Genomic DNA, 144,179 nt, shown 5'->3' with positions numbered 1-144,179 from the left:
GTCAGAAACATGATAATAATACCTTTTTGGCCCATTTCAACACAAGTATTATTATATGTTTTAACAATATTACTGTACTAACACACACCTCACATGGATGTGGATGACAATTATATGGTAAATAACAGAGGACAATATTAAGGATGAAATATAACAAGATTTATTTTCTTTTAGGCCTCTTAGATGAGGGGCTGAGGGCCTGGAGTGGGTCTCCTGCCTCTCCTGGGTTGTGTGGATCCAGTAGGAGTGCTGGTCACAGATGAGATGCTTGAGGCAATGTCCTGCTGGTGGGTGAAATGCTCCACCATTTTCTCGCAGGTTGACGTGAGACTCTCGCAGGTCAATGTTTGCCTCCTCTGTAGGGAAATGTATTCTTCGCCCATGGCGGAAGTCAGTGGATCCATGGGCTCTTCCCCAGCAGGGACTATAGGCACCGGTTCCATTTCTCGATCCTCAGCTGGTGACGCAGGCTGTGTAATCTCAGCTGGGGGTGCAGGCCCCGGAATCTCAGCTGGGGGTGCAGGCTGTGTAATCTCAGCTGGGGGTGCAGGCCCCGGAATCTCAGCTGGGGGTGCAGGCCTCAGAATCTCAGCTGGGGGTGCAGGGCGAGGAATCTCAGCTGGGGGTGCAGCCCCCCGGAATTTCAGCTGGGGGTGCAGGGCGAAGAATCTCAGCTGGGGGTGCAGGCCCAGGAATTTCAGCTGTTGGAGCTCTCCAACTGCTGCCGATGGTGCAGATGTCCGGATGGACGATAGTCCCATTGGCTGCTGGTGTACATCCACTTAGCCTGCTGTAGAATCCCTGAGTGGCATGATATTCTTGGGTGGGTAAAGACATCTACCCTTCGGGGCTGGCTTGGCTCCCCCTCCAAGCCAAAGGAATATTCCTCCGGCCAGGGCTCCTGCCAGGTATCCTCCTGTAATGCTGGCGGCATAACATTGGGATTCTCAATTGAGGCAGTCCAACCCAGGTCATGCCTGGCATACTCCTGCTGGACTCTCCGACCGGTGGTCGAGGTGGAGAAATACTTTGTTCCAGGTTGGAGGGGGATGCATGGGCGTTGGCACCCTGGTGACTGGAGGTTCTGTGGAGGAGTCAAATGATGAGAGGGATTAGTACAGTCAGATATATATCCATGTGGGCATACAATGTACATGCTAGGGCCTATCCACATTCTCATGTCAAACTCTATAACATGCAAGTGCACATTGAGATTTGTGATATGATGGGTTTTAATATGCAAAGTATACATGTATGTGCTTCATACAATAGTTCTGTGTACATGTCAGTGATGGCGAAAATGTGTTCTTTAAGTGACACTATGGTTGTGATGACTATAGTGTCCATTTACTGAAAAGTCTACATGTGGCTTGTGGCCTGTGTTACTCTGAGACATGTTAGTATTTCACTATTCCACCTCATATCATGAATTTCAATGTGTTAAGTAGCATTAAATGGACATGCAACCCATTTTTATTCTTTCATGATTCAGCTAGACGAGCATGCAATTTTAAACAACTTTGTAATTTACTTCCATTACCTAATTTGCTTCATTCTCTTGATATTCTTAGCTGAAAAGCATTTCTAGATAGGCTCATAAGCTGATGATTGGTGGCTGCACATCAATGCCTCGTGTGATTGCCTCACCCATGTGCATTGATATTAAATAAACTAACATTATGAAACTAATGATGAAAAATAGATAATAGAAGTAAATTGGAATGTTGTTGAAAACTGTATTCTCTATCTGAATAATGAACTAAAATTATTTGGTTTCATGTCCCTTTAATGTTAAATCTCATTGTAGATTTTGTTGTTAGTAGGCAAAATACCATGTTCCTCATTGTGTACATGAATGTGTGACAATATAGGATGTTATAACTCAAATACATATAATACTGGTGTGTGGGATGTTACTCACCAGCATGCTGCGCTGATGTTGCAATCCCTGAGTCACGAGCCCCTGGAAGTCCACGGACTGCTGTGACGCTCAGGACCTACGAATCAGCTCCTGCCACTCATTGTATTCTGCCTCATAGTGAGGCCCACCTCCTGTTGCCCTCTGGGACATTGCTTCCTGGCCCATCTTCTCCTTAACTCTCCTCTTACAATCATTCCACCTCTTCTTTAGGCCATCCACATTCCTCCTCTGCTGGGACACACCATTAACGGCCTCCACCACCTTCTGCCAGGCATCTTTACACCTACGGGCAACTCCTTTGCCCTTCTCTTGTCCAAAGAGGGCAGTATGGTTCTCCAGGACAGCCTGGACTATAGCAAGGTTTTCTGCAAAAGTGAAGTTAGGACACCTCTTACGCTCCTCGTCCTGGGCTGCCTGGCTTCCTCCCTGGGATGTCCCTGGTGTGGGTTCCTCCCTATCCTCTCCCTCATCCCCCCTTCTATCCCCATGTGCACCTCTATCCCTCTTCTGAGTGTGCCTGGCCTTGGGGCAACCCACTCCCATCCTCCCTTCTGGCTCTCTCCCTCCCCACTCCGCTCACACCCTGACGGGGACCCTGCTGCTCCTCCTGTCCATAATCCTCTCCCTACAACTCCCCTTCCCTCCTCCCCCCAGCCCTAGCTCTCCCTGACATCCTCACACTACACACACTCACACACTCACACTCACTACCCCTTCAATCACACACAATCACAACCAAACAGCCTTTCAAACTGTAAAAGATAAATAAAATGTGTAAGGTGTTAGAAAAAAAAAAGTGTTGTGTATTTTGTATATGTGTGTATGCAAAATGAAATATGTAAAAAAAGTGACAGTAAATGTACAAGCTTAGCAAATCCACCAAATCCGACCTAACTAAATATTATGCAATGCGCCTCTCTCTCTACTCTAACGACTTTCTCCTACTCACTGTAGTGTGCTGTAGCTCCAAGAACCAACCAAACACACTGAAGAAAATGGCGGCTGCGCAGGGTTTAAGTATGAATTTTGAATCTCGTCATTACGTGGCACATCTCTTAGAACTGGCGTTATTTTTTACGAGTCGTAGGCTAATTTGCATAAAACTACACTTTATTGAGAGTTTACTGAACAAAATACTGGCGCAGGTACTTGCGACGACTAAAATGTGAATTTGCGCACATTTTGCCTGCTCGCCGGTTTTTCCTACTTACGCCAGTTTAGCATCTGACGGCGCTGAAATTGGATAGCTAAGATTTGCGAGCTGAAACTGCGGGCGACATGGGTTCCCTCGCTTGTGCCGCAAACTACGATCTATATCGGATTGCGCCCAATATCTAATTTCTTCATTCTTTTGATATCCTTTGTTGAAAATCATATTTAAATATGCTCAGTAGCTGCTGATTGGTGGCTGCACATAGATACCTCATGTGATTGGCTCACCCATGTGCATTGATATTTCTTCAACAAAGGATATCTAAAGAATGAAGGCGTATCCTAGCCACTGTCTCCCAACCTCTGACGTCACCGCATGTCACTGGCTAATGAGGGGATAGGGGCTGCAGTGAGGGGATAGGGGCTGTAGTGAGGGGATAGGGGCTGTAGTGAGGGGATATGGGCTGTAGTGAGGGGATAGGGGCTGTAGTGTGGGGATAGGGGCTATAGTGATGGATAAGGGCTTTAGTGAGGGGATAGGGGCTGTAGTGTGGGGATATGGGCTGTAGTGGTGAGAATCCTCAGTGGCATATTTAGGTTTTGTGCTGCCCTAGGCACTCAAAATCCTGCTGCCCTCCCAGGTGTTAGGCTTTTTTTAGCCATACATATATTTTTAGTCATGGTGTAAAACATATTTTTTTACATTTTTATAATAAATACACACACACATATATATATATATATATATATATATATATATATATATATATATATATATATATATATATAAACACAGTGTAGTAGGAGGATAGCGGCTGTAGTGTATCCATGATAAAGTCAGTACTACCCATGAGTTGCAAGTACATGATGCAGTTTGTACACTTTATTTTTAGTGCTTGGGCACTAATTTATATATAATATAATATATACACACATAATATATATATATATCTTACTAGTCGGGGAGAAAATGTACTAGTCCACTCGATATATACTGTATATGGGGGCATATACAGTATACTGTGTCACTACCCCAGTCCCCTGCTCTCACAGTGTCTTATTCTCCCATTTGTTTTTATTATATGTCACCCCCAGCTTACCCATATAACCCGTGTCAAGCAGATTTTCTCGCAGTCAGATGAGAGCCAACACGACATGACACAGTGTCAAGTTGTGTAGACATTATTATAAATAACTGCAAACATTACTTTTTGATTCATTTCCCTCATTTTTTTGTATTAAATTATTAATGTTATTGTTATATATGTATATGTACCCAAAGAGGGTATTTCAAGAAAGCCCTGTTTGTCTGTTAAAATAATATGTAATTTGTTTGGGGCTCTTAACAATAGCAGATGATTATGGTGAAACCAATACACAGCAAAAATGGTGAAATTGACAAACACTGGAGAAAAAAAAAAAAAACTACATTCCTAAAAGGTTATGCATTAATATTTTAGTCAACATGAGTACACAATGTACATGGAACTATAAAAAAAACTATGACAATGTATTTTTAACCAAGCTAGAGTATAAAAAGAGGATGGCCCACCTTTAAGTCATAAGTACTATTTAAAGTAAGCTAGTTTAGAAAAGCTTTTAAGCTTACAACCTAGGAAAAAATGCTTTCAAATAAAAAGGGGAGGGGACCTTTTAAAGTCCCATCCACAATTTAGCCCATATGACTCCACTCTTTAAATGACTAAAAGTGCTATACTTTATTCATCCATATTAAAGGGATGTTCCAGCTAAAATAGAAGCACTTTAGTGCATTTCAATTTTGAGAAGGAACATTTTTTTTCAGTGAGACATTTTAAATAGTTTTTGTGGTCAGTGTCTTGTATCATGCAACCCAATGCATGGCTCAACCTCTGAGCAGACACACTATTTAAAATACTAGTGTATGGAGCATATCTAAATATGCTTCTCTTGCACATGCACAAAAAACGTTCTCACTACAAATAGTAATTTACATTTATTAGAAGCATTTTTGCTAAAACAAGTATATTGCAGAAATATTATATTAATGATTCAAATTACACAGGCTCTATGTACTAGGCAGCAGATACCACCCTTGTGGTGCAGGCTTACTCAAAATCAAGTGGTCATGTGACCATTCTGTTGTAACCTCTCTGCCCATCTGAGAATGCAGAGATTAACCTCACCAAACTATTTTTGGGGTGACTGGCAGACCCTAGTCTTGTGTAATTAGTCATGTGATAGCAGGCAAGGCTCTCCAGCAGAAAACAGAAAATACATGCAGCGGTGTCTGCTGCCTTTTCAATGTGAACCTTGTCCGTCTGGCATTAGCATACAGGGTTCATAGTGCAAAGATTTCCGTAGGAGAATTAACTAAATTAATCATTGCAGTTGAGAGAAAAACTCACAAAACATAATATACCAATTCACTAAAGTAAGGGCAAGGGCACCCATGTGAGGCGCTAACCAGTAAAAATACACCACTAATTTATTTTTAAAGGGTTAGAAATCTTTAGTTTTTAATGCTATAAAAACACATCATGACAATTCAAATTTCATCAATTATGACCTACTAAATCCTACCTTGAAGCAAAACTTTAATCTTTTTTAAAATTATATTTTATATTCCCATGTAAACAGCCTTTACGACCACCCAAAAACGTAGGCTGGATTTGGACATAATACATGCCATTTCTTCCTCCAATGGCGCTGCAGTAATTATCCTCTAATTATAATAAACATAAATGCCTCTCTTCAATCTCAGCATGTGGGCACTAGCATGAGCAATGATCTGCTAATCTCCAGTTGTCCATTTTTTATGTATCTCCTCTACAGTGTCAATGGCAGGCACCTTACACGTGATTGACATTGCAGGAGAGAAGTTTGCTATCCACATGCATTGCCACAATTGGAAATGTGCATGTGGACCCCATCATTGTTTTTACCTAGGTAAAACTCGGTAACTCGCCTGCATGAGATAAATGAAGTATTTGGCACAATTTCTAATATCTAATGCAATTACAGTTAAAGTTTACATAATTGCTAATAAATGTTATTTACTGAATTGAACAGCTGGATATTATGTTTTAAAACATGCTATATATTTTTTTTTGGTATTTTCTATCCCTTTAATTTGTCTTTATCATTTTTAAATTTTCTTTGCTCATATATTTAAATTTGTCATCACATTAAACATGCATGAGTAACTGCCCATTAAAACTAACATTTTCTGATAGAGGCATATTTCTTGTGACAGTGAATTAGAAAATAATCTTAAATACTACCATGTTAACATATTAATATATTAACTAATAATTTGGTCGATTTTAAATGTGCTGTATTGAGTGATTACATTGTTATTTATGATTTCCACCTTCTTGAGTCTGTTGTATTCTATCTGCAGATATGTAATAGACATTGATCAAGCATTTCTAGTACTGGGCATACTTCCAACAAGCATTGTTTCCATTCTATCATGACCATTGCACAGTATATTTGTTTAAAAATCGTTCATTGCTTCTTTCAATTACTTTCAAGCAGCAACAACACTTTATTTCACTAGTAATGTTAATTAAACAATATTTATGTATTAAACCTTAAGCACTGTTAACTCTTTCTTCTGGTGTAGAGAATGTAAAATTTTAGTTAATCGGTGAGCTAATGCACTATGGTTTAAAGCCATAACTAAATTGTGATGTTATGTACATAAAAAATATTGATAGTTAATATGATGTTAAAGGATGCCTATGAACAGATATCAATGTTGAAATGGTCACAGTCAGACATTTTCATTTTTATTGGCAGCAAATTTTCAATACTTTTCTGTGAAAAATAGCCAAATACTTAAAGGGGCAGTCTAGTCAAAATCAAACTGTCATGATTCAGATAGGGCATGCAATTTTCATCAACTTTCCAATTTAATTTGATCATCAAATGATTTGTTCTTTTGGTATTCTTTTTGAAAGCTAAAGCTAGGTAGGCTCATATGTTAATTTTTAAGCCCTTGAAGGTTGCCTCTTATCTCAGTGCATTTTGACAGGATTTTTTTTACAGCTAGATAGGGTTAGTTCATGTGTGCCATATAGACAGAATTGTGCTCACTCCTGTGGAGTTACTTAGGAGTCACCAATGATTGGCTAAAATGCATATTTATCAAAATTAGGGTGCAGTCTGCAGAGGCTTAGATACAAGGTAATCATAGAGGTAACAAGTGTATTAGGTTATAGTGTTGATTATGCAAAACTGGGGAATGGACAAAAAATGGATGATTTATTTTTTTAAACAATACAAAATAGACTGTCCCTTTAACAGTTTCTGTCCTGTTTTCTCATCGCTATCCACAATGATCATTACTTATTTATACATTTATGGGGCCACTTTTCATTTATAAATTTCCACAACTAAAACATCTTGATAAACCCCAAACAACACTTTCAACCTATGAGTAAGCATCTCCAAAAGTTATCAAATGTAACACTGGTTTTGTGCATGGGAAAAATACACTGACATTACCCTAAACCATATTGTATGAAATAAGCATGCAGAATCATCAAAGGATACAAATGCTTCCTGTTCAGTCAATTAAAGTAAAAAATGAAAAGAAAGTACTTTTACACTAATAAAAGTTATTGAAATCAATAATCACAACAAATATGCATGTCCATTATACATGTGATGCTCTTGTTCAAATCCATTAAAATTAGAGACGCACATATTTCTACGATTTTGGAGTATAATAGATAACCTGCACACAAATCACTAATAATTACTCAATACAAAAAAGATGCATCCCTTAACATACAGATTCTTCAACTAGGCTATATCTGTCGACATTCAATGCAAGAAGCACAACATGCATTTAACCTCTGCATAGGCATATGTGTGTATTCACCAGCTAACTCCTAATAGTGCACTGGTGCTCCCACGTCTATCTAGGTATGCTGAAGTAAATGTGTTAATAGAAATAAATTGAAATGTCTCTTAAATCTGCACACTCCGTCTAAACCATGAAAGCTTACTTTTAAATTTCATATGACTTTAACTGTTATGGCTAGATTAGAAGTGGAGTGCTATTTATAGCACATGGGGCAAGTTTACAACTAGAGATTTATGAGTTTTCCACACGTGATGTGGTCTTTTCACAATCAATTTCCGTTGCGCAGGTATTACAAGTCTTAAAAAATCACGATTGCGCTAGCGCATTCTCTTTATACGCAACAATCCTTTCCGTGTTTGAAGAGCTGCAGTTAACAGCTTTGCGTAACAAAAAAGTTTCACGAAACACTTCAAAAATACATTACAAAGTTCAGTTACACTCATATTAACACTGTCTAATAAAATATTATTTAAAAAAAATATTGCACACAAAAGTTATAAGGGCTAACAGATACAAGATATGCTGATGCAGGGATTTTACATTGACATACATACATATACATAGAGAAACATGTATTTATATGTATAGAGATTACGTTTAACTATGAGATAATGACAAGATTTCACATTACAAAATGTATCTCACATATAGATCTCGAAATATCTAGACATATAAATATATTCATATACATATCTTGCTATAAATAGATTTATCAGTCCCCAAAATCATCACATATAGAAAAACATATTCTGTAGCAAAACATTTCGCAACATGAAATATTCGCATTTTCATGTACCCTTTTCAAGGTGAATACATCATGGGCTTTGCACAACAGATTAGGGTTTTTGTGGGTTTTTTTTCTATTTGTCTTCTCCATTGACTTCTATGGGGAATATGTGATTGCGCACACGATTTCGCAGTTTGCATTACGTGCTTACCGTGCACGCAAAATACTAAACCTTTATGCAAGGTCTTCAGTCGCGTTAACCCAACGCACGTTAAATTTGATTGTGCTTGAGCAAACGCAATTACTTTCAACTTGTAATACACGTGCAAATTAACACCCTGTAATATTCTTAAATGTTAGCACACCACTTGTAATCTAGTCCATAATAGTTAGTGACATATATTGTTGTTCATACTTAAGAATTTTATAATCAAATAACATAAATCTGTTTTTTTAAAAATCTGTTATTTATAGCATTTAATTTATTTGCAACGTGTGAGAATATTATCAAGAGATGTTAAAAAAAGAGCAGTTAAAATCAATCAAACGTCTCTAAAGAAAAAGAAAGTACATGACAAGTTTAGAAGTTCAAAAAATTTTACAAGTTTAAACTTAGATTGCTTTGTCCTTTTTTGACAAATTTTGATTAATTTTTCCCCAGTGCTGAGCCACTAAAGTTTTATATTTAGTTTAAAAAAAAAAGCACAAACTGTTTGTCTGTGGCATATCAGAAGCAAAGGAAATACATAAATGTCTCCATTAGACAAAAAATCATTTGTTCTGACTAATCATTCGTAACGAATAGCTGGAAAATTAGTTTTTTTTAGAATATTCATTTGCTGCACTCTTCTGTATTCATTTAATTTAAAACTAAAAATGAATATTCATTAAGATTTATATTAATTTTCATTAAAACAAATGTAACTTTGCTGCAGGTGCACAGTGTCACCTCTATGACTTATACTTACCTTTTGCACACTAGGGAGCCATAAGGATAAACCTCCTATTACCTCCTATGTTCTATACTCCTTAAAATAAAACACAACACAACTGCTTGAGGAAAAAGACCGGTCACGGTCGCGTTTATTAAATAAACATATTTAATATTCTGCCTAATATTAGCCAATACTTAGGCAGCTCATTTCAACTTATCACTGAACTTGTAACAAGTTCATTCCAGTTGGTGGCGGCATCTTCTTCTAACTAACTAACTAACTAACTAACTAACTAACTAACTAACCCCTACTGATTGCCGTCAAGGCCCCTCCGATGTCTGCAGCGTGGCACAGGGTTGCTCACGCTCATTGGCACAGCGAGAGAGATTTGTTAAGAAGAGCTCTTCGGCCTGCAGCTCTTTAAAGGGAGAGGAACCCCTAAGCCGGCACTTAGTGGCGACACCTCCCCGTGTTCGGGCCGTCACTCTGCTCTCTCTGTGCCCGCTCCCAGGCCTTGACCAACCGCCAGCTAGGGCACAACTTCACCAACCCAGTAAGGAGTCCCCTCCAAACGAGTCGTCCAACACGCTTGAGAGAGGTGGATGACTATCTTACAACCTCGGGCTTATGGGGCTGGTTCAACTAAACCTACCCCCACCGAGGACAGACTTACCCTTAACCTACTTGCCGTCACATACCTTCATCCAGGGCGGGCGGACTGGGAAAGTTCTCCTCGAAGTCTGGAGGCAGGAAGAGGCCGGATCCACTGGAACAGGACCCTATAAAGGCAAGAGGTACACCCGCCCCACCCACTTGCAACATTGTAACATACACACACTCTAGAACCCTCCAGACTTCAAGTCAGCTATCCCTTAATTTTGTTACAGGCCCACTAGAGGGCCCTCCACTTCCATAAGGGATAAAACTCCTATTACGTCCTACGTTCTATACTCCTTAAAATAAAACACAACACAACTGCTTGGGGAAAAAGACCGGTCACGGTCGCGTTTATTAAATAAACATATTTAATTCTGCCTAATATTAGCCAATACTTAGGCAGCTCATTTCAACTTATCACTGAACTTTTAACAAGTTCATTCCAGTTGGTGGCGCCATCTTCTTCTAACTAACTAACCCCTACTGATTGCCGGTCAAGGCCCCTCCGATGTCTGCAGCGTGGCACAGGGGTTGCGCACGCTCATTGGCACAGCGAGAGAGATTTGCTACGAAGAGCTCTTCGGCCTGCAGCTCTTTAAAGGGAGAGGAACCCCTAAGCCGGCACTTAGTGGGCGACACCTCCCCCTGTGTTCGGGCCGTCACTCTGCTCTCTCTGTGCCCGCTCCCAGGACCTTGACCGACCCCGCCACAAGAGAAACATTCCCTCTCGCCGCCACCCTTAACCAACATAGCCCTTAAATAACTTTAACTATATATAACTCTGAGAACAACTATAATTTTTTTTTTTTTTGTATAAACAACAGTCGAATACCAACCATAGCACAGAACTTCAACAAGGTTAACTATTGCACTTAAAAACTTTTGTTTTAAACAACCAATGAGATGGCTTTCCTAAGGTCAGCCAGAAAAATGTCCAACCCGACGTCCGCCAGGTGAACCCCATCCGGTCGGTAAAGGCCTTCTTGTCGGCCGTGATAGCATCATGCCTGATGACAAAACCACCCACGGCTGTGACCGCTCTTCCCACTTCCCTATTTACTTTTTTGCGGACATTATACGCTGCCCTCTGCGTGACAATGTGACGCTAACACAGCCATGCAACCACGTTTGACCATCCAATCCACACGTCCTGGAGCCAAGTACACACCCACTTATGTCCGCAATCATAATCCTTATCAAGTCCAACACAGGATGGATCCCAGGTCGTTCCCCCACAAATGCACCACAATCACTTGAGGCTTTCCCCACCTCCTATGTGCATCCTGTAACAGGGAGGGAAGCTCGCTCCAATTTAGACCCCTGCGCCCGAGCCAGCGAATGTTAGCCCTGGATATCGCCAATCCTAGCTGCTGCCCTCCCGGGTATTGATGCGCCCTGATAGCCACCCAGTGGATAAAGGAATGCCCAATAATCCACACGCGCACTGGGTCCTTACTTTACCTAAACAACATGGATGGGGACAATGAAATGCTGCCATATGACTACCTGCAGGGGGAAGGTGTCGAGAGGCCCCAGCCGTACCCCGCCCCCCAACTACTAGTTTTCAGAGGGTGAATGTAGCCCATATAGCGCTGACTTCCACCGCCCCAGTTTCTTAATGACAGCCTTAGATGATCCACTAGCCACTGCGCTAGTCGCTGCCCCGATACGGAACGAATGCGGAGCTATCTTAGACAGATCCAATCCGAACCAGCGAATATAGTTATATTGTAGCTAGTTTAGGTTTTATTTTATTTCAAAGGTAAGTTTGTATTTATTTAACTAGGTAGACTATTTAGTAAATAGTTATTAACTATTTAATAACTACCTAGTTAAAATAAATACAAACTTACCTGCAAAATAAAACCTAAGCTGCATTACACTAAAACCTAACATTACAAAAATTAAGAGCCTACCATTACAAAAAATAAAAAAACACTAAAATTACAAAAAAATAAAAAAAACTACTATTACAAAAAATAACAAACAAAATTATCCAAAATAATAAAAATGATTCCTATTCTAATACCCTTTAAAAAAACAAAAAAACACCCCAAAATAAAAAACCCTAATCTATAATAAACTACCAAGGGCCCTTAAAAGGGCCTTTTGTAGGGCATTGCCCTAAAGTTAACAAGACTTGTAATTGCTGAGGTACTGTTTTAACGCTGAAATGACCATTTTTCAGAGTTAAAACATGAACGCACAACTTGTAATCTAGGTGATAGTGTGTTATATATTAGATTGCTTATCTTTACTAAAAACCTAGTATTATATAAATTCCATTTTTTTATCTCAAGTAAAACAACCTAGTTTGGAGCTGGAGAAATGCATTTTTAAGTATTTTTTTTTTACCAAAGATTAATGTATACATCAACATAAGCAGCACTGTTTTCTCCTATTTGATTGTTTGCTAATTAAGGAGTATGTCCTTTTTAAAAAATCTCTGGTCTTCTTTGAGTAGCATGTATAAGTGTAACATAGTTCACTTTTCTCTTATGGAAATCTATAAGAAACAATCATTTTCTGCCAGGTTGTTCTTAAAGCTGCTCAAATTGTTATAATTTGCAGAATGTAAGTATCTTCACCTGGGCTGGCTTATTTACTGGGATTAAACAGTATTTGTAGCAAATGTGGTGATCAATAAACAAACAGAATGTCCCACACTCCCATACTGTTTTATCCAGACCCTAGGACTTATTTTCCTTTTTCCCTTTAATATGTGTTTTAGCTCTGAGGTATCTTTTATCCAAAAACAAAACAAAAACCAATGGGTGCTTATTATCTCCACCGGCCTGTAGCCTCCTTACAGATAGAACTTAATTTCCCAAATAATAACCTTTATGAATTTCAGATTCCTTCACCTAGATTATGACCACTTTCTAGGACTTATGATTTTATCAACAAAATATATAAATAATTCTAAGGCAAGTCCTGTTTAAAAGCAGAATTCCCAAACAAACTTTCTGCCTTTACAGGCCTGTAGTCTCCTGGTAGTCAGGGTTAGGGATATTTTCCAAGCTTTTTGTTCCACTTAATGGCTTTATAGGTTTCCAGTTGTTTCACCTAAGTGTCTTCACTGAGCTAAAAGGTATTTAAACATATGTGAAGTGGCATATTAGTGCCCAAACATGCAGTCTTCCAGATATCAATAAGCAGACACAGTACTCTACACTCCCAGACTATGTTACCAAAACTTAGGACTTACCTCCTTTATTTGACAATATATGTTAGGTAGCAAAATGAAACTTCAGGGAATTATACCCTCTTTAGCAAGCTTACCCACACCTTAATGTCAGGGTTGGAGTTGTTCCTTTGGGTTTTAGTTATTTCTTGTCCTTAGAAATCAGCAAACGCTGCAAACCTTTACAGCGCTATTAGACAAATGACCTGTGGTATCAGGGGGGAGAGCGGGCATTGCAAGGCCCTTTCCAGCTGTTCCCTGTCCAGCAGGCTCCAAGCAAATACCGTCTCTTGGGTCACAGCCAGATGGCATCAAACAGGCCAGTCTGCTGAAGTGTTTTGTGGAGCTTATTCACTTGATGAGATGCATGTGTGCATGTGCCCACGTGATCCTGCGTGTTCTCATGTGATCTCAGGCACTCTCTTTATTATTATTTATTTTTTGTTAACCACCAATAGATCTCCTTAAAGTGGAATTTTTTCTCATCAGTTAAATAGTTTTCTACAAAAGTTACTGAACCTACTGACCTACCCCCGATGTTTAGGAATCTGAAAAACATGGAAGAAAGGAAAGAATGTGTAAGTATGATTTTTTTTGTTTTTGTTTAAAAAATTATAATTCTGCAATATATTTGAGTGACACATGCTGCCAGTTTAAGATATAACTGTTCACAATAAATGCCCTATTGTATTTTGTGACTTTTTGTTCTTTTTACCTTTTTACCATTCTGAATATAAGCCCCTTAATAACATGTAAAGTGTGTGTTGTTTTCCTGTGCAAATATTTTTTCTTTATATTTGAAAATAAGGTGTGCTCTGTCTACCTATTTGTGCAATCTATAAGGCTGACATCATGTTCCTTTCAAGTTTCAGTATTGTTTTGTGTGTTTATGTATAAGTTGTTTTTTTTTTATTAATTTCTAAACTTTTTCTCTAATTATCAGGTCTTCTGAGGGTGGATGGATGATCAACATCTAAGCCATATTTAATTCTTCAGACCGCCTCTGGTGTAATAGCTTTTCACAGCAATTCCTTCAGTTCATTGAATGTTTGAATTTTTAAAGGAGGCCCTCCTCCTGTTTTTTTTAATTATTATGGATCATGCATGATTTTTTTTGGTTCCACTAATTTTGTTTTCTAATGTTGCAAATTAGATGCCATGATATTTTTAAATAGCGTCAATTAGTGCAATATTGTCTTTCTGTGTGAATAAGACCCTATGTACAGTATGTTTAGATTTTTTTTGAATTATGTCAAATTTTATGTCCTCATACTCCGCTTAAACTGACCCTCTACAAGGACTATGTTGGGGTTTTTTTCTTTGTGTAAAATCTTTGACCTTTTTTTTTTTTATAAAAGATTGTGCCCCTTCCCTGACTCCACTATGTTCCTTGCTGTCCTCCTTTGATCCACCATCAAATACCTGCACTATTCCCCCTCTTACTCTCCATCCTTCCGCCATTACCCATTGTATAGTCATTTTTGTATTTTCTTTAGCTTTCCTGCTCTGCCACACTCTCCAGTCAGCTCTGCATCTAAAATGGAAACTTTTCATTGCATTCTATATTGTTTGCAACAATGTCACATGTTGGAATTTTAGTTTAAAAATAAGTGTGAGATGTGTAGAGCACCTATGACCGAGGAAATGATTGTCAGAAAAAGGGTTACTGGCTGTTAAGACAGTGAATGCGTGTTTATAATGCACGAAATTATCTACTATTGCACATAAAATTGCACATAGAATTTAATAGTAATAAAAGAGAAAAATAAAAAAAACTATTCATGGATCCATGAGTTATTAATACATAGACTAAAAAACAATGGTGTATTTTTACAAATCGTAATACATTGCTACACAATGATCCTAATAATGTCTACTTCATTGAGACCTCTAGTATGGGTGAATTAAGAATAGTGTCAATATGGTGGTGACAAATTGTAATGAAATAAATATTGGTGGTTGCTCCAGTGGTCAAAGTTAATACACAATCCAGTGGTGAAAAGAAATATAGTCAACAATTTTCAATGAATTGCAAAGATGAACATAAGATGATGAACAATGGAATAATGATGAAATGATGATGAAATGGTTAAAAATAAGGGAGATGAAAAATAATGAAAAAATGAACATGTAGACCAAAAAGTGTAAAAATTGTGAAAAATTGATGGTGAAAAAATATATATTGTGGTACATTCAAATTAAGATGATGAAAAAATATATGTGTTGAAGATGTGACAAAAATGAGACAGAAATGTGAAAAATGTGGCACAAATTGTGTCACTTATCTCAGTGAATGAAATACAGTTATAATAGTTGTAATCCCATGAAGAAAGCAAAAATTAATTGTATAATATATAAACCAATAATAAAAATGAAGAAATGAAAAAACCTTGCGTGCTTGATAGAGAGAATCCTCAGAGATCCTAGGTGTCACTTTAGTGTTCCATTGTCCTGTTGTTTGCATAATCCTTGAATGTCCCTTTTTGCTTATTTGAAGGCAGTAATGCAGCCAGGGCGGCCTTCGTGATGGATGCAGTTTTATAGCTGAAGGTACTTCCTCTGCATCTATCTTGTATCTAAGAATCTTCTGACAGCCCCCTGATCACATGACACGTAGCTATTGACTTGCATGTATGCCAATGCTGTGTTGTGCTGACTATTAACTCCTCTTGCATGGGCACAATGTTCTCTATATGGCCCACATGAACTAGCAGTATCCTCTATGAACAAACATCATACAAAAACCTTCATACAAAAACTTCACTGGTTGGCTGTAAATTTGATAGGGTTGTGATGTCACGTGAACATTTAGCAAATTTGCAGTTTTATTTTTTATTTTTTGTGGCACAGATCTAATTATTGTTTATGTATTATTATTATTAGATTTTTTAAGTTGAGTTGAGATGGGGTTGATGACTGAGGTAGGGATGAAGAAGATGCAATAAAGGAGAGAGAAATATATGAAACACAGCAGATGATTTAGGAAAACAGTAAATATAATGCCAGGCAGAGCACTTCAGCTATGATGCTAGTCAAGAATAATTTTCTTTCAAAGAACATAATCTAAGTCAGATTACATTTAAAGGGACAGTCTACACCAACATTTTTTTTATTTAAAAAGATAGATAATCCCTTTATTACCCATTCCCTGTTTTTGCATAACCAACACAGTTATATTAATATACTTTTTACCTCTGTGATTACCTTGTATTTAAGCCTTTGCAGACAACCTCCTTATCTAAGTGCCTTTGACAGACATGCAGTGTAGTCAATCAGAGAAGACTCCCAAATAACTTCACGGGAGTGAGCACAATGTTATCTATATGACACATGTGAACTAGCACAGTCTAACTGTGAAAAACTTTCAAAATGCTCTGAGCTAGGAGGCGGTTTCAACTGTTTAGAAATCAGTTTGAGCCTATAGGTTTAGCTTTTCAAAAACACCACCAAGGGAACAAAGCAAATTTGATGATAAAATTAAATTGGAAAGTTGTTTTAAAATTGCATGCCCTATCTGAATCATGAAAGTTTAGTTTTGACTAGACTGTCCCTTTAACTATAAATGATACAAGGTGCTCTTCAACATTCTAAAATGTTGTTTATCACATCAGAGTTACGTGCTAACTTAGTAAATCAATATTCTTTCTCAGTAGAATTGAAAAATTATGTCTATAGGGTTTGTGTCAATAAAATGTTCACATAAAGCAATGTTTCTCAGAAATACTCTGTCCAAATTGGCCATTGGGGGACTTCTTGCTGGGATGCATAGAGAGGATGCTGCCACTTTCTCAAGCCACCTAGTAAGACAGATACAATTAAATAAACTGCACCATATTGCTTTCTAAACATTTGTTTCCACAGAGATAAAATAATAACACATGGGGCTTTATTCATTTTGGGAAAACTGTAGAGAAACTATGTCAGAATATGTACAGATGAGTATAGGCATAATAGCTAATAGTTCTGTTTTAGAAACATGCAGGTATAATTCAGATGCACTGCTAGAAACATACCTTTATCTTAAAAATAAAAGTGACCTTACACAAGAAGGTGACATATTATCATTAAGGAGGACACTAGTAAAAGGGAATTTTGTTAATATTTAATCGTTCCTCCAAGTCAATAATGATAATTTTAAAAAAGAACAGGACCCTGTACTAATCCTAGGGACTCCACTAATTACCTTTGTCCAATCTGAGTATAATCCATTTACCATTACTTGTTGCTCCCTGTCTTTTATACAGTTTGCAGCTATTCCCAGACCCTTACTTCTGTACAATAATCTCTCATGTTGAACTATTATCAAAAGTATTTGCAAAATCCAAGTATATCACCTGAACCGATTCTCTTTTATCTATATTCTTCCTTCCTTCCTTCCTTCCTTCCTCATAGAATCTAATTAGATTAGTTTGTCATGATCTATTTCTCAAAAACTATGCTAATTGGAACTAATACATTTGCTTAAACTAATATAGTCCCTAAATCCCTTCCAGTGTATTTCCCATACCAAAGTCAGACTTACTGGTCTATAGTTTGCTGGATCAGCCCTGCCTCCGTTTTAAAAGGTGGCACCACATCAGTTTTTTTCCAAAGTCCTGGGCTACTATGCCAGTTTTAGTTACCTTGATATTAGACAGTTTTTTTCTGATATCATCTAGAGATAACACAGTTGTTGATATAGGCTTGTATGTTCTAGTTTGTTTCAATGTCACTTCCATTCGTTTTTCTCATGTATACTGAAGAAAATAAATTATGTAGTACCTCGGTCCTCACCTCCGATCACTGCTAATCATGCCACCCTTCTCCCTTTTTATAAACCTATATTTTTTTCTTTTTTAGATTGTTTTGCCATTTATATATACTCTAGGACAGATGTAGGCACAGTATCAAATGGTAAAAAATAGGATTAAAGAGGTAATGTATAACCTCGGTGCTGCCCCTTTAATTACATGCACAAATGGGAGGGAAAAAAAAGGACATATAGGGTATTTGTAAGCACTTTATACTCCTATTGTTTGTTAATTGCGTGTAATTACAGTGTTAAGTACTGCTAGTGAATTATTATAATAGTAATAATTAATCTTTATTGGTAAAGTTTAAAAAAGTATTGACATAAGGTGATAAACACCACCTATTTTAGCCCACACCCTAATTAAATTATCCCTTCTAACTTGCCCCCATTAACACTGGCTACTTAGCTAACATGTCCCACCCCTGATCCTGGCCGATAACAGGGGAACCATCAGCATCAGGTGTCAGGGGTAGCATGAAGCCATCAGTCATATGCAGAACTTAAGGTACGAAAGGACAATCACTTCATTTAAAATCAAAACTACACAAACATGTTTCGGCTGTTCCACAGCCTTTCTCTATGTGAATCATGTGAATAAAATGACAAGCCGATTCTCTGGTAAACGCTGCCTTTTAAACCCTACAGTGAGGAGCTCAAGAACCAATCATTAAGGGGCTAACACGCACGCCTCTTTGATAACCAATCGGTATCCTTTGTTTATATGTGGCTCTTATTGATGTTGATATCCTTGCTCTGATTGGATTGACTTTTGCAGCTCATATCATATCACATCCTACCTCACAGTACACACCTCCAAAAACGAATGTCAGTCTGAATAATCAGACCGCTTCTTTTTACATTACTTGATTTTGTGTAGAATATACGATCCTATTTTTATTGTTATATGAAATTTCACGATCGAATTCAGTTATTTTCAAATATTTATGTACTTATGCACAATATCTTTTTTGTGGATCCTAGCCCAAAGCTTACAATATGTTTTTATATTCTTTGGGATTTGGAACAAATATAGATGTGCAATATATGATTAGCTAGACATTAAACCCCAAAATAGGGGTGTGCACCCCGAATGGGCTGTTATACTATTACCATGAAGAGTATAAAATGCTTACTATAAGTAAGAAAAAATTAAGTTTCTGCGTAAGCACATTAAACACATAAACAATCTGGTTAGGTATGAGCCCCCTATTGAGCTATAATTTACAAATGTATCATTACAATGCTCTAAAGTCTGTTTATGTTGTATGAAGTTTTATTTTAAACTCAATAAACCCTTTAGATAGCATATTAGTTCATAAGGATATCAATCGTTTGTGTGCATATCCCTTACAATGTTATTCATGATTAAACATGCCATACCCTAATGTAGATTGTACTGTTATGTGCTAAACAATATCTATTTCATAAACCCCCTCAAAAATTTCAAACATCACAGATACAGTTACGATCCTAATCGTTAACTTGTATGCAAGTGAAGATTCTTAGCCTCAATGATATAATATGTAAACTGGTTGTGGAGGTGAAATCTTTTACACAATGAGGAGGCATAAAATCGTCACAATTGTTCTTAGATGTGGCTTAGATGCGATCGGGGAAATTACATATAACAATAAAAATAGGATCGTATATTCTACACAAAATCAAGTAATGTAAAAAGAAGCAGTCTGATTATTCAGACTGACATTCGTTTTTGGATGTGTGTACTGTGAGGTAGGATGTGATATGATATGAGCTGCAAGAGTCATCCAATCAGAGCAAGGATATCAACATCAATAAGAGCCACATATAAACAAAGGATACCGATTGGTTATCAAAAAGGCGTGCGTGTTAGCCCCGTAAATGATTGGTTCTTGAGCTCCTCACTGTAGGGTTTAAAAGGGCAGCGTTTACCAGAGAATCGCTTGTCATTTTATTAACTTGATTCACATTGAGAAAGGCTGTGGAACAGCCGAGAACATGTTTGTGTTTTTTGATTTTAAGTAAGTGATTGTTCTTTCGTACATTAAGTGCTGCATATGACTGATGCCATATATATAATAAAATAAAAAAAGCAATTAGTGATTTGACGTCATTTCTGAATTTACCTGTCATATCAATTTTGGCTAATGCTGATACTCTTTTCATGATTTTTACATTCCTTATTTATGGCTACACTACTATTATCTAATCGCTCATGCTTGTGCATTTAACTCCACTAGAGGAAGAAGAATTTTGCACGCGTCAGGTGATGCGCAAATTACAAAGTATTCCCACTCGGGCCTTACACAACATTGCAAAAAGCCTGAACTTCAAATATTGCAACCGATTCAATGTATTTCCCTATAGACTTCCAATGGAGTGCAAAAAGTGAAAAAAATAAACTATGACCTTACTCGTGTTCAAATCACATATCATGAAGTGCGAAATCCTCGATCATGAAATATAAATATTTCACATTCTAATGTTCTTTCATATAGAGATTATTTTCTATTTAGTCACAACATATTCTATCTATATACAGTTTATAATATATATATATAGTATATATATAATTATATATATAATATATAATGTGTGTATATATGATTTTTTTGGTGCAATAAACCCAAACGTATGAATGAGTGAGCTTAACTTTGGTCCCCTTATTATTATTATTATCAGGTATTTGTACAGCGCCAACAGGTTCCGCAGCGCTATGAACATAGAGTTATAAAAAATAAAAAAAAATACAGGGATCAAATGGGTAGAGGGTCCTGCCGAGAGTTGCACTGTTTGTAGTGTGCTCTTATGAAGGTGGACTACAAACAGCTGAGCTCATAGGCTTACATGCTATGGGTTTTAGAAAATAGCAGTGGAGATAGGAAGGTTAGTGTAGGTTGTATGCGTCCCTGAATAGTAGAGTCTTCAGGGAGCACTTTAAGCTTTTAAAACTAGGGTAGAGTATTGTGGAGCAAGGCAGAGAGTTCAAAAGATGGGAGCCAGTCTGGAGAAATCTTGTAAACGGAATGTGAGGAGGTAACAAGAGAGGAGGAGAGTATGCAATCATGAGCGGAGCAAAGTGGACGGGAGGGAGAGTATCTGGAGACAAGGTCTGAGATGTAGGGGGGGAGAAATGCAATTGAGGGCTTGTGTATCAGAGTGAGAATTTTGTGTTTAATCCTGGAGGCAAGAGGAATCCAGTGAAGGGATTGGCAGAGAGGTGCGGCAGATGAAGACTGACGTGTAAGGAAAATGAGCCTGGCAGAGGAATTCATTATGGATTGTAAAGTTGCTAGGTGGCAGCTAGGGAGACCAGAGAGGATGGAGTTGCAGTAGTTGAGGCGGGAAAGGATGAGAGAGAGTGGATTAAAATCTTAGTTTGTGGGGGGGCGGAGCCGACCAGCAAAGCTAATGGTCGCATTGAGTTGGAGCTCCGGCTAGAAAAAACTCTAATGGGCACCATATAACTGTTAATTAAGTCATCACTGGGCTACATTCTAATGCAGAATAGCTAGGGAAGCTAGATATATATCAAGCCATCGTCCGATGGAGAACTGAAGCCACAGATTTATAGCTGCGGAGTGCGGCCTAACAGAGACACACAGAGGAATATACGGCACAGCGCAGTGGAGACACTGATTACTCTGCACAAAAACTTAAAAGAAGAGGCCAGGGAACAAACTGTCCTGGTATGATTATACCTATGTAAGCCTGAGAAGTAAGGCGTTCAAAGACAGCTACGAGTGTTATCACAGTGAAAGACCTACCGTGCGGTCTCTAATACTGTGACACAGGTAAACAACGAGCACATCACACAACTTCAGAAGCATTCGAATGTGAGTCGCAATTATACTCCCGGGCCATAAAGTTACCACAGTCTCCTTATAATAGCCCATACGACACACCGCCTTGATAGAGGCTTGTGACTAAGCGATAAGTTAACGTCTAAGGGATATACTGATCTCGGCAGTGACTTCTATAAACAACCAACAGAGCACGCCCCAGTGCTGACTGTTAATAGGGTATATATTACACGCAGAGGGTCTGCAGGCCCTACAGTTTATTAGACATACCTAACGATAGAATTGTGCACCACGAGGTCTGTGCGGCCTAAGAAATTGTAACAACACCGCATCACCACTGAACATAACACAAAGGCTGCACACACCCTATGAAAGTGCAGTCATTGTAAGATATTTGATAGGAATGGCTTCCAAAAACAAACTAAAGCAGACAAGTCATTTAAAGAAATACAGGGACAGGGGGCACATTTAAACTCCTATTTTAAAAGTCAGGACACTTCCCCAGCTTGAAGAGATAAGATCACATACCCCTGATCAACCAGATGATATAAACCTCAGACCTCCACTCCTCCAGTGGAAGATACAACACCAATATCTTGTGCAGACCTCCAAACCCTATCTACTAAAGGCAGGACCTGTCTGCTATCATGTAGCAAGTCGGCAAAGCCATTAAGATGGTCTGGCAGAAGTAAAAGAGAGACATTCGTGAATTGGAGACAGAGTGTTAGAGCTGGAGGAGCAAATGAAGAAGACTAATAAATCTTCAGATAGCACCACACAGGCCTTTCAGTATCAACATGAAGCCATTAGAACACTTGCAGATACAAATGGAGGACCTTGATAACAGGGGCCCGGTGCCAGAATCTTAGGATTCATGGCATCCAGAGAAGGATATTACCACAGCAATATGCCCTCCTACCTCCAGAATCTATTTAAATTCTTGTTGGACCCTGAAAAAGAACCCGATCACACTTGACAGAGCTCATAGAGCCCTGAGGCCAAAACCTTCTGAAAGCATGCCCCCGAGAGATGTTATCCTTTGCTGCCATAGGTTCATGGACAAGGAGAAGCTCCTACAGGCAGCCAGGAAGAAATCTCCTCTTTATTTTGGGAGAGGACGCTATCCAGATTTACCCTGGACCTTTGCCCGATTACTCTGGCTAAGACGCGAAGAGGCTAGATATTTAAACCCTACACTTACAAGATCTGGGGATAGCATATCGATGGGGATTCCCTTTTGTCATCAAAGTCTTGAAGGATGAGAAAATGTATATATACCCGAGGTCCAGAGGACTTTTTGAGTTGTTTTGTAAGCAATTGAATATAGCTCTTCCATCCTTACCCATGATCTCAGTGGCTTCTATAAATGGAAAGTCAAGGGAGACCACCAGCATCTAAACCATCAAAGAAGAAGAGCTGGTCCATGAGGCCAACTAAGAGGAGAAACACCGCAGCATCTGATTCTCTCGCCACATTCTGACCCACCATGAACATGGCTGATAATAGCTACTTTTGCACGACACTTATGGATCTGATAAAGGACATATAATTAGACTAACTAGCTCCCGATATATAAACCCAGTTTGAATGAGATAGATATCGATTGTTGATTATATAAATATAACTTTTATCCAGTTTAGAGTGGATAGGCAAAGCTCCACCTTATTTCCCCCCACCCACTCGTAGCTTAGTTATAATTTTGAGCAGAAACTGCTCAGTTTTGAATTCTATATGCATAGTTGGTAGAAATGTATGTTATGTGTTCTTTTGTGTTTTTGTTATTATATGTCCAATATACTAATTGGGATTGTAATTATGTGCATTGCTACCCTCAGATACCCACCGAAGGGAAGATTTGTTTTTGCTGCTTTAACCTTCTATTTTCAACAATAGCCCTGCTTAGTGTCTAGACCATGGGGGATGCCTCCCAAACAAGCCTCAGTGGGCCCTTAAACACTTTGCCAAACACCCCATTCAATGTATTCCTCCAGGAAACCTACTTTATGGCAGGCGCAGAACCCTCTTTGACGTCGAAAGACTTCCCCACTGGCTTTCACACCGCATATCACACTAAGAAATCACACTAAGAAACAGGGAGTTAGTGTTCTATTTCACAAAACACCTACGTTTTCAGTTACACAACAAAGTCGTAGACGCAGAGGGGAGGAGTATTATTCTAGTAGGTCTCTTATTCAATAAACCAATTACTTTAGTTAATGTTTATGCCCCTCTCAGTCGTAGACGAAGATTTTTTCAAAAAGTGCTCTCTCTTGTTCTTGACCATAAGAAAGGGCCATTATAATGGGGCGGGGACCTCAACACCACACTAGATCCCATCATGGACTCATCCGCAAAACATGGGCAGACTAGGACTAGGGCGCCGGACATAATTTTTTCATATATGGAGGAGCTGGGCTTAGTAGACACATGGAGGATACAGCACCCAACACAACATAATTACTCCTTTTATTTCCCATCCCTGGGCTACATACACTCGTATCGACTATCTGTTTATGGATAGGAATCATTTGTCTCTTCTGAAAGACACAGACATCCGACCTACGGCATGGTCTGACCACTCCACTGTATGTTTGGAATTGGAGTGGCCTGACATGCCGACAATACCTTTTGTTTGGCGAATTGGATAATCCCTCCTTCATTACCCTCACAGTACAAGAGGTGCTGCAAAAAGCAATTACAGAATACTTTCAATATAACTGCGACGGAGATTCACATCCTAGTTTTATATGGGAAGCACACAAGGCGTTCAATCCAAGGAGAATGCATAAAAACAGAAATCTATAAAACAGCTATCGCTTCCTCAATAGCAAGCTTGACGACTCAGCTATATGGCCTAGAAAACGCAACACAAGAATAACCCGTCAAATAAAACACTCTAACACACATAACCAAGACACGGCAAGCCAGTCAACACCATTCTAACCAAGGGAAGCACAGAGAAAGGCACTAGCACTGAGGAAAATTTATTTCTTTGAAGGTAATAGGGCAGGACCTAGACTAGCCAGACTTCTTAACCAACAATTCATGAAATCCCATATCGGTAAGTTGGTAACCCCAACAGGCCAACATTGTTTGATATCATGGAAATTGCATACCAATTCAAAATCTATTACTCCGAGTTATATAACTTACAAACAGATAAATCCCCTAGTAGGCTAACTAACCTCAAACATACATAAAGAGGCTAACTTACAAAAAATTATTTTGGTCGCTAAAACTAAATGTCTTTTCATTGTTTGTTTTCAGAGTATATATTTTTATTTATAATTCATTTTGTTTGTTATATATATATATATATATATATATATATATATATATATATATATATATCTTAATTATTAATATATTACATATTTTTATTACTACATTATTTTTTTACAATTTAGCATATTTCAAATTTTTTATCCAAAAATTAATTAATATATTTATTTATTTATATCTTAAATTATTTAGTTTTTATGTCTGCTGCTGGGCTACAGGTAAACGTATCGACTGCCGGCAAAACAAAAGGTAGGTCGTAATGTGCATTTTAGCCTATCGCAAAATAATGTTCTGGTTGAAAAAATTCTCATCAACTATGATGTTCTGCTAGGCTGTAAAAGTCGGCAGACACCTTATGGCCTGTAAAAGGCAGATATGGCAAAACATAAGCCAAGAGGGTATCAGCTCAAGGTATTAACCCACCAAAAATGTAAATCATTGCAAAAAAAGATTTTCTGATATCAAACGAATAATTAAAATTAAAATATCCAAAGAAAAACATTCAGCTAGAGGTACAGGGGGAGGTCCAGGATATACTGCTGATCTAATGGATTATGAGAGGAAAGTGCTGAATTTGATGGGCCTGAGGCTGTGGAGGGAATTCCAGTTCAAGGATACACAGATGATTATGCAGGTAAGCTATTATTATTATTATTATATTTATATTGCTAATGATGTATTTATATCCTAACTGAAATCCATAATTTTTTTTATTTTCCTAACTCATTACTGCAGTTTGATTTCAAATACAATTTTTTTTTGTTATATTACATTTCTTTTTTTTTTTTTCTTGCAATCCTTTGTTGAAAAGCACATTTGATGTTCAATCTGTATTTCACTTTTTGTTTGTAATGGAAGTAACTTAATTAATGCAGTAATATATTTCCAATTTTGTGCATTGCTTATTTCACCTTAATGGATATATTACATTATTCTTGGCTAATGATCTAATATTTTTTTTTATTTATTAATTTTTTTATAGGATCTCCGCCTACACAAGCAGATGCTTGTGCATTAACAACAGAGATTGCCGGTTGCAGCAGCATCCTGCAAGAAGTTGGTAGGTATTTGTGCCTATATTGTCCCTCAATAGGGTTCTATATGTATTTTTGCCTCTATAATGAGAATAACCAGAATATTGACGGAGAGGAAACATTGCTCCTTTTTGAAGGTAAATATTCACTACCAATTGTCATATACATTACCTAAATCAATTTATATGTATACGTTAGTGTTTTTGTGTGCATATCATATTAAAACATAATTACATGGACACTTAACCCAAAAAAAAAAAATATTTTGTGATTCAGATACAGCATGAAATTATAAGCAACTTTCAATTTTACTACAATTGTCAGCTTTTATTCATTCTATTGCTATCTTTATTTTATAAGCTGGAATGTAAATCTTAGCATCCAGCCCATTTTCAGTTCAGCACCATGGATAGTGCTTGCTTATTGGAGGCTTACATTTACCCCACCAATAAACAATCATAACCCAGGTTGTAAATAAAAAATGGGCCGCTCTTATGCATCAAATTCCTTATTTTTAAATAAAGATTCCATCAGCCAATCAGAATTTTCCTACCTTAATTCCAATTGGCTGATAGAATCCTATCAGCCAATCGGAATTCGACGGACGCCATCTTGGATGATGTCATTTAAAGGAACCGTCATTCGGTGGAGTAGGCGTCGGTAGAAGAGGATGTTCCGCGTCAGCTGGAAGATGATGGCTCCGGAAGAAAGAAGATTGAAGATGCTGCTTCATAGAAGACTTCATCCCGATTATGGACTTCTTCAGCAACCGATTGGATCAAGGACTTCAGCCCGATGATGGATTTCTTCAGCCGCCGCTTGGATCCAGACTTCAGCCCGAGGATGGACGTCACTCTTCAGCCCCCCGCTTGGGCTTGGATCAAGACATCGGAGGCTCTTCTGGACAGATCGGGAACCCGGGTTGTGGTGAAGACAAGGTAGGGAGATCTTCAGGGGCTTAATGTTAGGTTTATTTAAGGGGGGTCTGGGTTAGATTAGGGGGTATGTTGGTGGTGGGTTTGTAATGTTGGTGGGGGGGTATTGTATGTTTTTTTTTTACAGGCAAAAGAGCTGAATTCTTTGGGCATGCCCCGAAAAGGGCCATTTTCAGGGCTGGTAAGGTAAAAGAGCTTTTCTATTTTAATTTTAGAATAGGGTAGGGCATTTTTTTATTTTGGGGGTCTTTGTTATTTTCAGCGGGGGGCTTAGAGTAGGTGTAATTAGTTTAAAATTGTTGTAATATTTTTCTAATGTTTGTAAATATTTTTTTATTTTTTGTAACTTAGTTCTTTTTTATTTTTTGTACTTTAGTTAGTTTATTTAATTGTATTTATTTGTAGGTATTGTATTTAATTAATTTATTGATATTGTAGTGTTAGGTTTAATTGTAGATAATTGTAGGTAGTTTATTTAATTTATTTATTGATAGTGTATTGTTAGGTTTAATTGTAATTTAGGTTAGGATTTATTTTACAGGTAATTTTGTAATTATTTTAACTAGGTAACTATTAAATAGTTCTTAACTATTTAATAGCTATTGTACCTGGTTAAAATAAATACAAAGTTGCCTGTAAAATAAATATTAATCCTAAAATAGCTACAATATAATTATAATTTATATTGTAGCTATATTAGGGTTTATTTTACAGGTAAGTATTTAGATTTAAATAGGATTAATTTATTTAATAAGAGTTAATTTATTTTGTTAGAATAAAATTATATTTAACTTAGGGGGGTGTTAGGGTTAGGGTTAGAATTAGCTTTAGGGGTTTAAAAAATTTATTAGAGGTAGCGGTGAGGTCCGATCGGCAGATTAGGGGTTAATACTTGAAGTTAGGTGTCGGCGATGTTAGGGAGGGCAGATTAGGGGTTAATACTATTTATTATAGGGTTATTGAGGCGGGAGTGAGGCGGATTAGGGGTTAATAACTTTATTATAGTACCGGTGCGGTTCGCTCGGCAGATTAGGGGTTAATAAGTGTAGGCAGGTGGAGGCGACGTTGAGGGGGGCAGATTAGGGGTTAATAAATATAGTATAGGGGTCGGTGGTGTTAGGGCAGCAGATTAGGGGTACATAGCTATATGTAGCTTGCCATGGTGTACGGAGCGGCAGATTAGGGGATAATAATAATATGCAGGGTCAGCGATAGCGGGGGAGGCAGATTAGGGGTTAATAAGTGTAAGGTTAGGGGTGTTTAGACTCGGGGTTCATGTTAGGGTGTTAGGTGCAGACTTAGGAAGTGTTTCCGCATAGCAAACAATGGGGCTGCGTTAGGAGCTGAACGCTTCTTTTTTGCAGGTGTTAGGTTTTTTTTCAACTCAAACAGCCCCATTGTTTTCTATGGGGGAATTGTGCACCAGCACGTTTTTTAAGCTGGCCGCGTCCGTAAGCACCACTGGTATCGAGAGTTGCAGTGGCATTAAATTATGCTCTACGCTCCTTTTTTGGAGCATAACGCAGCCATTCTGTGAACTCTAAATGCCAGCGGTATTTAAAAGGTGCGGGGGGAAAAAAGCACGCGTAGCTAACGCACCCCTTTGGCCGCAGAACTCTAAATCTAGCCGTTTGTAAATATATATATATATATATAAAAGGGCAAAATCTGAAATCAATAATATGGAATCAAAACAAAAATCAATAATTTGTACTTACGTGTCCCAATATTTCATGTTGAACATGAATCTTCCGATTCAACATCATCTATGAATAAAACAAATTAATGAAACGGATTACCATATTCAAAGAAAGATGCATAATGAAAATTACAAAAAATATATTTAAAAAACCAAAAAAAACAACCTTCAAAAACCCCAGAATTGGATTCAGAAGAATGTTCAATCATAATTTTTGGTCTTTTGATAGGAAGACTAAACTCTGGTTCTTCATTAGCAATTTCTCCAGCTGCTTCTAAAAAAAAATATATGCTATAATATAGGCCATGTGTGTTTATCCGAAGCTGTCATGCGCAGTAGAGACTGGGCCAGGAAAAACACACCTGGCCTTCAACAGTCTCATACTAACCTGCCATCTGTGCTGAGGCTAACCGGGTGTGAGGGTGGTGTGATGTGGGCAGGGCCGGGCATTAGAGAGGTCAAAAGACATAGAGGGATATAGAGAGCAAAAGAGAGGGAGAGAGACAGCAAAAGAGAGGGGGATAAAGGGGAAAGAGAGAGAACAAAAGAGAGGGAGAGAGACAGCAAAAGAGAGGGGGAGAAAGTGGAAAGAGAGAGAGCAAAAGAGAGGGAGAGAGACAGCAAAAGAGAGGGGGAGAAAGCGGAAAGAGAGAGAGAGAAACAGCAAAAATGAGGGGGAGAATAGGGAAAGAGAGAAAGCAAAAGAGAAGGAGAGAGACAGCAAAATAGAGGGGGGATAAAGGGGGGAGAGAGAGAGCAAAAAGAGAGGGGGGAGAAACAGCAAAAGAGAGGGGGAGAATGGGGAAAAAAGAGAGCAAAAGAGAGGGAGAGAAACAGCAAAAGAGAGGGGGAGAAAGGGAAAAGACAGAAAGCAAAAGAGAGGGAGAGAAACAGCAAAAGAGAGGGGGAGAAAGGGGAAAGAGAGAGAGCAAAAGAGAGCGAGAGAAACAGCAAAAGAGAGGGGGAGAAAGGGGAAAGAGAGAGAGCAAAAGAGAGGGAGAGAAACAGCAAAAGAGAGGGTGAAAAGGGGAAAGAGAGAGAGCAAAAGAGAGGGAGAGAGACAGCAAAATAGAGGGGGGGAAAAGGGGGGAGAGAGAGAGCAAAAGAGAGGGAAAGAGAGATCAAAAGCAAGGGAGGAGAGAGCAAAAGAGAGGGAGAGAGCAAAAGAGAGGGGGGAGAGAGCAAAAGAGAGGGGGATAGAGATAGCATTGGACATTAACGTGATAACCTATTTTGATGTGTTGAATTTTTACAACATTTCGGGACGTTATTTCATGTGTATTATACAAAAAAACACTGTTGGTTATGTATGAGTAATCAATAACTAAGTGGATAAAAATGTGTGACAAAATTAACCATACCTTCTTGATTTTCTTCTAAAGGATTTTCTATCTCCAAAATTTTTTTATTTACTAGTTTTACTAATGGCATAGGTGGTGATCCAGATGTTTCGTCACTTTGCACCTCCATATCCTTCAAATATTTTGCATACCTTTTTTGTAATTTTTCTCTCCTGTCTGAGCAAATAAAAAAAAATAAAAAACAAAAAAAAATAATTAAAATAAGAGTGAATATTGCAATACAATTATATAGTGCGCAATAACGCAATAGCGTTATTGCCACATGACTTATTTTTTTCTTGTGGCCAAAAAGGTATCCTGGAATGCCTGTTATTAGTGGTGCATAATAACAGGCATTCCAGGATACCTTCTTGGGGCATAAGAAAAAAAATGTCATGTGGCAATAACGCTATTGTGTTATTGCGCACTATATAATTGTAACTTTCATTTTCGAGAACAATAATGTTTATCAATATTTTTTAAAAGTTGCCACAGTATTTTTGGATCCTTTCTTGGGGCATAATAACAGGCGTTCCAGGATACTTTCTTGGGGAATAAGAAAAAAAAAGTCATGTGGCAATAACGCTATTGCATTATTGCGCACTATATAATTATAGTTTAGTTTTTAAGAACAATTATATGTAGCAAAATGTTGGTATTTTCTTTAGTAAGTCGCAACAGTGTTTTTCGGATCCTTTCTTGGGGCATAATAAAAACATTTCTTGTTAGGGCAAACTAAAAATCCAATTTGGATTAAATATAATAGAATGTAACATGTACCTTGTCTCATATAAATTTATTTTTAGGTGCACAGAAAATAAATAATAGTAATAAGAAACTTACATTCCCGAAGAAATCTTATTATGTAGCTTTTTAAATCTTTGTCTCTTCTGCTTAAATCTGAAAATCTTTTCAGGCAGTCACGCTGGCTCCTTCTTAATCCAGACACTCTTCGGACCCTACGTGTCATTTCTGACATTATCAGATTTCTTTGGTCTTGCATGACTCCGTAGACCTCCCAATTCTTTTTGGGAAATATTTCCTCATGAAGGCTGTAATTAAAATCAGCTCTCCCAGAGTGAATTTTGGCTTCCTGGTTAAAGGCATTTTACACTGATCCAAAAATATCAAAACATGCGCTTTTATTGGCTCATGATTTTTTTACTTTGTTTTTATTCTCAATAATTTTGACATTTAACATACTGTTAAAAAATCGTGGATACTTTAGTAAATCTTTTTGCATCATTGTTATTACTATTTAAGATGCTTAAGGCTTTTAATAATTTTTAATAGAGGGATTATTTTTTTTCAAGAAATATGTATATAACAAAAAAAACTTTATGTAAGACACAGCACTAAAGAGACAAGGATGCTCTTTTCCTCCATCATAAAAGGATGCTCTTCTCCTCCACTGTATATGATTTTTTTTGGCATCAATTATTAAAGACATATCATAGTTGATTTTAAAGGGACAGCCAAAACCAGAATGTTTGTTTTTTAAAAAAAGATAGATAATCTCTTGACTACCCCTTCCTCAGTTTTGCAGTTTTGTAGTTTGAACATTTGTATATCATGGTCCTTTAATATAACAGTCTTGGTTACACTGTTATATTAAAGGGACATGATATACAAATGTTGAAACACTTGAACGTGATATAGCATAGCTGTAAGAAAGGTATTTTATGTGAAGATGTCTGTAAGAATTCCAATCCAATTGAAAATGAGTTTAAGCAGCAAATTATTATTATGACCCTTTAATATACTTTTTACCTATGTGATTACCTTGTTTCCAAGCATCTTCTGACAACCCCCTGATCACATGACATTTTATTTATTAGCTATTGATTATCATTTTAGACAATTAGTGCAGTGTCTGCCACAAGCCCCCGGCGTGATCACAATGTTACCTATATGGTTTACAAAAACTAGCTCTCCCCTGTTGTGAAAAGCAATTAGAAAAGCATGTGATAAGAGGCGGCCTTCAAGGTCTAAGAAATGAGCATAACCTTAGCTTTTATTTTCAACTGAGAATACCAAGAGAACAAAGCTGGATTGTTGATAAAAGTAAATTTAATTTATTTTTAAAATTAAATGCCCTATCTGAATCATGAAAGTTTAATTTGGTTCTGACTGTCCCTTTAATGGTTAATGATTTGCAGACACCAATATACTGCTTCAAATAGTATATAAAGCGATTATTGCAAATTGGATAGTAAAAGTAAATAGCATTCGTTTTGAAATTAGATTTCATCTAAAAATGATGAATGCTAAAAAGAAGGTTTAAAGGGACAGTATTTTAAATATTAAACTTTTAAGATCCATATAGGGAATCAAATTTTAATTTAATTTTTTGAAGATTATAGTGGAACACCAATTAACTTACTTGTATAATATCCTTTTAAAATTTAACCATGATGCTTTTGTCCAAAAAATACCAAGATAACATAAATAAATATGTATTGAACCAATTTTTTAAATGAAGTATTAAAAAAAACAATGAAATCAATATAGCTTAAACTGGATTCCTTCTTATTTATTCTGTTGACACCGCATTCGATTCCTTTAAAAAAAGAAAAAAATATATATATTTTAAAATTGGGAAAGCACAGACTAATTAAAAAACGTATTGTTTGTAACGATAATAAAATATACTAACATGAGAAATATCTATCAACAAGGTTATTCCGAAATTCAACACCACCAGCAGTGAAATCTCTTGAAGCCTCAAGATCTTCATTATCATCATTATCACTGATGACAGTGACATCCCCGTCTCCATCTTGCAGTGCTATGTTGTGCAAAATGTAGCACACCAAAATTATATCCGATACCTTGCACGGATCATATTGTAGTACTCCACCTGATCTATCTAGACAACGAAATCTAGTTTTCTCCAATGAGCATCATTATATTTTTTCTGACCATCAGTTCTTGGATTGGTAAAAGGCGTCATGAGCCAGTGCCGACAAGAATATCCACTGTCTCCTAACAAAGAAAAAAAATGTAAATAAATTAGAAAACATTTCCAATAAAAGGAAACAAAGGGGAAAATTAAATGTGAAATAGATTATCAAAGAAATGAATAATATACATAATTACCTAATAGCCATCCATCAGGCATTTCTGCAGACTCAAACATATAGTAAAGTGCCTACTGCTGAAGTATATAATAGTCATGGCATGACCCAGGAAAATTTGATCGGACACTCATTATTGTAAGCTTGGCATCGCAAACCATTTGCACATTTAATGAATGGTTATGTTTGCGATTCCTAAACTGTTCTTCTTTGTGTTGCGGAGGTCTTAATTGGATGTGGGTGCAATCAATAGCCCCTAAGACATTGGGCATACCAGCAACTTTAAAAAAAATACTTTTCAAACTTTGCCAACCTTCAGCATTATTTGGAAAATGAATAAATAATTTTAAATGCTTCAAAATAGCTTTGAGCACATGTGTCAGATGCCTTGAAAAAGAAAGTTGACTGAGGTCCACAACAATACTACTGACAGATTGGAAAGAGCCAGTAGCCAAAAAATGGATAACAGTCAATAATTTTATCATGCCTGGAAGAGCATGGATCCTTCCTGTCTTTGGGTCGATATCAGCTTCAACTAGATTATATAAATGAATTAAGGACTGTCTATTCAGTCTGAATCTTCGTTTTACTTCATGGTCAGAAAAGGCTTCCAAACCAATTCGTAAACGAAAAATTCTTGGAACCCTTCTTTTTATTTCTTGATCCGCATCTTGCTCTGCAACCTGCTATGGGCGATTTCTGTTTCGAGAAACAGCAAACTCAGCAAGGAAAAGGAAATTTTCCATTGCAAGCAAGAACAACAAAAATCAACTACTTGCGCTTTTCCACTATCTCGCAACCTCAAAATTGGTGAATGTAGAAAAAGTGAATATGAAATGCGACAATTTTGATAAATACATATTTGCAAATAGAAAAGGGCGTTATGAAATGTGTATACGTTTAATACAAGAATTAGACATTTCCAGACAATTGATTCGCATATTCTAAAAACTTGCGAGTGAACATAAGTCACTTTGTTCGCATATCTGAAAAATTGCGACTTTTCTGGCGCATCAACTTTAATAAATATGGAGATATATTTGGTAACTTTATTTTAGGAGAAAAATATGAGAATTTTAATATTCGGAGCTTGATAAATCTTGCCCTAAAGGTACAGTTAGACAGATAGGAAGAGAACCAAGAGAGAGCTTTGTCGCAGATGCTAAAGGTTTGGAGGGTATGGAGCAAAAGAGGGTGGTTGACAGTATCAAAGGCTGTAGACAAATCAAGGAGGAAAAGTAGAGAGAAATGGCCTTTGGATTTTGCTGTAAGTAGGTCATTGGTAACCTTAACAATTGCTGTCTCTGTTGAGTGAAGAGGCGAAATCCAGATTGCAGTGGATCAAGGAGGGAGTTTAATGTAAGGAAATCGGATAGACGTGCATATACTAGCTTTTCCATAAGCTTTAAGGCAAAAGAAAGTAGGGAAATAGGGCGGTAGTTGGATGGGGAGGTTGGATCGAGAGAAGGTTTTTTTGAGGATAGGTGTGACTAATTCATGTTTAAGAGATGTGGGAATTATACCAGTGCTGAAGGAGAGGTTGAAGATATGTGTGAGTATAGGGGTAAGGGTAGAAGAGAGGGAGGGGAGTAGTTGTGAGAGGATGGGGTCGAGGGGACAGGTAGTGAGGTGAGAGGATAGTATAAGGGCAGAAACTTCTTCCTTTGTAACAGGGGCAAAATAACAAAATTTATGGCTATGTGGGTTTTGGATGATTGTAAGCTTTTGAGGGGGTGGGAGACTGGGGGCTCCATGTACTAAGCAGTCAGTGAGCTACCCGCAAAAAATCTTGCATCAAAACTCGCAAACTGATATGTACAAAGTCGTCAACTATGTTCAAACTCGCATATTTAAAATTGCGAGCGTACTTATCCGCCAAACCTCGCTACCTCTCCATTTTTCACTGTAATTAGACACATTTGACCAACAACTTGCCAAAAATGAATGTACTAAAAATTCTTTTTGTCCGCTCGCTACAATTTCCACTCCCACCTCGTTATTTTTGCCTCGCCACCTTTTAGGTGGCGGTCAAGGTACAAAACAATAGTCAATGTAGATGCCAGTCTACACATATATAAAAGGCAGTAATATCAGCATTGTACTTACATTGTTAATTTCGGCAGCTATGGAGACACTTCTGTATTTGTTTATTCTCTGTGTGATGCAAATCCGATCTAGAAGACAGAATAATGGAAATGTCACTAATCGATTGGTTTGAAGAAGGAAAGTTTGTGTCCCCCATGTATTCCTTCCACGGGTTGGTTTGCATGCCTTTCTGACCGAGAGAGATCATACAAAGATTCCGGCCTGATCGTGAATCCATATTATACCTGTATTGAGAGATTGAAGATTATTTGGAGCCGATGACGGCTCATTCACAAGCTATTATGGGACTTTTGAAACTATTAGCTGCATTGCATTTTATGGCAACAGGCTCCTTTCAGGCAGTTTCTAGCGTTATTATTGGAATGAGTCAATCTGCTTTTTCATGCCACTTATCAAAAGTCATAGGGGCTATGATGGTTATTTCTCCTCGATATGTTTGTTTGCCATCTACCCCAGAAGAATGGCAATCTATAAAGTCAAATTTCTATAGGATGGCTTGGATGCCCAATGTCCTAGGTGCCATAGACTGTACCCATGTCGCTGTAAGACCACTTCAAGCTCATGAGGAGATCTATAAGAATAGAAAGCATTTCCATTCCTTGAATGTTTGGATGGTCTGTGACCCCAACATGAGGATAATCAGTGTCCGTTCAAACTTTCCAGGCTAATGTCATGATTTTTACATCTTAAGGCAGACTGGCTTATACCGGAAGTTCGAGGACGGAGATATGCCTGAAGGATGGCTTCTAGGTAAGCATAACTGGCGTCTAATTTGTCTCTCATTTCCATGTACATAAATTGCGCCCAATTTGTCGACTGTAATTAAAGAGTAATATGTATATTTTAAATTTGTATTGTATAGTTGTCAATCTTTATAATTATTTTTATATTAATATTTATATTTATTTTATGTCCTATTAGGAGATGGAGGCTACTCATGTACAGAATGGCTGTTGACTCCCTATAACAACCCACAGACCAGAAATCAAGTACGTTTCAATGAAGCTCATCGATCTACCAGGGGTATAATTGAGAGGACTTTCGGTCTTTTGAAAATGCGGTTTTGATGTCTTGATCGTTCTGGCAGCGCTATACAGTATGCACCTGAGAAAGTCGCCAAAATTATATTGGTTTGCTGCATACTGCACAATATAGCAATTAAAAGAGGCTGCCCATTAGAAGAAGAAAATACTGTAGATGCTGACGATTTTACAGAAGAAATATGTGTAGAACAACCTAATAGGTGTGGTATGGCAACAAGGGACATGGTTTCAGAACAATAATTTGATGATTAAAATTCCTGTCTTAAGTTGATAAATAAAAAAAATTGCTTTATTAAATTGTATTCTACTCTTTTTTTTTAATAATTAAGGTTATTAAAAATCACTGTTGATAAACAGATAAATGCATTACAGTTGTTGCTCTTCAATTATCAATGGTTTAAAATAAATCAAGTTTATGATCAAAGTAATTACAGACAATAAATTTTTGGTAATACATTGCCTTTGTGACATCACACTACTGTCTATAGCTTCACTAACTCTTTAATACAATGTGATTTGTGTAATGTAATCCCTCCATAGCTGATGGTAATTCATTGTATTGTCTCATTGAATTGTAGATTTACCAAAGGACAGGCTATTCCAAAGTGAGATTTTATGCTTTTAGATTGGAGTTGTTATTTTAAAGACTTGCTAATTTCCTTTGTTTTATTTAATCTCAATTTTTATCAGATCCTAGGTTGGCCCATATTCAAATAAAAAAAAAAACCTTCAGGGCTTACTCTTATCACTTATTATCTTATCTTTAATAATATCTCTTTACATTCAAGATTTTGAAAGTTATTGTGGCTCATATAGATTGCACATTGTAATTGTATATATAAATATATGTAACATTAATACAATGTTACATTTGTAGGAATAAAATATTGACTATATTTTTTATAAAAATTGAAAATAAATAAAGCCCCAAAAATTTCTCAACAAATAATGTAAAATTAATTATTTTATTACAAACTGACAATCAATCTTTAAACATTATATATTATCTATTTTTAATAAATAATGTAAAACTAAATAAATTCAAATATATATCTACACATATGTAACACTTAAATTGTTTATAAAGAAAATATAATTTTTAATAACTATAAACATGGAATCAATTTACAGACATTCACTAAATACATTAATCTACATATACATTATATTTTTTTTAATATTTTTTTTGGTTACATATTTAGATCAATGCGCTAATGATTGACTGAACGAATAATGACGTCATAGTCAAGCATGTCGCGTCCTGAACCTTTTGGTGCTGGCGAATTAGTGATATTAGTTTATGCCATGGATAAATATTTTCCTAAACGTATTGGTGGTGTAAGGGCAGTGAGACAGGAATGCCGTGACAAAATTATATACGAGATGCTGAGAAGAATGCATCGTATTTCAAAAATTAAAAGAACAAGACAACAATGTCTTTGAAGATATAGTGACTTGAAGAGAAGAGAACCTAAGTACTATAAATCTATTAGAAGATTGATAAGGACATGTAAGTTCAAAACTTGTATATTTAATTATATTTTTAATAGAAACTAATCATGATATTTTTAACTGCGTCATCATTGACGAATCAAGGACAATATTAATTTTGTTTTAGTGGTACTTTAACTATATTAGTATATACAATTTAAATAAGTTAGAAAAGTAAGCATGCAGAACTGAGTTAGTAGAGTAAAATATAATTGTAATTTGTCTTTAAAAATGAACTTCATGAACAATGTTAGTAGAATTTTAATTCAATCTTGATAAAAATAAACATGCATAACTGTGTTAGTAAAATTAAATGTACATTCTTGAGAAACAAAAAATAGGATTAAAGGGATACTGAACCAAACTTTTTTCTATTGTGATTTTGATATAGTATGCCATTTTAAGCAACTTTATAATTTACTCCTATTATCAAATTATTTTCATACTCTTTGTATCTTTATTTGAAAAGCAATAATTTAAGTTTAGATGCAGGCACATTTTTGTTGAACACATTGTGTTGTTCTTGCTGATTGGTGGGTAATTTTATACACCAATAAACAAGTGTTTTACATTGAATTGAACACAAAAAAATAGCTTAGATGCCTTTTTTTCAACTAAAGAATAAAAGAGAATGAAGAAAAATTAAAAATAGGAGTAAATTATAAAGTTGTTTAAAATTGCATGCTCTATCTGAATCACAAAATCATTTTTTTTTAGTGTCCCTTTATTAAAATTGTTGTAGCATGCATAATTTCTAATTTGACAAACATTGATTATAATGTATTAAATTTTACATTTTTAATTCAAATATTTTTTATTCATATGTTTATAGATGTAGACAGCTACCACGCTACCTCCGGTCAATGTTGGTGCAAACACCCAGGAGTGAATCTTTATCTCCACCTATGCCACTAACACTAATGGATATTGAATTATCTCCCAATCCATATCAAGTTTTTCATAAAAACACACAGACAGGTAATGAGTTGTTATTTAATTAATAACTAATATATTTTAGTTTTTGGATTAAATAGTTTTGTATCTTTATCTTTCTAATTACGTTCATAGATATTACAATGGAAGACATACAAAATCGGTATGAAATAGAAGATTTTCAAAATCCTGATAGTGTGCCAATATTTGAAGCCTTGAGTTCAGATGATAGTCAACCAAGAATAGAAGTTTTAAGAACTATGATGGTAGATAAAGGTATGTTTCCTACTCAGTAATCTTAAAACCAAGAAAATCAAAGTTTTAACTAATACATATTGCATATTTCTAGGAGTTGGCTCTGATGAAAGCTTTAAAGGAGTGGACATAAGTGTAGAAGCCAATATAGTAGATAAAATCGATAAAACTACAGGAGGAGGTAATATTGTGAAGAAATAAACCATATGATACATTGCATATGTATATGTAAATTGAAATAATAATGTTTTTGCTTTTGTTATTCTACAGATGTATCTTCAACATCAACTACTGAAACTGAAGACAAAAGTACTCAGAGTTGTCTTGAAGATAATGTTAAACTCAAAATTGCTAAAATTAGGGCAACTTTGGGAATGTTATTGGAGCAAGTAGATTTTTTATACCGAAAATATGTTATTTGATTTAATTCTGTTTTTTTTTTTTTTTATTTGCAATATAATTGTCAGAAGAATGACAAGGAAAAAATGACAAATACTGTTTTTGTGAAGAATCAATATTAATCCTAATTTTGAATTTATGTAAATAAAACATTTTTTTTGGCATAAAATTTTTTGTCTTTATTAAACAATAACATTTTAAACTTTAAAAAAAATAATAATAAAAAAATAATATATGTCTGCAAACAATTAACATAAAACACAACTTTATAGATTATATGGTGTTATAAATAAGAAATGTTCATTCTAGCTGTGGTCTTTTGGGGTCTGTTGTACCCTCCCTTTCACTTACAATAGACAACAGAGATTGTAATGTCCTTTCAGTGATGGATAATGCTCTATTTATTTGCTGTTTTTTTCTTCATCCATCTGCCACTGAAACATTTCTCTTTGCAGATGTAATTTCTGCATTTCATTTTCATTTCTTTCTTGTTCAATTTCAATATTTTTTTCGGAAATGGCTGCCCAACGTTCAATATTTGTGTTTATAATATTCTGCATGTCCCTGTGGTCCTCTCTATATTGCCTTGCAAGGGTCAACATTTCCCTTAATCCAACATCGGCCAATAGTCCTTCTGCTGGTGGATTTTCAATATTTAGAGCACCTGTTTCTTGTGTTAGTGGTGGTGCCTGTGTTTCAACTGGTTCCTCCAGGTTTTCAGGTGTATGGATTTCATCTGGTTGTGAATCTCCAAATTCTTTGAGAATATCTGGAGTCTCACTTCCATCATGACCTCCTGTTGTTTCCTCTGGAACTGGATTTTCCGCTATTGGCATGAGATTGATAGTGATCTCCCTTGATGAGTTTTCTTCTTTTAGATCAAGCCATAAACAATTGTTAGAAAATATACATACATTTTTGTAAACACGGTTTCAGAAATGGAATAGAAGGAGAGAGCAGATACAACAGTCATACACAAATTTAAATTATATTATATATAGATAAGTTATACATACCATCAAATAATGGAGAGGAATGTCCAGTCAATCTCTGGAAAAGATGTCCCAAATCACTTATAAACAAAGAAAAAAAAAGGAATATAGGATTTGAGTAAATGTTATTTATTGACATATATTCAAACGCTATTGCATTCACTGCAAAATCTATTTTTAAAAATATTAATGAAATTTAGTTTGCAATAAAGGGACACTGAACGAAAACTAATTATTTTGTGATTAAGATATAGCATGCAATTTTAATCAAATTTCTAATTTAATACTATTATCAATTCAGCTTAATTCTCTTGTTTCCTTTATTTGAAAAATAAGGCATCTAAGCTATTTTTGGGTTCAGAATCATGGAAAGCACTTATTTATTGGTAGGTGATTTTAACAACCAATCAGCAAGAACAACACAGTGTATTCAACAAAAATGGGACGGCATCTAAACTCACATTCTTGGATTTAAAAGAAAGATACAAAGAGAATGAAAATAATGTTAAAATGTAAGTACATTTGAAAGTTGCTTACAATTGCATGCTCTATCTGAATCATCATTTAAAAAAATTTGTCCAGTGTACCTTTAATGAAAAGCTCAGATCATTGGTATTTGTCATTAAAATGCCATTACATCTCTAAACGATCTCAAACTAGATTATGTCAATACTGACATTGTACATTTGTTTAAAAAAAAACCCAACATATTTTGGATTTGATAGATGAAAGAGATAACACACACCATTGTAATTATTCATTTAATTAATCATTTACTTACCAGTTGCTCTTCCAACACCTGTTTCTGGAGTGCTGGTCCTTATATCAGGGAGTGTGTCTGCAGATGAAGAACTGTGTGTGACAGTTGATGTGGACCGTATAAATTGACCATGAGCTCCACTGGCAGATGATCTGGAAACAGCTGCACTGGTAGATGGTCTGGGAACTGCTGAAGAATATCTTGAACAAGTGGGCACTTCATTGATACTCAACACAGGCTGTGCTTGTGTTGATGGTGTTGCTTTAAAATAAAACAAATAAAAAAATATTTTTATTAATACATTTTTAATTTTATTTTTATTTGTAGTTTTAACTGAAAGCTATTACTGTTAATAATAATATCATTGCAGCAGTGAATGCTGGCACAATCATTAAAGGGACATGAAAGCAAACATTTTCCTTCCATGATCTCAGAAGAACATGCTTTTTAAAAATGATTTAATTGTATTATCTTTTTGGCTTCATTACATTGATATACTTTGATGAAAATTAAATCTATACAGGCTCAGTAAATGATCATTGGTTGATGCACATAGATGGCGCATGTGACTGCGTCAACTGTGTGCATAGCTATGTCTGAAAAAAGTATATCTTTAGAAAGCAGAGAACAATTAGATATTATCGACTAATTTTGAAAGATGTTAAAAATAATATTCTATACTCAAATACTGGAAGTCAATAGATAATACATTTAAAAAGGCATGTGATCAGGGGTCAGTCAGAATATGCAAAGATAAAAAAAAAGGTATATTCCCGTTATAGCTTTAAAAAAAAGATAAGTATAAAAACCCTATTATTGTACAATCCCATTTATACTTTTTTGGATTTTTTATATATATATATATATATATATATATATATATATATATATTCTAAAATACATTTTTTTATTAGTGCGCCATAAATGATAAGACTCAAGTGCGCCATAAATGATAAGAGTCAATAATATTTGGGGCCTATGTGCGGATTCACATACGGAAGCATAAGAAGTCAGATCATGTTATTTATCATAAACATATATTGGAGACACTGAGCTATCATTATTTAACAAACATTTTGCGTCAATTATGTTGTACATTTACCTCTCAAATCACTGTCACAATCATCCGTTATGCCAGTGATGATCTCTGGTCCTAGACGCTGAACAAGCTTCTTCTCATAGTCATTGAGGTCGGCCACATATGGTGGTCCACCTCCCGTAGCACGTGCCAAATTTTTTTCTCTGGCCAATTTTGCTTTGGCGAAACGTTTAATGTCGTTGTAACGCTTCTTCAGCTGATCGACATCCTTTTTTCCAGGACTCTGGGCTCTAACGGCATCGCTTATCCTTTGCCAGATCTGCTTCCTCCTCGAAAAATTAGTCTGTTTGACACGACATCCAAACAAATAATCATAAGAGTCAATAATCATATCAATCAAAACTACGTTTTGCTGATGCGAAAAGTGAGGATTCTTGGATTTTGAAGTGGTATCAGATCCAGATGAAGCCATATCCAATTTGTAAATAAATATTACAAAAATATTGCTCTGTAATCACTCTTCAAAAAATTTGGAAAAATAATAAAGTTGTTTTGAAAACTTGAACTTTTATAGGAGCCAAATTCCTTTCCCGCAACTACTATGATGTTTCTGACACCTTGCATGTCACGTGTTAATAATTGACCATACAATTGGACTGACAGTTAGGTACATTAGCTTATTCGTGGCGAGCGAGGCGTCACATTTATCAATAATCCGCCACTACTCGTGGCGGGCCAGACGTGTCTATTTATTGGAGGATTATTAGTACATAGTGACAGCGGACACCATTTCGCCCACGGCGAGTAACGGCGAGTTTATCCACGTCTACAATGTCGGATTAATTGACGGCTTAGTACATGGAGCCCCGGTAGTATGGTGAGAGCTGATTTAATTTCTAATGGAGTCGATTTTGTTGTTGAAGTAGCTGGCAAAATCTTGAGCTGACAGAAAAGTTGTGGTGGGAGGTGGGGGTGGGCGGAGAATAGTATTGAATGTGGAGAACAGACGTTTTGGGTTTGAAGAAAGAGCAGAAATAAGGTAAGGTAAAGTAAGTCACTGAAGGAGGCCCCACTCACAGCACAGCAACAATTAGCCTGGATACCATAAGGCAGTGATTTTTAACCTTTTTTTTTGCCGTGGCACACTTTTTTACATTAAAAAATCCTGTGGCACACCACCATCCCAAAATTTAAAAAAAATCACACATTGTAGCCTAATACAGCATATATATATATATATATATATATATATATATATATATATATATATATATATACACATAAACACACATACTGTATGTATTGTGCTGTTATGCCATGCCTCCTACAAACTACCCCTGCACTGGGAGTAAAAAACAAGCAAAGTTTAAAAAATATGTCACACTGTTGTCAGTCTGCCGTGGCACACCTGAGGATCTCTCATGGCACACTAGTGTGCCACGGCACACTGGTTGAAAAACACTGCCATAAGGAATGTGAGGAAAGTGAGTATGGTGGGCTGACTACTTACCCGTCCTATGCTTGTATTGCAGACGGACCACTTTGGGGGAGACTGCTTAACACTAACCTTACTTCAGATGAGGTTCTGTTTAAGGAGCAATTTGCTTGGATGCTTGTGCAATGCATACTAATACAGAAACAGGGAGCTAAGATACTTTCTCTTGTTTATATATATATATATATATATAATTTTTTTGGTGCAATATATATAAATATATTTATATAGGCATAGATATATACAGATAGATATAGGAATATATATTTAAAAATACTTAGAACACATTCCCCTATGTGAAAAACATTGGAATGTGAAATATTTACAGTAAATACATTGTTAAACACTTTATTAAATATGCATATTGAATATATACAATTTTTCATCGTTTTAGATACTTGACTGCAAAGGGTCCTAATGCACTTCTATTTATGTCTATAGATGTATACATATGTATTTATGTGTTTATACATGTACATATGTATGTAAATACATACATACAGATATAAATGCAAACATTCATATGTACACACACATATATCTACACAAATATACATATTTAGACATGTATTTGTGTGTTTCCCTATAGTAAAGCCCTTTGCACCAGAGACTGCATGTCTTTGAGCCATTATAACTTTTTGTATGCAATATTTATTTTTAATAATTTTTATACTTAGACAGTGTTATTATGAGTATAACTATACTTTTAAAGGTATTTTTGATATGTTTTGTGCAACTTGTTTGTCTCACATTACAGTTAACCAGAACTCTGAAGTCGTGCCATTCCAATGTGCGTTAAATTTGATTGTGTTTAAGTGAACATATACACTTTCAAACGGTAATACTTCTGCTACTTTCGACGTGTGCAAAAAGCCATGATAAACCCCTTTTCACTTGCGCACAACAGTATGTGACCCACTCGTACTCTTGCCCATATTTGGAATGTTGAGTCTGGTCTATTTTCTTTAAATGCACTACGTTTTTCTACTTTCTCTTAACACATTCTTGTGGAGCCATTGGTTTGAATTTATTTATTTTACTTTTATAACTGGTATGTGTTGATGTTTAATATATTTCTTTTAAATAGTTATAATTGTTCTCCATTTATCCTATGTGTCTTTGAGAATAATTTGCCGCAATGTATGCTATTTAATGATTTACTTCAATTATTAAATGTTGCTTTCTTCTAATTAAAAGACTTGGTTGAACCTTTGTAACACTGAATATAGAAAGTGATTTCAAATGGAACCATGTTATGATCACAATTGCCTAAATGTTCTTTGACTTCTATGTTTCATATTATTTTTGTATTGTTTCATAGCACTAAAACAATATTGCTTTATTTCTAGTTAGATTCTCTACTAATTGTGACATGAAGTTATCCTTGAGCCTAATTTAAAATCTGTCTCCATTAGCTATATTGTTATTTTCATTAGCCCAACTTATTTTGGGGTAGCTAAAATCTCCGGTATTATTAGCAGCTTTTACCATTTGGATTAGCAGTTGAGTTTTCTCCATCTCACTAATGTTATGGAGCTTGGAATGTGTCTAATATATATATATATATAACATGGAAGGGGACTGCACTCTCAGACTGGACCGGACACACATCCCATGACCCTGCAACATGCACAGCCCTGTGTGCACAATAGCACTCTCAGGAAGCTGCACTGTCCCCAGAGCCTCAGGCAGTTAACCCCAGACAGGTCTGGGTGCAAGGCCCATAGGGGAAATTACAAAACAAATTAATACAGCACACAGAGAAAGTCCAGCACTCACTTACAAGCTCTCAGCTAAGATTAAAAGCTAACTCTTCCATTTTTGCTTTTAATCTTAGCTGAGAGCTTGTAAGTGAGTGCTGGACTTTCTCTGTGTGCTGTATTAATATGTTTTGTAATTTTCCCTATGGGCCTTGCACCCAGACCTGTCTGGGGTTAACTGCCTGTGGCTCTGGGGACAGTGCAGCTTCTTGAGAGTGCTATTGTGCACCCAGGGCTGTGCATGTTGCAGGGTCATAGGATGTGTACCCGGTCCAGTCTGAGAGTGCAGTCCTCTTCCGTGTTTTGTATATGTCTAGGGTGATTACATAAGACTGTGCACCCTTGACTTGTTCCCAGTTTGTTGGATTGAGAGCTTGCATTGTGTGGCTGTTTAGGGACTCAGGTTTTGGAAGAGACCTTGACGTGGTACCTGGGCTTATCCCATTTGGCCAGATGCGGTAACTAACTCTTCCATTTTTGCTTTTAATTTACCTGAGAGCTTGTAAGTGAGTGCTAGCCTTTCTCTGTGTGCTATATATATATATATATATATATATATATATATATATATATTACCCATTCTTTATTTCAACCTATAGTGTCTCTTCATTTTCACCTGTATTATCATTAATAGTTTCCCTTATTGTAGGTTTAACCACATTAAAGCCAACCACACCTTGGACCCCTCCCAGTCCGGTTTCAGGAGCAACCACAGCACCAAGACTGCCCTCCTCGCTGACACAGACGACCTCCGCACAATACTCGACTGAGGAGAGACCGCTGTCTTAATCCTCCTGGACCTCTCAGCAGCATTCAACACTGTCTCCCACTGCATCCTCCGCACCCCCCTACACGATGCCGGCATCCACTACAAAGCCCTGGAATAGATCACCTCCTTCCTCACTGGTAGAACCCAGAAAGTGAGACTCCCATCCTTCACCTCCAAGCCCACAAAGATCAGCTGCGGTGTAACCTAAGGCTCTTGACTAAGCCCTACCCTCTTCAACATCTACATGGCATCCCTCACCGCCATCGTCTGATGACACAACCTCAACATCGACCCCTACACAGATGACACCCAGCTGATCCTCTCACTCACCAGAGACCCCACCACCGACCAAGAAAAACGTCCACAAAGGGATGACAGCAGTCGCCGCCTGGATGAGAGACAGCTGCCTCAAACTGAACACAGACAAGACCGAAGTCCTCCACCTCAGACCAATCACATTCGCCTGGGATAACTCCTGGTGGCCCAAAGCTCTTGGACTCCCGCCTACCCCCACGACCACACACAAAACCTAGGCATCATCCTGGACTCATCACTCTCCATGGACCGACAAGTCAATGCCATCTCCTCTTCATGCTTCCATATACTCCACCTGCTGTGAAGGATCTTCAAGTGGATCCCAACTGACACCAGAAAGACAGTCACCCACACCCTCATCAGCAGCCAACTGGACTTCGGCAACGCACTCTATGTTGGCTCCACCATCAAGCTCCAAAACAGACTCCAGCGCATCCAGAACACCTCGACCAGACTCATCCTCGACCTCCATCGCCAATGCCACATCACCATACACCTGCGAGACCTGCACAAGCTACCCAGCAACAAAAGGATCATGTTCAAGCTTCTCATCCATTCAAGGGCCTCCACAACATTGGTCCTGAATACGTCAACCACCGCGCCACCTTCTACACTCCCGCCAGACAGCTTTGATCAGCCGACCAAGCCTTCGCTGTCATCCCCTGCATCAGGAAAACCACAGCGGGAGGTAGATACTTCTCTCACCTGGCAGTCAAGATATGGAACACTCTCCTGCTGCACCTCAGACAAGCTACCTCCCTAACTAAGTTCTGAAAGGACCTCAAGACCTGGCTCTTCGGCTGAACTGCAGCAACCCCAAGCACCTTGAGACCCTTATGGGTGAGTAGCCGCGCTTTACAAAAACCCAATAGATAGATAGAATGTCATGTTTAATATACATGCTAATTCCTCCTCTGCTTTTATTACTCCTGTCCCGCCTCAATAAAATACAATCCTCTAAAATAACTGCCCAGTCATGTGAATCATCCCACCAGGTTTCAGTTATGCTGATGATATCATTTTCCTCTTCTGCTTCTAAGAGCTCCAGTTCCTTCACTTACCTGCCCTGCTTCTTGCATTTGCTTTCATACATTTAAATTTCATGTGTTTTCTGCTGCTACTTGGTACTCTTTCCTCCAAACTTTGTAATGTGTCATTTCCTAAGTGTACACTATTGTCTTCCATGCTTTAAGCTATTGCAAATGTACTATATTCACAGATTAATCTCTCAGTTCACTTTTGTTTGGATTGACCCTCCCCCTTTCCAAGTTTAAAAGTTACTTTAAATGTGCTAATGTCCTCTTCTCCAACACACCTGCACCAATTTCATTCAGGTGCAATCCTTACTGTATACATTGTATACATTGTACTCAAGTCAGCTCAGTGCTCTAAGATGTTAAATTCCTAGTTTTTACAGCAAATTTTGAGCAGGAGTAAAATGCCCTTAGCTCCTTCTGCCTTACTGGGTTAGCACATGGCACTGGTTATATCTCAAAAAATACTACATTGGAGTTCATTGGTTTAAGCTTGATACCTAACTCCCTGAAGTATTTTTCTTTTAGGATACAACTCCTTCTGACAACTGATACACCATGACTGTGGTTTTCAGATCCAGATTCCTCTAACAAGATATTGATATGCTCTACAATATGTTTAATACAAGCCCCTGGAAGAGAGCAAACATTTTTTTAAAGGGATCTGGACCTGAATCTACCCTTCCTAATAATAGAATCTCCTATGAGCAACATCTGTATTATGTCGAGACTTGCATGCCCCTCTTCGATGTCTGGAGGACTGTTTGCTATATTGTTAGGCAGAACAGCTCTGTCTGATATGACCACACCTGAACTAATATCCCCAACATTTTCACTTAATCTGGCAAATATATTAAGGAGTACAATCTCAGTCTATTCTACTTACTCATACTTCCCTGAGTATCATCTTATGAATCAACTACACCCCCTCTACTAGAACCTTGAACAACCTGTTCATTAATATCCATTTCTCTTTAAAGTGTTTGAATATCTCACACTGTTGCAAATAATTTCTCCAGAACTCTAAAATGAGATTCTAAAGAGATTTATACACTCACACTTGCGAAAGAGATATGAACCCCAAAGTGACTGTAATTCAAATATATGGCAAAAAATATAAAAGATTTATATTTAACTTGCTCTCACCCCTTTAATTACTCTAACTCCTTTAGTGCTCTCTAGACATTTGCTTTAAAAGGGAAACAGATTGCAGCAAACCCTTTTCAACCTTTATAAATATCTTATGAACCAATAAGTCTTATTTTTAAGCAATTACTTAATGTCTGAATTACAATTTATTAGTCAACGTAAAATATATTTAAGGGCTATTGCTGTGGTTTGTGTTAGTATTGTTCTTTTTATTTTTAGGTGCTTTTTTAAAGTAGGCATAACTGTTTTTCTGTTTTTAGTAATTTGTTTGATTTTTCTGTAATGGAATTTTTTTTATTTTCTGTAATTGTGTTGTTTTATTTTTCAGGTAAGTTTAAGTTTTTTTTTCAAGGTATTGTTAGTTTTTTTTAGGTAAGATTTTTTTTTGGGGGGGTAATTTAGGGGGTGTTAGCTGGTTAGGGAATTTAGTTGTTAGTGGTTATTATGCTGGGGGGCTATGGTGGTTTAGGGGTTAATAGAGTAGTGGGGACTTTGCAGGTGGGTTATGTGGCGGGTTATTGGTTAATAGAGTAGAGTGGACTTTGTGGTGGGCTATGCGGTGGGTTAGGGTTTAAAATATAGTGGGGATTTTTGTTGTGGGCTATGCAGTGGTTTAGGGGTTATTAGAGTAGGGGGCTTATGGTGATTCGGCTTAGCACCTGAGTATGGGAGTTTCTTTTCTCTCTCCATTGAAGTCTATTGGAGAGAACTTTTTGTGCACATTGGGTTAGTGTGCAAGCAAAAAAGATTCACTTTTAACTTGTAATATGCATGCTACCCAATGCACGCAAAGAGCAGAAGTCGAGCGGAGTTACCGTGTGTGCAGAAGGAGTATTACCACTCCACTCGTAATCTAGCCCTATATATTTTGCCCAAGGGCACTAACTAAATTGTGCATGCTAGAACAGCAGCATAACATCTACAACCCCAATTCCAAAAAAGTTGGCACAGCATGGAAAATGCAGAAAAACTAAAAAAAAAAATTTGAAAACACAATTCACCCTGTACTATATTGAAAACACATTATTAACACATTATTTGATGTTTTACTTTGTGAATTTAATTTATTTTTTAAAATATACACTCATTTCAAATCTGATAACTGCAACAAGTTCCAAAAAAGTTGGGACAGGGGTAATTTAGGACTAATAGCAATGTGACAAGTTGAAATAAGAAGGTGATGTGAAACAAGTGAGGCAATCTTGTAATCCCAGTATATAAGGAGCCTCCAAAAAAGGCCTATTCCTTTAAGAGCAAGGATGGGTTGAGGATCACCAATCTGCCAACAGATGTGTCCACAAATAATCCAACACTTTGCAAAAAATATTCCCAAAAGACCAATCGGTAGGATTTTGAGAAGGACAATAGCACAGTGGAATCGTGTTTTCTGGTCAAGCGTTCTGTTCTGTTATAAGCGTCAGGTCCAAAAGCCAGCATCTGTTATGGTATGGGGGTGTGTCAATGTCCATGGTATGGGTAACTTGCACATCTGTGAGGGCACCATTAATGCAGAAAGATATGTATACATTTTGGAGCAACATATGCTGACATCCAAATGTCATTTTCAAGGACGTCCCTGCATTTTCAAGCAGGACAATGCCAAACCACATTCTGCATGGATTACAAGTGCAAGGTTGCATAAGCAGAGAGTGCAGGTACTAGCATGGACTGCCTGAAGTCCTGACCTTTCTCCAATTGAGAATGTGTGGCACATTATGAAGTGCAAAATAAGCCATCAAAGGCCCCAAACAGTTACGCAGCTGAAGACATGCATAATGGATGAATCAGGAAAAATTCTGCTTGCTAAACTTTACCAACTGGTGTCTTCAGTGTCCAAACACTTAATAAGTATTATTAAAAAAAAAAGGTGATGTTACACAGTGGTAAACAGTCGACTGTCCCAACTTGTTTGGAATGTGTTGTTGTCATCAAATTTAAAATGAGTGCATATTTTCAAAAATACATTAAATTACCAAAGTAAAACATTAAATAATAACATGTTTTCAATATAGTACAGGGTGAACTGAATTTTCAAATTACTCTTTTTGTTTGTTTTTTTGCATTTTCCATACTGTCCCAACTTTTTTGGAATTGAGGTTGTATATAAAATCAACTTTTAATGTTATGCAAACGTACCACTATCAGAAGATATGTTACAGTGCAAGCCTATAGTGTAACATGTTATAATGTAAACGTTTGATTCATATAGTGTACAAATGACATATTTATTTCAACCAAATTAATTCCTTGGAAATGGCGAGGCATATATTGAAGAACATTTTTTTTTTCCAATTTCAAACAGTTCATTCATAAAAATCTGAAGAGAATGTGGAGAGATTCTGAAACTACTATATACATTTCTATTGTTTTGTCATCTGAACAGTCAGTTGCTCTATACAGGTTTATAAAACAACCACGGAATGACTTGTTTCAATTTTATTTTTTGTTAAGATAAACACACGAACATGTTTTGCAGCTCATGACATTCATTTATAGAGAAAAAGAACAACATTTTAGCAACTCAAATTAATAAAAAAAAACTGTACTCAATAAAAGTGTAAATTGAAGGATTTTATGCCTATGCACCAACAAGCTCTATTTTTTTTTATTCTACAATCTTCACACAATCTTATTTGCTCCTTGTGTGAACCTAAACTCTTCTGTATCCGTGCACACTATAAAAAAAATTACAAACGTCAGAAGCCTGACACTGACTATTGCATGTTAAAATATCTTGGGCCTAGACTTGGAGTTCGGCGGTAGCCGTCAAAACCAGCGTTAGAGGCTCCTAACGCTGGTTTTGGCCGCCCGCTGGTATTTGGAGTCAGTCAAAAAAGGGTCTAACGCTCACTTTTCCATACCGCAGATCCCCCTACGCCATTTGCGTAGCCTATCTTTTCAATGGGATCTTTCTAACGCCGGTATTTAGAGTCGTTTCTGAAGTGAGCGTTAGAGCTCTAACGACAAAATTCCAGCCGCCTGAAAATAGCAGGAGTTAAGAGCTTTCTGGCTAACGCCGGTTCATAAAGCTCTTAACTACTGTACCCTAAAGTACACTAACACCCATAAACTACCTATGTACCCCTAAACCGAGGCCCCCCCACATCGCCGACACTCGATTAAAATTTTTAACCCCTAATCTGCCGACCGCCACCTACGTTATACTTATGTACCCCTAATCTGCTGCCCCTAACCCCGCCGACCCCTGTATTACATTTATTAACCCCTAACCTGCCCCCCACAACGTCGCCGCCAGCTACTTAAAATAATTAACCCCTAATCTTCCGACCGCAAAGCGCCGCCACCTACGTTATCCCTATGTACCCCTAATCTGCTACCCCTAACACCGCCGACCCCTATATTATATTTATTAACCCCTAATCTGCCCCCCACAACGTCGCCGACACCTGCCTACACTTATTAACCCCTAATCTGCCGAGCGGACCGCACCGCTACTATAATAAAGTTATTAACCCCTAATCCGCCTCACTAACCCTATCATAAATAGTATTAACCCCTAATCTGCCCTCCCTAACATCGCCGACACCTACCTTCAATTATTAACCCCTAATCTTCCGATCGGAGCTCACCGCTATTCTAATAAATGGATTAACCCCTAAAGCTAAGTCTAACCCTAATACTAACACCCCCCTTAAGTTAAATATAATTTACATCTAACGAAATAAATTAACTCTTATTAAATAAATGATTCCTATTTAAAGCTAAATACTTACCTGTAAAATAAATCCTAATATAGCTACAATATAAATTATAATTATATTATAGCTATTTTAGGATTAATATTTATTTTACAGGCAACTTTGTAATTATTTTAACCAGGTACAATAGCTATTAAATAGTTAAGAACTATTTAATAGTTACCTAGTTAAAATAATAACAAATTTACCTGTAAAATAAATCCTAACCTAAGATATAATTAAACCTAACACTACCCTATCAATAAAATAATTAAATAAACTACCTACAATTACCTACAATTAACCTAACACTACACTATCAATAAATTAATTAAACACAATTCCTACAAATAAATACAATTAAATAAACTAGCTAAAGTACAAAAAATAAAAAAGAACTAAGTTACAGAAAATAAAAAAATATTTACAAACATAAGAAAAATATTACAACAATTTTAAACTAATTACACCTACTCTAAGCCCCCTAATAAAATAACAAAGCCCCCCAAAATAAAAAATTCCCTACCCTATTCTAAATTAAAAAAGTTACAAGCTCTTTTACCTTACCAGCCCTGAACAGGGCCCTTTGCGGGGCATGCCCCAAGAAGTTCAGCTCTTTTGCCTGTAAAAAAAAACATACAATACCCCCCCCCCAACATTACAACCCACCACCCACATACCCCTAATCTAACCCAAACCCCCCTTAAATAAACCTAACACTAATCCCCTGAAGATCTTCCTACCTTGTCTTCACCATCCAGGTATCACCGATCCGTCCTGGCTCCAAGATCTTCATCCAACCCAAGCGGGGGTTGGCGATCCATAATCCGGTGCTGAAGAGGTCCAGAAGAGGCTCCAAAGTCTTCCTCCTATCCGGCAAGAAGAGGACATCCGGACCGGCAAACATCTTCTCCAAGCGGCATCTTCGATCTTCTTCCATCCGGAGCGAAGCGGCAGGATCCTGAAGACCTCCAGCGCGGAACATCCATCCGGACCGACGACTGAACGACGAATGACTGTTCCTTTAAGGGACGTCATCCAAGATGGCGTCCCTCGAATTCCGATTGGCTGATAGGATTCTATCAGCCAATCGGAATTAAGGTAGGAATTTTCTGATTGGCTGATGGAATCAGCCAATCAGAATCTAGTTCAATCCGATTGGCCGATCCAATCAGCCAATCAGATTGAGCTCGCATTCTATTGGCTGATCGGAACAGCCAATAGAATGCGAGCTCAATCTGATTGGCTGATTGGATCAGCCAATCGGATTGAACTTGATTCTGATTGGCTGATTCCATCAGCCAATCAGAAAATTCCTACCTTAATTCCGATTGGCTGATAGAATCCTATCAGCCAATCGGAATTCGAGGGACGCCATCTTGGATGACGTCCCTTAAAGGAACAGTCATTCGTCGTTCAGTCGTCGGTCCGGATGGATGTTCCGCGCTGGAGGTCTTCAGGATCCTGCCGTTTCGCTCCGGATGGAAGAAGATCGAAGATGCCGCTTGGAGAAGATGTTTGCCGGTCCGGATGTCCTCTTCTTGCCGGATAGGAGGAAGACTTTGGAGCCTCTTCTGGACCTCTTCAGCACCGGATTATGGATCGCCAACCCCCGCTTGGGTTGGATGAAGATCTTGGAGCCAGGACGGATCGGTGATACCTGGATGGTGAAGACAAGGTAGGAAGATCTTCAGGGGATTAGTGTTAGGTTTATTTAAGGGGTGTTTGGGTTAGATTAGGGGTATGTGGGTGGTGGGTTGTAATGTTGGGGGGGGGGTATTGTATGTTTTTTTTTACAGGCAAAAGAGCTGAACTTCTTGGGGCATGCCCCGCAAAGGGCCCTGTTCAGGGCTGGTAAGGTAAAAGAGCTTGTAACTTTTTTAATTTAGAATAGGGTAGGGAATTTTTTATTTTGGGGGGCTTTGTTATTTTATTAGGGGGCTTAGAGTAGGTGTAATTAGTTTAAAATTGTTGTAATATTTTTCTTATGTTTGTAAATATTTTTTTATTTTCTGTAACTTAGTTCTTTTTTATTTTTTGTACTTTAGCTAGTTTATTTAATTGTATTTATTTGTAGGAATTGTGTTTAATTAATTTATTGATAGTGTAGTGTTAGGTTAATTGTAGGTAATTGTAGGTAGTTTATTTAATTATTTTATTGATAGGGTAGTGTTAGGTTTAATTATATCTTAGGTTAGGATTTATTTTACAGGTAACTTTGTTATTATTTTAACTAGGTAACTATTAAATAGTTCTTAACTATTTAATAGCTATTGTACCTGGTTAAAATAATTACAAAGTTGCCTGTAAAATAAATATTAATCCTAAAATAGCTATAATATAATTATAATTTATATTGTAGCTATATTAGGATTTATTTTACAGGTAAGTATTTAGCTTTAAATAGGAATCATTTATTTAATAAGAGTTAATTTATTTCGTTAGATAAAAATTATATTTAACTTAGGGAGGTGTTAGTGTTAGGGTTAGACTTAGCTTTAGGGGTTAATACATTTATTAGAATAGCGGTGAGCTCCGGTCGGCAGATTAGGGGTTAATAATTGAAGTTAGGTGTCGGCGATGTTAGGGAGGGCAGATTAGGGGTTAATACTATTTATGATAGGGTTAGTGAGGCGGGTTAGGGGTTCATAACTTTATTATAGTAGCGCTCAGGTCCGCTCGGCAGATTAGGAGTTAATAAGTGTAGGCAGGTGTCGGCGACGTTGAGGGGGGCAGATTAGGGGTTAATAAATATAATATAGGGGTCGGCGATGTTAGGGGCAGCAGATTAGGGGTACATAAGGATAACTTAGGTGGCGGCGGTTTACGGAGCGGCAGATTAGGGGTTAAAAAAAATATGCAGGGGTCAGCGATAGCGGGGGCGGCAGATTAGGGGTTAATAAGTGTAAGGTTAGGGGTGTTTAGACTCGGGGTACATGTTAGAGTGTTAGGTGCAGACGTAGGAAGTGTTTCCCCATAGGAAACAATGGGGCTGCGTTAGGAGCTGAACGCTGCTTTTTTGCAGGTGTTAGGTTTTTTTTCAGCTCAAACAGCCCCATTGTTTCCTATGGGGGAATCGTGCACGAGCACGTTTTTGAGGCCGGCCGCGTCCGTAAGCAACTCTGGTATCGAGAGTTGCATTTGCGGTAAAAATGCTCTACGCTCCTTTTTTGGAGCCTAACGCAGCATTTGTTTGAACTCTCGATACCAGAGTTAATTTTATGGTGCGGCCAGAAAAAAGCCCGCGGAGCGTTAACAGCCCTTTTACCGCCGAACTCCAAATCTAGGCCTTAGTATTTTCAATGCAGAAACATATTTAAAAGTCAATAATAATTTCATAAAGTTACCTAACTATATTTCATATTTCAATATAAATTAACTATAATACACAATTCCCATGTTTGATGCATATGACACATTTTTAGTGCTTCCACTAGAGCGCTAACTCTGCTAGAATTAAGATTTTTGCGTTAGTCAGGTTAAAGGTAAATTGTTTTCTAGCAATAACCTGACTAACACAAAAATCTGAACTAAGAATATTGCGTGCATGTTCATGTATTATCCCATAGAATTCAGTGGAGAAAAAAAAGTGGAAAAAAACCTAAGACCCCACACTAGCGCAAACACAATTGCATATTCTCAGACCCTCTAACCTATAACACAGTATGTGCGACACAGCCGTTATTAAACTGATGACACACAATGTTAGAGGCTTGAACTCTTCACACAAACAAAGCTTGTTACTTAGATCACTTTCACACAATTTCACACCATAATCCTGACATGGTCTTCCTCCAAGAAAACCTACTGGAAAATAGACGAGCCAAACCAACTCTCTGCAAAAAATTACCCAGTAATTGAATCCGCCCCGTAGTAAAAAAAGCCAGAGGTTCTGCAATACTCATACATAAACAACTAACAAACAAACTGATACATATAGATAGAGACCCACTAGCCAGATACAACTTTTGATATGCAAACTAAACCATATCCTATATACATTGGTGTCAGTCTACCTTCCCAACATACACCAACCAAAATGCCTCAAGAAATTTTTTACAAACAATAGACAGAATAAAGCAGGGGACGGTCCTTCTTGCTGGTGATTTCAACATGACTTGGGATTGTGACCTAGACCATAAAGCTGCAGGGCCCATTAAGGAAAATGCCCATGCTTCATATCTAGCCTCAATCTTTAATGACCTCATGTCACAATTCGGCTACTATGATGTTTGGAGATCTTTCCATACCACTACCAGAGATTTTACACATTATTCACACCCCCACAAACTTTACTCAAGACTAGATTATGTCTTCACTCACACCCTCACCCTTAATACAGTAAAGGCAGCCGATATCTCCCTTTGTCCCTGGTCAGATCATGACCAAGTCACAGTCGCTCTATCCTCATCAAATTCCCCCCCTTCAAAATTTTCCTGGAAATAGCCCGCTACAATTCTCTCCGATACCCCATTCCAGGAAGAACTGAGAAAGGACATTGTGTCTCTTATACAGACTAATGATAACCAACAAGTCCAAGATAACACCTTATGGGGGGATATTATGGCCTCAATTAGAGGCTTTATAATCAAGAAACAGGCCCATCTGAGACGACAACTGGGTCTCCCCATGTCACAAGCTCATTGCAAACTTAGAAATCTTGAACAAATAAATCATTCCGCCACAAATCAGAGAGTTTCTAAACAAATCCAGGAGCTCAAACAGCACATATGTAGCATTGAATTGCGTAGAACCCAAAGCCAACTGCTTAAACTCAGACAGCTATTTTATTATAAGGGAAACAAGGCAGATTCACTTTTAGTGAATAAACTTCGCTACTGAACCGCAGCCACTCACATTCACCACCTTATGCATGCAGGGCAATCTCTCCAGCTCCCCATCACAGATAGGCGAATGATTCTTGGAAAATACTACGCTTCCCTATCCAACATCAAGACATCTGAACCAATCCAACCAGCTCCCCAATGCCAAATCCAATCTTATCTCCAAAATTTGAATCTTCCGTCCCTCTCGCTAGAACAGAGAGATGACCTAGCCAAACCCTTTACTTTAACAGAAATTATGCAAGTCATCTCCAAATTGAAACCATTTAAAGCCCCCGGCCAGGATGGCTACCTTGCCCTTTTCTACAAAACCTTTGTACAAAACTATCTCCACTTTTACTTAAATTTTACAACCTAGCTATAAAAGAGGGAGCTTTCAAAAAATAACTTTTAGAAGCCACCATAATAACTATTCCCAAACCAGATAAGGACCTCTCCTCCTGCGCTAGTTACAGACCAATTTCCTTAATTAATGTAGACATTAAAATCTACAACAAAATTATGTCAAACCATATCTCAAAACTGTTACCCCTTATCATTAAACCAGACCAAGTGGGTTTTGTTTTGCACAGTGAGGGACCGGAAAACACAAGACGTTTGCTCAACATCTTATGTAAATCAACTTGGCTAAACAAACCTTTATCAGTCCTCTTTCTTGATGCCAAGAAGGCGTTTGATCGAGTATGGTGTGATTATTTATGGGAAGTTTTAAAAGTTTTCAGATTTTTCCGAGATATCCGATTAGCAAAACAAGCTTTGTACTCAGCCCCCACAGCGTTTGTTAAGGGGGTTGGCTTTCACTCCCCAGTCTTTCCCATCACTAATGGCACTAGACAGGTTTGCCCCCGATCCCCGCTGCTCTTTGCTCTGGCCATAGAACCCCTGGCTGAATAGATCAGAGCAGACCCCACAATGGAGGGCATCTCCTTATTTGGCACCACACATAAGATAGCATTGTTCGCGGATGACATTACCATCTTCTCAACTAAACCGGCAAGAACAATCCCAACACTCCTAGATATTTTAGACAAATTTGGGGACTTGTCTTAATATAATTTAAATCTCACTAAGACCGAAGTTTATACCCGAGGCTTCCTGCAGACTTACATCCAAAATCTCAAATCCCGATACAGATTCTCCTGGTCTGAGGAGTCAGTGAAACATTTGGGAGTTATCCTCTCAAATGATTTCTTGCAAATAATTATAGATAATTACCTCCCCCTACTAAATGAGTTAAGAAATCTCAAACACAAATGGAACTTTCAATCCATGGGGCCTATTTATCAAAGGTCTTGTGGACCTGATCTGACAGTGTGGATCAGGTCCCCAAGACCTCGCTGAATGCGGAGAGCAATACGCTCTCCATATTCAGCATTGCACCAGTAGGTCACAAAAGCTGCTGGTGCAACACCACCCCCTGCAGACTCGCGGCCAATCGGCCGCCAGCAGGGGGTGTCAATCAACCCGATCGTACTCGATCGGGTTGATTTCCAGTGATTCCTGTCTGCTTGCTTAGAGCAGGTGGACAGGGCTATGGAGGTGCACTGCTGCTTCATAACTGCTGTTTCTGGGGAGTCTGAAGATATGCCAGAAACATGGGCCCACAAGCTCTGTTCGGAGCTTGATAAATGGGCCCCCATATCTTGGCTTGGCCGTATCACAGCTTTAAAGATGAGTTTCCTCTCAAATATAACATTCCTATTTCAATGTCTCCCCATCAGACTCCCAGGGTGCCTACTTCTCCAGTTCTAGAGCGAATTCACTAAATTCATATGGCAGAGTAAAACTCCCAGAGTCTCCCACGGGATCTTACAGTTCCCCAGACATCATGGTGGCATTGCCTCTTCTTCTGTTATTAAATATCATGATGCAACCATGCTAACACACGTCTCACAATGGGGCTACAAACAAAATACAAGCAGGTGAAGAGACATTGAACTAGCCTCTCTTCCCTTCCAATTACAGCTGCACGACCTAATATGTACTCCCCCACACTGGCGCAGCAACCTAAATATTTCGATCCTTGTTATTCTTGAATTCCTACACGCCTGGCACAATCCCTTAATTGCCCCCCACCCATCTCCCATCAATTCAATTTCGGGTCTTCTCACAGGCCTCCCAGAATCGCACTCAAACATATGGGAAAAACAACAGATCCATGACTTACTGACACCCACACACCAGGACCAGTTTATCTAACTAGAACAACTTCGAGAAGGTCACCATATCCCCTTGCACCTACCCTTTAAATATTCCAGACTTAAAAACTTTCTGAAGAGTTGGGGCTTCAAGATGAACTCTCACCCCCTCACTCCTTGGAAATCGAAATGGAAATCTGAGAGAAAGGTGTACAAACCCCTATCCTTCCCTTATACCTTAATAGATGGAGCTACCCCGACCCTAAAGCCCCCCACTTACTTAAATGGGAAAACATCCGTCAATTTAACCTATTTCCAAAGCTATGGCAAAATACCCTTACACTAACCAAAAAAAAAAGTTTTTCGACCTTAGCAAAACTTAGTCTACAGCTTCCCACAACCCCTGAATTAGCCCTCCTACATGTTGGTCTACATATCCTACCCAAACACCAGAGTTGCTTATACATATATGTCCTTATGGCTGTAAAACTGCCCATAGCTAAAGCCTGGAGACAAACTCTTCCTCTGAGCTGGTCATCTGTTTTAGACACCATGGCCTACATTTATACAATGGAAAAGAAAGTATTATATGCACTAAACCAATCTGACTTATTTGAAATTATTTGGGCTGATTGGATTTCCCACTTTGACCCAGCTTGGCTCCCAATAGTCCTAATATAAATTGGAGATACGACTGAATTCCCAGTCTTCTATTCTCACACTTTAAAAGAACACCTCAAACCCTTTAACTCCTCATTCCCCTCCTAATCTCCCTCCTCTCTGATCTCTTATCTTCCCCCCTTTTTCATATTCAACCTCTGCCTGACCTGAAGGCAAACGTAAATGTTCATTATGTGTCAAGCTTGACCCGCAATGGTATTACAGTCTGTACTGATATTCTGAGACCTGTGTGTCGCAACTATTACTCTATACCTATTATTTTTCTTTGACATTCTCAAATGTTTATGCAATGTTCATTTTTATGTTAAAATTCAATAAATATTTATGAATATAAAAAGACATAATCCCCAAACATTTTTGTACCGATTAGGTACCTTTTTCAATGGGACACCACAGTGTGAAGAGCGGTATGTATGTAACATATTATTCACCTCTATTTAAATCAAATGTGCCTAACACTTCCGGTTGGCTGAGCCATTGCTATGTCATCTGGTCATCCTCAATACATGCCCTCAAATCAACAAAAGGCTTGGCTGACTTGCATTCCTTATCATTATGCACTGCGCACCTACGTCACCAGTGAATAGTGCCAAACTGGGACTAACATAATTGGCTCAAACAATTACGGTATCCCCAAGCTACAATACCTATTCATGTAGGAAAATGAGGCCTAGACCGTCCAGTGATAGAAACATTTGTTTTACAGAAAGACACTAAAGTCCAACAGTGTGTTAAGTCCTTTCGGGGCCATGGTGTCAAGACGATATATCCATTGTGTCTCAGTCTGCAGTCATTTTTTGGTGCCTGTCCCCACCTCTTTTTGGTGGAGATTAACATAGTCCTTAGACTGGCAGCAGTGTGCCCGGCCTGTAAAAAGTGCCGGGCATCCGGTTGATCCGGGGTTCGATTTTTGATATCTTCTCTTATAGCACACCGATGGTTGGCCATCCTCTGTCTGAACGTTGTAGAGGTCTTGCCAACGTATACCAAGGAACATGGACAGGATATTGTGTAAATCACATAGTCACTTGTACAGGTTAACATATGAGGAATTTTGTATCGTTTACCAGTATAAGGATGATGGTACATAGGTCCTGTAATCATGCTATTGCAGGTCATGCAATCTCCACACTTGTAGCATCCTAAATTTCTTCTTTCATCTAGCCAAGATCCTTTCTGGTAGCATCTCACTGGGTCATTATGGACAAGAATATATTTTAAATAAGGGGCTGTTTTATATACCATCCACAGAGTTTCTGTGTCTGTAAACAATAGTGATTTGTCAGATTTCACAATGTCCCAATTCGATCTGATCGATTTCTCAATCACTTTGTGTAGGGGGGTGAATGTGGTTATAAAGTTCACCTTATCTGTATTCCCTTTATCAACATATTCCTTGTTCAAGAGAGATAGTTGGTTGTGTTGTGAAACTTTATCATTAGCTCGATTGATATCCAGTGTCCTGTAGCCCCTATCTTTCAGTTTGATTTTCATAGACTCTTCTTGGCTAGCCCTAGTGTAATCAAATGTATTGTTACGTGCTACTCTCATGAGCTGAGAGAAGCGTCTGTTGAGGATGAACAGATGACATAGCATTGGCTCAGACGATCGGAAGTGTTAGGCACGTTTGATTTAAATAGAGGTGGATAATATATTACATACATACCACTCTACACACTGTGGTGTCCCATTGACAAAGGTACCTGATCGGTACCAAAACATTTAGGAATTATGTCTTTTTATTGCATGTGCAGCGTCTAAACTTGGATGGCTAGAAACTCTGTTTGTATACTTCAATAAGCAGCACCCCGGTGGTTGACAATTGGAATAGGGAGTGCACTTGATACGCCAGAACTCTGAGGTAGTGCTATTCCAATACATGTTAAATTCCATTTGCATAACTGTTAGTGTGCCACTCATAATCTGACTCTATATGCTACATAGGACGCAAAAAAATCAAAATGACTTGTGTCAACAATAAGTCTATATTATAAAAACTAGAAGTGAAGAAGTAGCTAATCAATGGCCTAGAAAAAAAAAAATATTCAAGACCAAAACTCACCTCAAGATCACAACTCGAAGATTCTGGAATTCATAACAATTTATACCCTCACCTCATCACATTCATGAGTTACATTCAGCAAGATTACAAGTTTTGCGCTATACCGGATGGGTAAATAACGCAAAAAATGAGCGTTATCACACTTTCCATAGCACTGCCATTACAAGTTACTGAAAAACCTTCTTCTTGTCAGCCGTTTAGGAATCAGTCCGGGGTGCAACCCAACTGCTAGCGTGAATAGTAAAACACACGCTAGCACACTGAGAAATAACCAGGACGTGACCCACTCAGGAAACAGACAAGATTGGTTTAAAAAAATAATAATTGTTCCAGTACGCTGGAAAGCCACAAAAGAAAAAACGTCCCTTTAAGCAGGTTAATAATATATAAAGATAATGCTCTTATTTGCAGCTTGTAAAAGTAAATGTCCCTTTAAGCAGGCTTGTAACAAACAAAAAGACAAAGTTCTCTTTTGCAGTTTGTGAAAGTAGATGTCCCTTTAAGCAGGCTTGTAACAAACAAAAAGACAAAGTTCTCTTTTGCAGCTTGTAAAAGTAAATGTCCCTTTAAGCAGGCTTGTAACAAACAAAAAGACAAAGTTCTCTTTTGCAGCTTGTAAAAGTAAATGTCCCTTTAAGCAGGCTTGTAACAAACAAAAAGACAAAGTTCTCTTTTGCAGCTTGTAAAAGTAAATGTCCCTTTAAGCAGGCTTGTAACAAACAAAAAGACAAAGTTCTCTTTTGCAGCTTGTAAAAGTAAATGTCTCTTTAAGCAGGCTTGTAACAAACAAAAAGACAAAGTTCTCTTTTGCAGCTTGTAAAAGTAAATGTCCCCTTAAGCAGGTAGTAAATAGGAAAATATATCCAAGAGAAGATTTGAGGGATAAGGCATAAGCAAGGTCAGGCAGGCAGAAGTCGGTATCCAAACATCAGAAGCAGGGTTAAGGCAAAAGCTAGGTCAGGCAGGCAGTAGTCGGTATCCAAACATCAGTAGCAGGGTTAAGGCAAAAGCTAGGTCAGGCAGGCAGTAGTCGGTACACAAGTATAGAAAAAGATACTGGTATAGTACTCACAAACGCCAGGGGAATCAAACAAACGGGCCCCGAGTAAGATCTCCCGCCGGGGTTTAAAGGCAGGAGCGGCGACGTAATCAGAGGGGTGTGTCAGAGGATGCGTCACGTTGCTAAGCAACGTGACGTCATTCACACTGAGAAGATCCGGGAGCCGCGGTGACACGGTGATGAACGGAAAAATCATGACAGCACCCCCCTCCTCAAGGACCCCTCCGGGGGACAGGACCAGGCCTAGCAGGATGAGACTTGTGGAAGGCCTTTATTAAAGTAGGAGCATTTACTTGATGAGCCGGCTCCCAGGATCGTTCCGTGACTGGATAACCTTTCCAATGAATGAGATAATACAATTTCTTGCCACGGAGCTTGGAATCCAGAATATGGCTGATCTCAAACTCAGGGTGTCCATGGACAAAAAGAGGTGGAGGTTGAGAAAGAGGTTTAGAATACCTGTTAGACATCATAGGTTTTAGAAGAGAAACGTGGAATACCGGATGGAACACACTTGACCCAGTATTCGGAAAGGACCCACGTATCGTGGTCCCAGTTTGGTAGAAGGTTGTTTCAGGCGAAGAAAACGAGAGGAAATCCAAACTTTATCACCAGGACGATACTTGGGAGCCTTATTCCGTCGAAGATCTGAAAAGAACTTGTAACGTTTAGAAGCTACAGAAAGGATACGATGTATTCTCCGCCAATGTCGAGTTAATCTTCGGGCAGAAAGATCAGAAGCAGGATTCACTGTGGAAGAAGTATGCAAAGGAAATGTTCTGGGCTGATATCCGTAAGCTCTGAAGGGAGGAATTATACCGGGCGTTATGAGCCAATTCAGCTAAAGGAAGGTAAGAAGTCCAGTTAGAGTGAAAGTGATTCACATAATGTCTAAGATATGTTTCAAGACACTGGTTTACCCTTTCAGTCTGGCCGTTAGATTGTGGATGATGAGAAGTAGACAGGGATATTGTAGTTCCAAAGTGTTTACAAAGTGATCTCCAATATCGGGAAACAAACTGTACCCCTCTATCTGAAACAATATCCAGAGGAAATCCATGGATTCTTACAATATGCAAAATAAAAAGTTCAGAAAGTCTTTTGGCAGACGGTAATCCTGGTAAGGGAACAAAATGAGCAGTCTTAGTGAACCTGTCGACCACCACCCAAATAGTGTTGTTTCCAGCTGACAAAGGAAGGTCGGTAATAAAGTCCATGGATACATGCGTCCAAGGCTGATGAGGTATGGGCAACGGTTGGAGCAACCCTGAAGGAAGTTGGCGAGGAGTCTTGTTTATGGCACATTGTGTGCATACTGAGACGTAATCTTTAACATCTTGAGAGAGAGTAGGCCACCAGACATGCTGTTTGAGATTTCAAGTGGTGATACTGATGCCAGGATGTCCAGAAAGGGGACTATCATGAGCCCAAAATAGAATCTTGGAACGAAGGCGTTCAGGAACAAAGAGTAAACCATCAGGAGGTTTACAGGACAAAGGAAGATTCCTTTGAGCAGACTGTAAATCTTGTAACCAAGAAGTTGTTAGCTGGGCTATGACTTCATGAGGTTGGAGAATGGTACCAGACTCAGGAATTGGGGTATCTTGAAATTGTCTGGAAAGGGCGTCTGCTTTAATATTTTTTGAACCAGGTATGTAAGACAAATTATAGTGAAACCGGGAGAAGAATAACGACCAGCGTGCTTGCCTAGAATTCAATCGTTTGGCCGTTTGGAGATAAAGAAGGTTTTTATGATCAGTGAGTATGGTAAACGGCAAAGAAGTACCCTCCAGCCAATGCCTCCATTCGTCCAAGGCCATTTTAATGGCAAGCAACTCTTTATTGCCTACGTCATAGTTAAATTCAGAAGGAGTGAATTTTTTAGAGAAAAATCCAACAGGATGAATCTTTCTAGTCTCCGGTATTCGTTGAGAAAGAACAGCTCCAGCAGCAACAGAGGAAGCATCAACTTCCAGGATAAACTGAAAATCTGGATTTGGGTGACGGAGAATAGGTGCAGAAGAAAAAGCTTCTTTGAGAGACTCAAAAGCCTCTATAGCCTCAGGAGGCCATTTTTTACAATTTTGCCCCTTTCTAGTGAGAGAAGTAAGGGGAGAAGTAATAGTAGCAAAATCCTTGATGAACTTCCTGTAATAGTTGGCGAAGCCCAGAAAACGTTGCAAAGCCTTCAGAGAATCAGGTCTAGGCCAATCCAAGATGGCAGAAAGTTTAGTAGGATCCATTTTTTTTTGGAGAAAACATCCACAAAGTCATGATAAGGCATAGGTAGAGAGTCCAGAGTTTCGATTGTGAGAGCAATAGTGAGTAGTAACTTGGTGATCTTTTGAAGACATTTAGTCTGGCATATAGATCCCCAGGAGGTGAGTTCGCCAAAAGTCCAAGAAAAAGTAGGATTATGTACTTGGAGCCAGGGTAGTCCCAAGATAATGGGAAATTGAGGAGTGGGAATGACATCAAAACAAATTGTCTCGGAATGAAGTATTCCTACAGTGAGAAGTAAAGGTTGAGTAGCAAACTTAATGTATCCGGAACCCAAAGGATCTCCACTGACCGTAGAGACTGAAATTGAATACTCTTTCTTTAGTAAGGGTATAGAGTGAGTAGAGACGAATGTGGAGTCAATGAACACTCCTCCAGCACCAGAGTCGATAAGAGCTTGGGTATGAATCTTACTATGTCCAATTTGAAGGGTTACTGGAACAAAGAGCTTCTTGTATAGGGAATGACTACTTTTTTGGCTTAACTCAGTTCCCTGGACTAGAGTTAAGCCCTGGCTTTTACTGGCCTGGTAGGACAATCCCTTAATAAATGCCCTTTAAGGCCACAGTACAAACACAAGCCAAGAGAACGTCTTCTCAAGCGTTCAGTCTCTGTTAATTTTATACTTCCCACTTCCATGGGTTCAGCCTGATCAGGAGTAGGAGAGGCAGGAGTGACTGGATTAGAAAAACGAGGAGCCAAACGAAAAGGAGTTCGAGTTGATGACCTCTGTGTTCTATCCTTTTCTTGTTGGCGTTCACGAAATCTGGCGTCGAGACTGATACAAAGATTTATTAAGGCTTCCAAGGATTCTGGAAGCTCCCGATACACCAATTCATCCTTGAGACGCTCAGAAAGTCCTTTACGAAAAGCGGCTCTAAGTGCTCCCTGATTCCAAGTAGTTTCAGAGGCAAGGGTGCGGAACTCAATAGCGTATTGAGAAACTGGTTGACTACCTTGTCGTAAATCCAAGAGTGTAGCTTCAGCAGCGGATGACCTTGCAGGTTTATCAAATACATTTGAAAACACAGAGAGAAATGTATCAACATCCAAAAGTATAGGGTCATTCTTTTCTAGCAAAGGCGATACCCAAGCCAAAGCTTTTCCTTTCATTAAGGAAATAAGAAATGTGATTCTAGAAGAGGGAGTAGCAAAAAGAGTAGGGCTATTTCTGAAATGGAGACGGCACTGATTCAGAAAGCCCCTACATTCTTCAGGATTCCCATCATATTTATCCGGAAGAGGTATCCTGGGACTCAGTTGTACCTGAGACTGGTTGTTAGGAATCGTAGGAGGTAATGCCTCATTAGGATTAGGATTGGGATTGGGATTGGGAGGTGTAGTAGCAACCAAATTTTGTAATAAAGCAGTTATTTGATCAAGTTTAGTGTCCAGGGATTGCAAGTGAGTGGCATGAGATCCCAGTAACTGTCCCTGGTGAGCCTCGGCCATGGATAATTCAGTGGGGTCCATTTATGGCCCGTTTGTAATGTCAGCCGTTTAGGAATCAGTCCGGGGTGCAACCCAACTGCTAGCGTGAATAGTAAAACACACGCTAGCACACTGAGAAATAACCAGGACGTGACCCACTCAGGAAACAGACAAGATTGGTTTAAAAAAATAATAATTGTTCCAGTACGCTGGAAAGCCACAAAAGAAAAAACGTCCCTTTAAGCAGGTTAATAATATATAAAGATAATGCTCTTATTTGCAGCTTGTAAAAGTAAATGTCCCTTTAAGCAGGCTTGTAACAAACAAAAAGACAAAGTTCTCTTTTGCAGTTTGTGAAAGTAGATGTCCCTTTAAGCAGGCTTGTAACAAACAAAAAGACAAAGTTCTCTTTTGCAGCTTGTAAAAGTAAATGTCCCTTTAAGCAGGCTTGTAACAAACAAAAAGACAAAGTTCTCTTTTGCAGCTTGTAAAAGTAAATGTCCCTTTAAGCAGGCTTGTAACAAACAAAAAGACAAAGTTCTCTTTTGCAGCTTGTAAAAGTAAATGTCCCTTTAAGCAGGCTTGTAACAAACAAAAAGACAAAGTTCTCTTTTGCAGCTTGTAAAAGTAAATGTCCCTTTAAGCAGGCTTGTAACAAACAAAAAGACAAAGTTCTCTTTTGCAGCTTGTAAAAGTAAATGTCCCCTTAAGCAGGTAGTAAATAGGAAAATATATCCAAGAGAAGATTTGAGGGATAAGGCATAAGCAAGGTCAGGCAGGCAGAAGTCGGTATCCAAACATCAGAAGCAGGGTTAAGGCAAAAGCTAGGTCAGGCAGGCAGTAGTCGGTATCCAAACATCAGTAGCAGGGTTAAGGCAAAAGCTAGGTCAGGCAGGCAGTAGTCGGTACACAAGTATAGAAACAGATACTGGTATAGTACTCACAAATGCCAGGGGAATCAAACAAACGGGGCCCGAGTAAGATCTCCCGCCGGGGTTTAAAGGCAGGAGCGGCGACGTAATCAGAGGGGTGTGTCAGAGGATGCGTCACGTTGCTAAGCAACGTGACGTCATTCACACTGAGAAGATCCGGGAGCCGCGGTGACACGGCGATGAACGGAAAAATCATGACACTTCTATTGTGCGGTATGGTGCGTTAAGCTCCATACCGCACAAAACCCAAGGCCTGACTTGACGTGCTCGTGCACGCTTTCCCACATAGACATCAATGGGGAGAAAGAGCCTAAAAAAAAAGTTTTTGTAGATCGCGGAATGGCAAATCGCCGTAACGCAACCCCATTAATGTCTATGTGGAAAAGAAAATTATGTTAAAACCAAACACCCTAACATAATCCCCTAGTCTAAATACCTAGTCTGCCGCCCCTGGCATCGCCGACACAAAAAAAAAGTTATTGACGCCTAATCCGCCGCTCCCCGACATCACTGACACTAAATAAAATGAATAACCCCTAAGACGCAACCCCCCCGACATCGCCGACACTAAATAAACCTATTAACCCCTAAACTGCCAGCCCCCCACATCACTTAATAAACCCTAATCCACTACCCACCCACATCGCCAACATTATATAAAACCTATTAACCCTTAAACTGTTGGCCCCCCACATCGCCAACACTATAATAAAGTATTAACCCCTAAAATGCCAGCCACCTACATTGCAACTAATAAACTAAACCTATCAACCCCTAAACCGCCAGCCCCCCACATTGCAAAACACTAAATTAAACTATTAACCCCTTAACCTAACACCTCCTAACTTTAAATTAAAATTACAATATAACTTAATTTTGTTCTTTATTTTTTGTAATCTTAGTGTTTTTCTATTTTTCGTAATTTTAGCAGGTTTTTTTTTGTAATGTTAAATTTTTTAATTTTTTTTTCGTAGTGTTAGGTTTTTTTACATTTGTAATTTAGGTTTTTTATTTTTTCGTAGTGTTTTGTATTTTAAATCACGTAATTTAGGATTTTTAATTTGTAGTTTATTTTATTTTATTAGAATAGTTATGTTAGGTTAATTTATAGTTAAATCTTAGTTTTTTTTTATTTCACAGGTAAGTTTTTATTTTTTTGAAGATAGTTATATTGTACTTTTAATTTAAAGTTAGGGGGTGTTAGGTTTAGGGGTTAATAGTTTAATTTAGTGTTTTGTGATATGGGGGGCCTGCGGTTTAGAGGTTAATACTTTATTATAGTGTTGGTGATGTGGGGGGGGGCGGCGGTTTAGGGGTTAATAGGTTTATATACTGTTGGCGATCTGGGTGGGCAGCGGATTAGGGGTTAATAGGTTTATTTAATAGTCGCAATGTTGATGGGTGGGAGGCTGATTAGGGGTTAATAGGTGTAATATAGTATTTGCGATGTGGGAGGGTGGCGGTTTAGGTGTTAAAAGGTAATTTATAGGTGTTAGTGTACTTTGTAACATTTTAGTTATGAATTTTGTAAACATTTTTGTTTTGCAAAATCCATAACTACTGGTCTCAGACCACGGAATGGATTGTGTCGGTATAGGCTATAATGCGAGCATTTTAGCCAGACCGCACAACCTTTAATACGGCGCAATGGAAAATCCAGCACTCAAACGTAATTTTTTGAGTGCGGAATGGAGTGTTGTGTAACAGGCTAAAATGCTTGCGGTATAGCTATACCACCATGACTTGTAATATGGGAGACCTGCCATTCCACACGCAATGGCCAATTTTTCAGCGGTATAGCCGTATCATACCCTACTGCAAAACTTGTAATCTAGCTGATTATAATTAAGGGAGCCACATCTAAATAAACCTAAATCTTTCATAGAAGGTGTTCTACTGTAAAGGATACCGGTATTACAAAAATTCATTCAAAAGAAAACATTAAACAAGAATACAGAAATTTAAACAAATCTCCCTCTATTAAACTATAACATAGCATAGCACAAAAGAAAACTTGAAATATTTAAAGATAAATATAAGAAAACCTCTTAAGCTTTGAAATAGCGAGACACGAACAAGATACCTTACAATAGAGTCTATATAAATTCTGCATACAAGTTTAAAATTCCCAACCTTTTCTCTAGAATGCTACAGAATTCCCACAGCAAACCCTAGTTAGACTATATTACAATAACAGAAGAAACTTCTTTTTTTTTTACAATCAAAAACATTACATGAGCTGTTTTGCAAGTGTGTCAGTGTTGTTTTTGAGGTTCGTTGGTTATGTGCAAAGAGGTTAATTGCAGGAGCACCCATAAACCAAACAGTGGGGAATATAGGGGTAGCAAGGCTCAATTAATATTTATTCCAACCTTTACACAAGGCCCCTCTGCAAAATCACGTCAATGAAACTAGCCTACTGTCACAGTGTACAGCAAAGTCATCTGTACTGAAGTTTATGCTTATTGCAGTTCAAATTAAAAAGCAGAAATGGATTTAAATTTAACTTTAAACATATATAGTATAAAATAGCTTCAACTGAGTTTTTGGGTGAGTATAATTAAAACCAATGGTGTCTTTTATTTCTAAACATTATATTCAGGATATGTTGGCTATGTGAGATTTTTTTCTATTTTTAAAATGTTATGGCCTTTCTCATTTTAATTAACATTTTAACTCTGTAATCAATATGCCAGCTTTTTATACGTAAATGTTTTTCTTCTCAAAAAAGAAAAAGGAAATAATTAACTGCACTTTCATTTTGCTTGATTTATAGCTCAGTGACTACATAATGTTGTGCCAAGGTGGAGTTCTAAAAAGATAAAACAAATTGCAAATTCAGTAAATAGCTATAAGCAGAAATGAATGACACAGAGAGAGAGAGAGAGAGAGAGAGAGAGGGGGGGGGTAGAATGAGAGAAAGAATGAGAGAAAAAATGAAAGAATGAAAGAAAGAGTGAGGGAAAGAATGAGAGAAAGAATAAAAGAAAGAATGAGAGAAAAAATGAGAGAAAGAAAGAAAGAAAGAAAGAAAGAAAGAAAGAAAGAAAGAAAGAAAGAAAGAAAGAAAGAAAGAAAGAAAGAAAGAAAGAAAGAAAGGAAGAGACAGGGAGATAGAAAGAAAGAAAGAAAGAAAGAAAGAAAGAAAGAAAGAAAGAAAGAAAGAAAGAAAGAAAGAAAGAAAGAGAGGGATAGAGAATGAGAGAAAGATACAGAGAAAATGAGAAAGGGGAAGAGGGAAATAAAGAAAATAAGAAAGAATAGACAAGCTCAAAAACATTGCTTTACTTCATACTCTCCTGGTATAATATATCAACCTTTCTGTTATTATACAAATATTAAAGGGACATTAAATTGCTAGGTACAACTACAGTAGGGTGGTACTACTCACCATGATATAGCTTCCCCTCCTGTACTCCCAGCTGTCTTTAAATCTTTTCTCTTATTTTGCCTCATTACAGAAGCCAGTTGATAAAGCTCTACATTTTCTATTTGGTGCCGCCATCTTGTAGTTTGTGTATTGCTGCATCCTGTGATAGGAGCACTGCACTTTCACAGATCTGTTTGTGACAGCTGTACCTTTCACTTCATTTTAGATTACAGACAGCAGAAATGTTATATTTTTGCAGATTTTTTTTTGCACAGTTATGGCAGTGCCCAATATGGCGATGCTGAGCTTTACTAACTAATACTTGTAAGGGGTTAAAATAAGATAATGACTTTGAAGAGATCCACAGGCACAGGAGAAAAACAATAGAATGTGGAGTAGTAACCATTCTATTGTATTTGTACTCAGCAATTTAATGTCTCTTTAAATCTTGCTTCTCTAGTTCTACGCTCAAAGGCAACACACACACACACACACACACACACACAAATAGTGTTTCATTAGTTGGTAGCACAATAATAATAGTCTATTAATATTCCTCTACAAACAGCAAATGTGCACTAATGGAGGTGTAGGAGACAAAAAATGAGGAATTTCCCACATACGTGTCTAAACCTTTAATTACTCTGTTGACTGATAGATATTGGACCTAGGAGGCCTTATTCCTTGGCAAATATGTAAAACAATGCTATAGCCCTTAAAAGTATTTATATTTTAAAGTTAAACTTTGTAATTTTGGATTAATATTAGGAACTATTTTTATTGCATCTATAAATTTAATTTGAATGATAACTGATCTGAAATGTAGAAAAACTTTCTTGCTTGGTAGGTAGTTTTCATGAAAGCGTATTTTTATACTTCTTCCACCTATATTGTTTAAAAACAGATTTGGCTTATCCATCAGTAATACAGACACTTTATGTGTATAGTACCTGACTGATTTAAAAAAAATAGAAACTCTTTCTGCAAATAGAAGGACTGAAGTTTGTAGACTGTCAGCATAAAAATAAAATGAGGGATTCTAGATTTTCATATGTAATGAAAAGTTATCTGACATTTAAACAAGAAGTCCAAATTTATTTCAAATAAGGTTTCAGAAAAAAATGTATTTTAACTATGTTGTTAACTTAAAGTTGTTGTTTTTTTTTAAATAATTTGTGGGCTATTTGCCTAATATATATTTTATTAACTTGCATGATGCTAACAATGTTACCATGTTATCAGTTGTTTTTTAAATGTACTTTATGATTTGATAGCCTACAGTATGTAAAAATAGAAAAGAATATGATGGACTTTTAAAATTAGCATTTGCTCTGCTGAACTGTATTCAGAAGCAATGCCCAGAAAATTCTATTAACACAAATCATCCTGTACTGCACTGTACCAAAAATACCAATTTGTAGATGTGTTCACAATTTCCCATAATTGGATTTTTCTTTAATCCCATATAGTTATCATAAACAAGAGATCCACTTATACGTACTAATACCATGCTACTTATTCATTTAAAAATTGCATGTCTCTAGTTGGCATAAAAAGTCATGTTGTTATTCAAAATCAATATTATACTAAAGAATAAAGTATTACAAACATTTGCTTCTCTCTGCAACAAAGTGCCGCATTCACTGCCAATTTAATAATCGAAATAATTTATACATCTTTTCATTTCCACAAGAAAATAGTTGGTTTCTGTATATTACAAGCATAATGCACTATAATACGTAGCTCAAATATTGCAATACATTTAGTAACTGATCATATTAAATATTAACATAAATATTTGTAAATTTATTGACCCAAAATAAAATTCCATATAGTAAAAAAAAATTAGGATTAGATTATAAGAGGAGCACTATTTAGTTCTTTTGCTTGCATGCAAACACTGATGGAAGTAAACTTTTAAAGTGGACAGGTTAGTAGGCATATTACAAATTGAAAGTAAATTTGTGTGCAAGCAAAACCCGACGTGTGCTCTCTATTAAATTCTATGGGGAGAAGAAGCTATTTTAAAATCCAATGTCCTTCAACTATTTATAGGAATGTGTTTGGGTAAAATGAACATTTTTGTTTTATTCTATAAACTACTGACAACATCTCCCCCCCCCCCCCCCCCCCCCAAATTCCAAATAATAATATTTTAATTTAGAGCTTTAATTTGCAGAAAATGACAACTGGTCAAAATAACAAATAAAAAGATGCTGTGTTTTCCGACATTGAATAATGAAAAAAAAAAACAAGTACATTTTTTAACAACACAATACTGTTTTAACTTTGGAAGAGTTCATAAATCAATATTTGGTGGAAAAACACTGATTTGCAGTCAGAACTTTCATGTGTCTCTGCATGTTCTCCACCTGTCTTTCATATTGCTGTATAGCATGGCATTATGTCACTCCAGGCACAAACATTCAAGCAGCTCCACTTTCATGCTTGTAACCATCCATCTTCCTTTGATCACAATCCAGAGGTTTTCAATGGGGTCTGGGTCAGATGATTGGACTGACAATGAAAGGGTCTTGATCTGGTGGTCCTTAATCCATACTTTGACCTGGCTGTGTGGCATGTAGCATTGTCTTGTTGGAGAAACTAATCCTGAGAGTTAGGGAACATTTTCAGAGCAGAAGGAAGTAAATTTTCTTCCAAGATAACCTTGTACATGGTTTTATTCATGTGTCCTTCACAAAGATGAATCTGCCTTATTCCAGCCTTCCCAAAGCACCGTCAGATCCTAACCAATTCTCCACCAAATTTCACAGTGGGTGTGAGACACTGTGACTTCTAGTCCTTTTCAGGTTAACTGTTATGCAAGACAAAAAAGTTACACAAAACACATCAAACATACACTTAACAGTACAGTTACATTCATTTTAACACTGTCTGAAAAAAAATATTGCAAAACTAAATTGAATTTAAAAGTTATAAGGGCTCAAATATATAAGGTCTCAGGAGTTTTTTTTAAAAAAGGCTAGCAAAGGTCTTTAATATAGATACGTAATATGTACATTATATATATATATATATATATATATATATATATATATATATATATATACATTAAAGTCTATGGAGAATATTATTATGTATTCGCTACTCTACATAGTCTATCTTTTATCGCAAGTACGCGTGCACTTGAGCACAATCTTTTTACTTTCAACTCATAATGCCAGTGCCAACCACCAAGTACAAAGAAAGGGAGACTAAGAAATTTACAAATTTCACGTAGGATATCAACAAATTATATAGTAGTTACTTGACAAAAACACTTAATTTTAATTTAGCTTAATAAATTCAACACCATTCTACAATCAGTGAATTCTATTTCTCTGTTATGGTACAGTGGGAGACATTAAACTGTGAGATATTAATTAAATAAGAGTACATGAGTACAATATGACAAGTTTTAAATGAAAATGTACCTGCTATAAAAAATAAGGGAGAAAAATTTAGCAGAAAAATAAGGGAGCCTGGACTGTAAAAAAGTTTGGGCAAGAAAGGGAGAACCCTGGAAATAAGGGAGGGTTGGCAACCCTAAACACAATAACAACAATGCTTACTTATTATAAAATAAGGAATTCATTTTAGGTCATAAAATACATGTATATGTCAAATTGCTATGGAGAGGTTTTCTGTAAAAGATTTTTAGGGTTATTTTCACGTTAGATTGTCCTGATAAAAAATAAATTAGACATTGTGTGCATTACCCTAGATTGCAGCACTGAGTAATGGATTTAAAGGGACATTCAACACCAGAATTTTTGTTGTTTTCAAAAATAGATAATCCCTTAATTACCAATTCCCCAGTTTTGCATAACCAACACTGTTATAATTATACATGTTTTAACTCTGTAATTACCTTGTATCTAAGCCTCAGCAGACTGCCCTCTTATTTCAGTTCTTTTGACAGACTTGCATTTTAGCCAATCAGAGCTGTCTCCATGGTAAATTCACAAGCATGAGTTCAATGTTATCTATATGAACCATGTGAACTAATGCCCTCTAGTGGTGAAAAACTATCAAAATGCATTTAGTTTAGAGGCGGCCTTCAAGGTCTAAGAAATTAGCATATGAACCTCCTAGGTTTAGCTTTCAACTAAGAATACCAAGAGAACAAAGCAAAATTGGTGATAAAAGTAAATTGGAAAGTTGTTTAAAATTACATGCCCTATTTGAATCATGATAGTTTTTTTGGACTTGACTGTCTCTTTAAGTAAAGGAAACATTACATCTTATTTTCTGAAATAGGATCATGTAGAGCGAGTCCCTTGGGCTGGGAAGGAACTTTAGTTCAGAATGGAGTAGAAACGAAGTGCTTTTGTTGGTGGAGTCTTAGAGTTAGAGAGGTCACATGGGGTGTAATACCTGAGAAGAGAAGGCTAGTTAAAGGGACACTGAACCCAAATTTGTTCATTTGTAATTCAGAAAGAGCATGCAATTTTAAGCAATTTTCTAATTTACTCCTATTATCAATTTTTCTTCGTTCTCTTGCTATCATTTTTTTAAAAAGAAGGCATCTAAGCTTTTTTTGGTTTCAGTACTCTGGACAGCACTTTTTTATTGGTGGATGAATTTATCCACCAATCAGCAAGGACAACCCAGGTTGTTCACCAAAAATGGCCTGGCATCTAAACTTACATTCTTGCATTTCAAATAAAGATACCAAGAGAATGAAGATAATTTGCTTGAAATTTCATGCTCAATCTGAATCACGAAATTAAATTTTTGGGTACAGTGTCCCTTTAAGGATGCCATTATGGTTAGGAATCTCTATGGGGGATGCCAGTGGCTAGAGAACTTTGCAACGGAAGTGTGATTTCTGTAGGATGCTTGTACAAGTGGATGCAGGATGTAAGTGTGCTGTGAGTTGCCAGCCAGATGTACTATGAAGTCAATAGATTATGTACAGTAAGTTTGGGCTAGAGATTTATTTTAAAGGGAAAAGAAACCCAAAATGTTTCTTTCATGATTCAGATAGAGCACCCAATTTTAAACAACTTTCAATGTACTTCTATTATAAATTTTGCTTCATTCTCTTGGTATCCTTTATTGAAGGAGCAACAATGAACTACTGGGAGCTAGCTGAACACATAAATGAGCCAATGACAAGAGGAATAAATGTGCAGACACCAATTAGAAGTTAGATCCTAGCTCCTGAGCCTACCATGGTATGCTTTGCTATAATGGAGACAAAGAGAACAGAGAAAATTAGATAATAGAAGTATAGCGGACAATTGTTTAAAGTGGTATTCTCTTTCTGAATTATGAAACAACATTTCTGGGTTTTATGTCCTTTTAATAAATGCCAAGAATCAATGGATTACCATAGTGAGGTAAATTAGAGGGGGATGTGGCCCTATTTAAATCAAAGAGGGAGATAGGGTTTCTATATTTGCCTCCCCCACCACTCAAAATCACTTTGTTTTTAATGACGCAGGTAATCCCAATTTTTAATGCTGCATTTTGGGAGGGGGGGGGGGGGCGACTGACTCATCATTATGTCACTTGCTTTAATAGCCCCACAAATGGGGAGAAATATATATATATATATCCTATATAATAAAAGGCCAAGTGTGTTTGTCCGAAGCTGTCATGCACAGTAGAGACTGCGCGCGAGGACAAACACACCTGGCCTTCTAACTGACCTGGCGTCATGTGGTGGAGTGGGCGTGACCGGGTGGGTGCGGCATGGGCGTGACCTGGTGTCACGTGGCTGTGGCCTGGCGTGGCGCGGGCGGGGCCAGATGCCGAGAGACAGAGAGCTCTAAAGAGGGGGCATAGAGAGATCAGAAGATGGTGGATAGAGAGAGCAGAAGAGGGGGGATAGAGAGAGGGAGAGAGAGACAGCAAAAGAGAGAGGCAGAGAGAGACAGCAAAAGAGAGGGGGGAGAGAGACAGCAAAAGAGAGGGGGAAGCAAGACAGCAAAAGAGAGGGGGAGAGAGACAGCAAAAGAGAGGGGGGGAGAGAGACAGCAAAAGAGAGGGGGGAGAGAGACAGCAAAAGAGAGGGGGGAGCGAGACAGCAAAAGAGAGGGGGAGCGAGACAGCAAAAGAGAGGGGGGAGAGAGACAGCAAAAGAGAGGAGGGAGAGAGACAGTAAAAGAGATAGGGGAGCGAGACAGCAAAAGAGAGGGGGAGAGAGACAGCAAAAGAGAGGAGGGAGAGAGACAGCAAAAGAGAGGAGGGAGAGAGACAGCAAAAGAGAGGGGGGAGAGAGAGACAGCAAAAGAGAGTGGGGAGAGAGAGAGACAGCAAAAGAGAGGGGGAGAGAGCACAATAGAGAGGGGGGAGTGCACAAAAGAGAATGGGAGAGTGCACAAAAGAGAGGGGAGAGTGTGCAAAAGATAGGGGGAGAGTGCGCAAAAGAGAGGGGGAGAGAGCGCAAAAGAGAGGGGGGAGAGAGCGCAAAAGAGAGAGGGGAGAGAGCGCAAAAGAGGGGGGAGAGAGCTCAAGAGAGGGGGGAAAGAGCGCAAAAGAGAGGGGGAGAGATCGCAAAAGAGAGGGGGAGAGAGTGCAAAAGAGAAGCGGAGAGAGCACAAAAGAGAGGGGGGAGAGAGCACAAAAGAGAGGGGGAGAGAGTGCAAAAGAGAGGGGGAGAGAGTGCAAAAGAGAGGGGGAGAGAGAGCAAAAGAGAGGAGAGAGAGAGAGCAAAATGATAGGGGGAAGAGAGAGAGCAAAAGAGAGGGGGGAGAGAGAGAGCAAAAGAGAGGGGATGAGAGAGAGTAAAAGAGAGGGGGGAGAGAAAGCATAAAAGAGAGGGGAGAAAGAGAGAGCAAAAGAGAGGGGAGAAAGAGAGAGCAAAAGAGAGGGAGGTAGAGAGAGAGCAAGGGGTGGGACCGCTGTACTGCAATACTGATACTTTTTTTTAAGCCTAGTAAGTTCAGTTGCATTCAGAGGGTTCCGCATTACGTGATGTGTCTTAATGATGATCAGCTCCATCGCACGTTTCCCCCACAAGGGCTTCTTTTTTTTTAATAAGTCCTAACTCTGATCCAAGATCAGCAGGGAACGCTGAGTGGCCACGGCATTCCTTCAGCTGTAGATCATACACCTGTACTGTTGCTTGTCCAATTACGCCAGTGTCCTTATGCAATGTCCTATATCTGATGTTTTTATATATGTTTTAAATAAATATTTACCTGGATCTTGCGGTCTCCTGTTATCTAACCTGCCAGAGGAGTGGGATAATATTAAAGAAATACAACTGAGAACTCAGTCATTAGCTCGCAAGTGTGTGAGTATAGTCCTATAGTATTCACATATAACTTTTAATCACAGAACTTCACTATTGTTTGTACCTCTCTCCCTTAATTTTGAGGATTCTGGTGTGGAAAAGGTAAAGGTCTTAAAGGAACATTTTCCCAAGATAAACTCAACAACAGAAACCAGTCTAAAAGACTATGGGGTCGATTTATCATGGCCCGAATTGGACCGTATACCCAGTCTTAAGACCGCTGTTCCTTAACTCGTCCACTGCCTCTGAGGCTCTGGACATCAATCCGCCCGATCTCATATGATCGGGTTGATTGACACCCCCTGCTAGCAGCCGATTGGCCGCAAATCTGCAGAGGGCGAAATTACACAAGCAGTTCACCAGAACTGCTTGTGCAATGATAAATGCAGACAGTGTATGCTGTTGGCATTTTTCAATGTCTGGCGTACATGATTGCTACAGCGGATCATGTCCGCCAGACATTTGATAAATCGGCCCCTATATACTTTTTATAACAAGTGCAAATTGTTGTAAATTACTATTGTTTTTTTTATTGCTTATGTTTTTTAGTAATTTTACATTGTAAAGGTGATTATTTAAATTTTCTGTTTGCACAAACATTAGATTATGTTTGAAATGCATTGAGGCTTGTTTCACCATCTTTTCCATCCTGCCACCAGTAGGCATTCCTAACATGAACATACAATAAAATAAAAAAAAAGATCTGTAAACAACATGGAAAAAATAATATTTGTGATCTAATTTTACTTTTTTTTTTCTTCAAAGTTTTCATTTTTGCATGTTACATTGGCCTATGTTATGCAGAGTATATATATTTTTTTCTGTTTGTTTTGTAAATGTTTTAAGTCATGTTTTTTGATGCCAAAATCCTTGACATCTGTGGTGAGAAGTTATACGAGAAAGAAGGTGCCCCGTTAGGTTTTATTGGTATAAATATATATGAAAAAATATTAGAAAATATTCAAGTGGTAAAGTTGTGTAAAGTTTTTTCTGCAGATATTAGTTTCATGAACAAGAATGAAATCGCAAATTTATGCTCCCATGAGTACTTTTTCTGCACTCTACTTTGGGCACGTATTACAGGTCACAAGTAAAACATTTGCGCTCTCAAATATGAATCCTCGCACAGAAAAACATAATTTATGTAAGAACTTACCTGATAAATTAATTTCTTTCTTAGTGGCAAGAGTCCATGAGCTAGTGACATATGGGATATACATTCCTACCAGGGCCGCGATCCGATATAAATCGTCGCCCGCAAAAGCCGGCAACGCCAAATTTTGCACTGGTTTGGTATCACATATACAGCGTAACATAGAAGTTTCGCTCGTATATTTCTGCCTTCGGCCGTAGTTTTTTGGCCCATAGACAGGTATACCAAATCAGCGCAGTTTGGTATCCAATATATAAGGACTTACGTGGCAAAAATTGAGAAATCTTACTCCATTTTCACCTCACCACAAATTGCAGGCGTAGTAAGCCATACGCTGAGTATTAGAGCCCCGTAGCTCCCTAAACTGGCTGCAAAATAAAACCTAACACCTAACGCATGAGCAATGTCTATCTACCTGTCAACCGCGATCCCCCGCCGCAATCCCTAATAAAGTGTTTAACCGCTCCCGGACCCCGCCACCACCTCATTAAATATCTAACCCCCTAATGTGATCCCCCTACACTGTCGCCACCTACATTAAAATTATTAACCCCTAATGAAATGCCCCTACACCGCCGCCATCTATATTAAAATTATTACCCCCTAATGTGAGCCCCTTACCCCGCCGCCACCTATTTTAACTATATTACCCCCTAATCTAATCCCCCTACACCGCCGCCACCTATAATAAATGTATTAACCCCTAATCTAATCCCCCTACACCGCCACCACTTATATTAAATGTATTAACCCCTAATCTAATCCCCCTACACTGCCGCCACCTATAATAAATGTATTACCCCCTAAAATGTCCCTACCCTAAACTAAATTAAAAATAGCCCTGAAAGGGCTTTTTGCGTGGCATTGCCCCAAAGTAACCAGCTCTATTACCAGCCTTTAAAAGGGCTTTTTGCGGGGCATTGTCACAAAGTAATCAGCTCTTTTACCTGTAATCTAATCCCCCTACACCACCGCCACCTATAATAAATGTATTACCCCCTAATCTGACCCCCTTACACTAATTAAATTAGGGTTAATATAGTTAATATACACCTAGATTTAGAGTTCTGCGGTAGCTGTCAAAATCAGCGTTAAGGGGTCCTAATGCTGCTTTGGCCGCCCGCTGGAATTTAGAGTCTTGTTGGTAAGGGTCTAACGCTCACTTTCAAGCCGACACTTTTCCATACCGCAGATCCCCTTGCGCCAATTGCATATCCTATCTTTTCAATGGGATCTTCCTAATGCCGGTATTTAGAGTCTTGGCTGAAGTGAGCGGTAGACCCTCTACCGACAAGACTCCAGCCGCAGAAAAAAGTCAGTAGTTAAGAGCTTTCTGGGCTAACGCCGGTTTATAAAGTTCTTAACTACTGTGCTCTAAAGTACACTAACACCCATAAACTACCTATGTACCCCTAAACCGAGGTCCCCCCACATCGCCGCCACAATAATACATTTTTTAACCCCTAATCTGCCGACCGCACACCGCCGCCACCTAAATTATCCCTATGAACCCCTAATCTTCTGCCCCTAACATCGCCGCTACCTACATACACTTATTAACCCCTAATCCCCGGACCTCGCCGCTACTCTAATAAATGTATTAACCCCTAAACTGCCGCACTCCCGCCTTGCAAACCCTATAATAAAAAGTATTAACCCTTAATCTGCCCTCCCTAACATCGCCGCCACCTAACTTCAAGTATTAACCCCTAATCTGCCGACCGGACCTCGCCGCTACTATAATAAATGTATTAAGCCCTAAAGCTAAGTCTAACCCTAACCCTAACACCCACCTAAATTAAATATAATTTTAATCTAACGAAATAAATTAAATATTATTAAGTAAAGTATTCCTATTTAAAGCTAAATACTTACCTGTAAAACAAACCCTAATATAGCTACAATATAACGAATAATTATATTGTAGCTATTTTAGGGTTTATTTTTATTTTACAGGCAACTTTGTATTTATTTTAACTAGGTACAATAGCTATTAAATAGTTATTAACTATTTAATAGCTACCTAGTTAAAATAATTACAAAATTACCTGTAAAATAAATCCTAACCTAAGTTACAATTAAACCTAACACTACACTATCAATAAATAAATTAAATAAATTAACTACAAGTACCTACAATTAAATACTATTAAATAAACTAAACTAAATTACAAAAAACAAACAAAACACTAAATTACAAAAAATAAAAAACAATTACAAGAATATTAGGCTAATTACACCTACTCTAAGCCCCCTAATAAAATAAAAAAGCCCCCCAAAATAATAAAGGTCCCTACCCTATTCTAAATTAAAAAGTAACCAGCTCTTTTACCAGCCCTTAAAAGGGTTGTTTGTGGGGCATGCCCCAAAGTAATCAGCTCTTTTGCCTGTAAAAAAAAGAAGAATACCACCCCCAACATTACAACCCACCACCCACATACCCCTACTCTAACCCAAACCCCCTTAAATAAACCTAAAACTACCCCCCTGAAGATCTCCCTACCTTGAGTCATGTTCACCCAGCCAGGCACCGATGGACCAAAAGAGGACATCTGGAGCGGCAGAAGTCTTCATCCTATCCGGGCAGAAGAGGACATCCGGACCGGCAGATATCTTCATCCAAGCGGCATCTTCTATCTTCATCCATCCGGAGCGGAGCCATCTTCTTCCAGTCGACGCAGATCCATCCTTCTTCACCAACGCCTACTCGCCGAATGAAGGTTCCTTTAAATGACGTCATCCAAGATGGCGTCCCTCGAATTCCGATTGGCTGATAGGATTCCCCTACTAGCCTATTCTAATGAGCCTATTGGCTGATTAGAATAGCCAATAGAATTACAGTAGCTCTTATTCTATTAGCTATTCAAATCAGCCAATAGAAGTAAAGTAGCTTGCATCCGATTGGCTGATTTGAATTTGAAGGCAAATCAGCCAATAGGAATTCAAGGGACGCCATTTTTAATCGCGTACCTTGAATTCCTATTCAGTGTACAGCATCGATCGTATGAAGAGGATCCTCCACGCTCCATCTCCGATCTTCAGTTGCAGCGTTGCCGATCTTCAGTTCCAGCATCGCCTCTCTTCAGTTCCAGATGGACGGTCTTCAGCTCCGCAGTCATCGGTCTTCAACTCCTCCGCTCCACGCCAGCTGGATCCTGGAAGAAGAAGAGGTCGCCGCCTGGAAGAAGACTTCTCCGCCTGGAACAGGACCTTCTCTGCCGGTCTTCAGGACAGGTAAGGAGCACTTGGGGGTTAGACTTAGGTTTTTTTAAGGGGTGATTGGGTGGGTTAGAGTAGGGGTATATGGGTGGTGGGTTGTAATGGGGGGGGGTTGTTCTTTTTTTTACAGGTAAAAGTGCTGATTACTTTGGGGCAATGCCCCACAAAAGGCCCTTTTAAGGGCTGGTAATAGAGCTGATTACTTTTGTAATTTAGATTAGGGTAGGGGCTTTGTTATTTTATTAGGGGGCTTAGAATAGGTGTAATTAGCTTAAAATTCTTGTAATCTTTTTTTATTTTTTTTAATTTAGTGTTTTTGGGTTTTTTTGTAATTTAGTTTAGTGTATTTAATTGTATTTTAGTTTAGATATTTGTGGGTTTTTTAATTAATTTATTGATAGTGTAGGTGTATTTGTAACTTAGGTTAGAATTTATTTTACAGGTAAATTGGTAATTATTTTAACTAGGTAGCTATTAAATAGTTATTAACCTAGTACCTAGTTAAAATAAATACCAAGTTACCTGTAAAATAAATATAACCCCTAAAATAGCTACAATGTAATTATTAATTATATTGTAGCTATCTTAGGGTTTATTTTATAGGTAAGTATTTAGTTTTAAATAGGAATAATTTAGTTAATATTATTAATATTATTTAGATTTATTTTAATAATAATTAAGTTAGGTGTGTTAGAGTTAGATAGGGTTAATATAGTTAATATATATAATATAATAACTATATTAACTATATTAACCCTAATATAATTAGGGTTAATATAGTTAATATAGGTGGCGACGGTGTAGGGGGGCAGATTAGGGGTTAATATATTTAATATAGGTGGAGGCGGTGTAGGGGGAAGAGATTAGGGGTTAATATATTTAATATAGGTGGCGGCAGTGTAGGGGTATTAGATTAGGGGGTAATACATTTATTATAGGTGGCAGCGGTGTAGGGGGATTAGATTACAGGTAAAAGAGCTGATTACTTTGTGACAATGCCCCGCAGAAAGCCCTTTTAAGGGCTGGTAATAGAGCTGGTTACTTTGGGGCAATGGCCCGCAAAAGGCCCTTTTAAGGGCTGGTAATAGAGCTGGTTACTTTGGGGCAATGCCCCGCAAAAGGCCCTTTTCAGGGCTATTTGTAGGGTTAGACTTAGGTTTAGTGGTAGGGAAATTTTACTATTTTAGGGGTTAATAAATTTAATATAGGTGGCGGCGGTATAAGGGGATTAGATTAGGGGTTAATAATTTTAATATAGGTGGCGGAGGTGTAAGGGGGTTAGATTATGGGGTAGTACATATAATACAGGTTGCGGTGGTGTAGGGGGATCATATTAGGGGGTAATATAGTTTAAATAGGTGGCGGCGGTGTAGGGGGATCATATTAGGGGGTAATATAGTTAATGTAGGTGGCGGCAGGGTAGGGGTCTCATATTAGGGGGTAATATAGTTTAAATAGGTGGCGGCGGCATAGGGGGATCATATTAGGGGGTAATATAGTTTAAATAGGTGGCGGTGGTGTAGGGGGATCATATTAGGGGGTAATATAGTTAATGTAGGTGGCGGCGGGGTAGGGGGCTCACATTAGGGGGTAAAACATTTAATGTAGCTGTCGGCGGTTTAGGGGGTCAGATTGGGGTGAATACATATAATATAGGTGGCGGCGGGGTCCGGGAGTGGTGGTTTAAGGGTTAATATATTTATTATTAGGAGTGAGAGGGGGGATTGCGGATAGAAGGGTATACGTGTTGGGCTAGTTTTGGGAGGCGTGTTAGACAGTACGAGTGATTTTATATTTTAGTCAGTTTTTTTATGCAGTGGCAGTTTCTAAAGTGCCGTAAGTCACTGGCGACTCCAGAAATTTGTACTTACGCAGATTTATGGACATCGCTAGTTTGTCAGACTTACTGCACTTTAGCATCTGACGGCGCCGTATATAAGATAGCTCAAGTTGCGAGCTGAAACTACTGGCGGCGCAGGTTTCCACGCTTGTGCCGGAACCTGTGCCGTATATTGGATCGCGCCCCAGAAGGGGGCAAAGTTTCCCAAACCTCAAATGCCTATAAATACACCTCCCACCTCACTCATACCTCAGTTTAATGTATAGCCAAGTTAGTGAGGTGTAAAAGGAGTAAAAAGCATAAAAAAAGGATAAATAAAGTGCTTTATATATTAAAATAATCATAACCCCCCAAAAATTGGGTGGGTCTCATGGACTCTTGCCACTATGAAAGAAATTAATTTATCAGGTAAGCTCTTACATAAATTATGTTTTCTTTCATGTAAGTGGCAAGAGTTCATGAGCTAGTGACGTATGGGATAAAATACCCAAGATGTAGAAGTTCACGAGTCACTAGAGAGGGAGGGATAAAATAAAAGCAGCTATTTTCGCTGAGAAATTAAATCCAAAAAATAATTAAGTTTTCTTAAAAATTAAAAAAAAAATCAAATCATTGGCACTAGAATCAAACTGAGACAGCTGCCTGAAGAACCTTTCTAGCAAATGCTGCTTCTGAAGAAGCAAACACATAAAAATGGTAAAATTTAGTACATGTATGAAAGAAGACCAAATTGCTACTTTGCAAATTTGATCAACTGAAGCTTTATTTTTGAAAGCCCAAGATGTGGCGACTGATCTAGTAGAATGAGCTGTAATACGCTGAGGTGGAGACTGCCCGCCTCCAAATAGGCTTTGTGAATCAAAAGCTTCAACCAAGATGCCAAGGAAATGGCAGAGACTTTCTTACCTTATCTGGAACCAGAAAAAAATAACAAATAGACTAGTAGTTATTCTGAAATCTTTAGTAGCTTCAACATAATATTTCAAAGCTCTTACCACATCCAAAGAATGTACAGACCTTTCAAGAGAATTCTTAGGATTAGGAAACAAGGAAGGAACAATAATTTCCCTATTGATGTTGTTAGAATTCACAACCTTAGGCAAAAATGTAAACTAAGTCCGCAAAACAGCTTTATCTTGATATAAAATCTGATAAGGAGTCTCGCAAGAGAGAGAGCAGACAATTCAGAAACTCTTCTAACATAAGAGATAGCCAAAATAAATAAAACTTCCCAAGATAGTAGTTTAACCCCTTAAGGACCACAGCACTTTTCCATTTTCTGACCAAGGCTATTTTTACATTTTTGTGGTGTTTGTGTTTAGCTGTAATTTTCCTCTTACTCATTTACTGTACCCACACATATTATATAACGTTTTTCTCGCCATTAAATTGAATTTCTAAAGATACTATTATTTTTATCATATCTTATAATTTACTATAAAAAAATTTAAAATATGAGGAAAAAAATGGAAAAAAACACACTTTTTCTAACTTTGACCCCCAAAATCTGTTACACATCTACAACCACCAAAAAACGCCCATGCTAAATAGTTTCTAAATTTTGAGTTTAGAAATACCCAATGTTTACATATTCTTTGCTTTTTTTGCAAGTTATAGGACCATAAATACAAGTAGCACTTTGCAATTTCCAAACCACTTTTTTTCAAAATTAGTGATAGTTACATTGGATCACTGATATCTAACAGGAATCCCTGAAAATCCCTTAACATGTTTATATTTTTTTTTAGAAGACAACCCAAAGTATTGATCTAGGCCCATTTTGGTATATTTCATGCCACCATTTAACCGCCAAATGCGATCAAATAAAAAAAATTGATCACTTTTTCACAAATGTTTTCACAAACTTTAGATTTCTCACTGAAATTATTTACAAACAGCTTGTGCAATTATGGCACAAATTTTTGTAAATGCTTCTCTGGGATCCCCTTTGTTCAGAAATAGCAGACTTATATGGCTTTGGCGTTGATTTTTGGTAATTAGAAGGCCGCTAAATGCCACTGCACACCACACGTGTATTATGCCCAGCAGTGAGGGGGTTAATTAGGGAGCATGTAGGGAGCTTGTAGGGTTAATTGTAGCTTTAGTGCAGTGTAGTAGACAACCCAAAGTATCGATCTAGGCCCATTTTGGTATATTTCATGCCACTATTTCACCGCCAAATGCGATCAAATAAAAAAATTTTTTTTCACAATTTTAGGTTTCTCACTGAAATTATTTACAAACAGCTTGTGCAATTATGGCACAAATGGTTGTACAAGCTTCTTTGGGATCTGCCAGTACTAAAATAAAAGTTTTTTATTTTTTATTTTTTAAATAAAATAAAAATAATTATACTGTGTAGGATCCCCCCTTAGCCCCCAACCTACATGATCCCCCTCAAAACAGCTCTCTAACCCTCCCCTCTGCCTTATTGTGTGCCATCTTCGGTACTGGCAGCTGTCTGCCAGTACCCAGTTTGAAATAAAATATGTTTTATTTTTATTTTTTATGTTTTATTAAAGAAAATATTGAATGTTTTCTATAGTGTAGCTGCCCCCCTCAACATCCAACCCCCCACCCTCTCCCAGATCCCTTAATTTTAAATTCCCACCCTCCCCAGTCCTCTCTCCCACCTTACTCATGCTATATTGTCCCATAGAGAAGGGTTCCCACCCACGCATGCGCGTGCACCCACCCCCGTGCACAGAGTGTCTCTCTCTGCATCGGACTGCTAGAAAGTGTTATTGCAGGATGCCCCAATATGGAGGCATCACTGCAATAACATGAAAGTGGCTGGAAGCAATCAGGATTGCTTCCACCGCTTTCAAAGACCAACAACGTACAGCATTTCTTTGCAGGACGTACCCCATACGTCATTGGTTGTTAAGGGGTTAATATCCAAAGAATGCATAGGCTCAAAAGGAGCAACCTGACAAATCTTTAAAACCAAATTGAGACTCCAAGGAGGAGAAATTGATTAATTAACAGGCTTGATATGAATAAAAGCCTGAACAAAACAGTGAATATCAGGAAGCTTAGCAATGTTTCTATGGAATAAGAAAGAAAGAGCAGAGATTTGTCCTTTTAAAGTATTTGCAGACAAACCTTTATCCAAACCATACTAAAGAAACTGTAAAATCCTAGGAATTCTAAATGAATGCCAATAATAATCATGAGTGGAACACCATGAAATATAGGTTTTCCAAATCCTATAATAAAGATCTTGATGGAAAACTGGGCCTTGAGACAGAAGGTTGTACATAAATTGTGTTTTCTTTCATGTAAGTGGCAAGAGTCCATGAGCTAGTGACGTATGGGATATAATACCCAAGATGTGGAAGTCCACGAGTCACTAGAGAGGGAGGGATAAAATAAAAACAGCTATTTTCGCTGAGAAATTAAATCCAAAAATTATTGTTTTCTTAAAATTTTTTAAAAAAATCAAATCATAGGCACTAAAATCAAACTGAGACAGCTGCCTGAAGAACGGTTCTACCAAAGACTGCTTCCGATGAAGCAAACACATCAAAATGGTAAAATTTAGTACATGTATGCAAAGAAGACCAAGTTGCTGCTTTGGAAATTTGATCAACTGAAGCTTCATTCTTGAAAACCCAAGATGTGGCAACTGATCTAGTAGAATGAGCTGTAATACGCTGAGGTGGAGACTGCCCTGCCTCCAAATAGGCTTTGTGAATCAAAAGCTTCAACCAAGATGCCAAGGAAATGACAGACACTTTCTGACCTTATCTGGAACCAGAAAAAAATAACAAATAGACTAGAAGTTATTCTGAAATCTTTAGTAGCCTCAACATAATATTTCAAAGCGCTTACCACATCCAAAGAATGTAAAGACCTTTCAAGAGAATTCTTAGGATTAGGACAAAAGGAAGGAACAATAATTTCCCTATTGATGTTGTTAGAATTCACAACCTTAGGCAAAAATTTAAACGAAGTCCGCAAAACAGCTTTATCTTGATGGAAAATCTGATAAGGAGTCTCGCAAAAGAGAGCAGACAATTCAGAAACTCTTCTAACATAAGAGATAGCCAAAAGAAATAAAACTTTCAGAGAAAGTAGTTTAACCCCTTAAGGACCACAGCACTTTTCCATTTTCTGACCCTTTGGGACCAAGGCTATTTTTACATTTTTGCGGTGTTTGTGTTTAGCTGTAATTGTCCTCTTACTCATTTACTGTACCCACACATATTATATACCGTTTTTCTCGCCATTAAATTGACTTTCTAAAGATACTATTATTTTTATCATATCTTATAATTTACTATAAAAAAATATAAAATATGAAGAAAAAATGGAAAAAAACACACTTTTTCTAACTTTGAACCCCAAAATCTGTTACACATCTACAACCACCAAAAAAAAACCAATGCTTAATAAATTTTGGGTGTACAGATAATGTGTGTATAGCAAACAAGTCAGATGTTAACAAACAAATATGCTCAAAACAATGTGCTAAAAAACAATACTCTCCTTGTCAAAGTGATATAAAGATGACCGCTGCCTTCCTTCAGTCTCTCCCCAGGGACTGTACAGACAATAGGCAAATAGAAATGGATGGCGCTGGTCTTGATATGAAGTTAAATTTTCTAATGATAGATAGAAATGGACTTGATGTGCAAGTTTAAATCCAACAAAATAATGTGCAGTATACTCACTCCTTCAATAATGTGAGTTCAGCTTCTAAGTTGTGCCTTTCTCCAGAGAATAGGAAATGAATCCCAAAGAGGATGTCAGCTGGGCTGGAAATGGATTGAAAACCCCATCAGCAGTAAAATAGTAACTTTAATTACAAATCAAGTAGTAACTTACTTATCAAATATAATAAGTCCGGCTCGTCACAGGAAAGAATGATTCCAAGTGTATGAAAGATAAAAAATGTTTATTTAGCTCTACGCGTTTCAACACTCAAGCGTCTTTTTCAAGAGCAGTAAAAACAAATAAAAAGTTTGCATAATACTATGACTCATTATAGCCGGGTTTATATACAACTGTATCGATGTTCCAATTTCCTGTATCCAACAGGAAATTGGACTCACATAAAAAAACATATACATAAAGGAGTTATATGGATGTTTAGGCCCAACCTTTTGTTCTTTGCATAGCTAAATTCTTTTTTATGTCGCTATATTAAAGTTGAAAAATACTTTTTGTAATGTGATTAGGCGTAAACATACAAACAAAAGATTATAGCCAATGATTACGTTCCTTTGAGATTTTGTCCAATGAAAGTACACTAATGAATTAAGTTCTCACTCGAGTATACCTTTTCTTTTAGTTCCTTTTCAGGTCCGTCGTAATGTCACGTGTTTTTTCTGGCCAATACGATCACACTGGGATACTCTCCGTTAGTGTATGACGTCGCGTGGGCCTGTCCGATCACATGTTGTTCTTAACCAATCCTAAGAGCCATCCTTTTCCTAGTGTCTCTGTCCGAATGTGTCAAAGTTTTACAATTTTGTTAGGCTCAATACGAACCGATATTCTATAAATGGAGAAAGAGGGGAAAGCGGTAGTATCCATTCCATTCGCATAAGAAACAATTATATTATGCAGAATATTTCTACAACAATTTAGAACAACATTGAGACAATATCCAAATAATACAGAAACAATATAATCACAAAGGAATTTTTTCCCAATGTTTTATATAAAACAAGCCGAACAGCACCATAAAAGATGCCGAACAGCACTATAAAAAGTGGTAACAGAATCATTACGTAATAAAGAATTTATGCAATAAAGAATTTATAATTTCCTTAGGATAATGTTTCTTCCAAATGTATTTAGTAATTCTAATAGAAATTCTTAGTGTATAATTTATATGAAAATAAAAATAAAACAATTCTTTCTGTGTTGTGTTTAATTATAGCTTGTGTCTGTCTTAAAGAGACAGATATGTAAAATTAATAGTGAATGTTGTTTAAATAAAGAACAACAATTAGGCTAATAGATCCTATATTTGTAATATATAATATATGTGATATAAATTCTAGTGACTAAATAGGGTGAAAAAGAATTAACATTTGAAAAAATTGACTCCAATGTCATGAGGATTTATAATTAAAGACCACAATATTTATGAAAGACTGAATGCCTACCATAAAAATTGAATTATTAATTTAGATAAAAGCCGCTATTCGGATGTCTTTATTTAACCCCCAATGATTATAATTTCTGAGTGTATGGATCCACCATAATTCTCTCTTATTTAGTTCATGTTCTAGAAATCCTCCTCTCCAATGCGTAGATACTTTCTCTATCCCTATCCATGAGAAGTTATTAGGATCAAATTTGGGGCAAGTATTACAATGTAAAGGGACCCCATGATCCTCATGTTTCTTATCTATTTTATTGAGGTGTTCTAAAATGCGAGTCTTTAGAAATCTGGTAGTTTGTCCTAAGTACTGTACAGGGAGTGCAGAATTATTAGGCAAGTTGTATTTTTGAGGATTAATTTTATTATTGAACAACAACCATGTTCTCAATGAACCCAAAAAACTCATTAATATCAAAGCTGAATAGTTTTGGAAGTAGTTTTTAGTTTGTTTTTAGTTATAGCTATTTTAGGGGGATATCTGTGTGTGCAGGTGACTATTACTGTGCATAATTATTAGGCAACTTAACAAAAAACAAATATATACCCATTTCAATTATTTATTTTTACCAGTGAAACCAATATAACATCTCAACATTCACAAATATACATTTCTGACATTCAAAAACAAAACAAAAACAAATCAGTGACCAATATAGCCACCTTTCTTTGCAAGGACACTCAAAAGCCTGCCATCCATGGATTCTGTCAGTGTTTTGATTTGTTCACCATCAACATTGCGTGCAGCAGCAACCACAGCCTCCCAGACACTGTTCAGAGAGGTGTACTGTTTTCCCTCCTTGTAAATCTCACATTTGATGATGGACCACAGGTTCTCAATGGGGTTCAGATCAGGTGAACAAGGAGGCCATGTCATTAGATTTTCTTCTTTTATACCCTTTCTTGCCAGCCACGCTGTGGAGTACTTGGACGTGTGTGATGGAGCATTGTCCTGCATGAAAATCATGTTTTTCTTGAAGGATGCAGACTTCTTCCTGTACCACTGCTTGAAGAAGGTGTCTTCCAGAAACTGGCAGTAGGACTGGGAGTTGAGCTTGACTCCATCCTCAACCCGAAAAGGCCCCACAAGCTCATCTTTGATGATACCAGCCCAAACCAGTACTCCACCTCCACCTTGCTGGTGTCTGAGTCGGACTGGAGCTCTCTGCCCTTTACCAATACAGCCACGGGCCCATCCATCTGGCCCATCAAGACTCACTCTCATTTCATCAGTCCATAAAACCTTAGAAAAATCAGTCTTGAGATATTTCTTGGCCCAGTCTTGACGTTTCAGCTTGTGTGTCTTGTTCAGTGGTGGTCGTCTTTCAGCCTTTCTTACCTTGGCCATGTCTCTGAGTATTGCACACCTTGTGCTTTTGGGCACTCCAGTGATGTTGCAGCTCTGAAATATGGCCAAACTGGTGGCAAGTGGCATCTTGGCAGCTGCACGCTTGACTTTTCTCAGTTCATGGGCAGTTATTTTGCGCCTTGGTTTTTCCACACGCTTCTTGCGACCCTGTTGACTATTTTGAATGAAACGCTTGATTGTTCGATGATCACGCTTCAGAAGCTTTGCAATTTTAAGAGTGCTGCATCCCTCTGCAAGATATCTCACTATTTTTGACTTTTCTGAGCCTGTCAAGTCCTTCTTTTGACCCATTTTGCCAAAGGAAAGGAAGTTGCCTAATAATTATGCACACCTGATATAGGGTTGAAATTAAATTTATACAGGGAGATATAGTATCAGACCATATATTAATGGTCTGATAAAGTAAGGGAAATAAGGGCACACAGAGAATTTATTTCGTAACAAAAATAAATTTATTAATTATAATCCCTTTATCACATTTCGTGAATACTCTGCATTGACTCAAACCAACACAAAATAAGGTAAACACCATATATATACAACACCTAACGTCTAAGGTAATAGTACCTGCAGGATATCTATAAAGCATACGTATGCTGCTAAATCAAATAATATCTAAGACACACCTTAATCAAATTACCAGATTATATAGAGACCTAAGATAGAACATATATGCACATATCAAGACACATAATAATAGTTATAACATGTCTAAGACAGTGTGTCAAACATATTGGAAAATATGAAACAGCTGAATAAAGTCTCTCTCAACCGTAAGGAGGAAAAACAGTTAGATACTGCACTCGGTCCAGGAAGATGCAAATGAAAAAGCAATCCTTCATACAAAGGGTAAAGTAAATGTATTAGTTCTTACTGTAACATGTTCCAAAAAGTAAGATTTGAATCACTTGCCAGGATCGAGCAAACAGCAGTAGAACAAACAGGTTCTGTGTCCCATGAGATTTTCAAAGGAGCAGACCGCTCTCTCTGTGGCGTCTGATGTCACTGAGGGGGGAGTGGTATAGCTTGCAAAATCCTCCAATCGGACTTGTAGGTAAAGTGCGCTTTCCGTGTATGGTAGTGATCAGCTGTACCGGCATCCGCCGCACCGAGAAAGAACCAGGCTTTCCCTAGGCTGATAGATCAAAGACATCGGAGCGTACACCAGGATATACGCAAGCTTGCCCAGACAAATGCGATGTGTATATTCCTCTCGCTCTTAGCTTACGTGCATTTGCTTAGACTCCACAGGTGCCTGTTCTCCAAATCCTGTATCCGCTTAGCAGGGCAACAGATTAGACACCAGACAGTCCTTATAATAGCACAGATCATATGTTTATTTGCAGCATGTTTCCTTATAGTCAGCACTTAGGTAAGTATGGATAGCACCAAACAGTTTTTCACTTCAAGTGATAAGGTTTTTGATATTAAATTCTTCTTCAACTGCAAATCTGAAGGGGTAATCTATCTTCTTCGCTGCTCGTGCCCGGTCTTTTACGTTGGAAAAACCAAAAGGTTAGTAAAGGACCGGGTACAGGAACATCGGGATGATATCCTTCATGAAAATGACACAAATGTGGCAAGACACTTTGGCACTTTCCATAATGGAAATGTAGAATCTTTGAAATTTACTATAATAGACAAAGGGATAACTAATGGCAGAGGTGGCAATAATGACAGAGTTCTATTGCAGAAAGAGACAAAATGGATTTACAAACTTAATACTAGATACCCAGTAGGACTTAATGATAAATTGGAGTATGCTAGTTTTTTATAGTCAGTGGACTCTCCCATTTTCAGGCAAGACATGTGCTATATTTGTAAGGTGTCATCATACTTTGTTGTGGTAAGAAATGCTAGAAAGCTGAGGAATTAGGCTTTTTATTTTCCTAGGATTTTAGTGTATAACTGGAATCTTCACAACTTTACACATAAGATTTTAGTATGTTGATTCAATGCATTTTTAAACTGGAATATGTTTACTTATGTGAATACACCTTTAATTAATTACCCCAGGTGGGGGAAGCACACCTGAGGAATGTCAGGTGAGCTTTATATCAAGAGGAAATCCGGTAAGGATCCATTCAAGCCCTGATGAACCCCTGTGAAACACACTGGATGTGGGGGTGAAACGGTCGTTGGTTTGTGTTTTTAACACTGAAGTGTTTTAACCAGGAGCAGGTCGACTAACTCCTGTTTATATGAACTGTCTAAGGTTCTAAGGTCTATGGCACACGCATAGCCTTTTATACCTTTCTACTGCCTGCACTTTATCTGCATACTTACCTAAGTGCTGACTATAAGGAAACATGCTGCAAATAAACATATGATCTGTGCTATTATAAGGACTGTCTGGTGTCTAATCTGTTGCCCTGCTAAGCGGATACAGGATTTGGAGAACAGGCACCTGTGGAGTCTAAGCAAATGCACGTAAGCTAAGAGCGAGAGGAATATACACATCGCATTTGTCTGGGCAAGCTTGCGTATATCCTGGTGTACGCTCCGATGTCTTTGATCTATCAGCCTAGGGAAAGCCTGGTTCTTTCTCGGTGCGGCGGATGCCGGTACAGCTGATCACTACCATACACGGAAAGCGCACTTTACCTACAAGTCCGATTGGAGGATTTTGCAAGCTATACCACTCCCCCCTCAGTGACATCAGACGCCACAGAGAGAGCGGTCTGCTCCTTTGAAAATCTCATGGGACACAGAACCTGTTTGTTCTACTGCTGTTTGCTCGATCCTGGCAAGTGATTCAAATCTTACTTTTTGGAACATGTTACAGTAAGAACTAATACATTTACTTTACCCTTTGTATGAAGGATTGCTTTTTCATTTGCATCTTCCTGGACCGAGTGCAGTATCTAACTGTTTTTCCTCCTTACGGTTGAGAGAGACTTTATTCAGCTGTTTCATATTTTCCAATATGTTTGACACACTGTCTTAGACATGTTATAACTATTACTATGTGTCTTGATATGTGCATATATGTTCTATCTTAGGTCTCTATATAATCTGGTAATTTGATTAAGGTGTGTCTTAGATATTATTTGATTTAGCAGCATACGTATGCTTTATAGATATCCTGCAGGTACTATTACCTTAGACGTTAGGTGTTGTATATATATGGTGTTTACCTTATTTTGTGTTGGTTTGAGTCAATGCAGAGTATTCACGAAATGTGATAAAGGGATTATAATTAATAAATTTATTTTTGTTACGAAATAAATTCTCTGTGTGCCCTTATTTCCCTTACTTTATCAGACCATTAATATATGGTCTGATACTATATCTCCCTGTATAAATTTAATTTCATTACTGATTAAGGGTGGCACCAGTATCTATATTATCAGCAATATTTCCCATTCTCTCATACACCCCCATTTATACCTGATATAGGGTGTTGATGTCATTAGACCACACCCCTTCTCATTACAGAGATGCACATCACCTAATATGCTTAATTGGTAGTAGGCTTTCGAGCCTATACAGCTTGGAGTAAGACAACATGCATAAAGAGGATGATGTGGTCAAAATACTCATTTGCCTAATAATTCTGCACTCCCTGTGTATATATATATATATATATATATATATATATATATATATAAAATATACAAAATTTATTAGGGAGATGGTATCAAAAATCTACTTTTATTATTTGTTAATTATTATTTGGGTGCAGACATTGTAAAACACATAATTTTTCTGCAATTTCAAGAGAGAAAGGTTTGAAGAGAACACAGTAGTGTTATCTCCGAAATAGACAGGGATTTCAGCACTCCATTTATTTCGATCAATGCACACATTCAAAAGAATTCATTTAGAGCAGGTGTTCAAAGGTCTTCACGCAGCCAAACAACTTCTGGGTCCCCTAAACCAAAACCACACAAAATATGTTGTAAATAATAATACATTTATTTGTGCAAACAGTCATTAAAAGAAATCAAAAACCTCATACATTTAAACATATTTTTTTGTACATTAAATGCATAGATAAAGCTGGCCAGCTCACTCAAAATTAATACAATGCAGATAAATATCTAAACAGGTAATTGGGTTATTGGGCAACACCCCTACCAGCGGGTAGCCCTGTATGCCTACAGGAATCTGCTACCATGGATATTATTGGGGATCCATGCATAATAACCCGTTTGGTACACAAGCAAAAATGGCAACACCTATCTCAGAGGGTAACAAAAACGAGCTAGATAAGTTTGTTACCTTGAGAACAATCTGAGGATCTATGCCAATTACTTGTGTGCTGAGCAAAAGCAATGTAGCAGAAATTACATACTTTTCATTTTACACACTTTCATCAAGAAACAACACCCTGACCAGAGGGTAGCACCAATATTGAAAAAAGGTTCTGGCTACCTTAGTACTATATAGGGATCTATGTTTCTCTATTGATAAATGTGTAATCACAGCAAAAGTAACAATCAGATTTGTAATGCAAGCAGTATAGGCTGTTTGAGAAAACTATTAATAAAGCTTTTCCTCATTCGCTATAACTTTGTTTAAGGCTTAAATGTATGCTCTTTAGTGCATTTTCCAGACAGTACATTCCATTTTAGACTCGTGAGTCCGTGAATACTTTACAAATCACTTTTGTGCGATTGCAAATCCTCCTCCTTTTAGGCTGATGAAAGTCCTGGTGCGGTGCCTGCTTGCTGCTGTAGTTAGAAGAGCTGTTTGCTGCATCGAGTATCAATCAGGTGGCTGGTTCTCAGCTGTGCAAATGACGTCACACGCCAACGGCCGTTTCACCCCCCATGTGACCAGGTGTCATTGGGGCTTCCTCAGAGCGTATACTTAGCAACTCCATATGCTCTCTATTTAAACTTAGCCCTTACTTAGGATTGGTGAAAATATCTTCAGTGAAAATTGAAACAGTGTTTTTCATTGCTCAAATGTAACAAGTAGGGTCATTAGTTCTATCAAAACCCATACTAACATTAGCAATATGGTAACATATTATAACCATTTCAGTAAATGCAAATATAAAGAAACAAAAACCAAAAAACATTGTTTGCACATATTTATAAATTAGTTACTTCCAGCAAAGCTAATCCAGCGCAAGATAAACAATAAGAAGCAGAAAATGATTGTCAATCACAATTTTTAAGTATTTAAATATTTTCGGCTAAGGGAGAATAACCTCCCTATTCTTTACCATAGCTGAATATAATACCATAATATTCTTATGCAGATTGTGCAAGTTCTTTACTTTTACAAAAAAGGAGCAAAATCTAGTTTCTTTCATGTAATTAGCAAGAGTCCATGAGCTAGTGACGTATGGGATATACATTCCTACCAGGAGGGGCAAAGTTTCCCAAACCTCAAAATGCATATAAATACACCCCTCACCACACCCACAAATCAGTTTTTACAAACTTTGCCTCCCATGGAGGTGGTGAAGTAAGTTTGTGCTAGATTCTTCGTTGATATGCGCTTCGCAGCAGGCTGGAGCCCGGTTTTCCTCTCAGTGTGCAGTGAATGTCAGAGGGATGTGAAGAGAGTATTGCCTATTTGAATTCAATGATCTCCTTCTACGGGGTCTATTCCATAGGTTCTCTGTTATCGGTCGTAGAGATTCATCTCTTACCTCCCTTTTCAGATCGACGATATACTCTTATATATACCATTACATCTACTGATTCTCATTTCAGTACTGGTTTGGCTTTCTACTACATGTAGATGAGTGTCCTGGGGTAAGTAAGTCTTATTTTTGTGACACTCTAAGCTATGGTTGGGCACTTTTATATAAAGTTCTAAATATATGTGTTTAAACATTTATTTGCCTTGATTCAGGATGTTCAACATTCCTTATTTCAGACAGTCAGTTTCATTATTGGGATAATGCATATGAATAATCAATTTTTCTTACCTTTAAATTTGACTTTTTTTCCTGTGGGCTGTTAGGCTCACGGGGGCTGAAAATGCTTCTTTTTATTGCGTCATTTTTGGCGCTGACTTTTTTGGCGCAAAGATTTTCTTTGTCATTTCTGGAGTCATACTTGTCGCCGGAAGTTGCGTCATTTTTTTTACGTTTTTTGCGCCAAAAATGTCGGCGTCACCGGATGTGGCGTAATTTCTGGCGCTTTAAGCATTTAAGCGCCAAATAATGTGGGCGTCTTTTTTGGCGCTAAAAAATATGGGCGTCATTATTGTCTCCACATTATTTAAGTCTCATTGTTTATTTGCTTCTGGTTGCTAGAAGCTTGTTCATTGGCATTTGTTCCCATTCCTGAAACTGTCATTTAAGGAATTTGATCAATTTTGCTTTATATGTTGTTTTTTTCTATTACATATTGCAAGATGTCTCAGATTGACCCTGAATCAGAAGATTGTCATGACTAACTTGTTAATGCAGATAATATTTCCTTTAGTAATGTTCCATTACCTGTTGCTGTTCCATCATCATCTAATATTCAGGGTGTTCCTGTTAACATAAGAGATTTTGTTTCTAAATCTATTAAGAAGGCTATGTCTGTTATTCCTCCTTCCAGTAAACGTAAAAGATCTTTTAAAACTTCTAATTTTTCAGATGAATTTTTAAATGAACATCATCATTCTGATTCTGTTTCTGATAATGATTTTTCTGGTTCAGAGGATTCTGTTTCAGAGTTTGATACTGATAAATCTTCATATTTATTTAAAATGGAATTTATTCGCTCTTTACTTAAAGAAGTCTTAATTGCATTAGAAATAGAGGAATCTGGTCCTCTTGATACTAAATCTAAACGTTTGAATACGGTTTTTAAACCTCCTGTAGTTATTCCGGAGGTTTTTCCTGTCCCTGATGCTATTTCTGAAGTAATTTCCAGGGAATGGAATAATTTGGGTAATTCATTTACTCCTAAACGGTTTAAGCAATTATATCCTGTGCCATCTTTACATCCGGGCGAATGGTCTCTTCACCCAGAGGTATTTCGTCAGATTGTTCAAATGTGGGGACTTCCAGAAATAGATCTGATGGCTTCTCATCTAAACAAGAAGCTTCCCAGGTATCTGTCCAGATCCAGGAATCCTCAGGCGGAAGCAGTGGATGCATTGTCACTTCCTTGGAAGTATCATCCTGCCTATATCTTTCCGCCTCTAGTTCTTCTTCCAAGAGTGATTTCCAAGGAGCGTTCGTTTGTTCTGCTGGTGGCTCCAGCATGGCCTCACAGGTTTTGGTATGCGGATCTTGTCCGGATGGCTACTTGCCAACCGTGGACTCTTCCGTTAAGACCAGACCTTCTATCGCAAGGTCCTTTTTTCCATCAGGATCTCAAATCCTTAAATTTGAACGCTTGATTCTCAGTCATAGAGGTTTCTCTGACTCCGTAATTAATACTATGTTACAGGCTCGTAAATCTGTATCTAGGAAGATATATTATCGAGTCTGGAAGGCTTACATTTCTTGGTGTTCTCATCATTTTTCTTGGCATTATTTTAGAATTCCTAGAATTTTACAGTTTCTTCAGGATGGTTTGGATAAAGGTTTGTCTGCAAGTTCCTTGAAAGGACAAATCTCTGCTCTTTCTGTTCTTTTTCACAGAAAGATTTCTAATCTTCCTGATATTCATTGTTTTGTACAGGCTTTGGTTCGTTTAAAACCTGTCATTAAGTCAATTTCTCCTCCTTGGAGTTTAAATTTGGTTCTGGGGGCTCTTCAAGCTCCTCCGTTTGAACCTATGCATTCGCTGGATATTAAATTACTTTCTTGGAAAGTTTTGTTTCTTTTGGCCATCTCTTCTGCTAGAAGAGTTTCTGAATTGTCTGCTCTTTCTTGTGAGTCTCCTTTTCTGATTTTTCATCAGGATAAGGCGGTGTTGCGAACTTCATTTAAATTTTTACCTAAGGTTGTGAATTCTAACAACATTAGTAGAGAAATTGTGGTTCCTTCATTGTGTCCTAATCCTAAGAACTCTAAGGAAAGATTGTTGCATTCTTTGGATGTAGTTAAAGCTTTGAAATATTATGTTGAAGCTAAAGATTTCCGAAAGACTTCTAGTCTATTTGTTATCTTTTCTGGTTCTAGGAAAGGTCAGAAGGCTTCTGCCATTTCTTTGGCATCTTGGTTAAAGTCTTTGATTCATCATGCTTATGTTGAGTCGGGTAGAACTCCGCCTCAAAGGATTACAGCTCATTCGACTAGGTCAGTCTCTACTTCCTGGGCATTTAGGAATGAAGCTTCGGTTGATCAGATTTGCAAAGCAGCAACTTGGTCTTCTTTGCATACTTTTACTAAATTCTACCATTTTGATGTGTTTTCTTCTTCTGAAGCAGTCTTTGGTAGAAAAGTACTTCAGGCAGCTGTTTCAGTTTGATTCTTCTGCTTATAATTTCAGTTTTTTTCATTATAAGATTTAAACTTTGTTTGGGGTGTGGATTATTTTTCAGCGGAATTGGCTGTCTTTATTTTATCCCTCCCTCTCTAGTGACTCTTGCGTGGAATATCCACATCTTGGGTATTCATTATCCCATACATCACTAGCTCATGGACTCTTGCAAATTACATGAAAGAAAACATAATTTATGTAAGAACTTACCTGATAAATTCATTTCTTTCATATTAGCAAGAGTCCATGAGGCCCACCCTTTTTTGAGGTGGTTATGATTTTTTTGTATAAAGCACAATTATTCCAATTCCTTATTTTTTATGCTTTCACACTTTTTTCTTATCACCCCACTTCTTGGCTATTCGTTAAACTGATTTGTGGGTGTGGTGAGGGGTGTATTTATAGGCATTTTGAGGTTTGGGAAACTTTGCCCCTCCTGGTAGGAATGTATATCCCATATGTCACTATCTCATGGACTCTTGCTAATATGAAAGAAATTAATTTATCAGGTAAGTTCTTACATAAATTATGTTTTTTCATTCAGGCCATTTGGTGACAATGTTTTTAGTCAAAATATCCATGCTACTTCTTTCCTAAGTAGTAAGTTATCTATATCGCCGCCCCTGCCATGTAAAGAGCATCTTTCGATACCTATAACTTTTAAATCATCAGTAGAGCAGTTGTGGCAGAGTTTAAAATGCAGGGCTATATTACTATTTATAGTGCCTTCTTTTGCATTAGCAATGTCATTGCGATGTTCTGTCACCCTGTCCTTCAGAATTCTCTTAGTTTTCCCTGTATAGTAAAGGGGACATGGGCAGTACAGTAAATATATTACATTATCAGATTTACAATTAATAAATTGTCTGATTTCATATGTTTTCTCGCCTGTGCAAAACTGTCTAGTTTTTACTATGAATTTGCAAAAGACACAGTTGCCACATTGGAAGCAACCTTGTAGCTTTTGTCGTTTTTCAAGCCAATTTTGTGCTTTTGGATTGCGTGAGAAATCGCTCTTAACCAATTTATCTTTTAAATTGGGAGCCCTCCGTGCAACTAGTGATGGAAAGTCACCCACCACAGTTTTAACATTCTCACCTGAAAGTAGAAATTGCCACTTACTTTTTAGAATATTTCGAACTTTATTCCAGTGTCCATTAAATTCAGTAATAAATCTAACCCTATTATCTACTGTTTTCTCCCTTTTATCAAAAAGCAAAGAATCTCTATTAGCTTTTAGAGCTTTATTCATCGCAAATTTTACGTTACGTTTTGAATAACCCCTCGCTATAAATCGATTGGCCATTTCTTGTGAATGTGTCTTATATTTGTTCCTACTGGAACAATTTCTCCGGAGCCTGAGAAATTGTCCAGTAGGAATTCCTCTGATCAAGGACGGTGGATGATGGCTGGAAGCAACCAACAATGTGTTCGTTGCAGTGCTTTTTCTATAAATTTCTGTACTGAGCTTGCTACCTTCTTTTTTAATTATAATATCTAAGAACGGTAACTCTGATGCACTATATTCATACGTGAGAAAAATATTAAATTTGTTCTTATTCAAGTTGGAAACAAATTCTTTCAAAAGATCTACAGACCCTCTCCATAGTATGAATATGTCGTCCACATAACGACGCCATATTAACACTGAGGAGGCTATCAGTTCATTGAACTCTTCAAAAACGGTGAGAAGTTCCCATAAACCTAAATGCAGGCAGGCATATGATGGGGCGCAGTGTTTTACTGCATTCCAAAGTTACATAAAAACATGCAAGATCCCCCCGGTCGTCCTATAATTTCGGGGATCGGCAGTATTACTGAACATATTGGGAACTATGTGGATAGTTATTTAAAACCTTTTGTTTCCTCTTTACCTACTTTTGTACAAGACACCACTGACCTTCTTAGGCAATTAGATGGGATAGAGGTTGATGAACAAACATTTTTAGTATCTCTAGATTCTTTAGGGATTGCAGCAGCACAACATTTTTTAGAATCTAGAGGTAACCAATTTGATAAGCATACTGAATTTCTAATCATACTTTTGAAGTTCATTTTGGAAAACAATGTGTTTAAATTTGATAACAAGTTCTATAAACAAATAAGAGGCACAGCGATGGGGGCGACATGCGTCCCATCATATGCCTGCCTGCATTTAGGTTTATGGGAACTTCTCACCGTTTTTGAAGAGTTCAATGAACTGATAGCCTCCTCGGTGTTAATATGGCGTCGTTATGTGGACGACATATTCATATTTTGGAGAGGGTCTGTAGATATTTTGAAAGAATTTGTTTCCAACTTGAATAAGAACAAATTTAATATTTTTCTCACGTATGAATATAGTGCATCAGAGTTACCGTTCTTAGATATTATAATTAAAAAAGAAGGTAACAAGCTCAGTACAGAAATTTATAGAAAAAGCACTGCAACGAACACATTGTTGGTTGCTTCCAGCCATCATCCACCGTCCTTGATCAGAGGAATTCCTACTGGACAATCTCTCAGGCTCCGGAGAAATTGTTCCAGTAGGAACAAATATAAGACACATGCACAAGAAATGGCCAATCGATTTATAGCGAGGGGTTATTCAAAACGTAACGTAAAATTTGCGATGAATAAAGCTCTAAAAGCTAATAGAGATTCTTTGCTTTTTGATAAAAGGGAGAAAACAGTAGATAATAGGGTTAGATTTATTACTGAATTTAATGGACACTGGAATAAAGTTCGAAATATTCTAAAAAGTAAGTGGCAATTTCTACTTTCAGGTGAGAATGTTAAAACTGTGGTGGGTGACTTTCCATCACTAGTTGCACGGAGGGCTCCCAATTTAAAAGATAAATTGGTTAAGAGCGATTTCTCACGCAATCCAAAAGCACAAAATTGGCTTGAAAAACGACAAAAGCTACAAGGTTGCTTCCAATGTGGCAACTGTGTCTTTTGCAAATTCATAGTAAAAACTAGACAGTTTTGCACAGGCGAGAAAACATATGAAATCAGACAATTTATTAATTGTAAATCTGATAATGTAATATATTTACTGTACTGCCCATGTCCCCTTTACTATACAGGGAAAACTAAGAGAATTCTGAAGGACAGGGTGACAGAACATCGCAATGACATTGCTAATGCAAAAGAAGGCACTATAAATAGTAATATAGCCCTGCATTTTAAACTCTGCCACAACTGCTCTACTGATGATTTAAAAGTTATAGGTATCGAAAGATGCTCTTTACATGGCAGGGGCGGCGATATAGATAACTTACTACTTAGGAAAGAAGTAGCATGGATATTTCAACTAAAAACATTGTCACCAAATGGTCTGAATGAAAAACTAGATTTTGCTCCTTTTTTGTAAAAGTAAAGAACTTGCACAATCTGCATAAGAATATTATGGTATTATATTCAGCTATGGTAAAGAATAGGGAGGTTATTCTCCCTTAGCCAAAATATTTAAATACTTTGCTGGAAGTAACTCATTTATAAATATGTGCAAACAATGTTTTTTGGTTTTTGTTTCTTTATATTTGCAATTACTGAAATGGTTATAATATGTTACCATATTGCTAATGTTATTATGGGTTTTGATAGAACTAATGACCCTACTTGTTACATTTGAGCAATGAAAAACACTGTTTCAATTTTCACTGAAGATATTTGCACCAATCCTAAGTAAGGGCTAAGTTTAAATAGAGCGCAAATGGAGTTGCTAAGTATACGCCCTGAGGAAGCCCCAATGACACCTGGTCACGTGGGGGGTGAAACGGCTGTTGGCGTGTGACGTCATTTGCACAGCTGAGAACCAGCCACCTGATTGATACTCGATGCAGCAAACAGCTCTTCTAACTACAGCAGCAAGCAGGCACCGCACCCGGACTTTCATCAGCCTAAAAGGAGGAGGATTTGCAATCGCACAAACGTGATTTGTAAAGTATTCATGGACTCACGAGTCTAAAATGGAATGTACTGTCTGGAAAATGCACTAAAGAGCATACATTTAAGCCTTAAACAAGGTTATAGCGAATGAGGAAAAGCTTTATTAATAGTTTTCTCAAACAGCCTATACTGCTTGCATTACAAATGTGATTGTTACTTTTGCTGTGATTACACATTTATCAATAGAGAAACATAGATCCCTATATAGTACTAAGGTAGCCGGAACCTTTTTTCAATATTGGTGCTACCCTCTGGTCAGGGTGTTGTTTCTTGATGAAAGTGTGTAAAATGAAAAGTGTGTAATTTCTGCTACACTGCTTTTGCTCAGTAATTGGCATAGATCCTCAGATTGTTCTCAAGGTAACAAGCTTATCTAGCTCGTTTTTGTTACCCTCTGAGATAGGTGTTGCCATTTTTGCTTGTGTACCAAACGGGTTATTATGCATGGATCCCCAATAATATCCATGGTAGCAGATTCCTGTAGGCATACAGGGCTACCCACTGGTAGGGGTGTTGCCCAATAACCCAGTTACCTGTTTAGATATTTATCTGCATCGTATTAATTTTGAGTGAGCTGGCCAGCTTTATCTATGCATTTAATGTACAAAAACATAATTTTAAATGTATGAGGTTTTTTGATTTCTTTTAATGACTGTTTGCACATATTTTGTGTGGTTTTGGTTTAGGGGACCCAGAAGTTGTTTGGCTGCGTGAAGGCCTTTGAACACCTGCTCTAAATGAATTCTTTTGAATGTGTGCATTGATCTAAATAAATGGAGTGCTGAAATCCCTGTCTATTTCGGAGATAACACTACTGTGTTCTCTTCAAAACTTTCTCTCTTGAAATTGCAGAAAAAAATATATATATATATATATAATTGAAAGAACCTTATGAAAACATTGTGTTAAAACAGGGCAATAAAGTTTATATTAGATAACTACAACATAGACATGTGAAAGTACAAATGGCTGCAAGCAACACTAGAGCTAGAAATATTAAAATATTAAAAGGGTTCAATATTTCTGATTATTTCTGTTAATTTTTTTCTCCTTCAATACACATCAAGTAAGGGACTTGATGTTCACAAATTGTAGACTCATAAATTAGTTACTAAAAGATAATTGGAGAAGACATTAATAAAACACCTTACAAAAGTTCACCTTCACAGCTTCTTCAGTTGAGCTCAGCAGACAGATAAAATGAGTTACTACTGTAAAAAGTGCTTGTAATACAGAGTTCAGATGCTGTAGAAATATTGTCTGGCTCATATCATAATGGACACCAAATTAAATTAATTGTGAACAAAAAAATGTAGTTCAACAAGAAGATTTAGAATTTGTAGGATGGTCTGTGTCTTCACTGTCAGTGACTCTAGAGCATTGTTTATTTCTTTATGCAGGGTCAGAATAGATTCCCTAATGAACCATCATGGACTGGAGGTGACCGTGGAACAGGAACGTCGACCGCGGAGCCATCTAGTGTGGAGCATCCAATAGGATTTCAGTAGCTCTCATCCTATTGGCTGATTTGAAAATATCAGCCAATAGGAATGCAACAGTACCCCAATATAAAACAAGTACCTTGCATTCAAGCTTCAGTGTGGGGCGGTGATCGTATGAAGAGGATGCTCCACGCTGGATAGCTCCGTGGTCGCCGGTCCTGTTCTGCGGTCACCTCCGCTCTGCGTCACCTTGGTCCTGGATAAGTATAGAAGAGGTCCCCGTGCTGGATGAAGATATTGCCGTCTGGAAGAAGACCTTCAGCTTCTGGAAGAAGACCTTCGCTGCCGGACTTCAGGAATGGTGAATATCTATTTGAGGGTTAGACTTAGGATTTATTTTTATTTTTGTGGGTGTTTTTTTTTTTTAGATTAGACTTTGTTATTTTATTTGGCTGCAAAAGAGCTTATTGCCCTTTTAAGGGCAATGCCCATAGAAATGCCCCTAAATGGATAGCTTAGATATTTTTTAGTGTTAGGTTTTTATATTTTGGGGGGTTTGGTGGGTTGTGGGGTCTACTGTTTGTATTTTTAGGTAAAAGAGCTGATTGCTTTAGGGCAATGCCCTACAAAAGACCATTTTAAGGGCTATTAGTAGTTTAGTCTTAGATTAGGGGTTGTTTTTTATTTTGTGGGGGGGCTTTTTTATTTTTATTCGGGTATTAGATTAGGTTTAATTTTTTATTTTTGATAATTTGCACACAAAGCTCAATCTATTTCAAAGTAGTTCAATGGAAACCTGGTACTAAAATGGAGCCGTAAATTACTTTTAGCTTACGGCTCCATTTTTAACGGCTCAATGGAAACAAGCTCTTACTGATTTCCTTATATTATAAATTTTGATTTGTTCTCTTGGCATCTTTTATTGAAGGAGCAGCAATTTAATACTGGGAGGTAGCTGAACACAACCGTAGGCCAATCACAAGCGGCACATATAAGCAGCCACCAATCAACAGCTAGCTCCCAACTCTTGAGCCTACTTAGGTTTGCTTTTCAACAACGGATACCAAAATAACTAAGCAAATTAAATAATAGAAGTAAAGTGAATAGTTGTTTAAAACTGTTTGCTCTATCAGAATCATGAAAAAAACATTTTGGGTTTTATTGGCCATTTAAGGACATTTTTATGTTGTATTTTCTGTTTATTATTTGTATTGATGTTACATAATGAAGCATAAAAGATACACTTAAAGGTCCATTAAATACATCACTACTGCATAATTTACACATGCACAATAAAAAGACAATGTAATAGCACTTATTCTGAGTTCCAAAGAAATCATAAAAAATCCCAAGTATGTTAGAGCATCAGGTTGTTTTTTTAAGGTCCATGGTTCAAAAGGTCAATAAATCTTGTTTATTTTAGAGATATGTACAAAATATCTGACTTTTGCAGTGGTTCTATACCATTGTATGTAAGTTGTTCAATTTTTAAACTTTATATAAAAACTGTAAAAAATATAAACCTTCCATTTTAAAATGTGTCTGCTGACCTGAAGTAAACAATACAGCTGTGAAAAATATGGCAACCTCACTAATCTCTAAATATTTGCCAATGCCAAAGCACTGATTTAAAAACTGTTTCTGTTACTAAGACTCAGCACCTAATTTCTGTGGGCAAGATTACAAGTCGCACAGCAAATCAGTTGCAAAAACACTGCGCACATTATGGCTTTTTTGCATTTTGGGTTGCGCAGCTGTTACAAGTTGAAAAATAACTTATTTTGCGCACGCGTTATGCCGCTTAATGCAAACAACCAAATCGCATGTGTGTTCATGTATTCCCCATAGAAGTCAAAGGAGAAGACAAATAGAAAAAAAAACCCACACAAAAACCTTAATATTTTGTGCAAAGAGAAAATGCAAATATTTCCTACTGCGAAAATGTTTTTGTACCCCGGATTATGTTCTATTTATTTCTAAATAAATATTTCTTTATATATGTGATGATTTATGGACTGATATATCTATTTATAGCGAGATACAGTATGTGTAGGATTATAATATATGTCTATATTTCTTGAGATATATACGCGAATATCGCTTTGAAAATCCCTCTGAGATATTGTTTAATGTGCATAAGATTGTAATGTAAAATCTTGTCATTATCTCCATTGTTAAACATATGTCTATACATATAAATGCATGTTTTTCTATGTATGTGTATGTATGTCAATGTAAAATCCATGCGTCTGCTTTTTATTTTCTAACATCCGAGCTCTCGTATCTTTATAGCTTTTGTGTGCAATATTTTTAAAAAATATTTTTTTGTTAGATAGTGTTAATATGAATGTAACTATACTTTGTAATGTATTTTTGAAGTGTTTAGTTAAACTTTTATGTTGTGCAAAACTGTTAACTACAGCTCTTCGTGATGCAATCACAATTTTTCAAGACTTGTAATACCTGCACAATGGAAATTAATTGTGAAAAGACCAAATCGCGGGCGGAAAACTCATAATGCGCTAAATGTAATCTTGTCCTGAGTCGGCCCAATACTGCATATGCTTAGCTTAAACAATTCATCATCTACAGAAAGAAATCAGGTTTTAGGATGCTCCCATAAATTAGTCATACTCTTTTTAATGGACATATATAATGCCCTTTTTTGTAGATAGTATTCTCCCTTGTAAATGAAAAAAATATGTGTGAGTAAGTATTCTGTAATATTGATGATAAATGTTATAAACTTGTCATCATACTCAGTATGTCTATGTAACATATTTGTAAGGGCTATGAGGCCTAGATCATGGGGTATATTAGAGTATAAGGCTGTGACGTCTATAGTTAGCCAATTGTATTCATCTTGCCATTTTATATCTGTTAGTTGTTCTATTAGATGAGAACTATCTCTAATATAACCTGGTAGAGCTAGTACTATTGGTTGGAGAATGTAATCTAACCATTCCCAAGTCTTTCACATAGTGAACCATTGTTGGCCACTATGGGTCTTCCTGGTGGATTTATTGTGGTTTTGTGAATTTTAGGTGTGATTCAGAAATATGGTGTTCTGGGATCTTCTATTATCAGATACTCAGTTAGTTCTTTGTCCATTACATTGTTTTCAACTGCTGTGTCTAATAATGACATTAATATCTGTTTAAAAGATTGCGTAGGATTGTATGTTAATTTAGTATAGAGATCTTCATTATTTAATTGAAGCATCACTTCATTATGGTATTGATCCTTATCTAAAATCACTACTGCCCCTCCTTTATCTGCTCGTGTGATAATGATGTCATCATTATTGCTGAGTTCTTTGAGTGCTTTTCTCTCTAATTTAGTTAGATTATCTCTGTATCTATAGTTATCAGATGATATCTGTTTATTTAGAGCCAATAGATCTCTTTCAACTGATTTTTGATACATATCAATATATGCATCCCTACTTTGTATTGGATAGAAATAGGATTTATCTTTAAACATAAATTTTGTGTCTGGTATTGATTGGGTATGTGTACTAGCTTGTGCTGATAGTGTGATCAAGTGCGACAAATCTTTAAGCATAGTATATTTCAGTCCTACTGAAGGGGCCTTAGAGGTGGATGTGACTGGTGTTGTGGATGTATCTTGTTCATTCATAGTGTTAGCAAAATGTTTCTTGAGTACTATCTTCCATATAAAATTATTGACATCCAAAATTGTGTTAAATAAATCAAAGTGAGTGGTCGGTGCAAAACTTAAACCTTTATTAAGAAGTGTCAATTGTGTAAAACTTAAATGAAATTTAGAGAGATTCACTACTCCTTCTATTTTTTGCGATTCTTCCGTATTCTGCTGGGATATCTGAAATTTCCCTCTCCCTTTTTTGGTGTGCTTGTTTGTTGTGGTAATTGTACTAGTGTTTTTAGATCTTGTCTTTCTGGTATTTCTACATTGCTAGGGCCTGGTATTTCATCATTGTGTATACTCTCAATAGATGTAGTTGGGTCTATATCTTGGTGGTCAGTATCTATACTAGAAAATGTGACTTTTTTGCTAGATAAGTGTTGTTTATGTTGTCTTTTATGTGGTTTGTTTTTATTTTTCTTATTGGTTTTAGTACTCTCATTAGTCTCATGTTTAGTGTTTTGATTACTTCTTCTTATACTTTTTTGCCATGAATATACAATGTCCAGTTCATAATCTTTAAGGTCTCTGTGATATTTTTTAACTTTTCTATCTGAAAGTTCTGAATCTAGCTTACTTATAGTGTCATTTAGTTGTTTTTGCTAATCATTGTATTGTTTTGTTTTTTCAAAAGTTTTGAGTAAGCCAAATAGTCGGTCTATCTCTTTGAGTATTTCTTCTCTCTCATTTTTTTTGTGTTTGACCAATTGCTTCATACAAATAATGGAGCAGTTGGTTAGATTGGTGTTCCATTCTTCCATGAATTCTGGTATGGTTAAAGCAAATGTTGGAATTTTTTTCATTCTAAGACCTCTAGGTACTTTGTTTTCAGTTATGTATAACTCTAAAAATTCTATATCCCACCATAGGTTAGTCTCTTTAAATCTTAGATTTTCAAGAGAAGAAAAAACATTAGATAAATCTTCCTCACAAATATTATCTGAAATCTGGTCATGTCCCTTCAATGCATTGACCATTATGAGCTTTCGTTTGGTTACATCTATAACCCCTGTGGGTATATGTTCTGAAGCCATTTTATGTCAATGTATTGACGGTATATGAAAATGTCCTATTAGATAAATCTAAAATATAAATAAATATATAAGTAGACACTTCTCATATATATGTATATATATATATACATACATACATGCTGTCAGGGACACTGTACCTTTAAGCAGTAACGTTCCTTTTCTCTCCACCTATTGGTTGCTTTCCTGTTAAAATCCTGCAACTTCCTGGCAATCACTGCTTAGTAATTTTCGTTTGACCTACAAACTCTTGAAGACCTGAGCTAAACTTGAAATACACCTGAGAAGGGATAAATCCACTGTTTAACTATTTTCCAGTCTCACAAGGACAAATTCAACTTCATCGTCTGTGGCTGAATACACCAATCAATCTGCAACTCAATTCATCAAATCCTCAGAAGAGTTATACTAAATTACATCGAAGTGATAAGGATATCACAACTCTCACCACTGCTGTCTCTGCCTTGTAAATCAGTCAGTTTGTTTCGTTACCGTATCGGCATCTGTACTACAGCCATATACTGAAGCTGAACCCTCCCCCAACACAGGCTTCCGCCATCACACGCTGCAGGGAAACGCCGGGGACAGAACCTGAGCAACCGTTTGCAGTGTAAGTCAGCCTCATTCAGCAAGGAACAAATAAGGTAACATTACCATCGCTTATTTAATAAAAACGCATTGATGAACTGTTTTGATACCAAGTAATTATTATTCCGGAGAAAAGTAATATCCAACTATATATCCTGCATGATTCAAGGTATTCATTAATACAGCCTTTGATATTCATCACATAACTACAAAAGCCTGAACTTCAGTAATGGAAACTCTGGGATTAATTAATCTGTGCAACTTCATACTTGTTACAGACTTTATATAATAATACTTGCTTGCTTGCAATAATAATTAAACTCACTGCTACAAAGATACCCTTCATATATATAAGGGGATTCTAAAACCACAGTGACACAAACAACAACCAGGTTTATTACTTCTGTTTTATAAATAAACTGTGTATTACGTACTGTATCCACTAACTCATAGCAAAAGAAGTAATCTGCAGCTGAGCTTCTTAAAGGGATAATTAACCTCCTTACATAATTACTAAGCCATCAATATGGAGCCAGCAGAGCTTCCTCAAGTAGTGTATAACCTCACACAGAAGGTAGATCAATTAGCACAAGCAGTGCATGACTTACAAATTGAAAATCAATCCCTCAGGAACATTATTAGGGATTCCATTTCGACTAGACCCTCACATCATGATTTAACCCCAGAACCACAGATTGCTCTTCCAGAGCCATTCTCTGGGAATCGTAAACTTTACAGACAGTTTAAGAACTCCTGTCAATTGCTATTCAACTTAAAGCCTAGAACATACCCTACTGAGAGGGTTAAAGTTTTGAGTACAATTTCTTTCCTCAGGGGTGAGCCTCGCACCTGGGCAGACAACCTCTGTGAAACAGATGACCCCTTATTGGGAAGCTTAGAGGATTTCTTTACTTCCTTGGATGAATTATACCAAGACACTGACGTTCAACTCACAGCAGAATCCTCTATGAGAAATCTAAAACAAGGTAAGAGACCAGTGGAGGACTACATAACTGATTTTAAATTGTATGCTACAGATTCACAATGGAACCAAGTGGCTCTCAGGAATCAATTTAGGCTTGGTCTGGCTGATAATTTAAAGGATGAGCTAGCTCGGATTGAACTACCCAAATCTCTGGAAGCACTCATGCGTACAGCCACCTTAATGGACCGCAGGTTACGTGAAAGATGCGCTGAGCGTTATGCAATAGATGCTCGTCCTAGACCTTCTACTTTTCTACCACTTAGGGAGGCTCCCTCTACAACTAAACAATTAGACCAACCCATGGAAATTGGAATAATAAGAGGTCCTTTAACTCCTGAGGAACGACTCAGAAGAAGGGTTAAATCTCTATGTATGTACTGTGCCAACCCTGCACATACAGTACAAGATTGCCCTACACTATAAAAAAATAAACGAAGTAAGTTAAACGCTATCTATACATCAGTCATTAACGCTAACAAATCTGCTTACTGCATTTTATCTCTTTCCCTACAGTGGGACCAAAGCCAGTTGACACTTGATGGAATTATTGATTCTGGAGCCTATGGAAGTATCATTGATGCAGAAACTGTAAAATCAAATAAAATTCCAATCATTCAAAAAGCAAACCCTATCTGTGTCCGTGTCATTGATGGTTCTACAATTACTACTGGTCCAATAACTCACCACACCATACCCATAAAGGTTTCTGTTGCTGGTCATAGTGAATTACTTTCTTTTGATGTATTACCTTCTCCTCATTTCCCTGTTGTTCTAGGCATTAAATGGTTGCAGCACCATAACCCCCAAATAACATGGACTCCCCAACAAGTGTCATTCAACTCGCAATATTGTTTACATCATTGCAATCAAGATAAAATCCTGTTAAAAACTGATACCAATACTCCGGCTTTGCCTGTTGAATATTCTGACTACTCCGATGTTTTCAGTAAAACTGAGTCAGAAACTTTACCACCACATCGTCCGTATGATTGCCCGATAGAACTTCAACCTGGAGCAACTATACCCTACGGACACCTATATCCTCTCAGTCAACCTGAGTTGGATCATTTAAAGACCTACTTGGAAGAAAATCTCAGGAAGGGGTTTATCAGGGCTTCAACCTCACCAGCTGGTGCGGGAATCTTCTTTGTCCGAAATAAAGATTCAAGTCTCAGGCCTATCATCGATTACCGGCAATTGAACAAAGTTACGATAAAAAACCGTTATCCACTCCCTCTAATACCCGAGTTAATTGAGCGTCTCTCGGAAGCCACTATATACTCTAAACTTGATTTAAGAGGAGCGTACAACCTGATAAGAATTAAAGAAGGTCATGAATGGCTTACTGCGTTCAGAACCAGGTATGGGTTGTACGAATATTTGGTCATGCCTTTTGGTTTATGTAATGCTCCCGCCACATTCCAGCATTACATAAATGACGTTTTCCGTGACCTTCTCGACATTTGTGTAGTCGTATACTTAGACGACATTTTAATTTATTCTAAATCTTATACAGATCATGTCGCACATGTGAGGAGTGTCCTCTCCAGGTTACGACAACATAAGCTTTACGCAAAACTAGAAAAATGCATGTTCCACACCGACAGAGTGTCATTCCTCGGCTATAACATTTCACCTTATGGCATAGAAATGCAGAAAGAAAAGGTGGATGCTGTGAAGAATTGGCCTACACCAAAGACCAAAAAAGATCTCCAGAGATTTCTTGGGTTTTCCAACTATTACAGGAAATTTATAAAAAACTTCTCAAAACTTGCAAAACCACTTTCCAGACTTACTAGTTCGTCTGTTGTATTCCATTGGACTCCTGATGCTAACTCAGCTTTCCAAACCTTGAAGAACTGTTTCATTTCTGCACCTATTTTGAGGTTTCCTGACCCAACCTTGTATTATGTTCTAGAAGTAGACTCCTCCGATTACGCCATAGGAGCAATACTATCACAACAGACCTCACCGGATTGTCCCATTCACCCAATATCTTATTTTTCCAAAGTCATGTCTTCAGCTGAGAGGAACTATCCGATTGGGGACAAAGAGCTGTTAGCAATAAAACTCTCCCTAGAACATTGGAGACACTTACTAGAGGGTACAAAATACCCCATTAAGATTTTTACTGACCACAAAAACCTGCAATACTTACAAAGTAACAAGACTCTTTCTGCGAGACAAGTCAGATGGAGCTTGTATTTCTCTAGATTCTCTTTCAACATCATTTACAGACCAGCTAATAAGAATGGGAAAGCTGATGCTTTGTCACGATTACCAGTAAAACCAGAAAATGAGTACATCAACACTGATGTAATACCAAAAGAAAGATTTATTGGATTAACGTCATCCCTTATGTCACAAATCAAAGAACACACAATCAAAGACAGAAAAGATGTCACATCCGAGCATTCCACTCTTACAACTAAATCCGGGGTTCTATATCATGGTGATAAAATTTATGTACCCCAAGGCATGAGATCGACTATACTGAAGACTTTACATGACTCACCACTCTCTGGTCATCCAGGCTTCCGAAGAACATCAGAACTTATTAAGAGAACTTTCTGGTGGCCCAAGATGGATAAAACTATACACCAGTATGTTAAAACCTGTTTAATTTGCACTACTTCCAAATCTGAAAGAAAACCTCCATATGGATTGCTCATGTCTCTTCCAGTTCCTACAAAACCATGGCAACATTTATCCATGGATTTTATTGTGGACTTACCAATATCTAAAAGTCAAACTACAATTTTTGTTGTTGTGGATATTTTCACCAAGATGGCACATTTCCTGCCATACCATAAACTCCCAACCTCATCAGAGACAGCTCAACTCTTTTTGCACCATATAGTCAGAATACATGGAATACCACCAACTCTCACAACTGACAGAGGTTCCCAGTTTACCTCTCGTTTTTGGACCAACCTCTGCAAACTAACACACATGGATCACAGGTTTTCTACATCCTTTCATCCGCAGACAAATGGCCAAGCAGAGCGAATTAACCAGTGGTTGGAACAGTACCTAAGATGTTTTTGTGCTTATCATCAAAACGACTGGATGGATTACCTCTCAATGGCAGAGTTTGCTTATAATAATTCTGTCAACTCCTCTACGAAACTTACTCCCTTTTACGCGAACTATGGGTACCATCCAACTTTCACATTATCTACACAAGAAACCATTGATTCACCTTTAGTGGACGATTTGCATAACTCCCTTGTGGATAACTTTAACTATATACATCAAAATATCAAAGATGCCCAGGATGTCCAAAAGAAGTATTATAATCTTCGTAGAAGGGTACCCCCAGCATATTCCATTGGAGACAAAGTTTGGTTGTCCACAAAGAATCTTAGACTACAGATTCCCAGTAAGAAGATGGCAAGTCTTTACATTGGACCATATTCAATAAAACGAATAGTAAATCAAAATGCAGTTACTTTAGAACTTCCTGATAATTTAAAGATCCATCCCACCATACATGTATCTTTATTAAAGCCTTATGGAGAATTACGTGACACCAGCACTTTACTTCCTCCACCTCCAACTGTTCTGGACCCTAATGAGTATGAGGTTCATTCCATATTGGACTCTCGTATGCGCTCTGGCAAATTACAGTATTTGATACGCTGGAAAAACTTCTCATCAGATGAAGACTCTTGGGAACCTGCTTACAACCTCAAAGCTCCCAGATTGATTTCTGCTTTCCATCGGAGACACCCAGATCGTCCTCATCCGGTAGCTGTGGAACAGCTCCCTTAGGGGGGGGATCATGTCAGGGACACTGTACCTTTAAGCAGTAATGTTCCTTTTCTCTCCACCTATTGGTTGCTTTCCTGTTAAAATCCTGCAACTTCCTGGCAATCACTGCTTAGTAATTTTCGTTTGACCTACAAACTCTTGAAGACCTGAGCTAAACTTGAAATACACCTGAGAAGGGATAAATCCACTGCTTAACTATTTTCCAGTCTCACAAGGACAAATTCAACTTCATCGTCTGTGGCTGAATACACCAATCAATCTGCAACTCAATTCATCAAATCCTCAGAAGAGTTATACTAAATTACATCGAAGTGATAAGGATATCACAACTCTCACCACTGCTGTCTCTGCCTTGTAAATCAGTCAGTTTGTTTCGTTACCGTATCGGCATCTGTACTACAGCCATATACTGAAGCTGAACCCTCCCCCAACACAGGCTTCCGCCATCATACGCTGCAGGGAAACGCCGGGGACAGAACCTGAGCAACCGTTTGCAGTGTAAGTCAGCCTCATTCAGCAAGGAACAAATAAGGTAACATTACCATCGCTTATTTAATAAAAACGCATTGATGAACTGTTTTGATACCAAGTAATTATTATTCCGGAGAAAAGTAATATCCAACTATATATCCTGCATGATTCAAGGTATTCATTAATACAGCCTTTGATATTCATCACATAACTACAAAAGCCTGAACTTCAGTAACGGAAACTCTGGGATTAATTAATCTGTGCAACTTCATACTTGTTACAGACTTTATATAATAATACTTGCTTGCTTGCAATAATAATTAAACTCACTGCTACAAAGATACCCTTCATATATATAAGGGGATTCTAAAACCACAGTGACACAAACAACAACCAGGTTTATTACTTCTGTTTTATAAATAAACTGTGTATTACGTACTGTATCCACTAACTCATAGCAAAAGAAGTAATCTGCAGCTGAGCTTCTTAAAGGGATAATTAACCTCCTTACACATGCACATGTAAATATATGCACACACACACACATATATATATATATATATATATATATATATATATATATATAGCAGTGGATATAACACCTTAGTGTAGAATTACAGTATAAATAGAATTATAAAGCAAGAAAACTGTATAACAACTGCGAGCAATATTAATCAGTAAAGAGTAAGAATCCTAGATTCAAAAGGCAAGAGAAATAACTGATAATATTAAGCTCAAATAATCACTCTAAGTGACTCGGATAATGCTCTATTTAGTATTATGTTGCCAGTCCGGTTTCTTTGAAATACAGAGTCTTTAGTGTGTCCCAAAGTTGAGTATTGTAATATAAAGTTCACTGTATTAGCAAGCTTGGATCTTCAAGTAAGCTCTGTATTTAATACATGATGCGAGCTATAAGCCTTAGTTGGCTATGTTTTATAGTTCCATTATGGGTGTTATTCGTAGTATTTATAGTCTTGTCTTTATAGGCAGTCCAAATGTTTGGTAATGATATTAAGCTCTTATTGAAATGCTCGCTTTCACTCACCCTGTGCCGTTGTAATCAGTGTCCCAAGCCGGTGCGAAGTCTCCAGGTAGGGCCCCGTCGTCTTTCTCACCAGCCACCATGTAGTCGAGTGACATCAGAATGCCTGCATCCTGGAGGTGTGTCTCCCTCAGGTCTGACCAGGATTGCGTCCGTGACTGGCTTTGGGATCAGCGTAGTATTGCTTGTTGCTGCTTGTTGTAGAAAACAGGCTGTTTATTTCCAATAGCGTTTCAGCTTTAGGGAGGCGGTGAGTGAAGCGCTGGAAACACTTGATCGTTAGAGCTATCCAGGAGTTGCTGTTTGACAGTGAAAATAAGCGTCTCTCTTCAGCCACTAAGGATTATCCAAGGTACAAGAAGAAATCACTGCAAACACGGTAATCTTGCATCAAAGTTGAAAGGTTTATTTCATCCACTTAGACATGAGCAGATAAACACCTGACATGTTTCGCATGGGTACTCCCACGCTTCATCAGAGGTGATAATGCAGAGCAGGTATGGGGATTTAAAAAGCTGAGCTTGACCAATAGGAACATTGCATTAGTACCTTCCATCTTCAAATAATCATTAACCCTATCTGTGCATAGAGACCTTATTCAGACCTACAAATTTAGATATAATACTATTTAATTTATTTCAGTATATAACTTTATTTAAGTATATATTGATATAGTATAGTTGTTATATTTTGAGGTCAAAGTAATTGGATACTTTTTGTTTAAGAATAAATAAAAGGGAAAGAAAGAGGCAGTTTTATTTGCAATATGCATTGTTCATAAAAGGTTATAACATATATAGTAGTATCATATATATATATATACTAGGCGATAATGCTGCCCAGAGAGCAGTCTATGTTTAAAAAACTACATACCCCTAAAAAAAAAAGTAAAATTACAGAAAAAATAAACAAAGCTATTCAAAATAAAAAATTTAAACTAAACTAATACCCCTATAAAAATAAAAAATCCCCCTAAAATAAAAACACCCCTAATCTATCAATAAACTACAAATAGATCTTAAAAGGGCCTTTGAAGGGCATTGCCCTAAATAAATCAGCTCTTTTACATGTAAAAATTACAAAGTAACCCCTAACAGTAAAACCCCCCCACCCAACCAACCCCCCCAAAAAAAACTAAGTGCAAAAAACCTAAGCTACCAATTGCCCCTAAAGGGGCATTTGTATGGGCATTGCCCTTAAAAGAGCATTCTGCTCTTTTACTGCCCTTAAAAAGGCAATCAGCACTTTTACAGCCCAAAAACCCTAATCTAAAAGAAAAATAAGACTAAGCCCCAAATAAGTACTCAACATTCCTAAAGTCCAGCAGTGAAGGTCTTCTTTCAGGCGGCTCCATCATCTTCTATCTTCATCAGGAGAGAAGGCTGCACTGAGCAGAGGCGTTGCCAAGCGGAGGGGCAGAGCGGTCTTCCCCGATGCGCGGATCCGGAGCGGCCGTCCTGGCAGCCGTTCTCACTGGCAATCCTCAGCAGTGGTCTTTAGTGGCAGTGGTCCAAATTGGCGTGGAGGCTCTTCTTTATCCGATCTCCATCGTAGACTGAAAATTTAATGCAAGGTACCGCATTCAATTTAGAGTACTCTGCATTCCTATTGGCTGACATTTTGAAATCAGCCAATAGGATTACCGCTACTGAAATCCTATTGGCTTTTCAAATCAGCCAATAAGATTTCAGTAGCTCTCATCCTATTGGCTGATTTAAAAATTTCAGCCAACAGGAATGCAAGGTACCCCAATAAATATGAGGTACCTTGTATTTAATCTTCAGTGTGTGGCAGACGATCACATCAAGAGGAGCCTCCACGCTGCTTTGGACCGCTGTTGCTGAAGACCGCCGCTGAGGACCGCCAGTGAGAACCGCCGATGAGGATCCGTGCATCTGGGAAGCCAACACCGCACCTCCACTCAGCGCAGCCTTTGTTCCAGATGAAGATAGAAGATGATGTTTGGTGTGTGGGGGATTTACTGTTAGGGGGACTTAGTATTTTTTTAAATATAAAAGAGCTGTTTAACTTAGGGAATGCCCTACAAAAGGCCCTTTTAAGGGCTATTGGTAGTTTGGATTAGGGGGTGTTTTTATTTTGTGGGGGCATTTTTATTTTTATAGGGATTAGGTTTAATTTTTTTATTTTTGGTAATTTTGTTTATTTTTTTCTGTAATTTTACACTTTTTTATTTTTTTGTAATTTTAGATTCTTTTTTGTAATTTAATGTAAGGTTTTATTTTTAAATTAATTTTAGGATTTTTTATTTTAATTGTAACTTAGTTTATGTAATTGGGGTTAATTTAGGGGGTGTTAGGATAGGGGGCTTAGTAATTAAATTAGGTATTTGTGTTGTGGGGGGTTGGCAGTTTAGAAGTTAATAGGTTAATTAGGTGTATTGCGATGTGGGGGTTGGTCGGTTTAGGGGTTAATAGGTTAATTAGCTTTATTGTGATGTGGGGGTTGGTGGTTTAGGGGTTAATAGGTTAATTAGGTTTATTGTGATGTGGGAGGTTGGCGGTTTATGGGTTAATAGGTTAATTAGGTTTATTGCGATGTGGGGGGTTGGCGGTTTAGGGGTTTATATTTTAATTATGTTATTTGCAATGTTTAATTTGTGGATTAGGGTTTAATTACTTTATTATTTTGCGATATGGGGGTTGGAGGTGTTAATACTTTGTGCTGGAGGTTAGTTTTTTTTTCGTTATTTAGTGCGGGCAGTTGCGTGATTTTTTTTTTTTTTTAAGACTTTGCTTACACTGCATCCAGGTGGATTCTTTTGGCTGCGCGCACAGCCAACATTCTTTTACAAACGCGATTATAGTATATATACAGTATATATATATATATATATTATCTTTCTACAAGTACAGTGCATTGTGTATTTTGAACAAAAAAAAATTGTGACCTTTTATTTTGCAAGAAAAACAGTGAGCACTGCAAGCTTAAAGGGATATGAAACCCAATAATTTTCTTATGTGATTCAGACAGAGCATACAGTTAAAAAAAAATCTAATTTACTTCTGTTATGAAATTTGCTTTATTCACATGATATTCTCTGTTAAAGAGATACCTAAATAGGCAACTGGAGAACTAAATTGCAGGAAATAGTGGTGCCATCTAATGTTTTTGCAAATGGATAACATTCTATCAAAACTGCTGCCATATAGTGCTCCAGAACTGGGCTGGCTCCTAAGCATACATCCCTGCTTTTCAAGATACCAAGTGAACAAAAATAAATTGATAATAGAAGTAAAGTAAAAGTTGTTTAAAATTGTAGATCTATATGAATCATGGTAATCATGGAAAAAAATGTGGGTTTCATATCCCTTTGGTAAAAAAAGGAAAGGGGGTTGCCTGAACTCCTCACTAGTCCGCTAGCAGAGGTAAAAAGTTAAACAATGTATATAAGAGGGCGCTTTCACTAGCTAACACCAAATAATATCTGTGTATTATAAGTTATAGAAGAAAATGATCAAACTATAATTTATAGTCTAAGAATATATAATTTAGTCACAATTGGTTAATCCTATGCAGTTTTTTATAAAAGTGCTTGTAAAAGGAGTTATAATGTTAATATCTCCAATCAACATAAAACATAAAAAGTTTTAAAATCAAATATATATAATGGACATGATATCCTTTGCAAATGATAAATAGCGATGAATCATAAAAAAGGAATGTCTCCCTATGAATAGTCTTATATCGAGTGATCACCAAAAAACAGTCACCTAGATTACGAGTTTTGCGGTAAGAGGGGCGTGGTGCTAACTTGCAGTTTATTCTCACCGCTCACTTACCTGCAGCGCTGGTATTATGGGTTTTTAACAACCCGGCGTTAACAGGCAAGAAGTGAACGTAGAGCAAAATTGAGCTCCACACTGCACTCCAATACCAGCGCTGCTTAAGTGAGCGGTGAACTGGTTGTACGTGCTTGTGCATGATTTCCCCATAGACATCAATGGGGAGAGCCGGCTGAGAAAAAGTCTAACACCTGAAAAAAAGCAGCATAAAACTCAGTAACGTGTTTACACCTAACACCCTAACATGAACCCCGAGTCTAAACACCCCTAATCTTACACTTATTAACCCCTAATCTGCCGCCCCCTACATCGCCAACACCTACATTATACTTATTAACCCCTAATCTGCCGCTCCGGACATCGCCTCCACCTACATTATACTTATTAACCCCTAATCTGCTGCCCCCAACATCGCCGACACCTACATTATATTTATTAACCCCTAATCTGCCTCCCCTAACATCGCCGCCACCTACATTATATTTATTAACCCCTAATCTGCCTCCCCTAACATCGCCGCCACCTACCTACATTTATTAACCCCTAATCTGCCATCCCCAACGTTGTGCCACTATTCTAAATTTATTAACCCCTAAACCTAAGTCTAACCCTAAAACCCCCTAACTTAAATATAATTAAAATAAATCTAAATAAAATTCCTATAATTACCTAAATTATTCCTATTTAAAACTAAATACTTACCTGTAAAATAAACCCTAAGATAGCTACAATATAACTAATAGTTACATTCGCCTAGATTTTGAGTTTGGCGTTAGCCATCAGTAGTTAAAAGTTTTATGGGCTAACGCGGGAACATAAAGCTCTTAACTACTGTGCTATAAAGTACACTAACACCCATAAACTACCTATGAACCCCTAAACCGAGGCCCCGCCACATCGCAAACCCTATAATAAAATTTTTTAACCCCTAATCGGCCGACCGGACACCACCGCCACATACATTATCGCTATGAACCCCTAATCTGCTGCCCCTAACATCGCCGACACCTATTTTATATTTATTAACCCCTAATCTGCCCCTCCCAATGTCGCCACCACCTACCTACACTTATTAACCCCTAATCTGCTGACCGGACATTGCCGCCACTATAATAAATGTATTAACCCCTAAACCCCCGCACTCCCGCCTCGCAAACACTATAATAAATTGTATTAACCCCTAATCTGCCCTCCCTAACATCACCGCCACCTACCTACACTTATTAACCTCTAATCTGCCGACCGGACCTTGCCGCTACTATAATAAATGTATTAACCCCTAAACCTAAGTCTAACCCTAACACCCCCCTAAATTAAATATAATTTAAATTAATCTAAATAAATTTACTATAATTAAATAAATTATTCATATTTAAAACTAAATACTTACCTATAAAATAAACCCTAATATAGCTACAATATAACTAATAATTACATTGTAGCTATTTTAGGATTTATATTTATTTTACAGGCAACTTTGTATTTATTTTAACTAGGTAGAATAGCTATTAAATAGATAATAACTATTTAATAGCTACCTAGTTAAAATAATTACAAAATTACCTGTAAAATAAATCCTAACCTAAGTTACAAATACACCTAACTCTACACTATCATTAAACTAATTAAATAAATTACCTACAATTAGCTAAACTAAAATACAATTAAATAAACTAATCTATAATACAAAAAAAACCAAACCACTAAATGACAGAAAATAAAACATTTTTACAAGAAGTTTAAACGAATTACACCAAATCTAAGCCCCCTAATAAAATAAAAAAGCCCCCCAAAATAATAAAATTCCCTGCCCTATTCTAAATTACTAATAGCCCTTAAAAGGGCTTTTTGCGGGGCATTGCCCCAAAGTAATCAGCTCTTTTACCTGTAAAAAAAATACAACCCCCCCACATTAAAACCCACCACCCACATACCCATACTCTAACCCACCCAAACCCGCCTTAAATAAACCTAACACTAACCCCCTGAAGATCTCCCTACCTTGAGTCGTCTTCACCCAGCCGAGCCGAATTCTTCATCCAAGCGCAGTAAGAAGAGGTCCTCCATCCGGTAGAAGTCTTCATCCAAGCGGGGCAAGAAGAGGTCCTCCATCCGGTAGAAGTCTTCATCCAAGCGGGGCAAGAAGAGGTCCTCCATCCGGTAGAAGTCTTCATCCAAGCAATCAGAACAGCCAATAGAATGTGAGGTCAATCCGATTAGCTGATTGGATCAGCCAATCGGATTGAACTTCAAGCTGATTACTTTGTGATTTAGAATAGGGTAGGGAATTTTATTATTTTGGGGGGCTTTTTTATTTTATAAGGGGGCTTAGATTAGGTGTAATTAGTTTAAACTTCTTGTACATTTTTTTTTATTTTCTGTAATTTAGTGTTTGTTTGTTTTTTTGTATTATAGATTAGTTTATTTAATTGTATTTTAGTTTAGCTAATTGTAGGTAGGTAATTTATTTAATTTGTTTAATGATAGTGTAGTGTTAGGTGTATTTGTAACTTAGGTTAGGATTTATTTTACAGGTAATTTTGTAATTATTTTAACTAGGTAGCTATTAAATAGTTATAAACTATTTCATAGCTATTGTACCTAGTTAAAATAAATACAAAGTTGCCTGTAAAATAAATATAAATCCTAAAATAGCTACAATGTAATTATTAGTTATATTGTAGCTATATAAGGGTTTATTTTATAGGTAAGTATTTAGTTTTAAATAGGAATAATTTATTTAATTATAGTAAATTTATTTAGATTAATTTAAATTATATTTAATTTAGGGGGGTGTTAGGGTTAGGGTTAGACTTAGGTTTAGGGGTTAATACATTTATTATAGTAGCGGCGAGGTCCGGTCGGCAGATTAGGGGTTAATAAGAGTAGGTAGGTGGCGGCGATGTTAGGGAGGGCAGATTAGGGGTTAATACAATTTATTATAGTGTTTGCGAGGTGGGAGTGTGGCGGTTTAGGGGTTAATACATTTATTATAGTGGCAGCGATGTCCGGTCGGAAGATTAGGGGTTAATAAGTGTAGGTAGGTGGCGGCGACGTTGGGGGGCAGATTAGGGGTTAATAAATATAATATAGGTGTCGGCGATGTTAGGGGCAGCAGATTAGGGGTTCATAGCGATAATGTAGGTGGCAGCGGTGTCCGGAGCGGCAGATTAGGGGTTAATAATATAATGTAGGTGTCAGCGATAGCGGGGGCAGCAGATTAGGGGTTAATAAGTGTAAGGTTAGGGGTGTTTAGACTCAGGGTTCATGTTAGGGTGTTAGGTGTAGACTTAGAGAGTGTTTCCTCATAGGAAACAATGGAGCTGCGTTAGGAGCTGAACGCTGCTTTTTTGCAGGTGTTAGGTTTTCTTTCGCCCAGCTCAGCCCCATTGTTTCCTATGGGGATATCGTGCACGAGCACGTTTTGCCAGCTTACCGCTACCGCAAGCAACGCTGGTATTGAGGGTTGAAGTGACGCTAAATTATGCTCAACGCTCACTTTTCTGAGCCTAACGCAGCCATTCAGACAACTCTAAATACCAGCGTTGGCTTAAGGGTGCGCTGAAAAAAAAAGCAGCGTTAGCACTGTGGGTCTTTACCGACAAAACTCTAAATCTAGGCGATTGTATCTAGCTTAGGGTTTATTTTTATTTTACAGGTAAGTTTGTATTTATTTTAACTAGGTAGAATAGTTACTAAATAGTTATAGCTATTTACTAACTACCTAGCTAAAATAAATACAAATTTACCTGTAAAATAAAACCTAACCTAAATTACACTAACACCTAACACTACACTACAATTAAATAACTTACCTAAATGAAATACAATTAAATAAATTAAATACAATTAGCTAAATTACAAAAAAACAAAACACTAAATTACAGAAAATAAAAAACAAATTACAAGATCTTTAAACTAATTACACCTAATAGCCCTATCAAAATAAAAAAGCCCACCCAAAATAAAAAAAAACCCTAGCCTAACCTAAACTACCAATAGCCCTTAAAAGGGTCTCTTGCGGGGCATTGCCCCCAATAAATCAGCTCTTTTACCTGTAAAAAAACATACACACAACACCCCAACAGTAAAACCGACCACCCACACAACCAACCCCCCAAATAAAACCATAACTAAATAAACCTAAGCTCCCCATTACCCTGAATAGAGCATTTGGATGGGCATTGCCCTTAAAAGGGCATTTAGCTCTATTGCGGTCCAAAGCCCTAACCTAAAAATAAAACCCACGCAATACACCCTTAAAAAATCCTAACACTAACCCCCGAATATCCACTTACCGGGAGTAGTCTTCATCCAAGTGGCAAGATGTCCTCAACGAAGCCGGCAGAAGTGATCCTCCAGACGGACAGAAGTGGTCCTCCAGACGGGCAGAAGTCTTCATCCATACGGCATCTTCTATCTTCATCCTTCCGACGTGGAGTGGGTCCACCTTCAAGACATCCGGCGTGGAGCATCCTCTTCCAACGACGACTACCCCTATGAATAAAGGTACCTTTAAGTGACGTCATCCAAGATGGCGTCCCTTAGATTCCGATTGACTGATAGAATTCTATCAGCCAATCAGAATTAAGGTTGAAAATATCCTATTGGCTGATACAATCAGCCAATAGGATTGAGCTCGCATTCTATTGGCTGATTGGAACTCTCCCTCTTGCTCATACTAGCTGCTGGTGACATCTCCCCTATTCCTAGTCCCCCACAACTTCCTTGCCCTGCACACCCACATGTGCCTTTCAATAGTCTTCAAAAACAAAACTCTGGTAACCTTAATCTTATTCCTCTTGCATCTAAAGTCACCACTCCCTTCACTTGTGCACTATGGAACTCACGCTCTGTTTGCAACAAGCTCAATTCAATCCATGACCTCTTTATCTCCCACTCTCTCAATCGTCTGGCTCTCACAGAAACCTGACTCTCTCCTTCAGACACAGCTTCCTCTGCCGCACTATCACATGGGGGTCTCCACTTCAGCCACACTCCTAGGTCTGATAATAGACAAGGAGGTGGTGTTGGTATTTTACTTTCCTCTCATTGCACCTTTCAACAAATGCAGCCCTTCTCCTCCCTCACATTTTCTTTATTCGAAACACATGATTTGCTTATTCTCTTCCCTTTCTATACGTGTTGCAGTCATATACTGCCCCCCTGGCTCCTCAACTCAATTTCTAGATCACTTTGCTGCCTGGCTACATTATTTCCTCTCCTCAGATACCCTTGCCCTCATTCTTGGTGACTTCAACCTCCCTAAGCCCACTGCCTCCTCTGCAAAACATCTTCTGCAAATCACTTCCTCTTTCGGCCTGACACAATGGACTGACTCTCCCACTCACAAAGATGGTCACTCCCTTGATCTGATTTTCAGCTATTGATGCACTCAAATTTCACTAACTCACCTTTTCTTCTTTCTGACTATCACCTCCTTACTTGTAACATCAATTCCCTCCCTACAACTCTCCCTCCTTCTACCCCTCACACCAAACTTCACAGAAGAATCAAGTCATTAGATCAGCAACAGCTCGCTAGCTCTCTCGAACCTCTCCTATCTTCCATCCCCTACTTTTCCTGCCGTAATGAATCTATCTGCCACTACAACTCCACCCTTACCTCGGTCCTTGACAATCTGGCCCCACCTTTCATAGCTCGGAAATCATGCACTCATCCTCAGCCCAGGCATACTCCTCCAACACGGTACCTACGCAGATGTTCCCATACTGCTGAGCGACACTGGAGGAAATCTCAGAGTTCAGCTAAGTTTCTTCACTATAAGTTCATCTTGAACTCTTACTATTCTGCCCTTAATCTATATAAACAACATTACTTCTCTACTCTTATCTCTACTCTTTCTTCAAACCTAAAACTTCTGTTCTCCACATTCAATACTCTTATCCACCCACCCCCACCTCCCACTACAACTTCTCTCTCAGCTCAAGATTTTGCCCGCTAATTTAACAACAAAATCGACTCCATCAGAAAAGAAATTGGCACTCAACATACTACCGGTCTCCTACCCCCCCAAAAAGGTTATAATCATCCAAAACCCACAAAACCAACATTTTTGGTTTTTTGCCCCTGTTACAGAGGAAGAAGTTTCTGCCCTTATACTATCCTCTCACCTCACTACCTATCCCCTTGACCCCATCCCCTCACAGCTACTCCCCTCCCTCTCTTCAACCCTTACCCCTTTACTCACAAACATCTTCAACCTCTTCCTCAGCACTGGTATATTTCCCTCATCTCTTCAACATGCACTGGTCACACCTATCCTCAAAAAACCTTCTCTTGATCCAACTTCCCTATCCAACTACTGCCCTTTTTCCCTTCTCCCTCTTGCCTGAAAGCTTCTTGAAAAGCTAGTATATGCACGTCTATTCCATTTCCTTAAATTAAACTCCCTCCTTGACCCACTGCAATCTGGATTTCACCCCCTACACTCCACAGAGACAGCAATTGTTAAGGTCACCAATGACCTACTTACTGCAAAATCCAAAGGTCACTTCTCTCTACTTATCCTCCTTGATCTGTCTGCAGCCTTTGATACTGTCGACCACCCTCTTTTGCTCCAAGCCCTCCATTCCTTTGGGATCTGCGACACAGCTCTCACATGGTTCTCTTCTTATTTGTCTAACCACACCTTTAGTGTAGCCTTCTCTCGGGCATCCTCTGTCCCATTACCTCTTTCTGTTGGGGTACTGCAAGGCTCTGTCCTTGGCCCCTCCTCTTCTCAATCTACATGTCCTCATTAGGTTCCTTAATAAAGTCCTATGGGTTTCATTATCATTTGTATGCCAACAACACCCAAATCTACCTCTCTGCACCAGATCTATCTCCTTCCTTGCTAACCTGTGTCACTAACTGTCTCTCTCATATCTCATCTTGGATGTCCTCTCACTACCTCAAGCTAAATCTCTCCAAAACTGAGCTCCTTATTTCCCCCCTTCTTCCAATATCTCCACCCCATTTCTCTATAATTGTTGATAACTCCATCATTACCCCAAATCCTCACATTCAATCCTTGGCTAAAGCCTGCCGCTTCAACCTTAAAAACATCGCTAAATTTAGACATTTACTTACACAAGACACTAAGGGCTAGATTACAAGTTTTGTGTTAAGAGGGGTGCGGTGCTAACTTGCACGTTATTGTCACTGCTCACTTCCCTACAGCACTGGTATTATAGGTTTTTAAAAACCCGGCGTTAACAGGCAAGAAGTGAGTGTAGAGCAAAATTGAGCTCCATATCGCACTCCAATACCAACGCTGCTAAAAGCAGTGGTGAGCTGTTTTTACGTGCTTGTGCACGATTTCCCCATAGACATCAATGGGGAGAGCCGGCTGAGAAAAATTCTAACACCTGCAATAAAGGAGCGTAAAGCTCTGTAACGCAGCCCCATTGATTCCTATGGAGAAACTAAATTTATGTTTACACCTAACACCCTAACATGAACCCCAAGTCTAAACACCCCTAATCTTACACTTATTACCCCTAATCTGCTATCCCCAACATCGCCAACACCTACATTATACTTATTAACCCCTAATCTGCTGCTCCGGACATCGCCGCCACTATAATAAACACATTAACCCCTAAACCACCACACTCCCGCCTCGCAAACACTAGTTAAATATTATTAACCCCCAAATCTGCCGCACCTAACATCGCCGCCATCTACCTACATTTATTAACCCCTAATCTGCCGCCCCCAACGTTGCTGCCACTATACTAAATTTATTAACCCCTAAACCTAAGTCTAACCCTAACACCCCCTATTTAATAACTAAATAATTAATATTTAAAACTAAATACTTACCTGTAAAATAAACCCTAAGATAGCTACAATATAACTAATAGTTACATTGTTTCTAGCTTAGGTTTTATTCTTATTTCACAGGCAAGTTTGTATTTATTTTAACTAGGTAGAATAGTTACTAAATAGACGCGGTGCGGAGCATCCTCTTCTTCCGACGACTAACGACGAATGAAGGTTCCTTTAAGTGACGTCATCCAAGATGGCGTCCCTTGAATTTTCGATTGGCTGATAGAATTCTATCAGCCAATCGGAATTAAAGGTGAACAATTCCTATTGGCTGATGCAATCAGCATATAGGATTGAACTTCAATCCTATTGGCTGATCCAATCAGCTAATAGGATTGGGCTCGCATTCTATTGGCTGATTGGAACCTTCATTTGTTGTTAGTCATCGGAAGAAGAGGATGCTCCGCGCCGGATGTCTTGAAGATGGAGCCGCTCCACGCCGGATGGATGTAGATAGAAGATGCCGTCTGGATGAAGACTTCTGCCCGTCTGGAAGACCACTTCTGCCGGCTTGGATGAAGACTTATCCTGGCTTCATTGAGGACTTCTTGTCGCTTAGATGAAGACTTCTCCCGGTTTTGTTGAGGATGGATGTCCGGTCTACAAAACTGTAAGTGGATCTTCGGGGGTTAGTATTAGGTTTTTTAAGGGTTTATTGGGTGGGTTTTATTTTTAGTTTGGGCAATTTAAAAAGAGCTAAATGCCCTTTTAAGGGCAATGCCCATCCAAATGCCACTTTTCAGGGTAATGGGGAGCTTAGGTTTTTTTAGATTAGGTTTTTATTTGGGGGGGTTGGTTGTGTGGGTGGTGGGTTTTACTGTTGGGGGTTGTTTGCATTATTTTTTTACGGGTAAAAGAGCTAATTTCTTTGGGGCAATGCCCCACAAAAGGCCCTTTTAAGGGCTATTGGTAGTTTAGTTTAGGCTAGGTTTTTTTTTTATTTTGGGGGGGTATTTTGATAGGTCTATTAGATTAGGTGTAATTAGTTTAACTATGTGATAATTTCTTTTTTTATTTTGTGTAATTTAGTGGGGGGGTTTTGTAATTTAGGTAATTGTATTTAATTTAGGTAATTTATTTAATTGTAGTGTAAGGTTAGGTGTTAGTGTAACTCAGGTTTGCTTTTATTTTACAGGTAAGTTTGTATTTATTTTAGCTAGGTAGCTAGTAAATAGTTAATAACTAGTTACTAACTATTCTACCTAGTTAAAATAAATACAAACTTACCTGTGTAATAAAAATAAAACCTAAGTTAGATACAATGTAACTATTAGTTATATTGTAGCTAGCTTAGGGTTTATGTCACAGGTAAGTATTTAGTTTTAAATAGGAACTATTTTGTTATTAATAGTAGGTTTTATTTAGATGTATTTTAATTATATTAAAGTTAGGGGGTGTTAGGGTTAGATTTAGGGTTAGGTTTAGGGTTTAATATGTTTATTATAGTGGCGGCGATGTCCGGAGCAGCAGATAAGGGGTTAATCATTTTATTTTAGTGTTTGTGATGCGGGAGGGCCTTGGTTTAGGGGTTAATAGGTAGTTTATGGGTGTTAGTGTACTTTTTAGCACTTTAGTTATGAGTTTTATGTTACAGCGTTGTAACTACTGACTTTAGATTGTGTTACGAATCTTGGCGGTATAGGGTGTACCCCTCACTTTTTGGCCTCCCAGGCAGAATCGTAATACCGGCGCAAAGGAAGTCCCATTGAAAAAAGACTTTTCGCGAATTGCGTAAGTTAATTTGCGTTAAGGCCAAAAAAGTGTGCGGTGCCCCTAAACCTGCAAGACTCGTAATACAAGCGGTAGTGAAAAAGCAGCGTTATGAGCCTTAACGCTGCTTTTTCACTCATACCGCAAAACTCTTAATCTAGCCGCAATATTTTAATCTACTCTCTCATCCTTTCTCGCCTCGACTACTGCAAATACATCCTCTCTGGTCTCTCTAGCTGCTGCCTAGCTCCTTTATATTCCATAATGAATGCCTCTGCCAGGCTCATCTTCCTTACACATCACTCTTCATCTGCTGCACCTCTCTGCCAATCCCTTCACTGTCTTCCTCTTGCCTCCAGGATTAAACACAAAATTCTCATTCTGACACACAAAGCCCTAAACTGAACTGCTCCCTTACATGTCAAACCTTTCCTTCAGATACTCTCCCTCCTGTCCCCTTCACTCCACTCATGATCTCCTCCTCTCCTCCTCTCTTGTTACCGCCTCACATTCCCGTTTACAAGATTTTTCCAGACTAGCTCCCAAACTCTCTGCCTCGCTCCACAAGACTCTCCCCTAGTTTTAAAAACTTCCACCGCTCCATGAAGACTCTACTATTCAGGGATGCATACAACCTACACTAAACTTCCTATCTCCACTGCTTTCCCCTTAAACCCCATAGCATGTAAGCCTATGAGCCCAGCTGTTTGTAGTTCACATTCATAAGAGCCGACTACAACAGTGCAACTCTTGGCAGGGCCCTGTACCCACTTGACCCCTGTAAATGTTATTTTGTATACCACCTATGTTCATAGCGCTGCAGAATCTGTTGGTGCTCTACAAATACCTGATAATAATAATAATAATAATAATAATAATAATAACAGATTACTTGCAAACTCAATTGCATTTTCTCAAGGGCACTAACCCGACAAGAAATATGAATATTTCTCATACCAATGTTCTTCACATAGAAGAATATATTCTGTGTGTTCATAAATACATACATATACATATATACAGGGGCAAAACTACAGGGGGTGAAGAGGGTGGGGGCCCAGCTTAAAAAAAAAAAAAAATTACAATAAAAAGCAATTTCCTGCCACTGCCTGCACTGATATCATGTGAGTGTGACGTGATGCTTCCCTAGTGTCTCTGAATACAGGGGTTAGTGTTTCTGTTTTACCCATTGGTGTTTATGTGTGTTTGTGTGTGTATGTGTGTATGTATGTATTTGACTGTGTGTGTATTTATGCATGTATGTGTATGTATGTATGTGGAACCAGCAAATTACAGACCTTGTAACTACAGCATGGGGGTGTGGGGGGTAAATAGTGTCAGTCTATACAGTACCACTATATACAGTACAGGGGGCTGGACCATGTCACAGACTACTGTGGTCGCTTTAAAAAGTACTGGGGTGGGTAGGGTCAGGCCAGCCATCTCACCGGCAGATTACAGACTGTGTCACTGACTCACTATATACAGTACTGGTGGGTTAAACAGTGTCACTATATACAGTAATAGGGGGCCAGACCATCTCACAGACTGTGGGCACAGGGTACCTCTTTTTGCAGACATGCAATTTTTCCTGTGTAGCCTTTTATTAACATCTGAGACATCATATCTTTAAACCCTTATAACTTTTTATGTAATATTTTTATGAAATACTTTAATTAGACAGTGTTATTATGAGTGTAACTGTACATTTAAAGGACCCATCAACACAGTAGATTTGTATAATCAACAAATGCAAGATAACAAGACAATACAATAGCATTTACTCTGAATTTCAAATAAGTAGTAGATTTGTTTCTAACAAATTTCAAAGTTATGTATATTTCCACTCCCCCTGTACCATGTGATAGCAATCAGCCAATTACAAATGCATATACGTATAGTCTGTGAATTCTTGCACATGCTCAGTAGGATCTGGTGACTCAAAAAGTGTAAATATAAAAGAATGTGCACATTTTTTTCAATGGAAGTTAATTGGAAAGTTGTTTAAAATTACATGCTGTATCTGAATCATGAAAATTTAATTTGACCTGAGTGTCCCTGTTTTTGTGTAACTTGTTAGCTGAGTGTAACAGTTATCCAGAGCCCTGAAGTCATGCTATCCTGACATGCATTAAATTCAATTGCACTTAAGCAACTGCATTTACTTTCAACTTGTAATACTTGCGCTACTTCTGACACCCACAAAGATCAGCAATAAACCCCTTATAGCTCATGCACAACATTTAGCACACTGCGTGTAATCTAGCCCTAAAATGGGATAGCATGGCAAATAAATCATTAAGAACAAAAACATAGTTTAATTGAGGATCAAATTAATAAGCAAAATTGAGCTGGAGCAACATAAATCACATTTGTCTTCACTTCTCTCAAGTAACAAGAAACTTTTGCAAACTTGAATAATCATTTCTCCATTCACTAGTTTGAAAGATTATTATTTTCGGATAATCAAGCTCAAGTGATGATTTGTAGCTAAATCATCAATTTCCTCAGAACTCCCACTCAAACATTTTTGATTACATGTACATCTTGTGGACAAAAGTTCCCTTTTTCATTGTAGCTCTATTTTTTCCCTTTACTGCTGCATATTTAAAGGACCAATTTGTTGATTGTTTTGGTGATCTATTATTTGCATGGAATACATGGATTTTAAACTGTTCAGTTTTTTTATTACTGTCCTGCTTAACAAATAAATAAATAGTTCACTGATTACTCTCCTTTTTTAAAGATATCTGTTAAACTTTCTCCTAGATTTAGAGTTTGGCGTTAGCCATCAAAAGCAGTGTTAAGAGGTCCTAACGCTGCTTTTTACTGCCCGCTGGTATTTAGAGTCAGCCAGGAAAGGGTCTAACGCTCACTTCCCTACCGCGACTCCAGGCTACCGCAGATCCCCTTGCGCCAATTTCTATGGGATCTGTCTAACGCCGGTATTTGGAGTCTTGGGAGAAGTGAGCGGTAGAGCCTCGACAGACAAGACTACTACCGACAAAAAAAGTCAGTAGTTAAGAGCTTTATGGGCTAACGCGTGAATATAAAGCTCCTAACTACTGTGCTACAAAGTACACTAACACCCATAAACAACCTATGTACCCCTAAACCGAGGCCCCCCCCACATCGCCGCCACTATAATAAAAAATTTGAACCCCTAATCTGCCGACCGGACGCCACCGCCACTTACATTATCCCTATTAACCCCTAATCTGCTGCCCCTAACATCGCCGAGACCTACATTATATTTATTAACCCCTAATCTGCCCCCCCAATGTCGCCGCTACCTAACTACACTTATTAACCCCTAATCTGCTGACCGGACCTCGCCGCCACTATAATAAATGTATTAACCCCTAAACCGTCGCCCTCCCACCTCGCAAACACTATAATAAATAGTATTAACTCCTAATCTGCCCTCCCTAACATCGCCGCCACCTACCTACAATTATTAACCCCTAATCTCCCGCCCACACTGTCGCCGCTACTGTAATAAAATTATTAACCCCTAAACCTAACTCTAACCCTAACCCTAACACCCCCCTAACACAAATATAATTTAAATTAAACTAAATAATATTCCTAAAATTAAATAAATTATTCCTATTTAAAACTAAATACTTACCTATCAAACAAACCCTAATATAGCTACAATATAATTAATAATTACATTGTAGCTAGTTTAGAATTTATATTTATTTTACAGGCAACTTTGTATTTATTTTAACTAGGTACAATAGCTATTAAATAGTTAATAACTATTTAATAGCTACCTAGTTAAAATAAGTACAAAATTACCTGTAAAATAAATCCTAACCTAAGTTACAAATACACCTAACACTACAGTACACTATCATTGAATTAATTAAAAAAATTACCTACAATTAGCTAAAATAAAAATACAATACCCCCCCAACATTACAACCCACCACCCACATACCCCTACTCTAACCCACCCAAACCCCCCTTAAAAAAACCTATCGCTAACCCCCTGAAGATCATCCTACCTTGAGTCGTCTTCACCCAGCCGAGCTGAATTCGTCATCCAAGGTGCGCAGAGGAGGTCCTTTGTCCGGTAGAAGTCTTCATCCAAGCTGGGCAAGAAGAGGTCCTCCATCTGGTAGAAGTCTTCATCCAGGCGGCGTCTTCAATCTTCATCCATCCGGAACGGAGCGGAGTCATCTTCAACGGAGCCGACGCGGAGTCATCCTCTTCAACCGACGACTTCCCCACGAATGAAGGTTCCTTTAAGGGATGTCATCCAAGATGGCGTCCCTTCAATTCCGATTGGCTGATAGATCGGAACAGCCAATAGAATGCAAGCTCAATACGATTGGCTGATTGGATCAGTCAATTGGATTGAACTTCAATCTGATTGGCTGATTGCATTTTTTCTACCTCAATTCCAATTGGCTGATAGAATTCTATCAGCCAATCAGAATTGAAGGGACGCCATCTTGGATGACTTCCCTTAAAGGAACCTTCATTCGTCGGGAAGTCATCGGTTGAAGAGGATGGCTCCGCGTCGGCTCCATTGAAGATGGCTCCGCTCCGCTCCTGATGGATGAAGATTGAAGACGTCGCCTGGATGAAGACTTCTACCAGATGGAGGACCTCTTCTTGTCCCGCTTGGATGAAGACTTCTACCGGATGAAGGACCTCCTCTGCGCACCTTGGATGAAGAATTCGGCTTGGCTGGGTGAAGACGACTCAAGGTCGGATGATCTTCAGGGGGTTAGCAAGGGGGGTTGGGTGGGTTAGAGTAGGAGTATGTCGGTGGTGGGTTGTAATGTTGGGGGGGTATTGTATTTTTATTTTCAGGTAAAAGAGCTGATTACTTTGGGGCAATGACCCGCAAAAAGCCCTTTTAAGGGCTGGTAAAAGAGCTGATTACTTTGGTAGTTTAGAATAGGGTAGGGCATTTTTTTTATTTTGGGGGGCTTTTTTATTTTATTAGGGGGCTTAGATTAGGTGTAATTAGTTTAAACTTCTTGCAATTCTTTTTTATTTTTTGTAATTTAGTGTTTGTTTGTTTTTGGTATTATAGAATAGTTTATTTTATTGTATTTTAATTTAGCTAATTGTAGGTAATTTATTTAATAAATTTAATGATAGTGTAGTGTTAGGTGTATTTGTAACTTAGGTTAGGATTTATTTTACAGGTAATTTTGTACTTATGTTAACTAGGTAGCTATTAAATAGTTATTAACTATTTAATAGTTATTGTACCTAGTTAAAATAAATACAAAGTTGCCTGTAAAATAAATATAAATCCTAAAATAGCTTCAATGTAACTATTAGTTATATTGTAGCTATTTTAGGATTTATTTGATAGGTAAGTATTTAGTTTTAAATAGGATTAATTTATTTAATTTTAGGAATATTATTTTGTTTAATTAAAATGATATTTAATTTAGGGGGGTGTTAGGGTTAGGGTTAGAGTTAGGTTTAGGGGTTAATTCATTTATTATAGTAGCGGCGACGTTGCGGGCGGGAGATTAGGGGTTAATTGTAGGTAGGTTGCGGCGATGTTAGGGAGGGCAGATTAGGGGTTAATACTATTTATTATAGTGTTTATGAGGCGGGAGTGCGGCGGTTTAGGGGTTAATACATTTATTATAGTGGCGGCGAGGTCCGGTCGGCAGATGAGGGGTTAATAAGTGTAGTTAGGTAGCGGCGACGTTGGGGGGGCAGATTAGGGGTTAATAAATATTATATAGGTGTCGGCGATGTTAGGGGCAGCAGATTAGGGGTTCATAGGGATAATGTAGGTGTCAGCGATAGCGGGGGCAGCAGATTAGAGGTTAATAAGTGTAAGGTTAGGGGTGTTTAGACTCGGGGTTCATGCTAGGGTGTTAGGTGTAGACTTAGAAACTGCTTCCCCATAGGAAACAATGGCACTGCGTTAGGAGCTGAATGCTGCTTTTTTGCAGGTGTTAGGTTTTTTTTCAGCCCAAACTGCCCCATTGTTTCCTATGGGGATATAGTGCATGAGCACGTTTTTCCAGCTTATTGCTACCGTAAGCAACGCTGGTATTGAGGGTTGAAGTGGAGCTAAATTAAGCTCAACGCACCCTTTTCTGAGCCTAACGCAGCCCCTCAGACAACTCTAAATACCAGCGTTGTTTGAAGGGTGCGCTGGGAAAAAAGCAGCGTTAGCTACGTGTTTTTTTTACCGACAAAACTCTAAATCTAGGCATTTGTATTTATATGACCTTCAGAATATTCAACCATTCTGCTTGCATATACCACTGAAAACTTTACAGTAGCCTGCTTTTCTCCAACAATCTCAATGTATTTATTATGTATCTTCTCTGCAAAATAGTATCAATTATTTATCCATCTGTTGTTGGGTGAAGTCCAAGGCTATATCCAGAGTGTTGCAGGTTACTGAAATCCAGCCTCAGCTTTTGAGTTCCGCTCTCAGACTTGTAGTTAACATTTGAATTGACTGAATCTTATAAATTGGAAATTGTGGGCACCCTTTCCACAAAATCCACTATACCATGAAGCAAAATAAAATAATATATTTAGATTGGTTGGTTGTTCTGTCAGAGTCTAGACAGAGTATAGAGTTATTAGTGAAGCCTGGCAGAGGGGGGGGGGGTATTTGTGCTTGTTGAGGCAAGGATACTAATGAAAGTATGGCTAGTTAAGTTTTCAACAGTGAGTCATATCTGTTAAGGTTTATAGTGGATGTGGGTTGTTATACTTAATATTTAATTTATTAATGTGGAGGCACCTGGGATAAGAGAATCATCTTATGGAAACCACTGGTACCTATAAAATATAGGTATAAATGTTAACTCAATGCAGTGGGTAATTCAAACATGCTGTTAATTGATTGCGTTTAAGCATGTTTTTATACTAGGTAAAAGCAAGTGTGGAGAAAGGATAAAAAAAATGCTATACAAAATTGTGACAACATTTTGATGCAGTTGCAAAATACCCTTTGTTCCATCAATTGAAGGTAATAGGAATTACAATTGTTTTAACCTATCTCTGCAAGGATTTAAATAAAGATTGCTTGTGAGTTACATGTAGGCATGTGCATTTGTTTCTTTAAGAAGGAAACAAATGCTAAAGATGGCGGCTTCTAGAAGCATTCGGCTATTTTCAGAGCTATATTTCTTCTTGTGAAAGTACAAGTCCATATCTTAGTGTCTTGCATTTTCACAAGAAGAAATCCGGCTCCAAAAATAGCCGAATGTTGCTGGCTGCTGCCTCCTTCTAAAATTTTTTCTTTCCAAATGAAACAAATGCACATGCCTAGTCAAAAGTGTGGAATCCAGATGTAAGGTTGTTGTTTGTTACTGTTTTCTCCATATTTCTAAGAATAATTATTATATTTAATACATTTTTACATCATATTTCATAATTATGTAAATTACTACAATCACTATGTTTAGTAAAGTCAAATAGGCAAAAAAGACAATTAAAATTTCTCATGTGGGGTCAGATTCGGCAGCCGCCAAGATGGCAGTGTAACTACACTCCAACCTAATCCTGCATCATGCAACCATGTGCCTTATAAATACACACCACTATCCTGGACAGGAATGGCAACCCATCTGTAACACTTTGGGGGATAAATAGTTCGGGCCTAGTTCGGGCCTACCTCTCCGCTAACACCCATATTAACCCGTAGCTCCAGAAGGCCTCAAAGGCCGAAGCGTGAGCAGCCATTTCAACTACTGCGGTTCAACAAAAAGACGGCTCCAGCTCTGTTCTGCTCAGATTGGCAGGGGATCGATAAGAAGCATTCAGTTAAAGCACTGACACTACACAGCAGAGTTAAAAACTTGGGGCCTGTCCACGAAAAAAAACTGTCCCCACAAGGAGCACAAAAAGTGACCCATATATTATATATGGGTCACTTTTTGTGCTCCTTGTGGGGACAGTTTTTTTTGGTGGACAGGCCCCAAGTTTTTAACTCTGCTGTGTAGTGTCAGTGCTTTAACTGAATGCTTCTTATCGATCCCCTGCCAATCTGAGCAGAACAGAGCCGGAGCCGTCTTTTTGTTGAACCGCAGTAGTTGAAATGGCTGCTCACGCTTCGGCCGTTGAGGCCTTCTGGAGCTACGGGTTAATATGGGTGTTAACACCTACTTATTTTCCATGATTGAGTGAAGAGATTTATAACTTGCACCTATAAAGCCACTACAAACTACATATGTGTCAACTTGTTCGATTTAACTGAAGTGGAGCACCACAAAGTAACAATCTTCAATGTTTTTCATCTGAAAATATAATCTCTTCATTACTCTCTTCTACTCTTAAATAAATAATCTCAACACTGTGTAATACCCTAGGGCCCTGGTTTACAGTGAATAAAAATCAGGCACGTAAATCTCTGCGACTATGGCTTCTAAAACAAGTGTTTGACAAGAAAATATATCAAAGACCCCTTAAGGAAAAAAAAACCATAAAATGTCTACATTCCTCCTCAACATAGAGCTTCCAAGCTCCCCGTCTGTGGCTCATAAGCAATCTACTGTTTTTCACAGATTATCTACATCAGACTCCTTTAATCCTGTGTCACTCACAACAAAGTCACATATCCCCTCCACAATACTATCATCGCTAGCTTCAAAGCAAGACATAGCAGATATTGGCTGAACATGCATCAGAGAAGAATTAGCAGAAATGAAGAATGATGTCCACACACTTGGCTTTCACGTTGAAACATTAGCAGATAATAGGGATGTTATGAGAGAAGATATCACCCTACTAGAGCAAAAAGTGACAGTACAAGCTGAAAAACTTGACTCCCTACAGGAAAATTTTGAAGATTTGGAAAACAGGAAAAGACGGAAGAACCTAAGAAAAATTTTGAAGATTTGGAAAACAGGAAAAGACGGAAGAACCTAAGAATTAGAAGTGTTCTAGAAAATGTGCTTCCTACTTCTCTAGCAGAACATCCCAGCTTGCAGCAACTGCCCAGAAGATCCCCTAAAGAGAAAGGGTGATGACAAACAGCTGGAACTAAGAAGAATAAGAACACTTCTTCTAAGCCTCTCTCTCAAAAATCTTCCAACCCAACTCCCTCAAATCAATACTCAAAGTCAGGTTCTGACAAAGAAAGCAGATCTCCTTGATCCCAGATGCTGCACTGTAGAGACAGTCCCTTCTTTAAACTCAACTTAAACAACCTGTTAAGCTTAAAATTGAAGTGTTTTGCTAAGTTTTGAGATTAGAAAGTTGCTTAAAATTGTATGCTCTATCTGAATTGTGAAAGTTTAATTTTGACAGGACTATCACTTTAACTTCCTATAGTTACTATTGGTTAATTTTCTCACTATAAGTAATTGTCCAAACCATCCCTCATATGTAGAGGTTACCTATTTGAATAGGATGCACAAACTCCTATATCCTATTACTTACAAAATAGTTTTATTAGGACGATAAATAATTCCCCCATGTTATTCCTTCAATACCTAATGCCAGGCAGATAGAACCTATTTTTCTCAATGTATTATAATTTATTGTTGTTAACCTATATTCTGTTTTCATTTGATTTTTGAAGGCTGTCACTGTTGGCTACATAACGTTTTTCTAGTTATCCAGTAGTATACTTTTAGGGATAAAAAATTCCTACAAATTTTTCTTTCAAACTAAAAGAGATAATAAACACATTCATTCTAGTAACACAAAATGTAAAAGGTCTTAACTTGCAGTACACATAATCAAAAGCCCTATCTGACTTTGCAAAAAGACAGGCAGACATATTCACACTTTAAAATGCAAAAGAAACCAAAATATGTTAGCCTAATATACAAACAACATTATCACAGTTCAGGACCCTCCCAAAAAATTGGTGTTAGTATTCTTTTAAAGAAGTTAATCCCATTTACACCTATCTGTGTGATTTAAGATTAAGATGGGAGGTTTCTTGGCCTAGTCAGTCACCTGTATGACAGACTGGTGACACATATATACATATAGAGATCACAGGGAGTGAAGATAAGCGCACTATCGCCGATAGCACAGATTCCTCTGAAGGGTAAGTAAAAAAGATACAGGCAAACTCCAGGCAGGGTAGGATAAAAAAGTTACGAAAATTTATTGAAGTTTAAAAAGCGTATGCCACAGACAATGGCAAACAGTTAGCAGAGCCAGCAGTAACAACGGTCAGGTGTAAGGGCCGGTCTCCACGCAGACGCGTTTCGTGCCCATGCACACTTGTTCACTGCATACCTGGAGACCGGTCCAGCACCCTTTTATAGCTGTATAATGAAAAATTCAAATCACCTGACTGTGCAAAGATCAGAAGAAGGGAACGCTCTCCTTACATTTGTTTCAATGGAGCACACATGGTAATGTAGTTACTTGAATAAGCATTAACACACAAATAGCTATGCAAGAGAAATGATCAAAGCAGATTTACAAAGCTTACAGAGAAAAGATTTCCTATAGCAGACTAATTATTGATCCCTAATGGGTACTATGATTATGAATGATACATATTGTGACAATAACTAAGAAGGAGAAAATAAGTTTATACCTTCCTATTCTAACATCCATATACTACATAAAGTCTATGAATTACATACCCCATTAGACATTAACGATCAAGGATATGAGTAATATATGTATTCAACATAAAATTGACACTGTACAAGGGACCAGAACAAAGGCTGATGTTTATATATACGAACAAATGATTTCCATAAAATGATTCTAGGCATAAATTGTTCTATCCAGTGAGAGAAAAATAGGGAAAATCAATGCTACATATTAACATTCCTGAGGTGGGTCTAGTCTACAATCAACTGCCCTATGTGAATACATCTAGATCCCTTCTGATGTTAAGGCCATCAGGCTCGCTAGTTTTCAAGGTGAACATCCAAAAAATTTCTTTTTGTTTAGCACCTTTTCCCTATCTCCACCTCTCTTCCATTTCGTGATATGGTCAATGCCTTGTATTTTTAAGGATGCTGTCTCTGATTTGTGAATTAGCCTGAAATGCCTAGATACCGGAGTATCGCTCTCTTCATCCTCAATAGACCTCAAATGTTGAAGAAATCTATCTTTTAGAGATCTTTTTGTTTTCCCTGTGTATTGCTTCTTGCAAATTTCACAGGTGAGCAGATAAACTACATGAGTTGTCGCACAGTTCATGAAATATTTGATGTTGTACACTTTATTTGTCGTGCTGGATCTGAATGTATTCCCCTCAATAACATAATTGCAGGTCTTACATATAGGGTGTCTGCATTTGTGAAATCCTTCCTTCCTTGTGAGCCAACATTTATTTTTGATGGGCTTCAAATCAGAGGGGGAAAAATGATTGGCCAAAGTTTTCACCCTTTTGGGGATAAACTCACATCCAGAGGACAGTATTTCCTTGGTGATAGGATCAGAATACAGTAAGGGAAGATAATCTCTTATTATAGAGCATACTTTATTGTATTCAGTACTATATGTGGTAATAAACTTTAGTTTTTCATTTTTCCCTCTTTGTTCTTTAGTTTTATATTGGAGAAGATTTTTCCTAGGAATAATGTCAACACTTTCTTTTGCTTTTTTTAACAAGTCCTGTCTATATCCCCTGTCAATGAATCTCTGTGTAGCCTCCTTTGCTTGAATTTGATATTCTGCCTCATTTGTACAGTTTCTCTTGATGCGAATATATTCCCCCTTGGGGATCCCCCTAAGGACATGTCTCGGATGGCATGATTCAAATTTTAAGAGGGTATTACCCGCGGTTTCCTTCCTGTACATTCTAGTTTGCACTAGGGATCCCACTTTGCCCTGGACTGTGAGATCTAAAAAGTTGATACTTTCATTACTTTGTTCTCCTGTAAATTCGATCCCGAATTGATTACAGTTCAAGTATTTGCAGAAATTATCTGCTGTCAGCACATCACAGTCCAGGACAAAGAACAGATCGCCAATATAGCGAAAATATTGAACAACTTTATCCCCAAAGGGGTTACTATCTCCATAGACGCAGGACAGCTCCCACCAACCCATGAATAGGTTGGCATAGGAGGGGGCAAATTTGGCCCCCATAGCTGTCCCGCGTCTCTGAAGATAGTATTGTGTCTGGAACATGAAAAAATTGTGTGAAAGAAGATATTCAACTGCCCTAAGAAGAAACACTTTAGTGGCTGGTTCAAAACTACAGTATAGATCAATAAAAAATTCAATAGCTGTCAGGCCTTTTTGATGGTCAATGGACGTATAGAGTGAGGTGACATCAACTACCATAAACCTGTAGCCGTTTTTCCATGTGATGTTCTCAATCTTTTTAATGAAAGTGGTGGTGTCCTGAATTTAGCTTGGGAGTTTATTGACCAGTGGCTGCAAAAAGCTATCCACCAGTTCAGATAAGGCCTCGTTTAATGAGCCGATTCCTGCAATAATCGGCCTCCCTGGTGGAGATAGTGGATTCTTGTGGATTTTTATGGAAATTATGAAAGATTGGTATTACAGAGTGTTTAACCATTAACTTTTCCTCCATTGCTTGGGTAATTATATTGTTACATTTTGCAAAGTGAATAATATCATTAATTTCTTTCTGAAATTTATCGGTAGGATTTTCCCCAAGTCTAAGTTATACACTCTCATCTTGAAGTTGTCTTTTTGCTTCTGCAACATAGTCTACTCTATTGAGGACTACAACATTTCCTCCCTTATCGGATTGTCGGATGACTATGTCATCATTACTAGACAATTCCTTAAGAGCCTGCTTTTCCCTAAAGGTAAGATTTGTATGTTTTTTAGCCTTCTTTTGGATTTGGCCACTTAAATCCCTCAGTTTATTTTCAACTGTTTTCTGGAAAACATCTATTGTTTTAGGACGTATATGTGTAGGATAGAAATTACTCTTACTTTTGATATGTTTCAGTGATATATCCCTTTCCTTTAACACATCACTTCTAGGACCCTCACTCTCTACCAAAAGAGTTTCTAGGTCTCTCATAGTGTTAATTTCTGAGAAATTCAGCTCAGGTGTAGTAATGGTCTCTTGGACAGCGTCACCCATGGTGGTTATAGGGTCATTAAAATCCTGTGTCTTCTCATCCTTTGCATAAAAATGCCTTTGAAGTGTAATTTTCCTCACAAAACGATTAACATCGAGAATAGTCTCGAAGATATTAAAGTGATGAGAAGGCACAAAATTCAAGCCCCTAGATAAAACATTCACCTGTGAGGAAGTGAGAGGTTGGTTAGATGAAAGAGATGGAAGAGAGGTGGAGATAGGGA

The sequence above is a fragment of the Bombina bombina genome, chromosome 2, assembly GCF_027579735.1.
Source record: "Bombina bombina isolate aBomBom1 chromosome 2, aBomBom1.pri, whole genome shotgun sequence".
NCBI classification, from domain to species: Eukaryota; Metazoa; Chordata; class Amphibia; order Anura; family Bombinatoridae; genus Bombina; species Bombina bombina.
This window is presented reverse-complemented; position numbering follows the sequence as displayed.